Genomic DNA, 117,159 nt, shown 5'->3' with positions numbered 1-117,159 from the left:
ATAGAGCATGAGACTCTTAATCTCAAGGTTGTGGGTTCAAGCCCCACGTTGGGCAAAAGATTCCTGCATTGCAGGAGGTTCGACTACATGACCCTGGAGTTCTATGAAGAGAAGAGCTAGTCCTCTGAGGCTGCAGTCCTACGCCCACTCACCTCAACCGGTCTTCCTTCTGAGTAGATGTGCATAGAATTGTGCTGTAAGTAGCTATATCCCCTGACATGAACGTAGATGGCCTAAGTAAGTTGAGAGGTACCACTCATGAAAAGGACTGAATGTGCCCAGCTTTGGAGATCTTCAGGGGAGGCTTTTATTTCAGTCTCACTTTAGAATCGTAGAGTTTGAAGGGACCACAAGGGTCATCTGGTCCAACTTCCTGCAATGCAGGAATCTTTTTGCCCAGTGTGGGGCTTGAACCTGTGACTCTGAGATTCAGAGCCTCATGCAATCCCGCAGTTTGGTGAGGGGCCTTCCCATCTGCCTTCTCCCTGCTTTCTTAATGGCCCATCACCTTTCCTTTGTTCTCTTAATCTGTGTATGTATGTCTGTGATTGCCACATTGATGACCTGTGACAATAGTAACTAATCAATGCCACCTGTTTTACAGTGATACAGGAAATTAAGATCAATAATAGTGAAGTCCCAAGTAAGGTCACAGTGAAATCATATGGTCAAAATGCATATAATAGTGGTTATTTTATATATTTGCAGGTTTTTGTTAGAACTATATGTAATTAAGGGCCACTAGGTGGCGGAGAAAGTCTGTGGTTGTTCCTTTCCTTGAAAATTATGTGTGATTATTTTTTCCTGTTACAGCCACCCAACAGGCATTCCCATACCATGCAGGTAAGTCCAAATTGTCCAGGGCTTTCCACATTTGGACAATGGTTTCTCTGGCAGCTATCAACAGAAATTACAACAACTCCTTTGCTAAAACATCCTTGTTTGGCCTCTAAAGATTGGTAGCAGGAAAAGCTCAGGTGTAAAGTGGAGGTCCTGGTGATACTAATTCCTGGCATACTTTTTACTAAAAGTTGCATATGCAGGGGCATTCCCATCAAAGATGGCGGTGTATGCCCTTAGACTTACATCCTGTCCATATTCTGACCAAGGAAGTAAATGTGACCTAACTTTATCAATCAAATACTTTTAGTGAAGTTGCTTTGATGCTAGCTGATATGGACTTTATGGGCTTGCTGGACCAATGCCTAATCCAAGCAGCTTCTTCCATTTAAAATCCCAAGTTGTCTTACCACACTATCTTCAGACCCAAGAATGGACCAAGTTCCAGGAAGATCTTATACATGAAGAGACAATGCCTTTCCCTCACCCAACACGTACCAGGAATGGCGGACTATTAAGAATTTGTTGTTGTTGTTGTTGTTGTTGTTGTTGTTGTTGTTGTTGTTGTTGTTGTTATGTACATCACCCTGTTATGTGGCTCATCCTGGCCACCAGGGGTATTGTGTACTGTATATAGTTTTCACTCAGGTCCACGTCAGTTAATTTACGCGGGAAACCCTGGGGTGTGGTTGTTACAATGTTGACAGCCGGCCGCCTATAAAAGCAGGCCGGCTGAGCTGTTCAGCTCAGTTCAGGTCCAGCTTACTATAAAGAACCACTTAGAGAAATCTGTGTGTCGTCTGCTTTGTCAACCCACTACTTTATTATTATTATTATTATTATTATTATTATTATTATTATTATTATTATTATTGAAGTATTAATAGTGAGTGGTAACTGAATAACAAGCAGGCATTCTAACCATATTAGAAAAACAAAACAATAACTGGTAATCAACAATCTGATTAGCTAACACTGTGGTCATTAAAGAGAATTAATACAGAGAGAACTGAGAACCTTTCTTCAGTTGGTTTTATTATTTATTGAATTTTAAACGTTTAATTTTTTGTTATGTGCCACCCTGAAAACTGTTTTAGTCTATAAATGTTGTAAGTAAATAATATAAAATAAATTGACATAGCTGGGAGTAGGGAGGAAAGCTTAACAAAAACCTAAGTGCTACAGTGATCTAGTATGTGTTTTCACTCTCCTTTGGGGGAAGGTCTTACAGGCCCTCTTGGGGACATCACCATGAACTCTGGGCAGAACCTTCTCCCAGGCCACTTCCATGGCTTTAGAATTGGAAGCTGGCCTTCCTCATAACTGTAATGCTTAGCCAAGATTTGTTTGTTAAAAGTATTTGTATCTGCCTTATCACCAAACGCTCAAAGTAGTTGTCAGGGAACTGCCATCAGTGCCGGAGGGAGAGAGCAAAAGTCAGAGGGATTCCAGAGAGCGTCCAGGGATCGGGAGAAGCAGCCCATCTTCTGGGGAAGAGAATCAGCGTAGCACCAGTGGAGAAGGGGGGCAGATGGGGGAAGCGGCGAGGCGGTCCCATGACTCCTTGCCTGGGACCAGCGGGGAGAGTAGGGGTCCTCCGTTGCCCACGCCCTCCTTGCGCAGAAGGCTTTCGCGCAGAGAGAGTAGGAGGAGACTAGGCATCAAAGAGCTTCTTTGCTGGAAGAAGTTTAAGAAACGCCCACTGACGGATTCTGCCAGCGATTGAGTCAGCCACAGGTGAATGGCTGTCCGGACAGAAAAGGTTCACTTTGGCAACCCAGCCAGGTGTTTGCACCCAGCCGGGGAGACAGGCACCTGCTTACGCACGAGCAACTCCTAGAACCATTACAGTAGTTTAGAATAAAAAGCTAAAAAAGAAGAAGATGCAAAACAACACAAAATAGGATGTAAGAGCAGTAAATAAAGTACCACTAAAACAGCTAAAATCGAATTAAAAGAGCTTTCAGTCACTCCTACTGTTAAAAATCATACCCTCATAGAATTGTAGAGTTGGAAGGGACTATGAAGACCACCTATGTCCTAATCCAACCCCCTACAATGCAGAATTTTTTTGCCACTAGACTAAAATCCACAACCCTGGAATTAAGGGTCTCATGCTTTATCAACTGAGCTATGTGCTGTCTGTTATAGGTGGATGTCATTGGAATTAACCTTATTTCATAAGGGCAGTTGCCACAAACATCTGGCAGGACTGAAGCTGTACTTGTAAACTTTTATTTAAGCAATGATGGATGAATGGATGGAGCAAGAGGGAGGAGGGAGAGATTACAAAAATATTTTGAATTAATAAAAATATGAAGATCTTCACATTACCTTTTAAAAAACAATTAAGGCAGTAATTCTAACTGTAAGCTCCATTTAAATCAGTTGAGTTGAATTTAATTCTATGGACGATCTTGGTAACTGAGAATGTGTTTATAGAAGTGTTTGTTTGCTTTTTAAGCTTTTCCTTGGGGTAAGAATTTATTTGAGTGCAAAACTCACTGGGAATCTTGGGATTGAGGTATATACATCTTTAGAAGTGCTCTTCGTGTGACATTAACAGTCATTGCAATGCCCTTAGTGTATGAGCTGCAACTATGCTGCTGTAGTTTTTCTGCCATTAGCACAATCCTGGACATGCCTCTTTTCACACTGATACCACTGTGCTTGTTCTGTGGAGTTTGTTCCCAGGTGAATGATTGCAGCCTTGGGCAAGTATTGTTTTTTTGCTCCCTCCATTCTTAACTGCGGTGCCCAAAGGGTGGTCGTCTCCCTCAACCCTACATGGGGCATCTAGGTGGGGGGGGGAATTTAAAGCATGAGATTTGGTCACATCAGTGTTCTGATGACAATCAGTTCTACCTCTTAGTTATATGCTGCTGAGATACTGTAGCATTGTTAAATTTTTGTGTCAAAAATGGTCTGGCAATAGACATGGGTAGAATAAATACATTCAGGGTAGAGTAGAGAGCTAAGTGGCAGGTACTATTGAGGTTTTAAAGTTTTATGTAAAGCTCAAGATGGAATATGCTAGAAAATTCTAGCTGGTCAGTAATTTTCCATTTCTACTAGAAGCAGACCGATGTTGTTTTCATATTGTGTAGTTTATCGCTTTCAAGGCCATTGGGAGCATATATAAACTACCCAGCAAGCAGCCTCATCTGTACTTTCACTTCTATCTGTCTGGGTTTTACTTTTTTTGCTCTGAACTAATTTTTTACAGTTTTTATATGCTGTACTGAAGTCGCACCCCCCTCCAAGTTGCATATTGTTAGGGCTCTGGTAAAGATAAGATTTTTCAAGTAAACTACTATTAATTATTTTTCTGGGTGTCCAGTGTTGTTTTTGCAATACAAGCAGCTGCTACTCTGCTAATTAATCATTGAGTCGGAGAAGCCCCTGGACTTGAGGCTCATATCTCAACAGGTACAGGACCTTACTGAATGTGGGTAAGCTGACTGAACCTAGATCCAGAAAAACTGTTGGTAGATCCTGAGCCCAGGTTTTTTATTCTGGCTCACAATCCCAGCGAGTTAACCTATGTCCTATCAATATAGTTTGATCTGTGAAGGGGGGGGGGGGAGAGTAATCTGGCCACAGAGAGTAGGGTTAATTTATTATTTAATTTATATTCTGCCTTTCTCTACTCCTCTTCATGCTTCCTCTTGCAGATGATAAATATGAGACTACCTGCATGGCTTTTGTGCCCAAAGTGAATGTGGGTAGTTAATTGCCACAAATTTCATCAGTGCAATCAGAAATGTTGAGAATTTAAACTTCAATATATTGCTGCTTTGAAGGATTTAATAGGTTCGTGTAACTATGGCAGATTAAACAATTAGAGACCAGCTAATCGAGAAAACAATTGTGCCTCATTATGCCTAGAGACAGATATTGCTTTGGAGCTGTATTAAACTATTGTAACTTAAACGGAGACAACCATGGCAGAAACCAAATTAGTGAGCATGGCAGAAACCAAATTAGTGAGGCAATCCCCTGCATTTAAATTCTGTTATGAGGTAGACACAGGATTGGTATGGGTTTTGAGTCTCCCTAAACTTTCATTTGTCTACTAAACTCCATTTTAGTATAAGGGTCCAACGCGTCCTTGTTTTAGAAATGGGTTGCACCCTAGCCCCATATAATTATCCCAATCCCCCTGAGTGTATGGAAATGTAGGCAAGGCAAGGCCCATCATGGACGCGTGAAACAAAATGGTGTCCTTCAGCACCATGATGGACTCTGCTATTTGTCAAGGATGGTGGCCGATTCATGCCTTATATTCCTTTTTTAAAAAATCTTAATGCAATCTCACAATAAACACCTGGAGAGCTGTACGCATACACACACACATTGTGGAAACACATGAAGTCACACACATAACATGCTCTCCTGTTGGCATCCAGCTTTGCATCTGTGTCTGTCTGTGTCACATTACATCTTCCTGATCCTCCCTGCTTAAAGCGACAGCAGGCGCTAAGCCAGAAAATGACTGTAATAGTGGAAAACTGTCTGTTAAGTAGTTTTTGTTAGCATTCCTAATCCATGATTGCAGTCATGGGATTTTTGTCTATCACATGACGGTCTATGTTTTGACTCCACAGAGTGAGAAGTGACGGAGACAGGATGTTTGTGTTACTGTGTTCCGTGAAGTGGGACTATTGTCCTTTGTCCTTTCACTTTTTTGCTGTCTGATGCTGGAGAGAGAGAGGGAGCCATGTTGCAGTGCTCCGTGTGTGTTTATATGTAAATAAAGTAGATTAGCCAAAATGCTGAATTGCTGGGGTCTGTTACGCAAACTGCGAACACTCTGCGGATCCCTAAGTGTGCTGGTGTCTGCTGGCATCGGTCGCTGTGATGTTTGGGCACAAGAAAGCTTTTGAAGCTCTCGAACAAACAACCAGGAGGGAGAGAACATGCCAGTCGGGCATGTGTTTCTGCCAGGGTCCTACTTGAGTGTAGGATGAGCTCCTGACAATTTCATGGCCAGAACTGCTTGGAGGAAGGAGGGAACAAAGTGTACCCTGTAAACTTATCCCATCTCTTCACAGTCCTTCTGGGCAGCAGAGGGCAGGGACAGGGGCCTCAGGCTCCCCCTTCCCATCAGGAACAATTCTCCACAGGGGGGATTTAAACCAGCCTTTGCCAACCCAGGGCCCTTAAGATGTTTTCTACCACAGCAGCCCTCAGAGCACCGTCCATGCTGCCTGGGGCTGAAGGAGTAGCAGTGCAAAGCACCTGGAGGACCCAAGTTGGTGAAGGCTGTTTAAAGTATGTCGCATAGCACAAGCGTCTGGTAGACACAGAAAGTCCTTGTTGCCTGTGACACACTTTTGTGCAGTGTGTTTTCACAGCGTCCCTGCTGAGCGCTGTATTGGAAGTGCTAAAGTGGACAGCGATGGTTTGTGACTCCAAGCAGAGAGCAAAGCTGTTTTGCAATTGTTTAAAAACTAGTTTCCACACAAAAATCAAGACTTGCTACTGAAGACTATGCTAGGGTTGCCATATTTCAAAAAGTAAACACCAGGACACCTTGAAAGTTGTTGAAAGGTTCTAAAGAATTAGAAAGCTGGGCAATTAGAAGGTTAACATTGAGACTACGACAACTGTAATATGCTGACTGCCGAAACCTATTAGCCAAGCAGGCTTGGCTACAGGAAACAGGCGGTTTCCTTACATCCTCTTACAGCGGGTGTTGGGGGAATGGAATAAGACAACTGCTGTGCAAAATTGATTCTCTTTTCAATTAACAACTACACTTTGGACCCTCTCCACACGATTGGGAATTTTGAAAGGTAGGATCTCTGAAATCTAAAATGTAATCTGTGCAAAGGGGTATAAACTGCAGTCTGATAGGTGTAATTTTTTTATTTTTTTGTATTTCCACTTTATAGAATCTTCATGGACCTATAGCTGTTTGACTTTACTTTGCAGCAGTTCAAAAACCAAAGGAGCTTTCGCCTCTCCTTGTTTAAACAGTGCATTTCCACCCAATACGTTCAACTGAATCCAGATACATTCATTGAAAGGGCATGGATGTATAGTTTTGGTCCTTATTGCACTTAAAAGTACCACATAATATTTTTAAAAAAATATCCTTGTGGTATGTGGGTTAATACTAGCAGCAGAAATAAAAAATGTGAGATGCAAAAGCATACATTTCCTGTTTTCTCCCCTCTACTTAATCTCTTAACTGCAGATGGGTATTTATACATTTTTTATTCCAATTTCTGAAATGAGAATAACCAAGAAAATATTAATAGAGTATGGCAACTGGTTGCCCATATGCCAGTTCACTCCTGGGCAGAGGAAGACAAAAAATGAGTTCTATTGCTTGGCCTCTTCCATCTCCCCACGAGTCATTTTAGGCCTAGGAACACACAGAAAAGTATACCTGCTTCTACCTAGCCTTTCAGTGTTGACAAGTAAAAAAAGGCAGGTGTGTGTTTATGGCATCCTTAGGGGGCAGGTGTAAGAAAGGAAGGTATTAACTCATGTGTTACTTCCCCACTTGCCTTCCCTGACACTTTCTAGCCTGGAAAGGTAAAAAAGGTGTTTGGTAGGTAGCTGATCATAAGGAACCCCATTTTGCACACACTTATGCTCTTTCCCACACATAAAATCAGGGAGGGGGAAGGACTACTTATGCCTAAATGTCATGTGGCATGAGTGTGTGCTTGCCTCCATCCAACCCCATCTCCCTCTCCCTGCCTTCAAAATGGGTTACTTGCAAGGGTTAGTTGCCAAACATGAGTGTATAGTTCACCTTGTTGGAAGACTGGAAAAACAGTATATTCCATACAAAACTAAGCTGAAATATGTTTGAAAAGGGCCTGGGACACATGGGAAGCAGCAGGACATAATTTCCAAAGAATTGCAACTACCTAAGATCAGCACTGAACTCACTTAGATAAAACTCTTTCCGATAATGTAATTGTCAAGCTAAATCGCATATACTGTGCTTCACCAAGGGAAGGGAAGTAGTCTTCGGCCCCCACCCTTGTGCTACTACTGACTGGTGAAACATGTTAGCCAAGCAGGCTTGGCTACAGGAAACAGGTGGTTTTGGGCTGCTGAATGGGGGTGGTGGGGAGAGCCGCGCTCCTCTGCCGGCAGCCTCGGCTTCTCCCTCCCTTTTCTCACCAAACCTCCTTTCCCCCCTTTTCTCCCCAAACCTCATCCCCCCCTTTTTTCTCCAAACCTCCTTCCCCCTCCCTTTTCTCACCAAACCTCATTTCCCCTCCCCTTTTCCAATAATGTCATTGTCAAGCTAAATCACATATACTGTGCTTCACCAAGGGGAGGAAAGTAGTCTTCTGTCTAGAAGAGATCAGGAGGTTCATAAACTGTTTGATTCTGCCTTGAGGAAGATGTTTTGTTAAGGAAAGATGGCACATTGACTGTGTGTAGAATTTTTTTGAAAGTATTTGGGAACGTTCCAAGGTCTGATTCTGCCTTTGTGATCTGTTCTTCCATTCCTGACACACTATTTCCGACCATTTTTACAAAGGCCTCCAGTTTGTCGATCTTTCTATACAGTTGCTTCATTTCCATTGCCTTTGCATGAATATGAGGCACACTTTCACTTACTACTTGAGAGGAATCACTTCGAATCATGTCTAGCATCCCCACAAACTCATCCACTCTGGTCACTCTGGTTGGGGCGACTCCTCCCAGCGGTGAGGGCAGCAGGTACCCGGCGTAGTCCGCCGCGGCCGAGGTCAGCAGCAGTTCCGCTCCACAGGCATCTCCTTCGGCCACGTTGTCTTCTTCCTCCTCCCCCATCCCAGAGGCGCTGCTGTGGCTCTGAGAGATATAGCTGCCATCGCCGCTCAGCTGCCGCCTCATCTATCCGGCCCCCACCCTCGTGCTACTACTCTCAGCCCACGCGCATCGGGAAGCCAACCTGATAGGTGTCATGTTGAACAATATGTCTGGAGACTTTCAAATAAGCACATATCTTTTGGATGTGTCCTGTAAACCTCACCCACGTGGGCGAACAAGTGCCCTGACCCTAGAACCAGATTACTGGAAAGACGCTGATGGAGAAGGATACACAGGGCCAGACCCAAAGTGCTTCTGAAAGACTAGCCTGTGATGGCAGTGCCCCATCCTCAGAGGACTTGACTGAGGATCATATAGAGTCCCTTGCTCTGTAAAAGACTGTTGAAGCCGACTGGGTTCTTTAACTGTAATGGCACCTTCCAGTGAATGCAGGCTAGCAACAGAGATAGGGCTGCTATATAAACCTCAGTCTCCATTTGATGCTTCCTGAAGCAGCATCAGACCAGTGATGCCCTAGACCCAGAGTAATGTCTGAGCCCTACCTCCAGCCCCAGAGCTTCACCTCTCTTCAGGTCCTGACCTGCCCTCTGGCCTCCCACTGGACCCTGCTCCAGTCACCAGGGCCTGCCCATTCCTGCTTCTGGCCCAGCGCTGCTTCCAGGTATCTGGGGGACCCATTGACAGGCTTCTGCCTCCAAGAACCCTCAGATGCCAGCCCGGGCCCTGCCCCTGCCTTTTGCCCAGGACCAGTGCTTGCTTCACAAGCTGGCCCATCAGATACTCCCCATTGCGTGGCTAGTTCCTGCCTCCCCCGAGGAAATAAAGACACAGGACACAAGAATTCAGGTTAATGGGTCAAATTAGGCCACAACTTTATTGATTACAGGAATTGAGCGGTATTGGCTTAGGCATTGGTCCTAACCATTAACCAGCTAGAGGCCGGAAGGGTTAATCACAAGAGGGAGGAGTCCTGCTGAGGCACGTCAACTAGGACCTCCCCCTGATGTCACCGCGTGGGGGCGTGCCGTGGGCCCACACCTCCTTAGGCTTAGGACAAGGCTACGCCCCCTGGAATCCTTTACTGGACTACCCTTGCTTGGGAGAAGTTGATGGCGCTCCTTCCCCCTTCATTTGCATAACAATAGAACAGTACCCCTACCAGTGCCTAACCGCCAATACCGAAGAGTTGTGACGGTTTGCTACGAGGTAGGAGAAAACCAAATGGCTGGAGCCAGCCCCCGCAAAAGTGGGGAAGGGGCATGATGCCCGAAACCCCACCTCCTTTTCTTTATTGCGGAAGTGGCTTTCTTTGAAAAGAACAGCGAAGACATTTTAAGAGATAATAATACAATATTTATTTAAGATGAACACATGCATAAAGAATACAGAAGGAGCTATTGCAGAATTATTTGATTAATTGTATATATAACTCAAAAAATAAATGACTGATTTTGAAAAAAAATGCAGTGTATATTTTTATAGATCACAAAATAAATTGGTTTGACACAATGTACCAGTATTCATTTCTAATTCCAGTACGATTGGATTATGATCTGCATATTTAGCTTTGTTGATATCCATGCCAATGCCAATAGTTCGTATTATTTCTGCCTTTTTTACATAGCTTAATAAGGGTTTGGAGACAAAAAAAATATCAATCCTGGATGAAGTTTTATGCCGATGAGAGTAGAATGTATATTCTCGTGTATCAACATGATGAAATCTCCACACATCTACCAGGTCAAAATTATGAATCAAATTTTCCATTGCTTTGCATAAGGTTGATCTGTTGTTTTTGGGATCCCTTGATCTATCTTTAGCTTCTGACATTACAAAATTCATATCTCCTCCAATAATCCATTTTGCGCTCTTGTCAAAACTTGTCATGATTCTGTATAAGTAACTGAAAAATTCAGTTCTATTATTGTTTGGAGCATATATATTAGCTATGTTATATCTATTGTTTGGAGCATATATATTAGCTTCATTTACACAGACTTGAATCATCATGACTCTGCCTTTATACTTTTCCTCTGTTTCTTCATATATCTTCTGTATTTCAATTTTACTTTCGTTTATATACATTGCTGTTCCTGCTGAGTCTGAAGTGCTAGCTGAAGCAATAAGTTTGCCCAATCTTATATCACGTAATAAATATTCACGGTACTTTCCAATGTGTGTTTCCTGAAGCATGATTACATCAGCCTTTTCTTTACATAGATTCTCGAAAATTCTTTTTCGTTTCTCAGAACCGTTTAAACCTCTTGTATTGACAGAAAACATTTTGATTGAATTCATCTTCAATATTTTTATGGCTATTTTAAAGCAGAGTACTCTTCAAATCTCTCAGCTGTTGACTGTTCAGGTCTCTCGAAGCAGAATGAAAGTTGGCGAATGCAGCTCGTTTTATATGCTGTTTATTTAGCCCCACCCACCCAATGCCACGTTGTGGTCAGTGATTGGTTAAATTTGCTCTGATGATTTGACGTAACATGGAATTTTCTAGTCACCTTAGAAATCGAAATCTAGTGCCCTAATTTCGACATCACTCATTTTACTTAAATTCCAGCCTGATGTTTGACTCTTGCGCTGTTATTTTTCTGCCCTGTTTGTTTTTGTGCATCCTCTTAAGTTCTCCTTTTGGCTATTTCCAGCCACTGTACTTATACTAATGTAAACTTCTATTATTACCATGCTTATGTGCGAATTTTATTTTATGTTTATGAGATATTTTATACTGTCATCCCAACATTCCTCAACAGGGATCCTACTACTCTTTCCACCATCTGAATCAAGTATTTAAAAAGTAGGCATGTTCAAATAATTTGAAAGGTTTTTAAAGCTACAACTACAACAGAATTTATAGAATAAGAAATAACACAAAGGAATAAAGAACACATATAAAGACCAAGTGTTTCTTGCTTGTCTTCTGCTTCTCCCCATTCCAGATCTTATCCTGTCTCCCTACCACTTTTATCTATCTGAAATAACCCTTGCTCGCCTTTCCCTATCTCCATCCAATCAGGAGTGTTTATTTCTTTTAAAAAACATTTTTATTAAAGTTTTTCATAATACAATAACATATAGAAAATTAATGTAAATTTTTAAAAAACCTACAAAAAGTTCAAATAGAATAAGTAGACTATGGAGTCCTCTCTTAAATGTAGTTCTTAACCCATGCCACCCACAGCCCCTGCCAGCTCTTTCCATTCTCCTCCCAGCCTCTCACCCTAAGAGGCCAACATTTCCCTGCCTCCCACCCAGGGTCCCTCCATCAACCATCTATCACCCCAGGAGTGTCTGTTTCTGAGAAGCACCTCAGATCTTTGTCTATTCCTGTGATAACTCCTCACCCAGTTCCTTGTCTTGCTGCTTCTGTTCGATAAGCAGACTTGATCCTTTAGCACAAAACACCATGCCCTGACCCTAAATTCCTCATTTAGACACCCACCACACGGTCCTGAAGATGAGGAATTCTGTTCTAGGGTCATGGCACTTGTTGTCCCATGTGGGTGAGGTTTAGAGGACACATCGGCAAGACCTGTGCATATTTAAAAGTTTCCAGACATAAAGTATACCGTATTTTTCGTTCTATAGGACGCACCCAACCAAAGGACGCACCTAGTTTTTAGAGGAAGAAAACAATAAAAAAATATTCTGAATCAAATGTTGTATAAACTACTGTATTGAATAAACAACCGGTATATCAGAATCATATTACAGCCATGTAAAGTGAACAGCAGTCAACAATGGCATTAAGAACCATCATCACTGTCATTATGAAATGAAGAGAGACTTTAAGGTTTGAGTACTCTTCTAGTCTTCTGTGAGCCCCAAGAACTCATCACTGCTAGAGTCAGAATTTATGAAGCTCAGTTGCTCACAATCACTGACATCACTTTCTTCGCTATCTTCATGTAAAATACCATCTTCCTTTCCATCCGAAGCATTGCTAATGCCACATCTTTCCTCTCCGTCCTCTTCCTCCCCTCTCTCAGCGAACAGCCTGCCCGCTGCTCCAAACCTTGAGGGGAAGGGCAGGCTGCAGCACCCCCACCCCCAATCAGCAGCTCAGGAGCGCGGGGCAGGCTGCCCACTCCTCCAAACCTTGAGGGGGAGGGCAGGCTGCTGGCAGAGCAGCACCTCCACCCCCATTCAGCAGCCCAGGAGCGCGGGGCAGGCTGCCCACTGCTCCAAACCTTGAGGGGGAGGGCAGGCTGCTAGCAGAGCAGCACCCCCACTCCCAATCAGCAGCCCAGGAGCGTGGGGCAGGCTGCCCACTGCTCCAAACCTTGAGGGGGAGGGCAGGCTGCTGGCAGAGCAGCACCCCCCCATTCAGCAGCCCAGGAGCGTGGGGCAGGCTGCCCACTCCTCCAAACCTTGAGGGGGAGGGCAGGCTGCTGGCAGAGCAACACCTCCACCCCCATTCAGCAGCCCAGGAGCGCGGGGCAGGCTGCCCACTGCTCCAAACCTTGAGGGGGAGGGCAGGCTGCTGGCAGAGCAGCACCCCCCCATTCAGCAGCCCAGGAGCGCGGGGCAGGCTGCCCACTGCTCCAAACCTTGAGGGGGAGGGCAGGCTGCTAGCAGAGCAGCACCCCCACTCCCAATCAGCAGCCCAGGAGCGTGGGGCAGGCTGCCCACTGCTCCAAACCTTGAGGGGGAGGGCAGGCTGCTGGCAGAGCAGCACCCCCCCCATTCAGCAGCCCAGGAGCGTGGGGCAGGCTGCCCACTCCTCCAAACCTTGAGGGGGAGGGCAGGCTGCTGGCAGAGCAACACCTCCACCCCCATTCAGCAGCCCAGGAGCGCGGGGCAGGCTGCCCACTGCTCCAAACCTTGAGGGGGAGGGCAGGCTGCTGGCAGAGCAGCACCCCCCCATTCAGCAGCCCAGGAGCGCGGGGCAGGCTGCCCACTGCTCCAAACCTTGAGGGGGAGGGCAGGCTGCTAGCAGAGCAGCACCCCCACTCCCAATCAGCAGCCCAGGAGCGTGGGGCAGGCTGCCCACTGCTCCAAACCTTGAGGGGGAGGGCAGGCTGCTGGCAGAGCAGCACCCCCCCCATTCAGCAGCCCAGGAGCGTGGGGCAGGCTGCCCACTCCTCCAAACCTTGAGGGGGAGGGCAGGCTCCTGGCAGAGCAACACCTCCACCCCCATTCAGCAGCCCAGGAGCGCGGGGCATGGGCGCACATCCCTCCCGCTGCTCCAAAGCTTCCTGGGGCTGCAGGGGGAAGCCGAGGCTGCCCCGGCAGAGGAGCGCGGCTCTCCCCACCGCCCCGATTTAGCAGCCTGAAACCGCCTGTTTCCTGTAGCCAAGCCTGCTTGGCTAATAGGTTTCGCCAGTCAGCATATTACAGTTGTCGTCGTCTCAATGTTAACCTTCTAATTGCCCAGCTTTCTAATTCTTTAGAACCTTTCAACAACTTTCAAGGTGTCCTGGTGTTTACTTTTTGAAATATGACTACCCTAGCATAGTCTACACTAGCAGGTCTTGATTTTTGTGTGGAAACTTAGTTTTTAAACAATTGCAAAACAGCTTTGCTCTCTGCTTGGAGTTACAAACCATCGCTGTCCACTTTAGCACTTCCAATACAGCGCTCAGCAGGGACGCTGTGAGAACACACTGCACAAAAGTGTGTCACAGGCAACAAGGACTTTCTGTGTCTACCAGACGCTTGTGCTATGTGACATACTTTAAACAGCCTTCACCAACTTGGGTCCTCCAGGTGCTTTGCACTGCTACTCCTTCAGCCCCAGGCAGCATGGACGGTGCTCTGAGGGCTGCTGTGGTAGAAAACATCTTAAGGGCCCTGGGTTGGCAAAGGCTGGTTTAAATCCCCCCTGTGGAGAATTGTTCCTGATGGGAAGGGGGAGCCTGAGGCCCCTGTCCCTGCCCTCTGCTGCCCAGAAGGACTGTGAAGAGATGGGATAAGTTTACAGGGTACACTTTGTTCCCTCCTTCCTCCAAGCAGTTCTGGCCATGAAATTGTCAGGAGCTCGTCCTACACTCGAGTAGGACCCTGGCAGAAACACATGCCCGACTGGCATGTTCTCTCCCTCCTGGTCGTTCGTTCGGGAGCTTCAAAAGCTTTCTTGTGCCCAAACATCCCAGCGACCGATGCCAGCAGACACCAGCACACTTAGGGATCCGCAGAATGTTTGCAGTTTGCGTAACAGACCCCAGCAATTCAGCATTTGGCTAATCTACTTTATTTACATATAAACACACACGGAGCACTGCAACATGGCTCCCTCTCTCTCTCCAGCATCAGACAGCAAAAAAGTGAAAGGACAAAGGACAATAGTCCCACTTCACGGAACACAGTAACACAAACATCCTGTCTCCGTCACTTCTCACTCTGTGGAGTCAAAACATAGACCGTCATGTGATAGACAAAAATCCCATGACTGCAATCATGGATTAGGAATTCTAACAAAAACTACTTAACAGACAGTTTTCCACTATTACAGTCATTTTCTGGCTTAGCCCCTGCTGTCACTTTAAGCAGGGAGGATCAGGAAGATGTAATGTGACACAGACAGACACAGATGCAAAGCTGGATGCCAACAGGAGAGCATGTTATGTGTGTGACTTCATGTGTTTCCACAATGTGTGTGTGTATGCGTACAGCTCTCCAGGTGTTTATTGTGAGATTGCATTAAGATTTTTTAAAAAAGGAATATAAGACAGGAATCGGCCACCATCCTTGACAAATAGGAGAGTCCATCATGGTGCTGAAGGACACCATTTTGTTTCACGCGTCCATGATGGGCCTTGCCTTGCCTACATTTCCATACACTCAGGGGGATTGGGATAATTATATGGGGCTAGGGTGCAACCCATTTCTAAAACAAGGACGCGTTGGACCCTTATACTAAAATGGAGTTTAGTAGACAAATGAAAGTTTAGGGAGACTCAAAACCCATACCAATCCTGTGTCTACCTTGTAACAGAATTTAAATGCAGGGGATTGCTTGCTTATCCATGCTCACTAATTTGGTTTCTGCCATGGTTGTCTTAGTTTGTCTAATAAAGGTGAACAACTTTATAATGCTCTCCTAGTCCTAGCACGGTAGTAAAACTGCTAGCACATTTGCAAAGCTAAGCAGTGCCTGCTATGGTTTCAAACTGGATTTGGTACTGCAATCTTGAGATTCCTACATTACATGGGGTTGGACTAGATGACCCTAGGGGTCCCAACTCTCTATGGTTCCCAAGAGATTTCATTGGAACACGCTCCGCTTCATCAGAACGTGGAAGTGGACTGAAGTCCAAGGGACCTTATGATGGGTGCCGTCACAAGCCACTTCTTTCTTTTGCTACAACAAACTGACACAGGGCTGCCCGTTAATTTGATAATTCAGTGAGTTTGTCTTCACGGTTTCCAGAGTCTGGCGCTTCTTTCGGCAGTTCGGTTGCAAATGAGCCGCTTTCCCTAAGCTCTTCCTCTCGAGACGTTTCCGGACTACAACTCCCATCATTCTTGGCTATGACGTCCTGCCTAGCCGGGGCTTGAGGGAGACGCAGTCCTATCACAGCTCTATGGTTAGAGTCGCAAGCGGTCGCGCAGGAAGTGATGCATTACGTCAGCGCCAGCCGACGTATGGGCTGGAGAAGAGCCCTCGTGGGTCGCTGAGGAGGTTCCGAAGCAGCGACGATGGCGCCGGGTGGGCAAGCAGCGGGCGGCGGAAGCAGCTCCAGCGCGGTGACGCCCGAGGGGCTGCGGGGCTGGATCCGGGGCGCCTACCGCTTCGCCACAGACCGCAGTGACTTTCGCAGGTGGGAGGAGTATTGATACGAAGGAGCTTCAGTCTCCTTCCAGGGCGGTGGGTTGGGGAGGGAGGTGGCAGCCGAAGCAGGGAGAGCCGCCCTGGGCTGTGCGGTGTCTCGCTTGGCCTGCCGTGAAGCACGGGGGGCCTCGCGTACTGTAAGGATGTACAGTACACTCCAAAGTTAATGCGCGGTTTGACGTTCACGGTTTTAAAAGGGCCTCGTGAGGGGTCCTGTAGCTGGCCAAGTAAAAAACAGATTAGGTGTGTCTGAAGGGTTCCGACTCGCCTCAACACATTTCGTTTTCTGTTTCACAGCTTCGTTTTTTCAGGGTTTTTAATATTTTAAAACAACAACATCATCCCCTTCCCACCCTCAAAAAACAGCATTTTCAGTGTTGAAAAGGCTTCTCCCGATAAACAGGAACTAAAGAACAAACAAGCATTAAACAAAAAGCCAAAATATCTCTTTAGGTTTTACTGCCCATACTAAATCTACTCCCAGGATCCCTTGCCCTTCTGCTTATCCTCATTTTTCCAGGAATTGCATTTGCAATTTTTCTCAGACAGCACTTTTTATTTCCTCTGGCTCTGTGAGTTTTGAATCCATTCTGAGCATAGATTGAAGGAATCTAGCTTGAGAAATATTAACATGTAGTGCCCATAGGAAAACTGAACCCTGTGTTCTGCATTACACTAGCTAAATGCAGCCTCACCTCCAGAGGAACTTGTGTAGTGAGGAAGCACTTCTACTACACTTTGGTTAAGGCAGGCAGTTTTGAATAGAACGTTCTGTTAGTAACATGGCTGGCTGGCCCTTCTTGCTGCTATATATAGTGCAGTTCTGTGGATGTCTTGTCAGATGTCAGTCCCACTGAGTTCAGTGGAATGATTGAAGTAAGAATGTCATATATATTCATATCTGGTGTTAGCGTGTCTAGGCCAGAAATCCAGCAGAATTGTGCATAAATTTTGATATTAGCTACCAGTTTTCACACTTTTAACCCTACTCTGTATTTGTTTCAGGAACCTCATAGTTAACCTGGGTCTCTTTGCAGTGGGAGTTTGGGTAGCAAGAAATTTAACAGACATTGATTTGATGGCACCACAGCCTCCTGCATAGCAGAAACGGTGAGTAGCCAGGATTGTGGAAATAGTGCAGATTGTATATATCCTCTTAATTTGTCTCATCACAATCAGATCAATAGTTAAGTGAAGGGTTGAATAAATAGGACCCTGCTTTTCTGTGCAAACTCAGGCCTCATGAGGGTCACCCTTTCATCCTGGATGAAAGGAAAATATTTTCCTAATCCAGGCATAGGCAAACTCGACCCTCCAGAAGTTTTGGGACTACAGTTCCCATCATCCCTGACCACTGGTCCTGCTAGCTAGGGATCATGGGAGTTGTAGTCCCAAAACATCTAGTGGGCCGAGATTGCCTATGCCTGTCCTAATCTAAAGTTGGAGTGAGAACTTGCTTCTGAAAGTTGAAAAACATCAGAAATGGAAGAGCTACAGAAAACTGTCATGAAAAACTTCTTTATCCAAAAATCATATTCCTGTTCTAGAACAGGGTTGAGGAGCCTTTTTGGCTCTGGGGGCAAGATCTTTATCTGGCTCCACCCTATGGACCAGCTTTGACAGGTGGACAGGGCAGGCCATGCCACATGATTGTCAGGTGGGTTGCCCCTCCTACATCAAAATCACTTGCACTTCCTGTGATCCCATCTGAGCATGATTGGGGGTGGGGGTGGCTGAGCACTCTTTACAGGGGTTTCTCCTCCTCTTTTAAGTCAGTCCCCACTCTCCTGTACTCGGATGGGATTGTGGGGACTGAGTGCAAGAGCTGAGCACTCTTGCAGCACCCTGGGGTGATATTTAAAAAGGTGGCAGAAACTGCTGCAGAGTGCCTGATTGCTCTCTTAGGCCCAGTGATCAGCAGAATCAGCTCCTCCCCTGATGGGGGAGGGAGTGATCTTGCTTCCTGTTGAGGCTGGGCATACCCAAGAGCTTCCCGTAAGGAGTTGTCTGACAGGCCCATACTCAGCAGGCTTGCTCTCCCTTTGCATTGGCTGATGTGTAGGGAGAGCTCTCCTTCTTAGTATTGGGTCCCTACTTTGTGCATTGCTTCAACGGCTCTGGACAACCAGCAGTTCGTCAGGCCCTTTGGGAGCTTCACAAAGTGACTTTGGGAAAGCCACCCTTCCCAGATTGTCATCAAGGGTAGGGCATGTGGGTGGGGCTTGCACAAAATGTACTGGTGTGCCAAGCCCAATTCACAGGGTGGAGGTCCCCCACCCCCACTCTGGAATGTAATATTACCCCCATAATAATAATAATAATAATAATAATAATAATAATAATAATAATTAATAATAATTTATATCCCGCCCTCCCCAGCCGAAGCCGGGCTCAGGCTGGCTAACAACAATAAAATAGTGCAACATTCTAAAAACATTTCATTATAAAAATTAATTAAAATCAAATTGATGGCAACCATTAAGCTAAAGTTTTGTAAAGATTGCCAAAGGAGGGAGTCAGGCTGCGCCCTGACGATAGGGCCTGGTGGAACAGCTGTCTTGCAGGCCCTGCGGAAAGATGTCAAGTCCCGCAGGGCCCTTGTCTCTTGTGACAGAATGTTCCACCAGATTGGAGCCGCAGCCGAAAAAGCCCTGGCTCTAGTTGAGGCCAGCCTAACCTCTCTGTGGCCTGGGACCTTCAGGATGTTTTTATTTGAAGACCGTAAAAAAGAAAAGATCTAGAACAGGCATAGGCAAACTCCAGCCCTCCAGATGTTTGGGGCTACAATTCCCATCACCCCTAGCTTCGGCCCAGTATACCTGAAGGAGCGTCTCCACCCCCATCGTTCTGCCCGGACACTGAGGTCCAGCGCCGAGGGCCTTCTGGCGGTTCCCTCATTGCGAGAAGCGAAGCTACAGGGAACCAGGCAGAGGGCCTTTTCGGTGGTGGCGCCCGCCCTGTGGAATGCCCTCCCATCGGATGTCAAGGTGATGGACAACTACCTGACATTCAGAAAACATCTTAAGGCGGCCCTATTCAGGGAAGCTTTTAATGTATGATATTTTAGTGTTTTTTGGTTTCTGTGGAAGCCGCCCAGAGTGGCTGGGGAAACCCAGCCAGATGGGCGGGGTACAAATAATAAATTATTATTATTATTATTATTACTAGCTAACAGGACCAGTGGTCAGGGATGATGGGAATTGTAGTTCCAAACACCTGGAGGGCTGGAGTTTGCCTATGCCTGATCTAGAACTTTCATAGTCTTGAAACTTGTGATTGCTATTACTTTAAGCATTCCGAACTTCATGGACATTTCCACTCTATTTCCATAGAGTTAATATGACACAGGTTTTCCTGTGTAATTTGCCTTAAACAATTCAAAGCATGATATTTTTAGTTACCTTTATAGTCAGTCATTTTCTAGCAATGAGAATAAATTGAAAGAAATGTCTATCAGATAATTTTGTAGCCAAGCGCTTGATGGCTGAAACTGTTGAATATGTTTAGACTTCTGTTACATAAATTAGACTGACAGTTCCCAAACTATTCTGAAAACTTGTTGCACCTTAGGTTGAGCTATGAAAACACGGTTTATATTTCTCTAAGCTTTGTTTTATTTTATGTTTCACCTGCCTGAGTTTGTCTGGGGGGGATATATTAAATATATTTTGTGTTTGTAAATTATTGTTAGTATTTGGATAACTTCTCTATCAACTTTTTATTACAATGTACATCAAACTATGTTGCATCTTTCCTTAAAACAAGTGGACTTGAGCTGTATCTGCTAAATTTCCCTGCAAGGTGTGATTTCTTGGAAGACCAAGTGCACAGAGTTTTCATTTTTTTACCCATACGGTTCTAGTTCAAACTTAGCATGTTGTGATTAGATATGGAATTGTTAAAGCAAATTTGGGTGTTTATGTTGCCTTTGGATACAGAGGGTAATAATCACAGTGAGAATAGACCTACTGAAATAAATGAACTTAAGTCCCTTGATCTGATAGGCCTATTTTCAGTATGCTTTAGACCGGTATCACTCTTCAGATTTGTTTTATGTTCCTTCTGCCACAAAGCTAGTTTGAAATGACAGCTGTGTTGCACAAGGTATTAATAGTTTGCGGGGCCCTGTCCACTTATGGAAAAGCTGTATGTTGTTCACTTGTGTAGTAGCCTATCATCTTAGACGTCCAACTTTTCCTTACAGATATGGATGAAGTAGATCTGCGTGAAGTCTGAGTTTCCCTCTTGCTTTATGACCAAATGAATTGATTCATCACTGCATTGATTTACATGGGTTGTTATCTGCAATGCAGCTTCTGCTGAAGCGATTGGAGGCATCAGCATTGTGAGTGAAGGACTAGAGAAAACACCGAGGCAACAATTTACCTGTACATTTCTTTTTATCATGTTCACTTCACTCGCTTGGGAGCACTATTGAGTCCAATTAATGTAGTACCTTCTGTTCTATTTTTGCCAGAAAATATAAGTTCTTTTGCAGATGGAATCAACTTCTGTACCAAGAGTTTAACAGATTCTGAAGTGTGAAATAAAGACATGCCAATGCATTGGACTTTTTCATTTTAATAGGAAATTTCAGCTTACAAAAACAAGGTAAAAAGAGTAAAGATTTACAAAAATCATAAAAACATGATTCATATTTCACACTTAAAGAAGTAACAAGCCCCAGTCCTGTGTTTTTAAGTAGGACATGTTAACTATTCAAAGGGAAAATACATTTTTTAAAGGCCTAGGTGACCCTTTACTTATGAACAATTTTCAGCCAGCATAAAGAGTTGTGTGGTATTGTAATTATGATGGTATATTGTATGTGGAAAAGGAACTGTTTGGTGTTGCATAGCATTTTGGTGTCTTGGACTGCTCTATAATGCCTCTGAGGTTACGGGAAACCACTTGTTAATTTGTTTTTTTAAAACATTTGGGCTGGAACGCTGTTGGTCTTGTAGAAGAACGTCACCATCATTACAATGTGTCTCTTTAAAGTTCTCTTTAACAATAGATTTGTGTTTGTTCATTAGAGCCACCCATTCCTCCTTCCCATATGGAGAAGGTAGTTGAATCCTAAGGAATTAATGAGACTTCAGTTGCCACCAAGGGGGAATGAAAGCATTGGCTCTGTGGGGATGGTTTCTGCTCAAGTCCTATGACACATATTCTTGAGTAGAAAGAACATATTGTTCAGTATATTTAGCAAAAATTCCAACTTACACTTTTGTACCTGTTTATAACACACCTCTTGATCCTTTTTATTTATAAACTCTTAAACCCAGTTCAAAACAATATGTAAAAGATGAGTAGCTGTGTTTCAATAACATTTATGCAGTGAGTGGGTAAAATCAGTTGCTCATATATCGATCTGTCCTCCATCACTACCTACCTCCAACCCCTTTGGAGCTGAGGCAGCCTTAACCATTGCCTGAGTGCGGCTAAGTGATCAACACCAAACAATCAGTAGCTACAAGTATAACTACAGTCAGCATTGCCTTAAAGCTCCCCTGCAAATTACTAGTAGCCATAAATCTGCATTTAAGACAAAACTGCATACTTTTTTTACTATACCATAAATTACTGCTAAAATAATGTAATCAGAAGTGTATGGCTTTGGGGAGCTGCGGCAAATTTAAGTACCTATGTAAAGAACCTTTGTGAAGTAGAGATTATACTACTGTAAGGTGCTATTTCAGAGATCTGATTTTGTGCATGTTAAAATTCTGAAATCTAATCTAAGAATTTTCAGAACACTTGTTTTAAAAACATTTTGTGGTGACCATTTTTAAAAGTAGTGGCAGAAATTTATTCTCGTTTTCTGGCTAGACTTACACACTCATCTTCAGTGGAACTTGTTTCTGTGTACATGTGATTCGGTTTACATTTTGAGGTGTAACCAGTGCCCATTGTGCACTGCATTTGTTATAAGTGAACTTAAGCGTAGCAGAGTTTATTTTAATTCAAGATTTAGTTATAGTAATCTACTTTTGCCTTTGAAAGCTGGACCAAGCAAAAACGCTTAAAATTACACGATTCGGTAACATAAAATTTCTTTGCCAAATATGCTATAGTCAACCATGAGGCCTATACATGCTTCTGGTCAGGACCATCTCTGCCATTGGTGGTTAAATAAGAGGCTGACAGTATTGACTGATGGGGAATGGGACCAGATGCCCTTACCAGTGGGTGGTGGAGGCTGCTAGCTCAGTGCTGTGTGCCTGGACAGTGCTGATCTCCAGCTCACATGCCCTCTGCCGCTAAGGTTGTCAAGTCCCTTCCCCCCAGTGGACATGATATACCATACCATACATTACATCACACATCTATGATATCAGAAACTGTCAATGAAATCTAAAAGCCTTTTCATGTTAAGTTTTGCAAGTTTGATTACAAGATGGTGCTTTCCTTGAATATTGAACAGCTAACAAGCTGTGTGTTTAGTTCTAAGCATTACTTTTTTCCTAAGTCTTGTTTCATTGACACTGTTTGGAGTATTAGTTATTTTGGATTGAATGAAGTCAAAAGAAAATAGAAGCTTAAAGACAAACAAAGGTGCTTGGTTGCAACCGTAAAGATGAGAATTGTACATTGAAAGCTGAGGCTTTCACACCTGTTTTGTGCAGTAGCAAACAGGACACCTAACTATATAGGCAGTGGGAGGATGGATACAAGGAGTGTGTGTATGTGTGTGTGTGTGTGAAATGGGAAGGTGAGGCTACTTCCACTCTATATCAGTGCACTTAAAACATGGCAATCCTAGCTTGATTTTAAATTCAGTTGATGCTACTTGTATACGACCAATATTTTCTATGAAAAGAAAGCATAATTTTTCTGCAATCCAATGTACAGTATCATCATTGCTATGTTTAGCATTTCTCTTTTTCTGACATCTACATGACCTGAACTGAATTTGGAGGTCACGGTTATGCTTACACCTACATAGTTCCAATGCATTCTGCACTGTAAGTAGTCTGTCAGACTTAGGCTGATTGAAGATGTGCTTGACAATGCAGCAGTGACCATATGCCTTTATCTTACTTGAGGTGCTGTATTTAAGGATAACGGATACTGCTAGTTAAACTAGATGCTAGGCATGATACCATGAAACAATGTTCACTAGATGTTCACTGGATTCTATTAAGCACCTTTACATATAGATGTTTAGCTTCAAGCATTCATACGTATCATATACTATCTGTATAAAGACAGGACTGTTTGTCCTCCCAGGAACTGGAAATGGAAAGAAGCAGTACCATGGTAGAAGAGAACAGATGTCTTTGCAAGGCACCAGTCATCAATTTCATAGCCTTTTCCAAACTGCTTTGTCAACAGATTGCTCCAGGCATTCTTAACCTTTCACACCAAAATCATGACGTACTTGCTTCAAGAGGAATAATCCTAATTTGAAAAAAAACTTTTTACTGACAGATTTAACACAAAAACCAAAATTATGATCTACTTTTGAGCAAATCATTTGCATTATTAGAAATACAGTCTTTAGACACATACAGTAAAATACATCAAGTTGCTGGTAGGAACCATTTTTCCCATTCACATACAGATATGAAATGTAAAAAAGCCAATACTACTAAAGTATTGTAAAGACACAAATTTGGGAGGGGGAGAAAATTAAACTTGTGTCCCATGCAAAATGTAATTAGATACAAGGCACCAATTTTTTATCTTAAAAAAATTGTTCACAAAGCTTTATCGGTAGGCAAAACTAATCCCACAACTTTCACCCCATTCATACAAGTTTTCAGTCAGCAATACTGTTTAAATGTGGCTGCAGTTTGTGTTGGGGATAATTTGCTGACATTCAAAACTCATTTTCTCCTATCACACATACCTGGCACACAAAGCATATTAGTAAAATGGATCTTTACAATCAGAAAGAGACAACATGTATGTTTTTAAAGTTCTTCTTGTGAGTCCATAGGACACATTTAACACCATTTTTTTTGTAAGGTTTAACTGATAGGCATGTTATAGTTTCCCTGAAATGCACGCACACACCTAGGGCAATATCTAATGTTTGTCATACTTGGAGGAGACCCACTGCTCCAAGGATGACTTGCCACTGGATATCACCTCTATAGTTCTAAAGCAAATAAAAATAAGCATCTGCACAGTTCAACTTTGCAGTGAGTCGTTTGCTAGGATGCTCTTCAAATCAACTTGTTTGCTTTGTAAAGTTAGGACTATTTCCCCAGTGTCTGTAGGAAACTTCTGATATAAAAGGATTCCATTAATATTTCCCCTTTTGCACAAATTTAACGAACAAGTTAGTTGGTTGAAATTTTATATTTAAACTATGAAAGAACAAGTGAATAAATCGGCCTCTGTCCTCTGACTTTATTTTGGGGTTGCAAAGATACAAGGGGGAACCCATTGTTATACTTAATATGGACCTGTCACTGAAAATAGCAGTCCCTTGTGGAGTATTCTCCCATACCCCTCAGTAACATTTAGGCACACCTATCCTCATGACATCATTGCACGCCCCCCCCCCCATTGCTGGGTCAAGGAAACTGTGCCGTCACACCATAGATTGTGTACCGAAATGTAGTAATAGGGGGAATATTTGATCTGGGGATGCCATTTTTGTCAAGGGCAATGTCTAAATCTGCCTTCAGTGAGAGGAAGTGGGCAGTAATTCAAGTGGTCCAAATTTGATGAAGACCATTAGTTCCTATTTCAAAGCCTTTTAGTTCAGATCACTGCCTGCTTGCACTTCCACAGACTTCTAAGACCCAGAAATCTTACACCAAGCTAATAAAACCCTTAGCTAGCCTAATAAAGACTCATTTTCAAAACTTGATGTACTGAATTGCTCCATCATTCTTAATTTTTTTGTAGCTAGTTTTAGCTATAGATACACAACTAGTTTTGCTCTATTGATAACGGGAACACTTGTTATACCCAACTTATTCCTGTGTGTATACTCTTATAGCCGGATCCTAAACATGTTTACTCAGAAATAAGTCTCACTGAGTTAAATGGGCTTGCTTCCTAACAGGTATGTTTAGGAGCATAAACGTTAAAAGTAAATTGAATGATTTCCATGGATTAGCAAATGTGGATGTGCTTTTGGTCATATCCTACAAGTACACGGTGGCTCTTGGGAGAAATGAAGCACCATTCAGTGCTAAAAGTTTTTCAGGGTTTAACACATATGCAACAAAGGAGCTGAATGCTAGGAAAATTAACACGGGAAGACAGGTTAACTGATTGGTTATTCTGTTAGGCTTCTTTGTAATGGTAAGATATGGAACTATTAAGAATGCCAATTGTTATCACATTTTCTGTCAACCAGGACACTTTAAAACAGTGTACAGCTTAGCAAGAGCACTGCTAGCAGTGGACAGATATAAAAGAAACAGCATAAAAAATGCTATACGCTATCGCTTCCAAATAAAAGCTAATTATTACAGAAACCTCACAGTGTTGGAAACAGCAAGCACAATTCAAAAGCACAGTTCCTTCTTTCCCTATCCAGGTAACTTTCAATTGCACTCATTTCCACATCTCGTGCCATCCCATTAATCACATGAGGGGCAACTACTGTCCAAATCTGCTTAGGAAACACAAAGCATTCATGGTACCCATACAACCCTCCCACCTACACTATGCATCTAATTTAGGCGTCAGCTGCACCTACTCAAAAACTTAAAAGATGTGTGAAATACCCAGTCAAAAGATGAGTATTAACAGTAGGCTTGCCAGCTCCTCCATCAAACTCTAGCTACACCTTTAACAGCAGCTTGATGTGGAGGCAACAGTAGGTGATAGTGTGTATCTTCATGCTGTGAAAAGCTCCACATCTATTGTCTGCACATCAAGTTGCTACTAATGGTCAGTTTAGGCTGTGGTCAGTTGGCAGCCATACTACTGAGAAATCTGGTTTCATAGCTGCATTCAGTAGTGGGTGTTGCAGGTGGGGTTGCATTGCTTTCCTGGCTCCCAAATACAGCAGTGCTGTCACGTACTGGGAGGGGAAGCGGCAAGGCAGTGGGGAGCTCAGCACTGTGCACAGGAGCCCTGTTGCCATGCCCTGTTGTGTTGCTGCCTCCTCGTGGTAAATGGCAGCAATGCAGTCTTTGGAAGCCAGAATAGCAATGCAGCCCCATCTGCTACTGCAGTGCTGCATCGTGATTTGTAGGGGTTCAGCTTTCTATATTTATAAACACTGTTGTGTCTGCTTTCAATACAACGAGTACGAGCTGAGCTTCATTAACTGAATTTCTTACTAAGGATGCTTGCCGATAGAACTTTCTGGAGTATCAGACATGCTGACCCAGTACACCTGAACTTTTTACTACCAGTCCAAACAGCAGACCAATGTCTACTGGAATCAGTGTGTGCTGCACAGTCCCAAATCATGGCTGTGTGTAACAAACCCCTGCTGCTTTCTCCCTACTTCCAATGCAAGAAGGGGTAAATGCTTAGATTTTTGTCATTTTAGTAAACATGCCATTTACTAATATCAGGAGGCTATCAATGGACTTGGAAAGATGGGTTCACAGTAGCCACAGAAAGCAAGAAAGCACTTGAGAAAAACTTGTGCACACCAGACACCTGTCCATCTTTTTGAGATCCATTTCCCCCAGAAAATTTCTAATTTACATTGAAAGCTAAATCCTATACTGAGCAGAAGCTCCTGTGGCAAGACTATCTTCAGGAATTTTGAAAAAACCTGTGCTCTTCTCCAGAATTGTTTACTGAAATGCATGTGTTCTGCTCTAACAGAGGAAGCCTGTAGCAGATAAACACTGATATTTGATCATTACAATTGCAGGATTAGATTTCTCAAATTTTGTGAAACTCAGCATCCATATCAGAGTCAAACTTCATCTGATTTACAATGATGCTGCACTGATTTCTGTCACAATTTAACTGGCCTATTTCTTATGAGCAGTTATAGGTATGATTTCTTGATACAACTGGTGGCAAAAAAGAGCCCCGAAAGCCTAGTTACAAACCCAAGGAAAGTTATCTTTATCTTTGCTAATACACAATTGTGGGATTTTTATGCTATGGTATCAATATTTCCAAGTTCCAAAGCAACAAGTTGTTTGTTTAGCCACACAGAGTCCTGTCCTTTCTACAGAGATGAAACAGTGGTAATAATTAAGGTCAGCAAGAGCTCTTAATGGTAATTCAACATAGGGTAGCATACTAATGAATTGTTACATCTTGTTCATGTGCATGTGACTAAGCATACTGTGATGACACACACTCACAGTTTGGAGCTAGTTTTCTGGGGGTTAGAGAAGAGAATGAGGATGGATACCCTTCCTATTGCCCAAAAAAACGCTACAAAAGGGAGGAAGTTGACAAAATTCAGGACACTATTAGGATAAAGAGGATAAAGCCTCTTCTTGCTTTATCTGTATGATGGCTGCTACTTCCCTCTCCGTTCTTCTTTGCATCTGAAAAGTTGCTATGCACTTAGGGCAAGAGTTGATATGTTCCAATAGCAGCAGAAGAAAAAGAAAACGAGCAATTAGTACAGGAAATCTAATCCTCTACTGTGAAACTGGGTGGAGTCACGTGACCAATTCATATGGTGACCATCATGTTATAGCCAATACATAAGGAAAGCCCCAAAAGCCAAGGCCAACCCAGAACAACTGCAATCATTACAGAGGAAAATGTAGACTGTAAATTCAGTCTAAGTTTTTGTCTTATTAGAAGATGCGGAAAATAGAGGGGAAGAAAAATAGTTTCTCAAATTTTTAGTACATACTCAAAATATGTGACATATTCAGCGTTCTGTATAATTTCAGCTTTTGTTCATTCCAAGAAACTAGAATGACTTCAGGGGACAAAAGATGAAATGCCCATTACAAAAATAATAAACAAGGGTTGATGAACACATTTTCCTAGTGTAAAAGATCTTAGCATGTGTTTTAGTATAGTACAACACCATCTACCCAAATTACGCTGGGTTAGAAAGATGGATGGTGACTATATTATACACTGTATAATATATAAATAACTGGCTACGTTATTTACACCAAGAGGTGCAACAACAGTTCACCACATCAAGAGATCAAGGATTAAGTCAGCTGTGTTGATTCATTCTTTTTCTGGAGGAATTGTTATATTTATGGTCAGTTTGATGGCTTTATATCCTGGTTGTACACAGAAATTTGAATGCACCTACTTTTCCATGCCATAATGATTTCTCTTTGAAAGAAGATAAATAGTCCTAGACATTGGAGGCTGTTACTCTTTGTTTTGTTTAGAGGACGAAGGGTTTTACAAATACATCTGTCCTTAAAAAAAATAGATGTTCTGCTACAATCTCATAGAACAGTTGCACATAGTAGGAGGCCCACTTTTCCGGACTGTGGATCCAAATAATTCCTGCAGCAGTATTTGTTCCCGCCAAGATGAGTGAACTCCAAAAGGCTTTTAAAAAAATAAAATAAAAATAAGCCAGTTGATGCTTCCTTTCAGGGGAGTGTCAGTCTTCTATCTTTATCATTGTGTTTGGACGGCACCTGAGCTTGAAGTTGTGTTTCTGAGATACTTGCTTTGCCCTGCACGGTTCTTTGAGTATAAAAAAGAATGTAGGCCTGGGTTTTGCATACCTCCTCCACACTACATACATTCAGTTTGGAGTCATTGCAGTGGACCCAAAACCCTAAAAAGGAGAGGAAACACAATTTATTAATGGCAGGAATTTATCCTGACAAATAATTTTTTTTGAACTGGTCCATAGACAGATGACCCCTTGAGCTTCTGTAGCACTTCTACAGAAGCTACGGAGATAACCACAATATAATGTGCCCAAAGGGACATCTGTATTGAACAGCAGCCCCATGTGCTCAAAAGCAAGCCATTTTTGAAACTCAAGGGGACTTTCAAAAGCAGTTTTTGACATACTATGGTTCTGCTGCTGTTCAAGGAATACAAGTCAACAATTCCAACAAGCAATCCCAAGCATATGGCTGCTCCTAAAAGGGGCTTTCTGGGTGTCAGAAATATACTGCTATGTTATCTAACCTTCCCCATTTTATAGTGTTATCCTGGACAACATTCAAGAAAAGATAATTGTAATTCTGCTTTTCTCCAGATGGCTGGGGAAATATGCTGTATTAACATTTTGAAGGGAGATGCAAGACAATAAGTGTGGATGTTCTCCATTCAGTGTGAATTTATCACCTGAACAAGTCTGCTTATAGTTTGGAGAAAGAGAAATAGCAATTCACTGAGCAAGCAAAATAGTTTAATTCAATGTGGATATTAAGTAAAAGAAAAATAGAATATGACTTTTCTTTTTTAGAGCAAGAGCAAGCAATATAATCTATTCTGAAAGACTACAAGCAAGAAGAAAAACAGTTTAATTCTTAGTGTTACCAGCAGATATACTACTAGCGATGTACTGTGGAAACAGCTATAATATTGCAGGAAACAAATACATTTTTATGAAGTGGTAATTCTACAAGATGCAATCAGTTAAAAAGGTTCTCCCTATAACAAGGCACACGCACCTCCCTCTGTGTTGTAGCAATATGCCGTGTAATGTCCTGAGCCAAACCCTTTCCCGTGATGCATCACCACAGCCGAGAGGTCATAGACAAAGGTCTCTTTGTCAAGAGAAGAGAGAGTGTCCCTGCAGCAGTAAGGTTCCATGTTTAATACCTGGTCAAAGAGGACATGGACCCCAATCTTCTCACGGTGATTACGCCCAGACCACCTGCAATACAAAGGCATGCAATCAAAAGGGCCTTTTTTAAAAAAAAGGCAGGGGCGCTGACAGCTGTAGCAAAGCTATAACAAGATTTCAAAGAATTATGATATTCTGGATAGTGTACTTAATGAAAAAATTCAACTGAATGGTCCTAATTTACTGCACTTAATATAGTCTGTTTTACAATATGAAATACAGGCTTTTCTACATGCTTTTGTAAAACATATTTCTTCAACAATATTATTCCATGCAATACATTTTGAAAACTGTTCTGCTTTTATTTTCAAACTACTTTTATTATTTTCTGAAACTGATGATCAATAAACCATTATTTAGTAAAGGACTATCATCAGGCTTAGTAGTGATTCAAAGTAGCTTCCTAGATCATTAGCAATTACATTTTAGTAAACTCAAAAATAATTACATTACCAATTAGAAATAAAAATACATCTCCAAGTTGGGAAGAATATTTTCTGCCTTCTTGCTTTCTTAGAAATGTAAGATGGGTAAGTCAATACTACAGTGGTGCCTCGCAAGACAAAATTAATCCGTTCCGTGAGTCTCTTCGTCTAGCGGTTTTTTCATCTTGCGAAGCAACCCTATTAGCGGCTTAGCGGATTAGCGCTATTAGCAGCTATTAAAGGCTTAGCAGCTTAAAGGCTATTAGCAGCTTAGCGGCTTAGAAAAAGGAGGGGGGAGCGAAAAAAAAATGCAACACTCGCAAGACGTTTTCGTCTTGCGAAGCAAGCCCATAGGGAAATTCGTCTTGCGAAGCGCATCGAAAAACGGAAAACCCTTTCGTCTAGCGGGTTTTCCGTCTTGCGAGGCATTCGTCTTGCGGGGCACCACTGTATTTAGTGGATGTAAGTTGGCCCAATAAAAGAACTCCCATTCTTAGGCATAAATATTACAAAAGGGTTTTTCCTGCTAAAAGACAGGCATGTTATACTGCTCAGTTTAATTAAAGAATCTTGTTCTGAGGTTTTAAATATCTGCAAAAAATGGATACAAAGAACAAAACACACTTTGTGAAAAATCTCAACCCCGGAGGTGGCCAAAATAGAGATCCTCTTTAACATAAAATTAAGCAGAATTGTACAATTATCTACAATCACAACCTGCTATGGGATACCCACTAACAGTGAATAGTGATGACATTTAAAACAAGCTAATATTGGATTCAGAATTCTCATTTTTAGGTGGAAAGGATAAGCTTACTCATTTCACCTGTTTAACAGATGTCAGCATCAGATATGTTAGAGGAAGCTTTACAGTTACAACACACAAGCCTGTTTGATTATGCTTTCATTATAACATATTGCGGCTGCAAACCCATGAACTGCAGCAGTTGTGTTGTCACTTCTTTCCACAGATCTGTCTATTCAAACTTACTCCACTGGTGCTCCTATGGTAGTCAAAAGGCTGAGTCAATTCCTCCCACATCTACCCTCCATGGAGGATATCAGCAGCCTTTAATGCCACTTCGAAAGACAAATCTCTTCACTGCCCTGCAGATTCATGACTACAGTACTTGGAAGAATTCCAACTTGCAATAACTTGAATCCATTTACAATATCGGAAGAACAATCAACAGGAGTTCAAGCATAGCGCTTGGAAAGAAGTAGGGATGTGAATTCAGAGGCACAAATGCACATTGCAATACAGTGGGTAATATTATGCTAGAACGGTTCTAAAACAAACAAGGAGCCTCTCACTGTGTGTATCGGATCTTTTTTACAAATGGGTGCTTCATCTGTGCTCTGTTCTGACAGAGAATCAAAGAGGGACACGAAACATTCTTGCATTTCTCTTCAAAAGTAAAAGGTATGTAAGGGTGCCATTTAATAAAACGTCCAATAATAATATAAAAATTATATCCACACCATTGCTTCAGATACAAAGGCGATCCTTTATTCCCCCGCCCACCTCCAATTCACCTGAATCGTTTAAGGTGCAGCCGGAGGACCTGAGGTAGTCTGTAGATCATTAACTGCTTTTTAGCTTCACTTAGAATAAGAGGTTTGGGAGAAGATTTCCGCCGTTTGCCTACGTAACAATTAAGAAAGGACAAAACAGAGGGCAAGTTACAGCTTTCTGTCTTTGAAAGAGAAAATTACCAACAGCAAGTCTTCTACCTTTCCACTTTCAACAGCCGGAAACTAACAATAAAGCTGCAAAGTGTGAATGCTGTGGGAACTTCTGCTCAGGTCACTCTCAGCAACTCTATCAGTATGTGACGCTTGAACCACATGAATTTGCTGGAAATTTGAAACATGCTTTATTTCCTCTTGCAAGTCATTTTTCAATCATCTGTTTATGATTTCATTCTGCTTATTTGAAAATTATTTTCAGTACAATGGTAAGCACTTTTACTTAGATCCAAGTCCCATGAAGTTCTATCGGATAAATTCCCTTGCTTAATGACAACTTCTGCAGAGGAGAGAGACTGATGGAGCCACCAGGTTAGGAATGATGAAGACATTTTCTCAAACTAGTATTTTAAAGTAAACTCTACGAAAACATACAATTCCTAAGAAGATTAGTAGGTTAATGGTTAGTAATTTCTGCGCTTTAACATTTCAGAGTAATTCAAAGCTTCTTAAAACACAACTATGTAAATACACTTTGCACACTGTCAATTCAGATGCAAACAGCAAACCATGGTTTGATTAAAGCAGGAAATTACTCATTCAGCTGAGTGTGTAAGAGGAGGAGTATGTGCAAACGCAGGACTAATCATACAAACAATGGTTTGGAGGACTGGAAGTATTACTTCTAAACCTACTCTTAAGTCTTTTAAGAAGCCAGAAGACTCTTTGTTTATATCTCAAGAATAAACATATGTCATCGAAGTCTTTTCCACAGCTGCCCACTCTACTGTGATACCAATCCCTAGAAAACCTATTTAAAAATAAATGACAAATACCCACCTGAACCTATTTTGATATAGGAAGTCTGAATAAAAACCATTTCCAGCTATACAGTATGGTTGACATCTATAGTTTCTCCTTGATCATTTATGATTTATATCCTATTCTAAAAGTCATAGTTCCCTTATCAATTATCTCAAATAGCATCCCAAGGTTTTATCTCTGCAACCTCAATACACACTATTTTTGAGACTACATGGCAACTTTGAATAATTATCAAGAAGGAAACAAAGGAGGAATGCTAACATATTTTGAATTTGGCAAAGTGTGCTTGGCAAAAAATTATCGTTATGTATCCCAATCCTAGGACAGCTATCTACGAATAAAATTGGAGATAATATGCAAGCATGGGTGTATTAACATGTTTCCAAGGTACTATCATACTGACAGATTCAAAGCAAAGCTTCAAATGCAAGAAATCCTCAGTGTCAATGTTTAAAAACAGGCGATTCTGTGTCTTCATGAATACACAGAAAAGAACACATGAAAATGTGTGTAGCTAAATGCTTGAGGAAGGCTACAACAGTGAAGTATGGCGTTTCCTGTAGTGAAGAACTCTTTACCTAAGGCTCTCAAATTCTATTCCCGTTTTTAATAGCATCCTGAAACGAAACAAAAAACCAACCCAATTTCTGCCAAAACCAACCCAAGCAACTTTTAATCTGCAATTGAAACTTCCTTAAACCAGACAGAATCCTGTCACCTGTGCCAGAAGCTGTCACCAAGAAGGGGGGGAGGGAACAGTTCTCTCCAATACAGAAAGAATGGAATGGCTCTGTAAGTTCAGCAGATCAATTCGGTATGCAAACTTACCCAATTTCTACAGCTAATTTCAATTGTTGAACCTTGTTTTACTGTTATCAGTTTCTTTTAAAAAGCAAACAACACAGTTCCAGCCTGCCTGCATTATCACCATAAACATGCATAACATTAGTATTGGATGATGGAATCACTGTAGTTGTTATTCTTCTGGAGACATTACTACTTTTCCTCAATGAGTTTTCCTTTCTGTTTTTCAGAACATAAAAGACCCTAAAAAGAGCAGGTTCTTCCTACTCCCGTGTCTCTACCCTATTCGGTTAGGAGAACTTCTTTGTTTTAGCAATCTGGCAAATAATAATAAATAATAATAATAATAATAATAATAATAATAATAATAATAATATAGGACTTCTTCCCATTACTTTCAGTAACATTTCAGTATAGTTCTAAGTGGAGTAAAACCCTTTTACCTTCTGTGATGTTCAACATCAATATCGCTGATGGCACTATAAAGCATTATTTATTATTAACAACTTTTTACAGTTTTCGGAACTGCTGAATGGAAGGTCAAGAATCGTGGAAGCACCTGTTATAGTGTCACCAGGCACAATGGAAAATTAAATCTGTAAGTAACACAACAGTCTTTCACTTACTGTTGCACTGGTCACATGCATAAATCCTTCCTTCCAAAGCTTCTGTTTCTGTGAATTTGGCCAACATTTCAGTCAGCATGCACTCCGTCTGATTAACAGGCACAATCCCTTTGTTGATGGAGTGATACCGTTCAGGAAATTCCAGGGAAAGATCCCAGAAAGGTTCCACAGTATTAGATTTATAGTTACATGTTATACAGGTGACCTAGCAAGAAAAGGTTTATTTATTAAGACATACATTTATACAGATACCGTCTCATAAGACACTGTGAGGCTTAGCAGCCAAGAAAATATGGCTTATTCTGTGCTCTAAGTAAGTCTGTAACAATCTGTAAGAGAGAGGTTGTGCTTGGAAATTCCCAGATACGGACAGAGGCGCATCTTCAGAATAATTTCTATTGTTTGATCATACCGCCTTTGTACAACTCTCTAGTGTAAGAATGAATTCAGTCCTACTGAAATCTATGGCTACTATGACTTCAGTTCTGTTAAAATGAAGTTCTTAATAGGCCTGAATTATTTGCTCAAATTAAAACTTTTCATTCAAAATTTATATATTAAAAAAATTCAACTCCATTAAGTAATTCCTCTAACTTGATTTACTGATAAATGCCCATATCTATTTAATTTTCTTCATCGCTATAATGAGTTGCAGAATATAGTTCTTCAGTTTATTAGTATGTTCAAGAGGATTTTATGTTATATGATACCAATATTGCTGTTTAGTGGGTAATAGGTTTGTTTTTGTTAATTGCTTCACCACGAAGAAATGATGTATTTTACCCAGTTTGCTAGACCAAACCTGTGAAAAGATGCATACTGCAACATAGCTCCAATTTATACCTAAAGCCAATGGCATTATATGCACTGATTTCCTCCCTGACTTCCAGTTGTAATGAAAGCAAAGTTTGCTAATCTGGATGTAATGAGATGAACCAGAAAGTGGGGTGGGGTCAGAGCTTGTGAGGAAAGGAATCTTGAATGTCCAAGATTCACTCATGTAATGTCAAGCCACCATAGCATGGTGTTACACGAGAACTACCTATAATCTCTACTTAGAGCAAGCATTCCCAACCTGTGTCCCTTCAGATGTTTTGGCCTACAACTCCCATGATCCCTAACAGGACCAGTGGTCAGGGATGATGGGAATTGTAGTCCAAAACATCTGGAGGGCCGAAGGTTGGGGATGCCTGACTTAAGAGTATTATATAGCTGGGAGCTTCTGAATGAGGAACATAATATTATGATATTTTGCAAAAATGAAAACAAAAACGGGAGTGGAGGAGAAAACTCTGCCTCATTCTCCCAAAAGATTCTGATGGGTTAACAATGCAGTTTGCAAAAGCTAAGTGGAAGCAGCCAAAAGCACCTAACTAGGAAGACAGAAAAAATAGTGCCACAGTCATGCTTTGCAAAAAAACAACAACAAAACCCCACACCCATTATATAAACAAAGCCTATCTATCCCCAGCCATATTTGGAATAGTATGTATAAACTATAGCAAAGACTCTAACATTGCTCTGCTAGCAGCATGAGTTGCTGAAAAGGGAAATTAATCTCCGCACCTGAATCTTCTGCTAAACCTCACAATCCCCCACAATTGCAATAAAATACTACTACTACTACTACTACGACTACTACTACTAATATAATTTTGTTCCATTAGAAAAATATGCGGAAAATGACAAATTTCACTTAAGGTATACTAAAAATTCTCCTTTTGCCAGATACAAGCATTAATATTTGGTTATTCATAAATACTGTCACCAAAAAGTGTCTCTAGCTTTGATAAATATAAATTTGGCTAACATGCATACCTGACTGAGCAGCTGCCCATGAAAGATGGTGTTCACCACCTTCAGGACCTGCTTGGTGAGCTTCCTCTGTGAAAAAGGGATGAGGATCCTGCGTTTTGTTCCTTCAGATTCCAACTCCTGCTGCACTTTGTCCAACAATTCACAAAGAAATTCCTGAGCATCTTGCTGGTCATAACCTCGAAACGCTGGAATCAAACTCCACACAGAGTGCAGCATGGCAAAAGGAGAGACCGAGGCCCACTTCCCAGACCACATGACTCTGAAGAGTGTGTGCAGTTCGTGACAGAGAGAGATGTGCTTTGAACTTGGCTCCTTGGGCTGCGTAAGTTCTAAACTTTTGCTTATTGAGGACCCGCCATTTAAGCCAGCTGGCAGGCTCTGCCTGCCATATGAACCCAGTTGATCATTCCTCCCTGAATCGGTTGGAGCAGGCCCATTGACCAGCTTTCCAGACATTCTAGACTTTCCATTCACGGTCTTAGCTAAGAGTTCTTCAGTTTCACAAAGATCCAGCGTCAAGAAACATTCTCTAAACTTTTGGAGGTGACTTAAAACTTGAAGGATTGAGTTCATATAGCATGTGTTTCCTAGATTCTTTAGTCCAGTCACACCAGGAGTCATTTGAGGCTTACGCCGGATGGAATAGAATTGTTTGAATTTGCTATTCTGCACTCGTCTTGAGGTAGGGGAACTTGCTTCCATATCTCTGAATTTCCGAGGAATGAGATTCTCTCTGCGGATGTGCGACAAAAGCCGGGCACTTTTTCTTGGAGGTGTGTTTGCCAATTCCTCCAGCAATCTCCGCTTCATTTCTTGACGCCTCTGCCTGGCCACTTCCTTCTTCCTCTCCAGCTCTTCCAATTGTTTCTTTTGTTCTAGTTTGCGCTGGCCTCTAGAACTCTTATCAAACCAGGTCCGTAGTGCTTTTGCTAGCAATGACTGCCGTCTGTACCAGAGAGCTGTAAGCATCTGAGGCTTTCCCTGAGGGGCCCTCTGATGACTGCAAACATCCTCCCCCAAAGCCATTGACCGTAGCGTCCTACCACTTTTAGCAGACGGATCATGCTTCTGGCTTTTAATTGCAGATAGAGAACTTCTAAGCAATTTCAGGTCACCCTCAGGATTATCGTTCAACACATAGTCTTCGCAAAGGTAACAAAACACGTACAGGTCGTTAACTTCCATGGCCAAAGGATGCCTGGTCTCTTCGAAATGCTTAAGTGCATGGTCCTCAATATATCTTCCACAAGCCACATGGGAGCATTTCAGGCAGGCCCAAACAGATTCCGTGGTGTTGCAGTCCATGCAGTGCCACTTCTGGGGGTTCAGAATAGAATGGTCCTGGGCAAGTCGTAGCCGCCCAACATGTTTGCATCTATCCATGTCTCACATAAAGCTCCACTGCTTTAACCTTGCAAAGGAGACAGAAAAGAACTTAAGTAACTGCACCCATTAAAAAATACAGTCATATATTATTTTTTAAAACCACCCCAATAGCCTGGGCAGTGTGTATGGAGGTCCTGGGCTGCCCAGACAACAAGACCACCACCCCTTGGCCTTGCTGATGTGGTCTAAAGGAAAGAAGAGCCATACATTTGGCACCAGCTTGGCTGCAGGAGTTGCTGGAAGGAGACGTACAAGGCGCCATCCAACCATCTTAGGGACTCCACTCCAGATTTGTGTAGGGTTTACTCCTTGGCCATATGTTGTATAAACAAAATTAAAATTGGGCTGCACAATCTCTAAACACACAATGGCTTGACTCACACATAAAGCTTAAGTATGGTTTAGCATTACAAGGGTAAGCCACAGTAAAGTCTTGTGCTTGTGTTCTTCTCCCTTTTCTCCTCTCTTCATCCAGTGTGGCTGCACTTCCAAATTTCTTCCTGGCAGCAGTCATGTACCGGGCAGCTCACAGGCCCAAGACTTGTTCACATATTGCTAAACCATAGTTTAGCACTAAATAGAAAGGTCAATGTCTCATTTGTACGCAACGTGAATTCTATGCCAGGAAAGGCACATTACTGCACAGAAAAGATTTATTCGCTAGAAATAATATTACTAAATCATATTATGCTGTTTTAATAGACTTTTTATCATGCTATTTTTCAAGGCTTAGCTCTTCAAGAACAAACTAAGTTATGAATTATATAGAGCTTCAGCAATAATAAGCTGTAGCAAAGACCAAACATTTGCTACAGATTGTGGCTAAAAAACAGAGTGTTTAACCATGATCCCAGGTAAGAAAAACCTTGGCCTGGCGGAGCAACAAAGCAGCTGTCACCTCCCTGGGAGGCAGCATGTTCGTGCTAAACCGTGGCCTGGCTTAGTGTTACACGCAAACATGGCCATTATGTCCACATCTACATATTTGTTTCAACTTAATTCTGAACTAATATTTAAAAATTATTTTTGTTTCCCATTGTTTTGAAATTTCTCAGGAATCTATATCAACCAGTAGGGAACCACTATCATTCGTGATAGGTAGAAAACAGAATAGAACACTTCTTCCAGAAACCGTAGTTAACATTACATAGTAAGCTCACTTAGCCTTGAAATTCTCTAGAATGAACAGGCTTAGAAGTATAACCAGACCTCTTGTGAGCCACAGACAATTTGCAGAGGCATCCTACCCATCCTTATACAACAACACTGGCCCAGGAATTCTCTTTGAGGCAGAGTCAATAAAAATCAAGAGTTAATTAAAAATAGAATTTTAAATCTGATTTTTCAAATGTTTCATATATAGCTTTTCTTTTAAAAAATAAAAAACCTTTTAAAAAACTAACTATAATACCAACAAATATATTTAAACCTGCACTTTAATGCTCTTAAAACCAAAACATGGCATTCTATCTATTACCGAATTAAATGCAACCATTATATTTAAAAAAAGGGACGCGGGTGGCGCTGTGGGTAAAAGCCTCAGCGCCTAGGACTTGCCGATCGAAAGGTCGGCGGTTCGAATCCCCATGGCAGGGTGCGCTCCCGTCGCTCGGTCCCAGCGCCTGCCAACCTAGCAGTTCGAAAGCACCCCCGGGTGCAAACAGATAAATAGGGACCGCTTACTAGCGGGAAGGTAAACGGCGTTCCGTGTGCTGCGCTCGCTCGCCAGATGCAGCTTGTCACGCTGGCCACGTGACCCGGAAGTGTCTCCGGACAGCGCTGGCTCCCGGCCTCTAGAGTGAGATGAGCGCACAACCCTAGAGTCTGTCAAGACTGGCCCGTACAGGCAGGGGTACCTTTACCTTTACCTTATACAGTGGTGCCTCGCAAGACGAAAAGAATCCGTTCTGTGATTCTCTTCGTCTAGCGGTTTTTTCGTCTTGCGAAGCAAGCCCATTGACGGATTAGCGGATTAGCGCTATTAGCAACTTTTAGCGGCTTATCTGCTGATCGGATCAGCTGATAAGCGGCTTAGCGGCTTAGAAAAAGGGGGGGGGAGGAAAAAAACCCCGCAGGAACTCGCAAGACATTTTTGTCTTGCGAAGCAAGCCCATAGGAGATTCGTTTTGCGAAGCACCTCCAAAACGGAAAACTCTTTCGTCTAGCGAGTTTTCCGTCTTGCGAGGCATTCGTCTTGTGGGGCACCACTGTATTGAAAACAAACAAACAAACAAAAAACTAGGGGAAACATATCTGACTTGGGGCTAAGTATTATAAATAACATCAAAGCCAGATTCACACATCATGGTCCCAGTCCAACATGCCCCTGTTATATCAAACTGGGAATGAGCCTTGTGCATGAACACTTCCCCTTCCCTCTCTTCATAAGCCAGTTTTCTGTGATGTCTGAACCACGGAAATGAAGTTTAAAGCATGCTTACAAACCAAAATATGACCTTGGATGGACTCTCTAGATTAGTGCTTTCAGGTACCATGTTGCAGTGGTTGTGCTGCAAGCTGGTTAGCTGATTCAAGAATGTGGTGCTGAGAGGTTTCTGCTCAGTCCAATGACACTGCGGTGTCGGATGATGACCAGGCCTCAAATCCCCACTTGGATATGAAGCTCACTGGGTGAAACTGGGCCAGTTCCTGCCTCTCAGCCTAACCTACCTCAATGGGTTGTTATGGGAATTAAATGAGGAGGGGGAGAGCCCTGTATGTAACCTTGAGCTCCTCAGAGAAAAAGGCGGGATATAAATGCAAATAAACAAATAATAAATAATATGTTTTGTTTTGTTGGAGTCCCGCAAGGTTCCGTCCTAGCCTCCATGCTTCTTAACTTCCTCATTGGGAGTGGAGAAACAGATATGGCCAGCGGACTGGATCCTGAAGTCCCTCACCCTTGCAGACCAGTTTGATAGGTGGGCGGGAACCATGATGTCAGGTACATTGCTTCCCTCCTTTGCAGAAAAAAAGTTCCTTTGCAGACTTACTTGAACTTGAGCAGATTGCAAAGTAAGATCCCTGAAGCAGGTCCCCGTGGGTGTTGCAGTCAGTGCCAATCAGCTGGTCAGCATGCCTGCAATGCTCCATTTCGGCAGAGATCAACTATGCTTGGGAGCTCTGATTGTGAACTGCAGGACGCAGCTGATGCGGGACGGGGTGGGCTCTGCTGGCCAAGGAAAATTTGAAAGCAAATGTTAAAGCTCTCAATTATTCCTTTACAGCCATGTTTTCTCCTTTCCAACACCTGATGTCACAAGTGGGTGTGGTTTGAGGAATATGGCCCCGTGACTGAATTAGAAGAGGTTCCCCACTGCGGATCTACATGAAACCATCACAAATGAGGCAGCTGTAGCTGCAGGTTTTCTCGTTCTGCTGCCCAATTAATGAAATCCTCACCTTGTGCCTACTTTGTTATCTTTTCAGCACCAGGTAGAGATCTTTTAGTTGTCCCAGGTTTCTAACTGTGAAACAGTGATGACTTTATTGCTGCCAGTTTTTAGCTGCTGACTTCTACTTCAGTTTGTTAATGTTTCCATTACATCCGTTTTATTTCTATTCTGTAAATTGCTCCAAGAATACTTGGCGAAACAAAAATTTTCTAAATAAACATAATGGAACATACACACTTTTATGGGGGGAAGTTGGTATACCTATTCACATTGACAAACATAGCACTAATAAATAAAATAAATGGGAAAAAACGGTCTTGCCAACATTTTTAGGACACACAGAATAAATGCACAATGTACACTTATGGCAGAATTTATAAATAAATGATAAAGCTTGTGTTGTATTGTATTAATTTGTAACATTTCTTTTAAAAGTCTAGCATCTTTGTCAGGGCTATTTGTAAACAGAAAGATGGCTTTGTAACTTTCAGTATAAATGGAAGCTACTGAGTTCTTACATAAAACAAAGTTATACTGTCATTAAGCTATGCTTGTACCTGCAGCATTAATGGAAAAGTGCTGATAATCTCAGTTTCTTCCTTTATAATGGCAATAGCAAAAAGTTTACTTAGATACTTGCTGGCAGATTTTATTTTTTTTATCCTATTAATCAAGGGTGTTAAGCAAAATCCTCCTACAAAACAAATTCCGCCCTCCCTTCCCAACAGGTGGGCAGGGTTTGTGACACTGAGTGGGCTTACCTGGTCTGGTGCCTCCCACCTGGGTCAGGGTGGCTATCGTCCCACCCCCAGCCTGGGAGGACAATGGACAGCTGGCTAGGGGTGGGGCAAAGGCCAAGGAAAAGAGGGGTTCAGCACGTGTGCTCGCAATAGGAAGTGGTACCTTATGCAATTCACTTTGCAGACTTGTCTAAAACCATGGGATTCATTATCAGCAGGACATAATTATTCCTTTAATACTCTTCAGTAATAGCAGGAATACAGTAGTACCTCAGGTTATATACGCTTCAGGTTACATACGCTTCAGGTTACAGACTCTGCTAACCTAGAAATAATGCTTCAGGTTAAGAACTTTGCTTTAGCATGAGAACAGAAATTGTGCTCCGGCGGCGCAGCAACAGCAGGAGGCCCCATTAGCTAAAGTGGTGCTTCATGTTAAGAACAGTTTGAGGTTACGTACGGACCTCCGGAACGAATTAAGTACTTAACCCGAGGTACCACTGTACAAGGAAATGGCCACAATAAAAGGAGCCCCACATACACAGAGGGTATACAGTCATAACTCGGGTTGAAGTAGCTTCAGGTTAAGTATTTTCGGGTTGCGCTCCGTGGAGCGCGTTACTTCTGGATTTCACCGCTCGCACATGCGCAGATGCTCAAAATGACGTCACACGGAAGTGGCAAAACGCGACCCGCGCACATGTGCAGTCGCGTGTTACGTTTACTTCAGGATGCGAACGGGGCTCTGGAACGGATCCCGTTTGTATCCAGAGGTACCACTGCATTAGCTCCAGGTCATAAGCATATGGGCTTCTTTCCTCTGCAGGTGCTGATACAACAAGCACTCTTGTTTGCTCAATTTGCTGAATTACAGCATGCGTGCATGCATGCATGCGAAAGAGAAAAAATACAGGCCAGACATAAAAACAAGTTTCAAACAGAATACAATACTCACCGATTCATATTTAAATATTCCCGCAACTCAACGATCAGAGGCTGGAACATCCCCATTGCAGTCAATAGGAACTTCAACTGTTCTTCAGGAATTTACTTATAACTTAGATCTTCGTCAGAAACAGGCAATGCAGTGTTATAGCCCTAAAGAGAAAGTATTCCTGTGAAACATATATAAACAAGAAATAGGCTGTGCAGCTTTAGAACATGAATCATTCCTCTAGTGGAAGAACTACTGCAGAGAATATATTTTTAATGATGGACAAAAAACTAACTAGATGGCACAATTATAGCACAGTCATTGATGAAGAAATGTCAAAAGGAAAAAGGCACTCTAGATTTCCTTTGTTTCAGAGCTTTAGCTTTATAGAAGTCTGCTACTCATATACAGTTGATTCAGTCTATTACTGCTAATCAACTACCTACATATTTGCAAAGCAAAATCTAAAAACGAAAGGCCAGCTAAAAATATGCACATATTGGATCACTTTGATTTGGATGGCCGAGAAAACAGCTTTTTGTAGGGAAATTCTACCATCCATTCACCTTTGATTCACACAGGATTTTAGAACATATCTATCTGTGCATGTACAATGCAAATATACTATGGATTACGTGCCTCCCCCCACTCCAAACAGAGACAAAAAACCTAGTTAACAAGAGGAACAAATATTGAGTTTAAGGAGGGCAATTTACAAGGGAAAACTAACTTGTCTGAATGCAGCAAAAGTCTGAATGCAGCATATTAACAATATGGACAGAATGCATAGTTTCATCATCCCTACACAAGACACAACTTTACAGTGATGCTTATGATACTACAGTACTTGCTGATAAACAGAATCCTCACACACCAAAAACATCTGTGGGTACATGGTAAATCATTCCTCACACTGTTCTGTGCTCACAACTAGGGCAGGCTAGCTTTTCCTGGAGGATCCTTTTGTCCTTAGAAGCAATCCAATTTATCCTCTGACATCTAGCCCCATGGGGAATCTCTCTATTTGCATGTCTTTGGCCTCCCACTAAGCAGATTTCAATAGGTATGCTGAGATGGGGTTGGCCAGGGGTGCCAATCTGGAGAACTTTCTGTGAATTTTAGCAAACAACAAAGGAGTCACATGGGATTTGGGGGCAAGAAAGGGGGTGGGGTGGAAGAGGCAGAAGGGAGTAAAATAGGGAACTCCCCACTAAGATTAGCTAAGACAAGGAGAAGTGTCTTATTTCATCATGAGTGGCAATTTATTCAACAGAAACCTGAGACTTGCAAGAGGTGAAGATAAGCAGACCTAAGATAAATGTGGCAAGAACTTGCTGTGAACTAGAGAACTACGAATATGTCAACCAACTAAATTCAGTTACAGATAGGTAGCTGTGTTGGTCTGCCATAGTCAAAATAAAAAAATTCCTTCCAGTAGCACCTTAAAGACCAACTAAGTTAGTTCTTGGTATAAGCATGCACACGAAAGCTCATACCAAGAACTAACTTAGTTGGTCTTTAAGGTGCTACTGGAAGGAATTTTTTTATTTCAACTAAATTCAGTCCATTAACTTAACTCTTTAGTTATCATTCCAAGCTGAAACAAAATCTAGGCACATGCAAACACATACCTTACAACTTCCTTGAAGTCATCCCCCTCTCCCAACACACACCTTGTTCGATTCCCCACTGTTAAAATCTGGATTGCAAGCTCCTCACAACAGAGACCTATTTTGTTTCACTTATTTTGCTATGTCACGTTTCAGATATATTGATGGCACTATACAAACAATCCCAAAACCTACAGCAGAGCAAGCCTGGCTTTTAAGCAACATAGTACAAACAACAGGATCTTAAGATTAACCACAAAAAATCTAGTTCTAAAAGAAAAATCATTCACAAGAAATATTGTATAAACTAACTGTAAGGCATCAATAAGCATGTGGTATGAGCCACATGATTTACTGTACATGGAGGTTTGAGGCAGTTTTTATTAAAATCACTTTCCAAAAGGTTCATATGCACAGAGTTGTAACCATCAGAGTGTCAACAGTGGTATGAAACTACACCATTATTTGACTATGCATGCAATCACTAATATTTTTTTAATCCTCACATAGAGCAGGAACCAGTAAAAAAAAAAGAAGAAGTATTTCACAGGGATGGATCTAAAACAACAGACATCCCCTGTATGCACTGTTGTTTAACTCATTAAGAATCCCAAGAGCATGTGGTAAAGTACCGTAGTTAACTTGTAAACAGTGCAAATACAAAACCTGTGAACTCTTAACAGAAAGGTTTAGTAGTACTGATTGGAGGAAAGAGTATCAAAAAGAACTATTAATGGATAAGAGAGGGGAATTAAAAACAGATGTGTATCCTTCCCCACTCAGTTTTACTTTTTCTGCAACGATACAAGATATCTCAGCTTATTACTTTATATTGTGTCCTTTTTCCAAGGAGCTCAGAGTGGATCTCTTTAGCTTCTCAACAGCCATGTTAGGTAGGTTAAACTGAGAGTGTGTAATTTGCCTATAGCAAATTAAGAACTCCCCAGTAAAACTTAGGAAGGCTAGTAGCACAGGAGGGATCTGAGGCAAGGTCCAAGCATGGGTGCAGCCAAGGGGAACCAGGGGGAGCCCTGTGCCCCCTAAATCAAGTAAATAAATAAAAATACTTAACTAACTGAGGTTCTGCCCCCCCAAACATAAATCTTGGCTACGCCTATGGGTCCAAGGCTAATATTCCAGATGCTGCACCATATAGGCTTGCATTATTATAATAATGACCAGGCACATTACAGCTTGAAATCCCATTCTCTCACCCCAAAACATAAGGAAATGGGAGCAGGGGAGCAATCTATCTGAACAGACTTGTTCAACAGATGGAATAAATTGAGTGAGTCCTGTAGCTGTCTCCTCATCAAAAGTCCCCATCACCACATCTGACCTCTCCTGGTGCCTTAAACAAGACCAGCCACAAACACACAGACGTGAGGCAGTTAGCTTAAACTTGGTGGTCTGTTTTCTCTGCCCCTTTAATAGAGTGTGTCCAAACGAAGTCACAAGCTTGACATGTCACATGAGGAATAGGAACACTGTCCTCTTCTTACAAGTTAGAAGCCTCTAGAAACCTCCTGAATCGTCAGACAGAATGGTCTTTCTTTTTTAAAATTCTCACGTCCTTTGGTTGAGAAAAATAAATTAGTACTCATTCATCACGGTTCACTATCTGTAATTAGCTCACACTATTTTGCAGAACAACGCTGATCCAGCTCTATAACCATTACATTGATAAAGTTTCCCAAGACGGCTTCTATATACCAGTATATACTTAGATTTATACTGTATAGGTTTGAAACTGTGTTCCAACCAGCATGCTTGTTGATAACAACACACACACAAACCACTGCCAGTTTTGTGTGTTTTGTTTTTAGCATTTTCCCCTTGAAAGTGTTTCCAGAGCCAAGAAAGGCAGCCAGCTGCAATTATAATGGCTGCATAATGTTGCCTGGATGGGAATGAAGCCAGAGTGTTTCATTCAGATATTGGACACTGTAAAAATTAAGACAAGAGTAATATATGCAAACCACACCAAGGAAACAAGAGTTTTGCCAAGGACTTGAAGAAATCCTCTGATAGAAAACCAGATCATCATAATATCACTCAAGTGGGGGCCAAAAATGTAAAGTATAAAAACTCAAATTAAAAAAACAAAAATCTTTATTGATCTGATCATCATGACCCTATAACAGCTCCAACTGGAGTTAGCAATTTACTTAAGACCATGCCAACAATGTGGTCCTGCAGATGTTGCTGAGTACAACTCCCATCATCCCTGGCTTTCAGGCATACTGGCTAAAGCTCATGGGAGTTATCTAGAAAGCCTGTCAGAATTACACACAAAAGCACCCTAGAATGATGTATGACACTATGCCACCATACTGTCCAGGCTATCACTACACCATCATCAGTAAAGCCAAGCATAAATTCCATCAGACTTAACCACCATTTGATGGTTCCTAGTAAGCTGTTTTGTTTTTTCTATCCTACATCTTGGCAGCCACATAGTAGAGGACACAATTTGTAATGACCAAGGGGCCCTTTCCCCTAGCCACACATGAGACACTCCTCTGGGGGTGGGTCCTGCAGAGTCCTCTGTCAGAGTTGTTGAAAGCCCCAAAGTCTTGATCAATATCACAGAAAATTGACCTCCTGCTTGTAAATAGCAATGAAAAAGATATTTCCATGAGTGGTGGGTTTCACTGCCTTTGGCCAAAGCTCAATATGGATTCCCATGTGCTTAACTGTGCTGCAGTCAGTTTTAAATATCTGCTCTAGTCTATGTACTTCTGATATATTTTTCTGTTTTGAAAGCAGAACCTTGTGGCACCTTAGACTAACAAGCTTACTGCAGCATACGTTTTTGTGGACTGCAGTCCACTTCATCAGACTCATTGAAGTGCTATCGTAAGTTGGCAGGTATATATACACCTATGCGCATAAAGTAAAATGAAAAGAAAAGAAAGACATTTAAACAGAGGTGTGAGGGTTTGATTAGCTGCTTGTGCGTGAAAACGCGCTCCCTCAGAGTTTGTGCGGCCCCACAAACCTCCGTGTGTGACGGAGCTCCTCAGACATGTCTGCTCTAGTCACTAGTAGTGTCCGACAGTGGCTGCCTGCGGAAGCGTTTCCAGCAAAGAAGTTCCTTAACGGAAACGCGTCTCCTGGACTCACGGCGTGACAGTTTCCTGCGAGGTATGGGTCTCCCTATGGGAGACTCCGATACCTCCCCACTGTTCTCGCTGGAAGCCTCCCTGAGCCCTCCCTCCTGCTCGCATTCCCTCAGAGACCCACTCCTCCCCCTGCTGGTCCCTGCTTCAGCAGTTGAGTCTCTTTCATCCTGCCTGAGTCCCTCCACCACCTGATGCTCTGATGGCAGTTCCCTGACATCCACTTCCCCTCCAGGGCCCCCCTCACCCCCTCCCAATTCCTCCCCCCTGGGAGGTGAAGGGCTAAAACCCCGAAACGAATCTTCCTCATCTTCTGACGTCTCGAACAATTCTCTCCATCGATCGTCGTCCTGGCCAGCTGAATCCTCCTCCTCTTCAGAATCTGGGAACCCCTCCAACTCCTCTTCCTCGTCGGTGGTGGCAAAGTATTCCCTTCGGAACCTCGCTACAGGCTGAGGTTTACGTGGGAACCTCTGATGAAAAGTCTCTATTAAAACCTCGTCATTGACATCCTCTGCCCTAACCCAGGTGTTTTCCGACTCCGGTTCCCCTTCCCACATTACCAAATACTCTACTTGATCTCCCTTCCACCTGGAATCGAGGATCTCCGCTACATGGTAGCTGTGTTCCTTCTCCTCCATTGCTGGTCCCCTAGTGACCCTCCCCTCACTATCTCCTCTATACGGTGACAGCAACGACCTGTGAAAAACTGGGTGCAGCTTCATGTGGTTCGGTAACCGGAGCCTGAAAGCCACTGGATTGACCTGCTGTATGACTTCAAACGGACCCAGCCTTTTGGGTCTTAATTTCTTACAACCTCCTTTGAATGGCAACCCTTGGGTTGACAGCCACACCTGGTCCCCCACCCTGATGCTTTCACCTTCCCTTCTGTTTTTGTCTGCTTGCCTCTTATATTCCTCCTTAGCCCTGTTTAAGTTGAGTTGGAGCTGGCGATGGATCGCTTCCATTTCTTCCACGAACTGCTCTGCAGCTGGAACGCTCCAGTTCTCCCCCTCCCCCCCTGGGAAGGCTCTGGGATGGCACCCGTGATTAGCCAAAAAGGGGCTCATCCCCGTGGACACGTTCTCTGCATTGTTGTAGGCAAATTCTGCCAACGCCAGCTTCTCCACCCAATCATTCTCTCTGTCATTAACATAACACCTCAAATATTGTTGGAGAACCCCATTTGCTCTTTCCGCCTGCCCGTTGGTTTCAGGATGACGGGCCGTCGAGAAATTAACCTCTACATGCAGTAAGCTCATGAGCTTCCTCCAGAACCTGGAAGTAAATTGTTTCCCTCGGTCTGAAACCACCCTCAAGGGGGCGCCATGCAACCTAAACACATTCTCTACAAACAATTTGGCGGTTTCTTCTGCTGTAACCGCATGTGAGCAGGCTATGAAGTGGGCCATTTTAGTTAACAGGTCTACTACAACCATGATGGCTGTTTTCCCTCTAGACCTTGGCAGATCAGTCATGAAATCTATTGCCACTGCTTCCCACGGTCTCTCAGGTGTGGGCAGTGGTTCTAATAAACCAGCCGGCGCCTGCCTCTCCCCCTTGGCTCTTTGGCATTGTTCACACCCTCTCACATACTCCCGCACATCTTCCCTGACCTTGGGCCACCAAAATTCCCTGGTAACCAGCCACATGGTTTTGTGTTGCCCAAAGTGCCCTGCTGTGGGGCTATCGTGCAGCTGCTTGAGTACTTTCTCCCTCAATTCCCCTTCAGGTATATATAACGCTCCCTTATAATACAATGCCCCATTTCTCTCCTCAAAACCACCGGGTTTGTCTTCCTCCCCTCTGAGATCCCTGAGTTTCCCCTGGGCGTATGCATCCTGCACCGTACCCTCTACCAATTCCCTTTGCCCCACCAAAGTCGCCCCACACACCCAGCGGTCCTCTGGAATGATATGGGTTTCTTCGGGTGCTCCCTCCCCCTCCAAATATTCAGGTTTGCGTGAGAGAGCGTCCGCCCTAACATTCTCTGGGCCTGGCACATAACAAATCTCAAAGTTAAATTTGGAGAACTCTTGGGCCCATCTCAACTGCCTTTGGTTGAGCACTCGCGCCGTTCTCCAGTACTCTAGATTTTTATGGTCCGTGCACACTTGCACTTTATGTTGTGCACCAACTAGCAGATGCCTCCATCTCCGGAACGCCTCATGAATAGCAAGCAGTTCTCGGTCGTACACCGTGTAGTTCCTCTCGGATTTGTTCAGCTTCCGCGAGAAGAAGGCACACGGACGCCACTCCGACTCCTCCTTCCCCGGCTGCAGAAGAAGCACCGCCCCTATGGCTCTGTCAGATGCGTCTGTTTCAACCCTTAGCTTCTTTCGTAAATCCACATGCAGAAGTTGTTCTTCAGAGGCGAAGGCCCTTTTCAGTTCCTCAAACGCTCGCTCCGCCTCCGCCGTCCATACAAACTTCTTCTTACTGCTGAGACAGTCAGTGATGGGCGCCGTCAGATGGGCGAAGTTGCGGATGAACTTACGATAAAAGTTTCCAAACCCTAGGAACCTCTGCACATCCTTCTTGGTTTTGGGTGTTTTCCATTCCAGCACTGCCTGTACCTTGCCGGGATCCATGGCCAATCCCTTGTCTGACAGGCGGTACCCCAGGAATTCCACCTCCTTGGTATGGAACCGACACTTCTCCAGTTTGACCCACAGCCTGTTGGCTTGCAGTCTGCTCAACACTTCTCTGACGTCTCTCACATGTTGCTCCTCATTCTCAGAATACACCAACACATCATCTAGAAAGGCAACGCAATTCTTGTAGAGCAAAGGGCCCAGCACGTGGTTCATAAAAGATTGAAAACACGCGGAGCCTGCTTGTAATCCAAATGGCATAACGAGGTATTCAAACGCCCCCAAAGGGGTAAACATGGTGGTTTTCCATTCATCCCCTTTCCTTATGCGTATCAGGTTGTACGCCCCCCTTAGATCCAGCTTTGTGAAAATCTTTCCCTTCCTCACCATGGTCAAAATATCATCAATTCTGGGCATAGGGAACGCCACCGGTTCAGTCACTGCATTCAGCCGCCTAAAATCACATACAAGTCTCGGCTTGTCCGCATTTTTTTTGTCCACAAAGAACACTGGGCTCCCCCCTGCTGCTTTGGACTCTCTGATGAAGCCTCTCTTCAGGTTCTTGTCAATGAACCCTCGCAACTCCTGCATTTCCCTGTCTGACATGGCATACAACTTGCCCACGGGAAGCTGTGCTCCAGGGAGTAAATTGATCTGACAATCAAAGGGTCTATGAGGTGGTAGTTGGTCAGCTTCCTTCTCACTGAACACGTCGCTGAGATCTGCATACTGTGGTGGTACCTTCACCTTCCCCATTACTTCAGTCCCTGCTAGGGTGGCTTGGGCCCCTACTGAACCCTTCTCCCCTTTGCAGTGTTCTAGGCAATGTGCTGAACCAAAGGACACCACTCTTTGATGCCAGCCAACCAGCGGATCATGTAGAGCTAGCCAGCTCATTCCCAAAATAATGGGAGCGCCCCCCAGGGTGGCCACATTAAACGCTATCAGTTCTGTGTGCCTTGCCACCCTCATTATCATTGGGACAGTCTGCAAGCGGACTCCTCCTCCCAACAACTCCCTGCCATCAATCGTGGTCACCTGCAGGGGGTTGCTTAAAGGGATGGTCTGTATCTGGTGTTCAGCAGCAAACTCCTTGCTCATAAAATTGCAGGAGCTGCCTGAGTCCAATAGCGCCTTTATTTTTAGGGGGTGCCCATTCTGCAGCTCTAGCGACACTTCAATCACTAGAGCAGGTCGAGGAGCTTCTGGCACGGGCACTTTCACTGCTCTTTGGCCTGGCTGCAGTGCCCCAATTGTGGCAACCAGGCGTTGGCTTTTACCTGCTCCGCTCCCCCTTCTTCTCCCCCCTCAACAGCTCCCACCATCCCTTGCCATTCCTTCCTCTGGGGGCAGACTCTGGCAAAGTGGCCTGGCTGTTGGCAGAGATAGCATTTCCGGGGGCCCTTTCCCTCCTTCTTAGCTCCCTCGCTGGTTTTTGAAAATGCGCGCGCGCGCGCTGTTCCGATTTCCATCGGCTCTGCCGGCGGGAAAGCTGGCTCAGGAATGTCTGGAATGCGGAACTCCTTCCAACGTTCCCCTCTCCCTTCCCGCCTCTCCAAGGCTCTTGCCTCCTGCCGCGCTCCTATGGTCAGCGCAGATTTGGTCAGCTGATCCATAGACTCCGCCCTGGGGCTCCGTGCCAGCTCGTCTTTCACCCCCGAAGAAAGACCTTCTTCAAATAGCATTTGAACGGGTGCCGCCGATAAATCCCAACTCAGTCTGTGAATCAGCATGGTAAACTCAGTCCAATATTCACGGACAGATCGACTCCCCTGCTTACAAGCCATTAGCTGTCTGCGCACCACCCCTTCCTCAATATCGCTGGAAAACATGATATCCATTGCACGAAAGAACTTCATTGTGTCCTTTAGTATGTCATTGTGCGTTGCCATTAGGGGTCGAACCCAGTCTCTAGCCCCTCTCTCAAGATGCCCAATTACAAAAGCAACTCGCGATTCCTCATCAGGGAACTCATCGAACTGCACATTAAGGGCATATTGCATCTCTGTCCTAAAAGCATGGTAGTCCTTGGGGTCCCCCCCAAATTTCTGCACCAATCCTGGTACCTTTCTGGGGAATTGAGTGGCTCTCCCCTTCTTGTCTGCATCCTGAGCCCTTCTCTCCTCCAGCCTCGCCGTCTGCAGGGCCAGTTGAACCTCCAACGCTCGGTATCTATCTTCCAAGCTTGGACCAGCTCCAGCCCCTGCTCCTCCGGTTCCGGTTGGTTCGCTCATGATGCCTTCCCTTGCACAGGCAGCGTACAAAGACTGTCGGACTGCTGTGAGGGTTTGATTAGCTGCTTGTGCGTGAAAACGCGCTCCCTCAGAGTTTGTGCGGCCCCACAAACCTCCGTGTGTGACGGAGCTCCTCAGACATGTCTGCTCTAGTCACTAGTAGTGTCCGACAGTGGCTGCCTGCGGAAGCGTTTCCAGCAAAGAAGTTCCTTAACGGAAACGCGTCTCCTGGACTCACGGCGTGACAGTTTCCTGCGAGGTATGGGTCTCCCTATGGGAGACTCCGATACCTCCCCACTGTTCTCGCTGGAAGCCTCCCTGAGCCCTCCCTCCTGCTCGCATTCCCTCAGAGACCCACTCCTCCCCCTGCTGGTCCCTGCTTCAGCAGTTGAGTCTCTTTCATCCTGCCTGAGTCCCTCCACCACCTGATGCTCTGATGGCAGTTCCCTGACAAGAGGGAAGTGAAATATAAAATAATGTAGCCTGTTATAATTTCACAATTGCTTAAATGTATATGAAAAATAAATACAGTGAGCATTTGTGCAATTGGTAAATTAACTCCTCTGGTAGGATTAAAAAAACTGTTATCTGAATTCAGATCACAGGGGATAGAACTGAACTTCTTTGTAAGTTGTAATTCAGAAGTTTCACAGTGGCATCTCCTCTGAAGCTCCTTTGTTCAAGAGGGACAGTTTTAAGGTCAACAGAGTGTATGCCCTCAGAAGTTGAAATGTACTCCTACTGGTTTCTGAATATTGTCCTTTCTGATGTGTTGCTTACAGGCAGTATCCCCATCCACCACAACTTAAAACAGCTAGTCACTAGGTACAATAGGACATATAACAGAGACACAAACAAAGCAACCAGCTGATGCCAATGCTGCCCCCCTATCTACTGTGGCAGCACTATTACAGAACCTAATAATGTCAGCCACAACGTCATGGGCTCACTCACAGCTCATCTTACAGTGTGATATATGCTATCACCTTCCAGCAATGTCCTTTTGCATATACATAGGTCAAGCAGGCCCATCTCTACACAAGTGAATAAATGTATACAAATCTGGCACCAGAAAAGGAATAATTCAGCAGTATGAGAAGAACAAATAAACTTCACAAGGAAACTCCAGCATAAATCTGCTGAATTGCAAATTATGAAAAAGTTTAACTTCCTTCATTTGGGGCTCAACAGACATAATGGTTTCTTGTTCTACTACAGGAGTTAATTTAATAGTGGATGCAAAGATAATTCTATTATTGCCAGTCACCACTGTTGTTAAGGGTCACTGTGCTCATTTTGCATGCATCTAATCTCTAATTGTACTGTCACTTAGCAATGCTAATTGTGCCTTTAGTGCTGTGGTTGAAGAATCATTTTGCACTCATTTAGGCTCTACTAGAATTGTTGGCTGTAGTCCATGAAATACTATGCCATAAAAGAAATCAACTTTAAGGTGTCACAAGACTCTTTGCTGTTTTCTTGCAAAAGACCAAAATGGTTGCTCTTCTGGAAATTATTTTTGCATGTGTATTTCCGTAAGATTATATATAGTACCAAATCTATCTTACATGTTTTTATCAATATGAATTAATTTGTTGTAATGACTTAAAGCCAGAACCTTTAAAAATAATAATTAAGTAGCCCAACCACGTGGGAAGGGGCACATCATATGGGTGCCAATCAGAATCAGCATCCTGCCAGAGAAGAAGTGCCAGTTCTGTAGGATCCATGTGGTCTGATTAGAGAGAAGTGGCTCCCATGTAGCTATGTTAACATAGCATGACAGAAAGGCTAGCAAGGCAGAACAAAATGGACTCCCTTATCTTCCAAGCTGTAGTACCGCCATACCAAGGATACTATATCATTAACATATTTATGTCTCACCCTTCCTCCAATTGCTCAGGGCAGTGTATATGGGAGATAATCCTATGTTAGCCTCATAAATAATCCTACGTGATAGATTTCTCCAAGAAAGACGCTGACCCAAAGTCACCAACTGAGATTTACAGATTCAAATACAGGTTTAAGTCCAACAAAAAAGAGAGAATAAACTTCTTTATGGCACCAGTTTCCCCAACATTTTAAATTTCAAAGAATTTGGCTACGTTTCAAAGGAAAATACTCAGAATAATACTGCAAAATAATAAATGAGAGAGGATAATATATCCACAAACATCTATGGATCTCATTTTTCTTTGCTATACTGCTTACATTGTCAGTTCACACCACAGGCTGCAAACCTAGGAACACATGCTTTGGACTGAAATTCCACTGAAATTAAAAAGGACTTATTATGCACATAAGTGTATTTAGAATACAATGCTGGCAAACACTCTAGGCTACTATAAAGAAGCTAAACACTCCTCAGCAGTGCTATTTTTCTAGAAAAAGAGGTGCCAGAACTCACCATGAACACCTCTCTTGTTCTCTTATAATGGCAATGGAGCCCACCTGAAATGTGAAGGAACTGAGTTATGGTGAATTCAAGCTGAAAAAAGCCATTTCCCCCAGTCATTTCTGTGGAAATCTACCAATTTGACCTGTCAATAAAATTAACAGCGTATTGCTGATTGGAAACAATATTGCAAATTATTTTGTACACATATTTTAAACTGCTCCACTAACATAACTTTTCTCATGATTAAAATAATTGTATGTTATGTTGTGTGTATATGTATGTGAGGGAAAGAGGAGTTGAAGGGAGCGTGGAATGATAGTTGTGGTGGCGGAAGACATTTTGCCAAGAAGAAGAAGAAGGAGGAGGAGGAGGAGGACGGGTAGATTAACTGGCTGGTTTAGGATATTACTAGTTCTAACCCCATTCATCTCCAACTTCAGTTTGCTGTGAATTTGTTTTCATTGCTTCTCAAATAAGCATTCTGTTGTTAACCCTGGGTAATTGTCAGTGAGCCGCCCTCCCGATACCAGCATTCTGCACCTCACTATGGAGGGAATTCCAAAAATGGGGAACCATCACTGAAAAGGCCCTGCCATAGGCCACTGCCAACCGAGCAGCTCCTAGTGGCGGCACCAATAACAAGTCCTCACTGGACACTTGAAATGAGTAAGTGTTTGATTGCTTGGCAAAGCTTTTGTAAAAAGGAACGTTACAGTTAAGTTATTACATTAAGAAATAGGAATAAATCATTTCTCAATGAAAGCCATTTTTTATCTTTTTAAGAAATATATTCATTGATAAAATATGAAACACACACACTAGAATGACATCAATATTTACTACAATAATTTCTAAGTTGAAATGTTGATCTGAAGTATTTTGAACAGTTGACTGAATTTGAAGCTCTTATTAGTAATAATAAAAAGAAGAGAAACGACAGCCTGTCTACCTTGCACAAGGTCTGCATTGCACAACTGGTGCAACTAGCTCCCTGCACTCCCTGCAACCGGTTGTCAAAAGGTAGCAGGTGGACTGTAAAGCTGTGTTTGATTTCTAGCCTGGAGTTGGGTCATCACTGTTATAACACAGTTAGCATTTTCTCTAGTCTGTTAAAAACATTGCTGCTTATCTAGTATGGCAGTAACCTTCTGTAAAACCTTCTGAGCCCGGCCTTGGCTGGGGAGGGCGGGGTATAAATAAAAAATTATTATTATTATTATTATTATTATTATTATTATTATTATTATTATTATTATTATTATACATTCTAAGGGACAAATATAACCTCAGTAAACAGAGGCATACATTTCTGGGCAAATCAACGAATAAAAAAATCACATTCCCCGCTCCCCAAAAAAAACCCTGGTAGAAACAGCCAACTTTATTTTAAAGTGGGATTCAGAGGTAGTATCATTGATGCTGTTTAACAGATGGAGGAAAATAGGGGTTACTGACAATTCATTTAAGAGTGGGCAACACATAGACTAGTAGAACTGATAAGAAGGCAAAGATGGCACATATCAGCTTTTAATGCCAGTTAAAAGTGTTTGTTTGACTACAATGTAGAAATGTTTAGCAGTGCCAGTCCTATTGGTGAAAAAGTGGCCTGAATTTATATACATTATCTATTGCTTTTAATACCAATAGCCATGAGGATTAGATAAGGATTCAAACAAAGAAGAAAACATTCAATTTTCTTGCATTACTTATAAATTAAGTTTTTTAAAATGTTATATTTTCACTGACTGATACAACCCGGGTGTCAATGAGTGAACTGATCTCAAATAAATTATTCTTCCACTGTGCTTTCCTGAACAGAACATTTTCTGCTGTGATCCATTTAGGAAAAATCAAGATTGCATAAAATTTTGCATTATTAGGAGAGCTGAGCCATTCTGGAAGAACATTCCACACATTCTCAAAAACATACCTACTACTCCCTCAAGGATCAAACTCAGGGAAAACTGGCTCTGCCAGGTTGTAGTACAAGCTAGATTGCAAAGTGTTGATTGGCTGGCACATATGACGTCCCAATCCCTCCTCCCCAGGGCAATTTAAGACAACCACATAGGAAGTTCAGTCAATGAAATGTACATGCAGTCCAACAGCCCTTCTACAGCATGGAGAAATGGGCAACACCGATTACTCAGTCAGCATTAGAAATGCTGGTAAGTATACCTGTCAATTAGATTGACACAGAGAAAGAGCACACCATGCAGGAGGAAAAACAATGCGGTGTCTGCTGTGCACACTGCACACAGCAAAAATGCCTTTCAGACTCTCACAGGCATGGATGGATTAGAATGGCCTGCAAGGCAGGCCCAGATTATGTGCTTTAAAAAAAATAAAAATAAAATGTAAGCCAGTCTCTAGTCCTCAGAGATGGAAAATTATGAGGCAAAATCTGCAAGCACCTTCTGAGTGATTTCTTTGAGATAAGTCAGTCTGGCTACTACCACCCCTCAGTGTTTTTAACTAATCAAGTCAGAACTTGATTGATGAGTGCATTGTTTAGATCAGGGGTCAGCCAGCTTTTTCAGCAGGGGGCCAGTCCACTGTCCCTCGGACCTTGTGGGGGGCCAGACTATAAATTGAAGACGATGAAAAAATGAATGAATTCCTATGCCCCACAAATAACCCAGAGATGCATTTTAAATAAAAGCACACATTCTACTCATGTAAAAACACCGGGCAGGCCCCACAAATAACCCAGAGATGCATTTTAAATAAAAGGACACATTCTACTCATGTAAAAACACACTGATTCCCGAACCGTCCGCAGCCCAGACTGAGAAGGCGATTGGGCCAGATCCGGCCCCCGGGCCTTACGCCTACCCATGGTTTAGATGCAAGGCCTTAGAAATTCCTGGAGGCCTAGAGAGCTACTATTTACCTCTCCCCTTTAGTGCACTTTACCTACCTACTATAGTTTTCTAATCCTTGGTGTTCAATGTACTAGTTCTAAAGACTGACTATAGATTTCTCCCTTTGCCCTTCCTTCCTTTCTAGCCACCAGGATACAGTGTTCCTATGCTTGATTTATCTGAGATCTGATGCTCCCTTGCCTAGAAGTTACTTTCTATGAATGCTACCGCACGATAAATGTGAGTGGATGCTAAACACACAACCAGCCCCCTTCCATGGTAAATGAAAATGTGAAAACTTTGCAAAGAGACTTAGGCATGCCCTCTGAATAGTTAACTTACAGTAAAATGGTAAGTGTATACACTCAGAAGTTTCTTTGTGTGTAATGGGACACACACACACACACACACACACACACACACACACACACACATACACAAAGCTTAGGCTTTTTTTGTTAGGAAGAAGCAGAAGGGTTCGTGGTGAGGGGGATAAGTTTCAATGAAAAACAAACAGAACTTAAATACTGTATAGGCCGTTCACTACGCTTAAAATTAGTCAACTTGAAATTTGCACACATTTAAATTACGTGACTGAATTTATTTTATTGCATTTATATCCCACCTTTTTCTCTATGGACCTCAAGGTAGTCTACATGGTTCTCCCCATTGAGGTAAGTTAGATTGAGAAACAGTGACCTAGTGAGCTTCATGGCTGAGTGGAGATTTGAACCCTGGTCTCCCAGGTCCTAGTCCATCACTCTGAACACTACACCAGTGGTGGCGAACCTATAGCACGTGTGCCAGAGGGGGCACTCAGAGCCCTCTCTGTGGGCACATGTACCGTTGCCCCAGCACAGAGTTCGTTACTAGAAAGCCAGGAATCGAGGCTCGCCATTGTGATGCAAACACAGGGACAGATTTGTACTGGGTGCTTCATTATTTTGCTCAGAACTGTAATCTTTGTTATGAATTTCTCATGCAGCATGTTTTATATTCCTGTGTTCAAATTTTTTGTAGACTCCAAGTCAGGAACACCGAAAAAGGAATACAGCAAAAAAGAAGAAGAGAAAAGCCAGAACAGAGAGTGGAAGATCGTTGAATGCAATGGGAAAGCATTCTGACTTCTTTGCAATGAAAGTGTTGTGTGTCACACATCAAGTGTCAGACGGCACTTTGACACCAACCACAAAAGCATTGCCCAGCTTGGTGAAACTGAAACAAAAGAGTTTCTCAAAGGGAAACAGAGGAAATACCATTCCCAGTATCTTAAGTTTTTGCAACTCTCTTTCTAGAACAGATCATCTGACAGCTGCCAGTTTTCAAATTTCACTGTGCATAGCAAAACATGGTAAGCCCCTCTCTGATGGGGATATTATCAAAACGGCTATGTTGTCTGGAAGTAATTCCCTTTTTCATGATTTCCCAAATAAGGATAAAATCACTGAACAGACAACCACAAGATGTAGGGGAAACGGCAGAAAGGATGTTTTGTGATAGCAAAACCTTGCAGAGAAAACAGCAGGTTTTTGAAAGAGACCTTGGACAGCTGAAATATTTTCCAAATTGAAAAAATGCATTTAGAAAATTCCACAACATTTACAGACAATCTTACAAGCCATCGGGAAACCTGCAAGGCATTTCCTAGCGTTGTAGCAGTTGTTTTTTCTAAACTGAAACCTCAGTACAGTGGTACCTTGGGTTACATACACTTCAGGTTACATACGCTTCAGGTTACAGACTCCGCTAACCCAGAAATAGTACCTCGGGTTAAGAACTTTGCTTCAGGATGAGAACAGAAATCGGGTGGCGGCGGCGCAGCGGCAGCAGGAGGCGGCCCCATTAGCTAAAGTGGTGCTTCAGGTTAAGAACAGTTTCAGCTTAAGAACAGACCTCCGGAATGAATTAAGTACTTAACCCGAGGTACCACTGTATCCCAGTTAAATTGCCGCATTGGCACTTGGTGATCAAGAAGCGGTTTTGGGTTGCTGTTTGGACACTCGGTCTCTCAAATGTTCGCCATCACTGTACTACACTATGCTGGCTTTACATGCTTGGCCGCTGACCTGTTCACAATCACATAAGGCAGAAAGTTTAAAAGCTCATCTGGTGTGGAAAGTGCTTTTAAGCTCTCTGCGTTGCTTACTGGGCTCTGGAGGCCTTTGTGAGATTTCATGGTGCCATCCGAGATCTCGTGATGCCTCTAGAGTCCATGCGAGAGCTTCCCAGAGCTGAATAAGACAACAGGAGTGTGACTTTGCTTTATCTCCTTCATCTCTCTGTGCTTTTGATACCACTGACCATGGTGTCCTCCTGAACCATCTATGTGGGATAGGTATTGGGGGCACTGTGTTACAGTGATTCCACTTCTATTTCCAGGTTCAGTTCTCGAGAACAGCACTGTTTTGCAGGGTATGATTTTATCTGCGTGCTATTTAACATCTACATGAAGCTGTTGGGAGAGATCATTAAGGGATTTGGAGCACATTGTCAACAATACGCCAATGAAACTCTATTTCTCCATAGCCTCTTTCATGTGGCGGAAGCTGCCCTTTGAAATGTGCTTCCCATGAACATCAGGCACACACCCATAGTACTGGCATTTAGGTAAAGGTAAAGGGACCCCTGACCATTAGGTCCAGTCGTGACTGACTCTGGGGTGGTGGCACTCATCTTGCTTTATTGGCCGAGGGAGCAGGCGTACAGCTTCTGGGTCATGTGGCCAGCATGACTAAGCCGCTTCTGGCGAACCACAGCAGCGCACGGAAACGCTGTTTACCTTCCCGCTGGAGTGGTACCTATTTATCTACTTGCACATTGAGGTGCTTTCGAACTGCTAGGTTGGCAGGAGCAGGGACCGAGCAACAGGAGCTCACCCTGTCGTGGGGATTCGAACCGCCAACCTTCTGATCGGCAAGTCCTAGGCTCTGTGGTTTAATCCACAGCACCACCCCGGTGCATTTAGGTGCCTACCCAGTGCATTTACGTCCCCTGGCATTTAGGTGCCTGCTTAAAACTCAACTGTTCACCCAGTCTTTCTCTGAGGGGGTGATCCAGCTATAGTGATGTATTAATCTGATCTAATTGTTTGTGATATATTTTGTACATGTTTTATGAATGTAATTTTATTGCTGATTTCATGCTATTCAGCCCTATATTTTTCCTTAATGTTGGGGGTACGCCAGTTTTTGAAATAAATAAATAAATACATATTTGTGTACACTTCAAATCTAGTGGAATTGTGCCAAATAATGATCCTTTATTGTAAATCAATTAGTAAGTCTTTCTAGTTTACAGCTAAGCACAATTATGTGCCATAGTTCAAAAGAAAAGTATATGGAAAAATACAGATCTGTCAAGGCTCAGTACACAGAATGTATCCAGGTCTAGTTTTTTAAAATAGAAGTAGACAGGCCATGTCAAACCTTCACAGGCAATGAATTCTGAATTCAAGAAGTGTCGTTAACAGTTGGAAAGCATGGAATTTCAAGGACTTCAATATAAAGTGGAAGGTTGTCAGGAAGCCAGTAGTGCAAGACCTCTGTGAGAAGCCGTGCATATACCGCTGCAAAGTGAGAGGAACAATGAAAAGAGTACCAAGCTGCTATATAATTTCCCAGTTAAAATGGGACAGTGATGAAATATGTAATGTAATTACCATATTTTTTGCCCTATAGGACACACTTTTTCCCCTCCAAAAATGAAGGGGAAATGTGTGTGCGTCCTATGGGGCGAATGCAGGCTTCAGGAAGCTATCCACAAGCCTTGGGAGCCCGTGGGAGTTCCCACCGGACTCCCAAGGCTTGCAGACAGCAGCCTGCAGCCCGAAACCTGGGGAGCTCAGCGGAGTGCGCCCCGGGCTTCGGGCAGCTCTCAGCAACCCTTGGGAGCCCAGCGCGAAGTGGCGCCGGTCTCCCAAGGGTTGCAGAGAGCTGCCTGCATCCCAAAGCCTGGGGCGCACTGTTCAGCGCTCCCCAGGCTTCGGGCAGCTCTCCGCAAGCCTGGGGAGACCGGTGCGACTTCCCGCGGGCTCCCTAGGCTTGCGGATATCAGCCTGTTCTGGGAGCTGGGGTCGGAGGAAGCTCGGGCTTCCCCCGCCCCAGCCCCGCGCCTGGGGGGGGGAATAATTTTTTTTCTTTATTCCCCCCCAAAAAACTAGGCGTGCCCTATGGGCCGGTGCGCCCTATGGGGCGAAAAATACGGTAGCACCTGGGACATGTTATAAGCTAGCAAGATAATTTCTGACGGGGGGGAAAGCGCATGCACATGCACGCGCACACACACATATACAGCTTCTACCCCAGAAACTTTGACCCTGTTGGATGGATGGAGAACTTCTAGCATGGGACAGACACTCTCCTTTTAATAGTTCCAAAATCAGTTTGGAGTGAAGCAATTTTCTTCACATTTCTCATTTTTCTTTGTAATAATTAATTGGGGGGGAAACTGTTATATAAAGTGAGCAATTGTCCCTGAGAATAATTTCCTCATTAAGCATGCAAGAACCTGAAGAAATTAAAAAAAGATACTAAAAGCTCTGTCCTGATCATGTTTATGCTTCAGATTGTATTAAATAGGATAACACACTTAGTGGTAGAACAGTTAACTTCCATGAATGGAAATATCAGAACAAGCTCTAAAATGCACCATCAAATAATGCTAAAAATCTGGTTGTTCCATTTCAAATCTCACTTGCTAAATAGGTAAAGTGCCAGAATTCATCTGGCTTTACTGACCTATTAAAAAAAAAAGACCAGCTTGCAGAAAGGCAACATATGAATGAATAAATACTTTCAAATTGCTGTTCCACAATCAGACAGAAATGTCCGTACGTTATCTACAAATTCTATATAAATTGCCTTATGACAGTGCATGTTCATTGTACGACTTGATTAGTCTCTAGAACCATAATGCCAATGTCTTAACTCTGTTGCTTTAAAATCCACCCCTTATTTAAATACACATAGCACCAGTGTCAAACGCATTCACACCACATTTATGCCAAGACGGACAGAATGCTTTAATCTAGTTCCTTTTTCTAAATGAAGGACTATTTTGAGATTATTTTGGAACTGGAATAAAGACTATTTGGGGTCACAGCTGCTGATCTTTTGAAGAAGCCTGGGGAACAAAGCACTAGTGAAACAAAAATGCAAACCAGATTCCTTTCTCAAATTATTCATTTAACATTTCTGATCACATGTCACTTCTTAAGTCATCTGAATGCTCAAGAGGTTCCATAGGAAAGCTTTCCACCCTCTGACTTTTTAAAATCAATAATAATACAAACATATTCAAACGTATCTTGTGTGGTTTTCTTTTTATAGCAAGACTTGTCTGTGTGTGTGTGAGAGAGTAAATTCAGCTGTAGGACAGCATTTCTCAATTAGGTCTAACGCCACCCACTGAAATTAACTCAGAGATTATGAATGCAGTGCAGCACTTCACAGAAAAGCATACAGAACAAGGAAAAATAGCCATATTCACTATTTGTTAAAATTGCTCAGCTGCTATCCCATGGCAGTCATATAAGCAGGCACACAGCTGTGGCCCACATTTCTTGATCTGAGCTTTCACAGAATGGATAGAAATAATACAAATGCAGGGAGTCTTACTACGTATGTCCATCCCCTCTTTCGCGCAAAGTAGTAACTAGACTGATCTGCCACGATAACATTTTGTTTTATTTTCCATGATCAGCTGTTCAATACCTAACAACTTTTACTGATTAAGGCTCTGTGACACTTTTTATGAAAATGATGAATTTCTCAGGTCCTCACATCATTATCTGAATACAGTTTATCCCCACAGAACAGGATTCTGGGGAGTCCTTGTTTGTTTTAGAAGCTTATTAGGGACTGAGAAGATCATCAATGGATTATAAACATCCCTGAAAGAAAACATGCCTATTGCAATGTGCATCAGAGTGCTGGTTGTATTCTAAGGAACATAGAAAGCTGTTTTATATAGTCAGATAATTGGTTCATTTTACTCAGTACAATCAAACCTTGGCTGTCAAACAACTGGCTTCCGAAATGTTCGACAACCAAGGCGTGGCTTCTGATTGGTTGCAGGAGCTTTCTGCACTCGATCGGAAGCTGTGTCGGACATTCAGCTTCTGAAAAACGTTCGAAAACCAGAGCATTTACTTCCAGGTTTTCAGCGGGAGCCGAGGTTTGACTGTATTGTTTACACCAACTCTCTGTGACTCCAAGGTTTCTGATTGGGGACATTCCTAGCCCTGCCTGGGGATGCTGGGGATCCAACCTCAGAACATTTGCATGAAAAACATGTGCTCTATCACTGAGCCCACCCCCTAAGGCAGACATTCAGTCTAGGAAGTACAATGGTGGAGACAACAAGGGTCACAAAAGTGCCCTGAATTGAACTTCGACACTAGAAAAAATTATTCAACTTGGGTCCCCAAGATGTTGTTGGACTACAGCCCCATCATCCCAGGTCATTGACGAAGGATGATGGTAATTGTAGTCCAACAACATCTGGGGTTCCATATATTTAAAAAGGCTGCCCTATAAACATGCCCCAGGAACCTTGGCTGTATTAAAAATTTCCACAGCAAAGACGACAATATGGGAAAGATCTGTTGAATATGAAAACAATTGCCATAGAATAAGCTGTTCTAAAGAACTATACCAATCTGAAGACTTTTCTTACATTGCCATAAGCAAGTATATATAGTAACTTACAAGAGATTTACAACTCACAAAAGTTCTCAAATGCTGCTTACTATTAAAAGCACTAATAATGAAAATAACAGCTCTTACTTTAGCCCTGTTATGGCACCAGTCTCAAAACCAGAAGTTTTGAGAGGAGATCATTTTAATTGGAAAAATTGCACAGGATTAAGCCAGGGGAAAACCCACCTTGCAATGTTGAATTCCTCACGCCACATAACATCTAGTTTGGGCCTTACTTCAATTTAACAAATGAAGTGTCTATCCTTAATACTCAACTCCTATATCTTTCATACCAAAAGGGAATATACATTTATAGCACAATAATGATAATGATGGTGATGATAGTGATAGTGATAATACAGGTGATCATTACACAGTGGTGACCTGCTACATATACCGTAACCACTTGGTAAATCATTTGTATATGTTTCCAGGCAATGAGGAAAAGATTGTTTTGCCAGGTACCTGATCAGAACTCTGGGGAAGCAAAGGAGTATTAAAGTTATCCTCAAAACCTGCCAAAACCATAAAGATTGTGTAGTAATCTTAAATTACTGCTTCATAAATGGTTGTTGGCACTTCCTCTGAGTAGGCATAAAAGAGGGTAAAACAGAAATATGGGTTCCCCCTTTTTAAAAAAAAGAATGCTACATTAGCACATACACTGTTTGTTAATGCAAGCAATATAAGACTGGGAACAACTTTTCCCATTTACTGCATATCTCTAGCCATGTCAGACAATTACAATTTATTTATACACTCCTTTTCAGCCAAAAGGTTTGTAAAAGTGGTGATCAGTATATTAAACAATATACAGAGTAGACTACAACTGTATCCATCAGTCGCAAAACAATACAAGGCAGCAAAATCACAACAATATGGTTCTTTGTAGTGTAGAAGAGACAAGAAGATTTACTCTACAGCAAAGGTCAGCAAACTTTTTCAGCAGGGGGCCAGTTCACTGTCCCTCAGACCTTGTGGGGGTGCCGGAATACATTTTGAAAAAAATAATAATGAATTCCTATGCCCCACAAATAACCCAGAGATGCATTTAAAATAAAAGGACACATTCTACTCATTTAAAAACATGCTGATTCGCGGCCCGGATTTAGAAGGCAATTGGGCCGGATCCAGCCCTCGGGCCTTAGTTTGCCTACCCATGCTCTACAGCAGTGTTTCCCAACCTTTTTTGGGCAACGGCACACCTGTTTAATGAAAAAAATCTCGCGGCACACCACCATTACAGCCCCGTGACGTCAGCGCGCAGCGTCACGCCGGGAGGGACGCACGAAAGTGAAAGTTTTTAATTTTTTTCCCTCCCCCTTGCCGGGGAACCTCCAAGCTTTGGGGGTGGGGGGGGGAGGAGGCAGCAGAGCGAGGGACTGAGGGACGGCGGCAGCTGAGGCGGCGGCGGCTGTTGTGGTGGTGGCGGCGATAGCGGGCGGAGGAGGGGGCGGCGGCGGGAGTTGCTGCTGCTGTTGTTGCTGCTGCTGCCCGGACATGCCGGCCTCCTCCTCCTCCGCTGTCTCGCGCTCCTCCCTTTTGCACGCGCTGCCCCGCCGCTCGGCACCACCACCGCGGAGCCGCCCCCGGCTCGACGCGGATCCTCGCCGCCGCCGCCTCTCACCGCCCGCCTCGCCCGCCTCCCTCCCACGGCACACCAGCCGACGTCTCACGGCACACTAGTGTGCCGCGGAACACCGGTTGGGAAACACTGCTCTACAGGATATCCACATATGACTTCAACTGAACAGGATCCTCTAGAGAGAACACATAGTATTACGTAATCCTGATTTTAAAATGTATGTCAATACAGAAGTTACACACTTCCTAAGATGATTAATGAAGCTCATTAATAAAAGCCTAAGGGAAAGCTCTGCCTCAATATTCACATATGTGCTTAACAAAAAACTGAACCTGAAATGTGGGAGAGGGCAGGGTGACATGCTGGGAGAAGCACTGTCTGAGATATTCACAAACTACTTAACAAAATTGATTATGTTAACATGAATGCAGCTGTAAATAGCTGACATGTTAATATTCATATATTTCAATTTTATTATTGAATATGAAAATAGTTATAATGGACACTAGAACGACAAGCACCTCTGCCAAAAGGGGAGAGCTTAGTTTTGAAATACTTGCATAGATTCTGCCATTGCTACTTTTCAACATAAAAGTTATGGGCACCTACCTAAAAGTAACAGGCTGTTATCTAGCCCTTCAATGCTATACAAGGCTCCACACATGCACCTACCATGGCAAGTTTCCCCTCTGCTCTGGTAAGCTTGGGAAGGGGACAAGGGCTCATCCCCACAGTTGTGCTGGCCTTAAGGGTATTCTAACAAGATCTGAAGTGTTGGTTCAAGCAAAAAGTAGATATGTAAGGAGAATTCCTAGATGCCAAGGTCCAAGTTTCGGGCAAGTACTCTTTGATGAGAGAACACCAGCAGAGATTTAAAATCACAAAATATGCAGCGAAGTAAAACATGCAAATATAGGCTGTTAGACCTTTAAAATATGCCCTTGCAAAGTTTTCCTCTTCCCCTAGCATAGAAAAAGACCACATGTTTGGTAAGCTAAAAATGATTTACAGTGGTACCTCGGTTTACGAACTTAATCTGTTCCAGAAGTCTGTTCTTAAACCAAAACCTTTCTTAAACCGAGGCACGCTTTCCCTAATGAGGCCTTCCACCACTGGTGCCCTTCCACCGTTCAAATTCAGTTCTAAGACCGAGGTAAAGTTCGCAAACCGGGACACTACAGAAAATAATATGAAGACACATACACTGCTACCCCTAAGCAGATCTGGGCATGGACAGTAGAGTTGCCACCTTTTTTAACTGACCCTGTGCCTTAGCAGCAGCCTAGCACACAAAACTTAAATAGGAAAAGCTTTTGCTGTTGCCTTATCTCTATCACCTGATTATTTTCCACTTATCAGATGGCTTTTAAAATTACAAAAGCAGAGCTACTAAAATGGTTGGCAACCAAGAGAGATAAGCAGTACTGAAAAACTGATGCAATAAGCAGAAAACACTCAACATGGAAATCAGATACAATGAAAATAAACTTTTTTTAGCAAAAATGGGTGATCTGTAAAGAACCCAACTTTTTATTAAGCAACAGAAGCAACTTCAGATTTAGAATACATATCAACTTTATTGCATAGGAATTTACTATATAAAGATGCAGTTCTCTAAAAGAAAAGAAAAAACATACATGAAACTGGTCAAGCAACACAATGTGTTTTGGGGGAAATTGCACACTTTGTCTGAATACAGAAATGCTATCAGCATTAAAATCCTTTAATTAGATTTATAGAGCAAATGTATTTCTGGTCGTGGAGCAGTGAGACAGAACGGAGTGGCAAGGTGTATGAAACTCTGCTGAGCACAGGAGCAGGTTTTAAAGGAGGAGAAAGTTGGTGTCTTTTTTTGTTATTCTAGCTCCAGGCTAGGCAGCCTGGAAAATTGTTTTATACAGACAGGGTCTTGAATTGCTGTCTGCAACTATGCCAGAACATTCTGCAATAACTGGACTTTCCAGGTCAAGCGCAAACAATGCCCCACATTGAGTGCATTGAAGCAATCCAATCTTGAAGTCACCAATACCTACACTACTGTGGTCAATGTCCTCTGGCCAAGGAACAGTTATAGCTGGCCAAAGCTGCTTCTAGCTATGGAGACCGCCTTCTTCAAGAAGGGAAACCACTTCTTCCTCCCAGTGGTGCTCTTTGAAGCAGCTCCTTTCAACTTTCAAAATCAGAAACTGAAAGGAGCAACATGGAGCATCTTGCAAAGGGCTCATTTTGGCTGTGCATGCCTGTCCCCTCTTGGGAAAAGGCATGCACAGCCAAAGAAAGCAACCCCTTTTGGAAGAAGCTGTCTTTTGGAAAGATTGGCTGTGCATAGGACTTCTTCTGTGATACTCCCAAACAGCAGCTGGCTGACCCTGTCCCGAACAGTAGATAGGGAGTGCACAAAAACAGTTGCTTTTGCAAAAGACTTTCAGGCAGCGCTGCCACCACTACCACAGTACTCTTATTTGGGCCTCCAGAGGCTCAAATAGGTGAACATGAACTGTCTGAAAGCTCTTTGCAAACAGCAAAACTGAAAGTTCTGGGACTTCAAAGCACAGCATTACTTGATGTCATAGTGATGCCAGGGGATTGACAGATGGCAGCCTTACACACCTGCTAAATTTGGCCCATCTGGGGTTGAAGAGATAATGATCTGTTATCTCATCAGAAAAGTTTCCATACCCCACGACAGACTCACTGAGGTTAATGGGCATGACTTAGGTTCCTTAATTTCAATGGGTCAACTCCAAGTAGGACTAATATTGAGTACAACCCAAAGTGATTAAACCACAACAATGAAACTGTTCAGCCTTCATAGCAATGCTAACATTGCCAGGTGTGAGATTAAACAATGGAGTTCTGTATCAGACTACAAAGAACCAATATTTTTTTTCCAGCTTGCCAGGAGCTATCTAAAAGCACAGTTTTTGATCTTTAAAAGTTGGGTAGCAGTATCAATCAGAACATATAGATATAATAAACACTGAAGTAGAATTCAACTTTCTCAGTTAACCCTAACCTTTTTAATCCTGTTCTTAAAAGCTACCAATTTCAAGCATGTTTTGTATATAGCATTTTGCAACAGTTTCATAACAGTATTTTTTTAAAGTTTATTTTAGCACCTCACCCTGCAACTCAGCTTTCCCTGAAATAAGACCATGGGGTGGGACTGGGAGTAAGGGAGAGAAGCACATTAACAGCTTGCTAATCAAGGACAAGTGTTTGGAGTCCTAAACTGTTAATTTTGTTGTGTGCCAACAGCTCAGCTGCAAATTGTTATGGGTTGTCTGCTTTTTTCTTCATTTTCCATCAGAAAGTGTGACAAAACCTGCAAAAACAGGTTAGACCTCTTTACTAAAATTCTCTAAGCTTGGCAGTGAAGTATAGTTTTAGTACTGTATACCTTTTTCAACAGTAAGGGACTACATTGATTGACTTTCAAAAAGAAGGTAATTTGTACAAAAGTAGTGGTCTTCAAATACACTCTTTGCCCCATGGCTGCTTTAGATGAAACAAAATTCATGCAATCGAAAGTTTCAGATGTGTTAATCCCATATGTAATATTTATAAATTGAGTTAAAATTTAGAACCTTTATACTGTTGTTCACAAAATAAGCAGGCATGTCAGATTATGAGACCAGTTAGTATCTATCCAAGATTTTATAACATTCTATGTGGTTTGAAATACCAGCTACCAGAGAACACAGAACAAACATGTTAAGTTTTTACCCATTCACAAAGCAAAAATTACAAGTTATCTTAACACTTCATGATCACATTTCAGAAAGAATTGAGGAGGCTAGACTTAATTTAAACTGTGATGCACAGTTCTCTAGCAGTCAAAGCTTTTCCTGCCCAAGGAGTCTGCAAAAGTGAAAGGAAGCAGCAAAATCTGATTCCATAAAAACCTAATTACATTGTCCACAGGATACTTATACAATGAAACCATCAAATGTGATACTATAGGAAGTGGGGGGGAGGGTCATTCCTAAATGCAAAACCATACAATCGGTATGAATTATTAAAATAGAGACTTAGATTAATTCAGCAAGTAGCAAAAGCTGTCACTGAACAGTACAATTTTAGCTGAAATTATGTGAAACAACAGATACACCACTGCAATGATCAATGAAGGCAAATATTTCAAGATAATGGCACAGTTTTAGCGCATGTTTCCATCTGTGATGTTCCTAGTCTTCTGCATTCTTTGGCAGAAACAATCATAGTAACTGCATACACTTAAGCAACTTCTGATTGCTACTCTTGTTTGTTTGCAATGCAGACAGAAGCATACTGAGTATGCACAGTATGGCTGCAGGCTGAGAACTAGATGCAACTTGGAGTTTATCTATTGGCAGCTCAACCTCTGATTCAGCTGCAGCAGCAATAATACCATTCCACCTTGTTTGCTGAATAAGATCAACCACTTCTAAGAGAATTATGATCTTATCACAGAAGTCCTTATGGTACATAGTTAAAGATATTTTGAAAACTATATCTGCATCTACATTTTAAAATCAAGCAAAAAAAAAAAGGGGGGGGCCCATTTAAGCTACCCCGGCCAATTTATTTATTTTAAACCATTCTTAAAATATCTTGCCTCTAACATAGCTAGTAAAAATAGCTTATAGTTAAGGATCTTTGTTCACATAACCACCTGGGTATATTGTAGCAGCCTGAAAGGCTTGTGTGTTCCCCCCCCCCCTGCTTCGCCCCAAATTCTTGGTCAGAAACTTGTCTCTAACTACCAAAACAAGGTTTGGCTTTCAGCACATTCTGGGTTTCATACTTTCTCTAGTACTTGAGTGTGCATGCACAACCTTTAGAAGAGCTGACAATGTGCCTAGATTATTGTATGAAGAGGTGTTCAGTGAACACCTAATTAAAAAGAAAAAGCAGTAAAACCCTGGTAGGGTCAAGAAGGAAATGCTAAATAAATTTCAAATGATCAAATGAATGATTTGGTATGTAAATAGATCCCATTTTTCTACCACAGGACCCTCAAAGCAGCTACATCAGTTGCAAATGCCATTCAAGCCAAGCCCCAGCGAACCTTGCTAACGGGACACTAGGTCACATAAAGCATAAGACAATTCCTTCTACCAATTATTAAAAACATCCAGCTAATGCTTCAAAAAAGTTAGGCAACCTGACAAAAGTATGTTTATCAACCTCCAGAAACCTGGGCAACAGACAACCTAACAGTGTAGTACATGATCATTTACTACATATTTGCTAAACATTTCACAAGTTAGTATTAGTTCAAGCCCGTGAAACATTGGAAGGAATGCTTTCACTGAGAATGGGCTACTGGGCTCTGCCTCCTCCAGGCCTCTATGCTTTTTTTCTCTCTTTTTGGTCAGGCATCAATTTCTGCTTACCGTCTGGATATATACACGGCCTACAACAGTACTCTTCCCAAGAACCTGCATTGTCAAGTTGGCGCTTGGTCAGTGATTAGTGAAATTTCTTTTCCTCCTGTGTCAGCTGCTTTAAAAGAATTGCATGCCCATGTGCAGCACACAGTCCGTTTTACTCTCACTGCATCCAGCTTCACTCTCGCCACAAAATTATATATTGAACCATCTCAATTCTACTTCCTCACCTGGAACTCTTCAGATTTGCCTCAAGTACAGCACATCGAAAAGTCACATACACTCATTTCCCAGGCAAACGAAGGTTAGAGAAGTTAATGCTATAATTGAGATTTTTGGAACTCTTCTAAATTTGGGGCTAATTCATCCACAGCTAGCTACTAAGAAATATGGGTGTCTCCGCAGTCCTTTTTGCCTTTCCAATATCCATTTCCATCCAAAGAACATAATTCTTTCTGTGCCTTTCTCCATGTGAAATAGCTTCCACCAGAATATTGTGTTATCATAGCAACTGAATCCACAATGGGGTGGGGGTAGGGAGGATTCCACCCACTGACCTTTTAGTAAAATTTCCTCAGTCCCCACTTCCCTAAGCATATTGCCTGCTCTCATCATCGTTCTCTTAGTCCCCCTGCTTCCAACATTTCTTTTCTATGCCTTCTGCTTTCTGCTGTTTTCACTGCCCCCTTGTCCCCAAATCCATTATATTTAGGACCTGGTACTTCCTTTCAACCTTTCAGTCTCCACTACTCTCCATGCCTATCCAGTTCTCCTCCAGGCTACTGTAACATCACAGCAGTTCAGCCAGCAGCTATGGAAGTTGGTACACTGACAGGCAACAGACAGTCAATGTTTACAGTTAAGCTAAAGTGAAATGGAGTGTACCACCAGAAAATAGCAAGGGGGATGTTGAGAGTTCTTTATCTCTACTCCACTGCAGCTTCGTATTTAGAGGTTGGAATTGTAATACTGCACAGGTAGCTCCTACATTAAACGTGTACTGCAAATCCATCCTATACAGTGGTACCTCGGTTTAAGATCAGCCCTGTTTATGAACTATTTGGTTTGCAAACTCTGCAAAACCAGAAGTAGTGTCCCGGTTTGTGAACTTTACCTTGGTCTAAGAACGGAAGCCGAACGGTGGAAGGGCACTGGCGGAGGGAGGTCTCATTAGGAAAAGTGTGCCTCAGTTTAAGAATGGTTTCTGTTTAAGAACGGACTTCCGGAATGGATTAAGTTCGTAAACCGAGGTACCACTGTATTAAGTGGTGGTTAACAACATGGATTTACTATGTGGAGGAACAACAGTCAGGTTGGGGAATGGAAAGGGCATCTACTTGCTCAGTAAGTGTGCCAGTCCTGGCTCCCTATCATTGTTATTTATTATTATTTTGTGGTTATGTACTCTGAGCTTTCAAACCATCCAAGGTTGCCCAAGACTTGGGCTTAAAATGATGCTGCAATCATGATTCTTATATAGCATCTGATTGCTAGTAAGGACTGGGAAAAGATGGACAGATAGAAGTGAAATCCAAGTAAGAAATCTAACTACTGATTGGCAAGGCCCCAACCCCATTCAAGAAGTCCCAGGGCACAACCATTATTGATAGTCTTTGTCCTCCCTTAGTAACTCATATGTGGGGGTTTTTGGGTGCTGCTAAATCTTTAGGTTCCTGTGGCAGCCTTGAAGACTTTTCACCAATCACACTCATGGGCACAAAACTGAAATGCTTTGTCTCCAGTTTAGAGCTAGTAACTATTAACATATAACCACACAAGGTTATTGAAGTGATTTAATTAAGTGTATGATGAATCATTATTATGAAAGGCTATTCAGAAGTTACAGCTGGAATGGAATATGACAGCCTTTGTCTTGATGAGGAAGAGTCATTAGACACATGCTGCATCAACATGTTGTTATAAGGGGGAAAACTGCTCCTTTTCTCTTATGGGGTACCCAAGAGCCCACAGAGTGTCCTCATGTAGGTACTGCTTATAACAATGTGAAGAACAATGATGGCTGCCTGTTGTTTTCACAGCGCAGTTCAAGATGCTGGGTTTCTTGCAAGTGGCTTTCAATAGCTGGGCTCCTCAACAGATTCTTCCCCAATCTGGGTACGCTCAAATGTCTTGGACTACAACTCCCATCAACCCTAGTCAGCACAGCTCTGCTGGCTGAAGCTAATAAAAGTTGTAGTCCAAAACATCTTGAATATACCAGGTCAGCAAATTTTGCCTTAATATCTAAAATATAGGAACTATACCTAAAATTTAATGGTATGATCCTTTGATAATGTCAATTTTTATATAGACAGAAGGCAACACAATACATATACATGTACTTGCAGGACTAAACTAGATGAGATGTGATATCTGTACTCACATCCCCTGCCATTGCCTTTTTGATTAAAAGCAACTGGAGGGGGGTGCTGGCAGCATTTGATAAGGGCCACAGCATTGAAGGAGGTTTTAACCCCTCATACTGTTTTCGCAAACTCAAATTGTCACACACACAAAGCTGCTACTGCCCCACTGGGAAAGACACACCTGTATGTTCTCCCCAGTGGGCAAACAGCACCTTTTGGTTGGGGATATACCGTATTTTTCGCTCTATAAGACGCACCAGACCACAAGACGCACCGAGTTTTTGGAGGAGGAAAACAAGAAAAAAATATTCTTAATCTCAGAAGCCAGAACAGCAAGAGGGATCGCTGCGTGGTGAAAGCAGCAATCCCTCTTGCAGTTCTGGCTTCTGGGATAGCTGCGCAGCCTGCATTCGCTCCATAAGACGCGCACACATTTCCCCTTACTTTTTAGGAGGGAAAAAGTGAGTCATATAGAGCAAAAAATACGGTAATTAAATCCATGAAAATGGCATTTTTGGGAAGAATTAAAATCTCCCTATGACTGTTTAAGGAGAAGAAGTGGAGAGATCTTCCACATCTTGTCTATCATGGGCTTTTGGTGCTGTTAGTCCAGCTCTAGAAAACACACATTTTATAGAAATTTCCCAGTGCCCTAACCTGGTTATTCAGGAAGCAAGGAAATATACTGAACCAGCTTTTAATCATGAAGGTAGGGCTTAAATAATCCTAGAGGCCTAGTCACATGGGCACCTAAAACTGGCAATATTAATTCAGTTCTAGATAGCAGGCTGTTTTCTGTAGGCTTTAATATATTTAAAATAGAAGCCAAAAAGCATGAAGGAAACATTTAGTCTAATTGGTTTAATCTAAATTCAGTCTTCTCCACATCCCTTCCCAACAAGAGCACATGTGCAGATGTTGAAGCATTTTCTTCAGTTTTCTAACAATAATACAAGCTATCAAAAGATGACAGAGCACCCTTGGGGAAACTCAGTCGTACACTGCAAATGCAGCCCTGCTTGCTTCTTCCCATCAACAGCATCAAGTTCCTTCTGTTTGTTAGGCTATATTAGGATTTTCTTCTAAAATATTATGGGGTACAACTGCTCAACAAATGTTTGGGTGATATATAGTCAGACAGTTATTTTATTTAAGTTATTTTAAAATTAATAGGACTGTCAAATTATTGGGGGGGGGGGGAGAGCCTCTGTGCTGCCAGATATTACTTCCTGCCAATTCCTTCTTACATGTCCCTGATAACATTAAACCCAGATTCTTCTGTTTTCACTTCTTTTCCTTGAGTGCTTAACTTCCTCTATCAGCCAACCTCTTATCTGCTCTTCAAGGGTTGTTGTTTTTTTATGTCACAGAAGTTTAGCCAATGATACAAATGAGTCACAGGTAAAGCCAACTATTTTACAGGAATAAAAGAGAAAGAAATGAAAAACAGTTGGAGATTTTTTTTTGTAAATGTACAAAAAAAATATTAAAGTCCATAGTCTATGTTTTAATTTGACTCCTTTATTTCTGTATAAGGTGGTATGGAGGTTTATATAAGAAAAGTTTTAGATTTTAAATGAGTTTATATGAGGTAAGGGATAGAACTAAACTTAAATTTGATAAGTTGAAATTATATTAAAATGCATTTGCTGTTATCGCCTTTTAAAAGACTATCTAAAAATGAAACTATGTAAAATCATGATGTTTGATATCCCTTATTTTTCTATATATTTTGAATAGATATGAACATGAAATGCTGATTTATTTATTTATTTACAGATTAGTAAAGGGGAAAGGAAGAAACATGTATCATTAAAAACATGGTACATCCATATTCTGCACTTTATTTAGAAATAAAACATTTTCCTACCTAAATCCTACAAATTTTTCAGTTCTAAATAAACTGGAGAAAATAGATTTCAAAGAGGAATTAAAAATTTATTTGACAAATATTACTAATTTGGTGTGTGTGTTTAAATTTTCCAGTACTTTAGCATGAAATTAAAACTTGCTTTATTGGGGGAGGGATAAAACTTGTTTCTTCACAATAAAATTGGGCTTAACACAACCAAAGAAAAACACAAGGCTTCTCAAAAGTCTTAGGAACACTGAAAGGAACTAGAGATGCCTGACTTGACATCTCTTATTTTTTTGACATCATATAACAAACCACCTAGTTTAAAGTTAATGCTTAGCCCCACCCCTTTGCCCACTAACAATTGGGGGGGGTAGAAAAATGGAAAACTTTGATGAAGTAAACAAAAAGTCTTACTTCCTTCTCTCAAAGATCAAAGAACCAACACATTCTGAAATAGCAATAGGCTTAACACTGCAATCTTTAAGTATGCATGAAACACACAGCTCCTCACTAGCTGCTTTCCCCCTACAAGATCATGCTCATCTGGCAAAAAAAGCTAGTTAATGTAACATAAAACAGACTTTTAACATTCTTTCACATGTGCTGATGCGTTCAATAAAAATGCTTTTTAAAGCATGTAAAACCTTCCTTTAACTTTAATGTGGTAATATATACAATTTATTTATAAAAGGGGAGAGAACAGCACTACACGAAAATCATTACATATCTTCAGAATCCCATTCTTTTTGCATACAAGTGCATCATAACAGCACTGACTTCAATAGCATAGTTGCTGTGTGACAAACAGCGTTTGCAAATGAGTTATTACGAAAGCTGGAAGCATCCTGTAAGGCTAAGTGTTCTCATTTGCATTAACTCCAGGGACACCCAAGTTCCATCATATGGTTCCATCCTTGGAACAACTTCTTCAGCACTGCTACACATATAATCAAACCAACAACAGAAATGAGTTCAAAAGTACTTTAGTACAATGCTTTCTCTCAAACCGATTTCATACTAATGTTCTTAACTTGGAGCAGAGGGAAGGAAATGCTGTGGGATTAAGTGGTAATAGATCAATGGGAGTCAGAGCACAATGCTCTGAAAAAAGAAGTTAGAAACATCACACTTGAAGTGAACCACCTAAGCATCTTCCAGCAAACAAAGAACTGCACGCAGCTTAGCAATACCAACGTGCACCACCCTGCTTGCCCATCGTTATTTTAGCTCTCTTCCACGCTGCCTGTGCTAGCACCCGCAACAATATAATATTCCTCACTACAATCCTTGTTCCAAGTCTGGCATCCTCAAACTCAAACTTCTAACTCTCTTGCTGCTGCTTTCTAGCCATTAAGGGCCCTATTCATTTCACAAGCATTAAGATGGGGAGCTTCATGTCTTAGATCTCAGCAGCTATACCATACACACCAGCCCTTAATTTCCTCTCTCCCCTTCCAATGCCTCCTTTAAGGGTCCCTGCAACTTTAATTTCTAAATTGTTCCTGACTCGGTCCTCCCAACCCTCGGGTTTCTTTTTGCTTTTGTTTCTCTGCCTGAGCCTTCAGGTTCCCCCTGTCCAACAAGGGCTTGATATCCAACCCCTAGCGCTCAGATTGTACAAGAACCCCGTGTCTCTCCAACCGAGGTAGTCTGGCTTGAGCATTTAAAAAACCAGTTAGTTGGCTGCTGCCTTTGCCTGTTCAGCCACAGGCGGCAAATCCTGTCATAGCCGCTCCCCCCCCCCGCCCCCAGTTGGTGAGGTTGGTGCCCTTTTCTGCCCTCACGCAAAGCAAGCTCCCTGGACCTCTTTCCCCAAGAGGAGGTCCATGCCCGCCTCCCCTTCGGTGCGCGCAACCTCCCATCTGGCGGGGGGGGGGAATTCCTCCTCCAGCCCCTCTCCTGCTTAGGGGTCAAGACCTCTTCCCCTCCGTCGGCCTGGCCAGGCGGGGAGGCGAAATTCCCTCCAAACAGGAAGGAGGGGCTTAAAGCAGCACAACCCCCCACCCCCAATATGGAATTTGAGCCCCAAAGGGGTGGAGCCCCCTCAAACCTCCCACCCCAAATCGGGGGTCAAGCCCCCCCCTCTACCCTCAGCCTCCCTGGGCCGCGCATGAAGCACCCCTCTCCACCCCAGCTGCGGCTCTTTCACTTCCCCCACATTTAGGGTTTGAGCCCCCAAGGGGGTAAAGCCCCCTCCCCCCCTCCGGCCCCTTTATTTACCGCCATCATCAGCACGCGCGAGCTGTCACCAAGCGCGAGACACCCCAACCGGTACCTGACACGCCCCCCCGGCCGCCATTGGCCGCCGAGCTCGCCCCGCCCCGCGCTGCCGTTGGCTGAACCGCCCGCCAGACACTATTTCCTTCCCACCCCCGGCTTGGGCCGCCCTACGACGAGTCGCCATTCAGCGAGCACGTTTACGCTACCTGCGCAAGGGGGCTCCCGAGAGTTTTCTTGGACGGTTCCTTTTCTTCTCGGCGTCATCTACGTAACACGAAAGAGCGGGAACCCTCTCACTGATTTACGCTAGTGACGCGTCAGATTGTGTGGGGTGGTTGTTGTTGTTATTTTTAGTTTTCCCGAGAATCCGAAGATTCTTCGGAACAGTTCGTCCCTAACGGCGTGGCAGCTAAAGCAGACGTGTTTGCCGTCTCTTGTTCCCCCGAACTGCTAGTTTACGGCACTTGCGGAAGCTAACCAAATCCTATAAAAATCAGAAGCGGAGTCTCGGAAGGAGGGTCCGGGGAATACGTTAGCTCCGCCCCCGGAGCTGTGACATCCGTGGGCTTTGTGAATCGCGGGGGGAGGAAGAGGGGGGTTAAGTTTGGTTGAATCACAGGAGGGTAAATAAGGATGTTTCAGAGACAAAGGGGCTCTTAAAGACGCAGGACCCCATTTCGTCGGTCGCCCGCCTGTCTCTCCGGAGCGTCGCGGAGGGCCTGGCCGGGGAGCTTGGGTCTCGCGGCGGGGCTGAGGGTTCGCAAGGGACGGGGAAGAGAAGCCTCCCGAATGTCGCTGCTCCGCGACGGCCTCCCGAGACAAGGGAAGGGGCAGCAGCTGGCACGTTCACATGGCCCAATGTGTAAATACACGTGTATACACACACGCAGCGTGCGCGCGGCCCCGCAGGGTTACTGCCTGGCGGACGCCACGCGGAGCAGCGGCCGAATCCTGCGCCCCGTTTCCCTCTGCAGTCGCAGGTCCGGCTGGAGAGCCTTTTGCTTCGCGGGCTGCTCCAAGCGCCGCAATAGAAACCGGGCTAAGGAACCCACACGGCGTCAAAATGTGAAACTTGCCGCTTTTTAAAGTATATATAATTTAAACAGATATTATGTGGCTCCCCCCCCTTTTTTTTTTGCCTCGTTTTACCGTCAGGAAGGAACTGATGACATGGCAGCAGGTGAATAATCTGAGGCAGGCAGAGACTGCACGGACGGAAAAGCAGGCTCCGTTGCAGCCGTTTTGAATCTCCTTGTATGTATAATGGGAGAAATTAACGTATCGTACAGAATAACTTTGCAGCAGGGTGTCGGCAAATTTATTCAAAAAAAAATCGTCTTTCAATGAATCTTTCTTTCTGGGGGAAAAAGCATGTGGTAATATAATAATAATAATAATAATAATAATAATAATAATAATAATTTTTTATTTATACCCCGCCCTCCCCAGCCAAGGCCGGGCTCAGAGCGGCTTACAAGCAATAATAAACAAGATGAGTGATTACAACTTAAAAACAAAAATAAAATACAACATTAAAATAATGGAACATTAAAATATTAAAATGGAGCCTCATTGCAGGAGAAGGAAAAGAAAAAAGAAAAAGGGGGCGGAGGGAATCAAATTGGCTCCAATCCAAAGGCCAGGCGGAACAACTCTGTCTTACAGGCCCTGCGGAAAGAGATCAGATCCTGCAGGGCCCTGGTCTCATGAGACAGAGCGTTCCACCAAGTTGGGGCCAGTGCTGAAAAGGCCCTGGCTCTGGTTGAAGCCAATCTAACTTCCTTAGGGCCTGGGACCACTAGGGTGTTGTTATTTATGGACCTTGAGGCTCTCCGTGGGGCATACCAGGCGAGGCGGTCCCGTAGGTACGAGGGTCCTAGGCCGTGAAGGGCTTTAAAGGTCAAAAGCAGCACCTTAAATCTGACCCTGTACTCCACCGGGAGCCAGTGCAGCTTGAAAAGCACTGGATGAATATGCTCCCATGGCAGAGACGCTGTGAGGAGCCTCGCTGCAGCATTCTGTACCCGCTGGAGTTTCTGGGACAGCTTCAAGGGCAGCCCCGCGTAGAGCGAGTTACAGTAGTCAAGCCTGGAGATGACTGTCACATGGATCACTGTGGCCAGGTCGGGGCGGGAAAGGTAAGGGACCAACTGCTTGATGCGGCGAAGGTGGAAAAATGTTGCCTTGGCTGTTGCTGTGACTTGCGCCTCCATGGAAAGGGAGGCGTCAAGGATTACACCCAAACTCTTAACGGAAGGCAATGGCACTAATTGGGCCCCCGCAAGAGAAGGGAGTTGGTCCCTCATCCCCATGCTATCCCGACCTAGCCATAGGACCTCTGTCTTCGAAGGATTTAGTTTCAATTGGCTCCCACGAAACCATCCAGCCACAGCTTCCAAGCATCTGGTCAGTGTGTAAGGGGCCGAGTTGGTGTGGCCATCCATCTTTCACTTTCATATGCACTTTCAGGGGGGAGAAATGCAAGATTTATACCGATCGGACCTTAGCATTTTTGTGTGGAAGCCCTCCCCGCAAATCTACTACCAGATTACAGCTCACATCTATATCTGTTGACTGCAGTATAGAAATCCAGTGCTTTGTGATGCTCCTGTGACATAAAAGCATGGATCTTCATTATTAAAGTTAACATGCAGAGGTTCCCTAAATGCCAAATTTGTTGTTAAATCACAGCTTTCATTCATCCACAAATTATACTGTAAAATATAAGGGATTCAGCACTTCATGGCCACAATAGCATAACACATGGAATGTTCCCAAAGCCACTATCAAATCACTGCTTGCATCCATTTCTATGGACTCCAACAAAAAAACCACAGCTCTAGATTTCCCTAATATCCAGCCTGGTAATTCTGATAATATTTGGGCCAGTCCCAACCAGGTACTGTATTACCTAACTGGATTTTGGAATTATTGTAATGGACTAAGACAGCTTCCTTTGCTTTTTGTAGATCTAGCATTGTTGTAGATAACAAAGATCAAAGGCGCAGACCCTTATTGATCCTTATTCCCCTCCTCCCATAGAATTCCGCCCTATCTGCCATCAAACCACAAATCACATTCATGTCTATGAAGTGCATTATAAACTTGTGGTGTGATGCTAAAGTATGAACCAGATTCATAGGTTATCAGTCCCTACTCCAGATTTGGGGAAACTTTAGGCAAGCTGCCCTCAATGGGCCACCTTGCATACTTAGTGGGGACCAGCTTGTTTGTGGGATGGCTGCCTATAGCAACAGCACTGAGCAGAGTTCTCACCAGTGCACCTGAACTTACCTGCTGCATCACTCCCCATTGTGGAAAAGCAGGCTGTTTACTTGATGATGGCATCAGCATATCAGATGCTGCTAGACTTGTATGCAGGTGTCTCGTATTGATATATTTGTTGTTTTATGCAACTTTTTAGACTGTTATTGTCACCCAAAGCGGCTGACATCAATTTTAAAAAGAGCTAGAGCTGTTATCAGGACTAGAAACTAAAAGAACACACAAGGTAAATGGAAGTAAATGGAATAGGAAGATTAGTTCTTCAATGTCAGAACAAAGTGGCTAGGCTGATCTTATGCAGCTGGTGGTGTTGCCTGAATGCTCTTGTTCCTTTGACCCATGTGGTGGATCACTAAACTGCATGTTGCAATTGTTGCAGCCTTCTTAATTAAGAACCTTCTAGCACTGGACTTACTTCATCCACCCATGCTTCCCATTGGATCATCCAGGGAAGGAATGAGTTATAACCTTCTGTTGCAATTAAATCTTGTTGAGCAACAAGGTCTTCCTGAGCTCTGGTTTGTTCCTGTATGCTTGATTATTGTTTAGTCATGACTTTTGATGTTTCTTCCTACTGTTTTGTCATCTGGTCCTGGTTTACTTCTTGATCCTCAAATTTAGTCTCCACTCTGTGCACACAGATATGAGCTCCGATCATCTATGGGAGAGCCATGTCTCAGATACATGTGATTGTGCCACTGTGCTTGTTGTATTGTTGGCATCCTTCTGTCTTGAGAGTGTGCCTCTGGGATGAAGTTAAACCTCCCTGGGGCACAAGCCTGGGCAGTGTGTATGGAGGTGGTCCTGGGCTGCCCAGACGACACTGTGATGGAGCTGTAATTTTTACAGTGAAATCTGTGTGGATGGGCTTGAGCTATGAATAGATGGTACACTTTTATGGTGTAACAATTTTAAAATAAGAAAGAAAGAGGAATTGCCCTGGATCTACATTCTTGTTTTGTGATGGTAACATAAGGACTAGATCCATGTATGGTGATGGCTGATTTGGGAAGCCTCCAGGGAGAAACCATGAGGGTCTAGGATCCTTGGTTTAACACTCTGATGGAGACATGAAGTCATGGGTCTGTGATTTTGGCAGCACATTTTGTGAATACGGATGTGACTCATGATTTGGATTTGGACCATTTCCATTGAGAAACCATTCTGATGAGCTCCAGGTCCATGTTTTGGCACCACAGCAAACTGCTAGATCCATGGTTGTTATGGGGAAGAATGTGAACTGTGATTTGAACTGTTGTGTGCGTACAAAAATAATGCAAATTCAGCAGGATCCTGTAATTCAACTAGATCATACTTTTACTTTCCACTCCCTCTCCAAGGGGTATGAGAAGTAGTGTAATGAACCTTGTGTGAAGATTGGCCAACTGAAAGTTAACCCAGGGTGAATGGTAGGCTGATTATAGTTCTGGTTGCCATGTGAACTAGAGGGCGGGGGGGCGGCTAGGCCAACTTGGGGGGAGTGGGGGTGTTGTGTTGGGAGAGATCTATCTGAAACCTGAAAAGACGCTGCCTAATGGCCCTGTGAGATCTTAGTTAGGGATTATAGGAGATGCCGCCATCCACAAACAAGGCACTGAAGTGAAGATTCCTGTCATAGTCCACCATCTGTGATGAAGGTTGCCAGCTGAGCAGTACAGCTGCAATAGCAATAATCAAGGCTATGAAACATCTTGCTTTTTTCTCTGTGTACTGTCTGGTTTTTATTTTATTTTATGTTAATTGGTTAGCTACAGCAATAATTTAGGTTTAATATCCCAGACATATCTTATTTGTTCTGTAACATCTGAGTTACCATACTATTGCTTTGCTTGTCTAAATTCCTTGGGGCTTTTCTTGACCCCAAAATAAATCTTGCCAGTGTTTGAAAGCATCTAGCTGTGCATTCCTTTTTGGCTGAAATTCATGCAAGGAGGGTTTGCACACCCACTTGTGGATCGATTGCCAAAGAAAGGACTATTGACAGGCTAAAGAAGTGAGGTGTTCAGGGCACAGATCACCCTGAATAAAAATCATAAAATTTCTACTCACTCTGGTCCTTTCAGTTGGCTGATAAAATAAATCCAAGGGCACGGAGTAAAAAATCTGAATTCCTAGTTGTGTTCAATTAAAAAAAACTATTAGCCAGAGGGCAGTTTCAAATCTGTTATTTCAGTCTTTAAAGGGTAAAGGTAAAGGGACCCCTGACCGTTAGGTCCAGTCGCAGATGACTCTGGGGTTGCGGCGCTCATCTCGCTCTATAGGCTGAGGGAGCCGGTGTATGTCCGCAGACAGCTTCCGGGTCATGTGGCCAGCATGACTAAGCCGCTTCTGGCAAACCAGAGCACCGCACGGAAACGCCATTTACCTTCCCGCCAGCACGGTACCTATTTATCTACTTGCACTTTGATGTGCTTTCGAACTGCTAGGTGGTCAGGAGCTGGGACCGAGCAATGGGAGCTCACCCTGTTGCGGGGATTCGAACCACCGACCTTCTGATCGGCAAGCTGTAGGCTCTGTGGTTTAGACCACAGCACCACCTGTGTCCCATTTAAGACTTTGTTCTTCTTTAAAAATGTTTTCTCAGATATGCAGAGAACATTTTTAAAATATCACAGTTTTAGAGCAGTTTCAACTTTTTAACACAATGGCAGGTAGTGATAAAATCTGTGATCCTGCTCCCAGGAGGCTGAGAGAATCCTCTTGGAGAAGTACTGAAGTAGGAATGGAAGATTTGTTAAAAAGTGATTAGTTTAATAAAGCACTTCAATGGCAAACACTGGCAGTAAACTGAACCTTTGCTGGCAAAGTGGGAGAGGGGTGTCAACAGGAAACAGGGATCAAATCCACCCCACCGCAAATTATGGGCATGTTCAGGATCAGCCCCCGGGGATTGCTTTTTCATCAAACAGCATATTTATTTAGTCTTAAGAATGCTGGTTTCTAAAAATAAGCTAACCAGGAAACAGCAGAAAGCAGCTGTTTTACATAAACGTGTGTGTGTGTGTGTGTGTGTGTGCACGCGTGTGCGGCATGAATTGCCTCAGCAGATACAAAAGACAAAAGATGGGGGGGGTCACCTTAAGCAGAAAACTCAGAGTGAGGTGATACAGCTGGGGAACACAACCTCTTCTCATGCTAACAAAGTGCCACAGTTTTACACAGAGGTGAATAATTTGACAGAATAGATCAGAAATTAAAGGAACTGATTTTTATTTGGAGGAGACACTTCATAACACTAAAGCATTATTCTGCTGTTTAAAACAAACGGCTCAGGATCGAGATATGACCCATGGGATGTGTCAATATGCCCTACATTGTCTGAGGCCTCAAAGCAAGAAAAGATAGGTCACGATTGCCAGTCATCAAATGGATAAACTTTACTCTTTGCACGCACAGGGCAAAAGTCCCTCATGATACGGACTAGATAAAGTGGTGGTAGCTCCAGTGAATCCAAAACTCACAAGAACCATGTGAGGTAACAAGGATGCAGGGACTCCACTCACAGATTCATGACCCAAAATGGTGTACATTTTGCAGATGCATTGGTGCCTCTGGAAAATTAAGGTAACAGGTGGTTGGAATTCCACCCACATGACATTCTTCTGCCATATTAGCAGAGTATTAAAATGTAATGTATCCAGTGCAGCGCTAAACAACTCTTCTGTCAGTGCAAGGACCTACAGTTGTGCAACAGGACTTTCTCCCCTACCCTGACTGGTCCCCCTAAAACAGCTCTGGTGGTTCTTTAGGTTCTTTGGAGCAGATCTGGGGAGCATGCAGAGTACTCAAGTGAGGAGAAGTCTTATCACACAAGCATAAATTCTTTTCCAGGCAGGACAGTTACTTAGCGCTACATTGGATGCAAGCTTGTTTTCAGACAGGGCCTGCAGCAAAAGACTTCAGCATGACCTTCATTGGCCATTCCCTAACAATGCCACTTCAGGGGTGCCAAAAGATGTGAGGTGGCCATCCATGAAGATAAGCTCCTTTAGGCTAACCAAGTCAGGGCATTGTCAGTCACCTCTTTGATTTTGAACGACAAGCTACACGTCGGCTAATAATATACTGACAATATTTTTATAACACTATACTGTACTATATCAAAATTCTTTAACAGAAGACATATAATATGTGCATGGAATCACAAACCAATAAGAATCAGATAAATGTTCCATAACCAGAAATGGTAGGATTGGTAAGTACCTCTTTGATTTTGAGCATGTTTGTAAGCGCACTGTGGATTTTACTGAGCATTTTTCAGATCCTTGGTAGCAGTTTATTAGGAGCCATAAGAAACCTAACTTTTAAAGGCCTGCCCCTGCTCCAAAGGGGTGTGTGTGTGTGTGTGTTTGCATATTCCAACTCCCAGGCAGTTACTGTTGTTTTCAAGTTGCCCAGCAAGAAATGCACCCTGTAACCTGCAAAGTTTTAGGGTGCACTTTCTGACTTGTGTTTACTGGGCCTGCTGTTTACATGTTTTGTTTTTTAAACACGCTATGCATTTTTAAAACTTTTTTTAAAAAAAAAAGCCGGATACAAACCTTCTGAGCTCTGGAGCAGTAGTGGAAATGTTTAATGTAGCATAACAACAAGCGAATAAGCTGGTCCCTCCAAAAAAACACTTGAGGGAAGAAAGCATGCCAGCCCAGCCTCTCTTGTCACTCTGACTAAACTCCAAAGGCTGAGAGAGAGAGCAAAGAAGTCGCCTGGTTCTAAAAGGGACGACGGAGCGAAAGGAGGTGGAAGAAGAACCTCTGCGGTCTTTGTGAAAAACCTAACGATTTGTATTGGCAGTTAAGAGTGGGAAAGCCAGTTCAATCCTTGATCGGCAATGGCAAGAAGGACGGCGATCATCTGCGACTCTAACATTTCTAGGGGCGGTGGATTTCGCCCTCACGCCCAAAGATCTAAGAATGACTGGCCCGGCAAGGTGGACGCATTCCTGGGGCCTCGTCCCCCTTCTCAATGGGTACTTGTAGACTGGAGGCGAAGGGCGGAGTTTCGTCGCCTTCTTCAGGCCTGGCCCCGCCCCTTATTCTCGGCTGCCACGGCAACGACCAAAATTATGGACAGGAAGGCGGGGAAGTGGGGGGGGGGGGACCGACTGCCGGAGATTTCAGGGAAGCGCAAGTCCTTTGTGGAAATTTAAGGGATTTTTTTATTTTATTCAGTCACCATTGTACACGAGGCGGCATGATTTAGTTTCTGTTTCTATAACAGGAGATGAAGAGCAGGCAGCCTTTCTAGCCCGTTCATTTTTAAAAAAGCATCGGGGAAGGGTGTGGTTTTTTTGGGGGGGGGTTAATTTTAATTACATTACAAAAGCTGATTCTAGCATCTGCCTCTATTTCTGTAAGGCAGCCGAACTCTCTCCTCGCACCCAAAGCCGATAGCTCATCTAAGTGTTTGTTCACACAAAGATTCATATAGTGTGCAATACACAATATGCAAAAGGATGCACAGAAGTGATCTGATCTGGGGTAGTTTTCCCCTACTATGATTTGGCTAATTATAGTTGCCTGCAGTAGGCTATTTCACTTGTCACATTAAACACTCTCTCATACACACACAAACACCATTGCTTTGCTGTTCTGGCCCAACAAAGGGTTTTGATTTAGACCCTCACTAAGCTTTATCCACAATCGGTCAGTTTCTATCACTGACCTGCCAGCTTCCATCATGCCATGGCATGCTTTGTGGTGGCTCCACTTTGGGAACAGTCCAGCTCTCTTTCTCCCCCATATCAAAGTTCTAACCCAGGGTCTGGTAATTTTGAAATAGAAATGTGGCAAGACTAAGTGTAGGTCTCTAAATTAGAACCAGCCCCCCTACTGAGGACTGAATTGAGGGTGGGGGAGACCTGCAGCCTGTTTTTGCAGTGAACAGTTGAGAGTAGCTGTCCCATGTTTTCTTCCAATTCTAGAATGCTCTATGTGCCAATTGCTTTCAAATATCCCCCTCAGACTTATTCAATAGTAGCATCTTCCCTTATGGTAAAGGAATGCTTGCAGAACCCACCAGCGCTTAGTTCGATGCAGTGCCATCAAAGGACGAAGGCAAGAAAATCCAGTTATATGCAGAACATTCAAAAAGGCTTTAAGAAACCTCTCAAGTGTCTTTTTATTTGCATGTTTTCATTAGACATGCTGCTGAAAAACTGTAACGGATGATTTTAAAGTAATGCTGCTTATTTTGTATTTTTAAAATACAATTTAGTGACATAATTTTGCATTTATACCATTTGGGAGAACGTTATCAATATTTTAAATAAAGCAAATTTTACTACTGTATGTGGTCACAGGCAAAACAAACAAACTTAAGAAACCCGCAGACTTATTTGCATAATGTTTTATCCAAGGGGAAGGGCTGAGAGGATGTAATTTATGAGTTGTGACAGTTTAGTGGCAGTTAAATGGCTTTTCCTAGGGCCTTGAAGTATGTGAGAAGTTTTACCAGAATATCTCTACACTGAGGGCTTCCTTCAGTGTACCTGACAGTAACAGATTTTTCAAATGAGCAAGGACAGTCGGTGCTATATCTGAAAAATGGAGGCCAGTTCCACACATCTCATTATACTTCTCAAGCGGAAAGTATTGAGACATTAGCTGCTTGGATATGAACATTAATTAGTAACCCTTGCCTGAAATCTACCAAAATAATGCTAGCTGTAAACTTGGTTACCAACTCGGGTCAAGGCCTTGAATAAAATACAGTTTCTCTTATCCTGTGTTGATTATATAGCCTCACAAAGATCATCTGGCAATTTCATACCTTCCAACGTTTCTCCAGTGAAAATAGCAACAGCCCATTCCATCATCATCATCATCATCATCATAATTTTATTTATACCCTGCCACTCTGGGTGGCTTCCAATATATATAAAAACATAATAAAACATTAAACATTAAAAAAAAACCTTTCCTATGCAGGACTGCCTTCAGATGGCTCAGGTATTGGATAACTCCATATCCTCCAACATTTTTCCAGTGAAAATAGGGACCTTGGATCAAATCTAAGACTGTCCCTGGAAGACAGGGACACTTGGATGGTCTGCAAGTTTGTTATATTTCTTATAAAAAGCTTGCTTATTTATTTAAGCATTCATTTAAATATGGCTAGAAGTCTGGTACAGGCAGAATCTTAAGAGTAGAAAAGCACTTAGGTAAGCCATCCTCCTCTAGCTGAAGTCCCATTAGATATTGTGCTGTGTTCTAGCATAGCAGAGACCACACCTTGACCCTTTCCTATGTGACAGCCCTTCAGGTATTTGAAGATTCGCTATCATATTCCCTCACAGTATCCACTTAACGAGATTTTAAAAACATGAAGTGGTTTAGAAATGCTTTTAAATAAATACATGTGGGTATATAAATCTGCTTTCTTCAGACACTTCCAAACTCTGATGTAGCTGAATGCGTCCCTTGGTGTTTATTTACAAAAACCAGCTTGGTGAGAAGGCTTGATTTTTGACAAGTAAGGTCCCAATCCTACACATTCTGGCTTATTCATAACACTTATAGTACTGCTGGGCGGTGTTAGATGTTAAACATCGTGATGTGTCACCAGCCACATTGCGGTTTGGCGCTATACCACGATGTTGAAACAAGCTGCGTTGGCCCCAGCCAGGTAGACGCAGGGTGAAAGTGCCGCACCTTTCGCCACCAGAGCTGGGGCCCTTTCACCCCAGTGCCTCGCAGGCTAGGGCCAATGCAGCTGGCCCAGGCCGCTACTCAGCTGGGGGGGGCTCTCCCTCCCCCCAACTGAGCGAGCCCTGATGCCTCAACAGCATCAGATTGCTCAGATGGGGTGGGGGGAGGCTTCTTCCACCCCTCATCTGAGCGATGCGACGCCACAGTAGCATCAGGCTTCGCGCAGCTGTTGTGTAGAAAAAGCCCCCCCCCCAGCTGAGCAATACGATGCTGTTGAAGCGTCGTGGTTGCTCTGATGGGGGGACAGTTTCACAGAGCCCTCACCCCACTGCTGGCTTTGGCAAGCCAGCGCCGGACTGGGGGCTCCGTTAAATGCAGCTTGGCTCTCCCTCTGCCCCGTATGAGGGCAGACTGCGATGTCTTTTTCACTCAGCGGTATATTGCTGGTGAAACCACCGCTCTTCTGAGTCCCTCTGCTAGCAGCACCCCCTGGATGAAGTTGCGCTGGGGATTCAGAAGCGGCGATATACCACTGAGTGAAACCAACTCCTCATACTGGTCCTGGGCGATATATCAATACATCGCCCAAGACCATCTCACAGAAGCTAATGTTTCTCCTCCCCCCCTCACCACGCAAACACATTTTAGAACAGAGGCTTATGTTAATTCCTTTAAAAGGCACAACATCAACAAGCCAAAGGTCTGAGCCTTGAACACTTACCCACTGCAGTTAATCAGTAAGCACAGGAATCAAAACTTATTAAAGTCAAATGAAGTATAGTTCATAGATCAGGTTCAATTTGGTTATTAATATGTTAAATTTACTTGCAGTACAAACCATTTTCCACACATGTTATGAATCAACTTGTCAGATCTTTCTGGGCTCATAGCCAATGGATTGGATTGAAAATACCAAGAAGCTTTTCTAAGTGCCTTAATGTTTAGATATGCAGGCTTAAGAAATGATTGCCTACCAATAAAAATCATATGTAATTAATAGCTTTGGCAGAATTTCTTTGTAGGCAGTGAATAACAGTGATCATTGTATTTCCTTATTATTTGTATAGTTCTAATGTTTTCTAGCAGCTGGAGGTCAATGGATCAAATATAATTAGTGCTGCAAGTCAAAGTAAATATTCTCCAGTCAAACTTATAACTTGCTTTTTGCAGAATGCAGTAGATGTGTTATATAGTTTTTACAACTTTGCCCAAATGCAAATTCTGATTACCAATAGCTTTCTTTTAAATGATCAATCTGCACGTAAGTTGGGAGAAAGTTTAACATACAATTCAATGCACCTGGATCCAAAAAGTACTATTTGCATTTTGTTCAGAGCAGGAATACAGAATTTCCCCCTCTGACTCTCCAAAAAAGTCCCCTTCCAATCCTGTAAATTAAACATTCTGCCTCACATGCAGTAAAGGCACTACATTTTCAGAGTTTACATTTTGAACTTGCAGCAGAATCCATATATGGGCAGAAATGAAAAGCAGTTGCTACCATGCACTCTTCACTCAGTTAAGTTGGGGCGAAGGAAAGAGAAGTGTTTGATTTTTCCAGTGCTGTATTGAAAAACAAGGAATCACTATGGCAAACCACATTCTGGACTTCTTTATCTCTCTCTCCCCCCCCCGCCCCCCGCTGTGCCATATGCCACATTATGCACACAGCAGCCTGATTTGCATGTCATACTAAGCAAAAATATGGCTTATCAGGGAATGTATGGCTTATTTAGGGAAGTTTTTAATGTTTGATGCTTTATCATGTTTTTAATATTCTGTTGGGAGCCTCCCAGAGTGGCTGGGGAAACCCAGCCAGATGGGAGGGGTATAAATAATAAATTCTTCTTCTTCTTCTTCTTCTTCTTCTTCTTCTTCTTCTTCTTCTTCTTCTTCTTCTTCTTCTTCTTCGGACCTCATAGCTGTTTTTCTCCTCCCCAGTCTCTTTTACTCTCAAGCTGCACCGAGTTAGACCAAGGTTTGACTTACTGCATCATCTGAACTCAAGCTTGTAGTAAAGCATTCTCCTCACTAATCAACAGCTCTATCCAAGGTTTGTTCTAGGTTTACAGATTGTAGCTAGTTGGGCAGAGAGCTAAACCATGACCCCAGGTACAGAAAACAGACTGGGCTCCTCCTCAGGTCTTTTTTACTTCCATGCCACACTAAGCTAAGGCAAAGTGGCTGTCACCTCCTCTCTGGGAGCCTACATATTTGCACTAAGCCATGTTTGGGCTTAGTGTGATCTGTGAACCAAAACTGCCTGCACTCACACAAGGCACATCCCTTTTTCATCAAAATGTGTTTTGGATCACCAAGAGTGGTTGGTACTCTGACTGGCTCTATGCACCCTACAAAAATTAAAGCAAAATATCCTCCCCCCCCCAAATACTCCGCTTCCCCTTCAATACATTTCAGGGCAAGCATGTCAATGTTAATGGGCAGAAATGCTTCCATAGTCCTTATGATAACCACTTATTTGCCACAAATAACTCCTACCTCTGCCTTCTCCTCCCTCCTCAACTGTCATGCACAATAGTTATACGCTGTGTAGTGGTTTCAACAGTACCAAATGTATTGCTATCTCAGCACAATGGTGGCACAAATTTCCATTACTGGAACACAGGTACAGAGTTTCCTTACCTGCACACTATTACAAGGATCCTGGGGCTGAAGCCTACAGCCTGTTGCTACTACACGGAATAGCACAATACCAGGCTCATACACAAATAGGTCAGGGTGAAGGGGGAGGCAATTGTAAGGCTGGGGGGGGGGGAGGTCTACACAGCCAGTCCAAATTCTTTATCAAGATTTGGACTCCGTTAATAAAGAAGAGAGGGTCCTAGATTAGTTTTGTGTTTGTTTTTTTCAATTTGGGAAGCTTTAAATGCAGTAAACACAACAAACTGTAGAAGTAACAAAACATAACAAGTTTTAAAACACAAACAAATACAATAAGGTGAAAAGGTTATGCATTTTTTTATATCATCTTCAAAAGATAATGATGCCTTAGTGATTTTGACTGAAATCTTGCTCTGTACAAGTTTTGCACTGTCAGGGCTTTTATCTGTTCCAGCAGAAAACATTAGTCATGAAGGCAGAGAAATTAAGCCCTAAGACTTCAGTGAAATGAACCTAAAGCCCAAACATTTTATTCTTCTCAAATGCTTTTTGAAGATAGTGAGATGTCAATAACTTAAACACAGATAGGCCAACAGATAATTTATCTTGCTTGCTTCAACAAGATATTACATTTCAACCCAAAATATAAATCTCCCACAAATTATTGGATAAAATCTATAAAACAGATAACATCTACAACATTAATATGCAAAATTAAAGTTCCTTTAATAAAAGCCATATTAACATATTTTCACTCTCATAGAAATTTCATGTTCACTCGTAGCCAGTCAAGGAAATCAAGGACCCCCAAAGCCCATTCTCCTATTTATATGCAATCTCAACCTGTGCTCCTTCAAGATGATTGTTTTCCTCTAGTTTCCACTCAGGGGCAGGAATCTTGCTTCAAGAGCGGGAGGCAGATCTCTGAGATAGCAGTCTAAGGCAAAGTATGCCATTATTATAAGAGAGGCATACCCCTGGAGGTTTGAAATGAGACAGAATTAATTCTACCTCTCTTAGGGAGAAAGACTGCATTGATTTAATGGGAAACAATTGCGATCTGGACTACTGGGATGGAACTGCAATTTCAACCGACTATTCAGCAAACTGATTGCTCCCGTGAAAGAAGGCCTTACGAAGCTTTCCTCATCTGATTCCTGCGACAGGCACCTGCTGCTGCTTGCGAATCTTGTTGAAGAGTTCCATGTACTGGACCATTGTGTCGGCCGAGCTGTAGATGCTGTCGTGCTTATTGCCAAACACAGAAGGGATTCCGGGAGCGTGGCTTCCCATGAAGCTTTGCATGAACTCCATTAACAGGCTCCAGCAGTCGTTGGCTACCACACACGGACAGTATTCCACCTGGCAACAGAAACAAAAGCTCTGAAGCAGCCAGCAGCCAACAAGAACTCTCCCGCGGGCATTTACGATTCCATCCCAACCTCTCAAAAAGCATAATGTTTAGTAGCAGTGGAGAGGCTCACCCGTTCTTTGCAAGAAAGATTGCTGGGGGTTAAAAAGGAGATCGTGAAAATCCTGAGGCACTTGAAAACTTTCAAGCAGACACTCTCGAGCTCTAGCTCTATTTAGGGTTGTATCAAACATTGCTGTTTCGTTCAAGCAGCAGATTTTCATTTGTGCTATGGAAATTTCCTCTCCGTTGCAGCCCCCACCCCCATGTACCCTCAAAATCTGCTCCATATAGTTGCGGGGCGCTCCAGAATAGATTTTGGAATCGCATAGTGTGAGGAAAGGGAACTCCCACTGTGCAAACAGAACTCTGGTCATGCAGCAGTGGCTACAACCCTTAAGCTTGCATGGGCTTATCACTGCAAGATTAGAATAAATGCCAAAAGCAAGGGCAAATTCAGTGCCTTTTTGGGGTGGAGTCCAGAATACTGGAAGTGTGAATATTATAAAGTAACCCCCTTCTTTCTGACTCATAGCAAATTTTTTTTATTATAAATAAGCGTAAGACTAAAATTAGCCAAAGTCACAAAACGTTTGCTCATGTCACAAATGTTGTATTAATTCTGGATTCTGATCAAATCCAGGCTTTGGCAAACCTCTCGGGGGTGGGGAGAAACGGTTCCAAAGCGGAGGAATTGTCAGTCAAGTTACCTCCCTCAAGGATTTTACTGTTCATCCTCAGCAGATGAAGACACAGCTCTCAGCTGATTAGAGACAATTACTGAACCCAGAGGTGGAAGTAATATTTATACAGTATAGCTACAATGCCTAGGTAATTGACAAAGTGACACAGCAAATAAGTACTAGGTAGCAAAATGAAAGTCTCAGCTTTTCCAGCATATGCCTTTAGTTCTGATCACTGGATCATGCCTTTGGCTGAGATCATCAAGGCCACCTTGTCATTTGTTTTAATTGGCATTCATTGCACAACAAAGGTTTAACGCTACAAATCCAAAAGAAAAGCTTTGTGTAGGTTTGTGCATGTAGGTCTATGTTCAGAGCTTGCTAACCACTACCCATTCAGTTCTCCATAGGCATTGGACTAGCCTTGTTTAAAAATCAAAACCATGCCCATAAATCGGCATAAACAACTCAAATTTAATTTGTGAATCGCACCCTCTCAAATGCATTTTGATTAGTTCAGAACCAAAGACAGCACAACCTGTTCACAGGAAAAGGTTTCATCTGTAAACATTAGGTCTTTGAAAATACTTTTTAAAAATTGTTCAAATTAAAAGACCTAAGTGTCTGGATTGCCGAGCCAAAGTTCAATTAGTAACACAACCTCCATTCTAACAAATGGATTACACTTTGAGCACAGGTGTAATATGCCAAGAGACTCTCCTGTCAACAATTCTGTTGTAGCATTCTGCGTTAATGGCAGTTTCTGGACCAAGCAGAAGGGAAACTCCATGTAGAGTATATTCAGGTAGGGCAGCCTTGAAGTTACCAAGATGACCCAGTGCAGGATTGCTTTTTTCCTTCAGAGGGAGCGCAACCCCATCTGTAGTAGGCAATGGACCAGCTTCTCAAACACAAAAACCACTCGCCCACAGAGCCTCTTTCTTGCCAGGATTCAGGCTCACCTTATGCCCTCTCATTCAGCCCACCATTGCATCCAGACACTGGCCCAGGATCTTCACTGCCTCTTGCTTTTAATGCTATGGACAACGAGAGCTGAGCGTCACCAGCATATTGATGGCACCTTGCTCCATTTGCCCCAGTGATAGCCCCTAATGGCATCAGAGATAGAAATGGCAAAGTCTGAATCTAGCAGTGTAAAAACAGCCACCAACACACACACACACACACACCATTACACTGCTCCAAGACCACTCAACTTCTGGGGCACTGCCATAAACTCCAAGATAGCACTGGTATGCATTAGCTTTTTAAAACGTCTTGAGGAAAAGCAGCAGTGGACTCTGCTCGGGAACTGACAACTGCCCAAGGATGTCACCCCACTGACACCAGGCTTTCCCTCAACTGAAACAGCTCAGTGACCTTGAGCTGTCAGCTGTCTGAATCTGCTCCGCTAAGAATTGCCCATCCATCCATCCATTCATTTTTCATGAACTAGGCATATATTCGCCCCCTAAAAAGCTCATGTTATACAAAGCCTACAAAGCACTCTATGGAGAACAGTTACACAGCTAATGTGCTACAAATGGTGCTTAGTAAGCTCACTGTAACGGGATCACTTCTTTTAAAGCCTGTGTGCCAAGCAAATCAACCATCATGTGAACCCTCAGGTTGAAATAGTCACGGCTTTGCATAGAGATAAAAGATCATGAAGGGAAAGACAGGCTTCTCAGCATGTGTGGAGAAAAAAATGAGTACAACATAGCAATTCCCTTTTTGAGATACAACCACTTAACCAAAGTGGGGTGGGGGTCTGGACAGGGATATGGGAAGGGTCTGTGTAGGTATAATGAACCCTGGACCACCCTGGTGCCCTGCCTGTGTGCACACCCAGCTGCATGCTCTGAGGGGAGAAGCCAGGAACTGTTATGTCCTATGGAAGGCCTGGGGAACCTGTGGCACACCAGATGTTGTTTGACTCCAGCTCCCAAGAGCCCCAGTTAGCATGCAGTCCACACCACCAAAGGCCCAAAAAGACCGTCTCACCTCCTAGATACTTATTAGATATGTTTCCTGATTCAGTAAACTGTTAGCTATACCTGTACTGAGCTGGAGCTGTGTATTTTTCACTCTATTGGACGCACTGGACCATAGGATGCACCGGATCCTCTAAGCCAAGGTGTGTTCTGTGCGTTCAAGGTGCGTTCACCCGAAGCCTTCGGAACTCCCGCTGGGCTCTGGAGGCTTTGGGTTCCTTTTGACCTGCTCTTTGGGGCTGGCGGGGAGGGGGAGTGCTGCTTTCCCCCACTGCCAGCCCCAAAGACCAGGTCGGGGAACAGCGGAGGAGGAGCGCCGCCTTCCCGCTGTCCCCACAGCTTGTGGGGCTGGCGGTGAGGAAAGCAGCGCTTCTCCACATCGCCACCCTCCAAACCAGGTCGGGGAACAGTGGGAAGGTGGCACTCCACCTCCCCGCTGTCCCCCGAGCTTGTGGGGCTGGCGGTGGGGAGAAGTGCTGCTTTCCCCACCGCCAGCCTCCAAACCAGGTTGGGTTTGGAGGCTGCTATCCGCAAGCCTTGGGAGCCCGGCGAGCACTCCCGCCAAGCTCCCAAGGCTTGCGGATAGCTTCCTGAAGCCTGCATTTGCTCCATAGGACGCACACACATTTCCCCTTCATTTTTGGAGGGGGAAAAGTGCGTCCTATAGAGCGAAAAATACGGTATATTACTTCATATGCTGACTTCCCCCCTGTTTGAGGAGCATCCTTACCTCCACTGATATACCACGGGCGCTGGGCCCCATGGTAACAGTGCCAATCTTCACCAAGAAATCGCAGTATTGGTACCGGGTTCCCCGGCTCTCTATCTTGTTCCCTTTGGCATTCTGAAAGAAGCCTTTCAGCTTCACCATAAGCACGTCAAAGTTGGCATCCGCTATGAGGCAAGGACCATTTTCAAAGAGAGCGAAGCAGCTGAGGGGATATTCGGAATTGTGCATCACATACATCAGCTTGGCAGCCTGCCCTGAAACAAGAGCAGCATTACTTTCACTTCAAGGTTGTTATTCCTTCCCTCTTAAGATGCTTTAAAATGAAACATCTGTTACATTCTCCTTTGTCTCTTTGCTGCTTGACAACCACTGGGGCTGTTACAGAATCTCTACGTCGCGCAGGTCGCTGAATGGCTTTTCCAGGCTAGCAAAACACAATCAATGTTATTTTACTTAAGAACCACGATCTTGAGATAAATGAGGATTTGTTCTTTCTAGAGTATATACTTCAGATACACATCCGCTTAACCTCCTTACAAAAGTACACTCAACAACATTCTTTGGCAAGATGGAGAGAAAAGGGGTTCGACTATAATTTGAACTACAACAGTCACTGCAAAAATCTTCAGAAGCCTAATTAATCTATTGTGGCACAGTACTATACAGAGCACAATGAACACAAGACATGGGATTGTATCCAGTGTTGCAGCTCTATTGGCACAATGGACTTCTGCACACACAATAGAGCTTCCTCTCCCTCTCTGGTCTCCTCCTCCATGATCTCTGGCTCCTCATGCACCTTCAAAGTCAGCTCCAGAGGGTTGGGGACAGGATAGAGTTGCCACATTTCAAAAAGTTAAAACCAGGACACCCCGAAAGTTGTTGAACTTTTTTTGGACAAACCCAGGGAAGATCCAGACGTATGGCAGCCCTAGGCCTAGGGCAGGAGGACAGGAAGAAGTCCTGCACCAGGAGAGCTCACTCTTCCCTGTCCACCTCTGGTAGGTCAGGGACAGCAGGGGAAAATGCTGCCTTTTAGAACTCAGAGGTACTTCAGTAAGGAACAAAATACATACAGTGCTTCCAATCCTTCCCCTACCACGGGAGTGGGAGGGGTGGGGAAAATGCTGCCCTCAACGTCACCTCTAAGGAGCACATAGAATGTTTTGTCTCCCCAACTCTGCTTGGAGACAAAGACCAAGTTGTAGGGGCTGGGAAGCCACTTCCTGCGGCTTGCTAGGCTGAATCCAGCCCACAGGCTAGCCAGCCCTGCATTGTAGCCATGCCCAAGTAGACATTAGCACTAAGATCTGCATCTCTGTTACGCTCCAGAGAAAGTTTGCCAATCCCCCTTAAAATGAAGGGATTAAGCTGATCTGATCAATGGATCAATTTGGTAATAGCAAACGTTGGTCCTACTGTACCAGTGGGAATTGTACCAGGCAAAAACGATGCTTTTGGTCCACAATTTGCAGGATTTGGGTTATATTTGTGGCCTATTTCTTTCCAGTTTTCAGTGGTGTGGGTTGTAATAGACCTGTCTTTTATATATGTTTGGAATGGATGTGATTTTAGACTTCTGTTTTTATACCTGATTTTAATGTCTGTAATGTAAATTGGTCTGGGGTTGTTTTTTTAAAGACAAGAACAATGATGTGTTAGCAACTGATGTAACTGTCCCCTGTGCTGCAACTGTTTTAGGATTCCAAATAAGATGCATCTTTATAACTAATCTAAATGAGGCTTTAGAAATACCTCTTTAAAAAATCACTGCAGGGTTTCTCTCCAGATTAAACTAGTAGTAATACAGGCAGCCTAATCCGATCTATTTTTAATTCAGATGCTCACTGTCACTGGGTTTAATAGGGCTTACTCCCAGATATGCTTACAGTACAGCTCTAGTGGTGTTTTGCTGTTTTTCCTCCACAGTTTTAATGTGCTTAGTGAAAGCCAGGAGTAGGGCATTGATTCAAGCCCTACTGAGGAACTGCAGAAATATATGTATCTCCATGCTAGCAATCATAGATCCAGCCATGTTTATGAACCTGAGGCAAAAGGATGGGTGCCCAAGCACACTGCTGACATCTAGAGGGGAAAATAATTAACTTATGAGAAAAGTGGCAATGAACATTTGCTGGCAATCCAGAACGGCAAACTCCCGGAGCCATATTCCACGGTGATGAGGAATACACTGAACGTTTCCAAGTTCCTTCAGGAAATCTGGCTCTGTAAAACCTCAGCTCTGCTAATTATCTTCCAGATGAATTTAATTCAGGTCTAACAAGCATCACATAGCTTGTAAAATATGTTTTGCTTAGATGAATGGAACCTTGAATCAATCAAGTGTCATTTGGAAGACACAAACATTGTTGAAATGTTCATTTGTCAACAAGTTTTTGTGTAAAAGTTTCTTTCAAAGACTTACTTGCAGGGTTTATCTGATGATGCTAAAAGTGCTTGATGCTAGTGGGTTGGATCCTGACTAATGATACAAAGGTCCACTGAAGTTTGTTTCCGCTGCAGTCAATGGAACAAGCAAGGACGCTGAAAAGGGTGTGTGTGCGCAAAGTGGTACATCTATACCAGCCCAAAGCCAGTGGAGGGTGGGTATACTCTGAGATTTTAGATTTTTTAAGTAAGTCTCAATCCCTTTTAGAACAAAGATGTACAGGTGCCATTCAAAACCATTGCTTTGTGAGATATGAACCCACTCTGATCGCTGAGTGCTAGAGAGAAATTTAGATTCATACAACTTGAAGAGAAGACCCCCAAACGATTTCAAAATTACCCAGGAAGTCCTTCATTCATTGTCCAGAGACTTCCTTGGCCGCTTTAAATTTTTCTCTCTAAATTCCTACAATGGAGAAGAGAGTGGTTCATATGGAAGTGATGTCTCATATTCCTTAGTAGAGAACTGATGGTTCCAAAAGTTAGCAGCAAAGACAGGACTTCATGTTCTTTCTGACTCAGGTTCAGTTTAATGCCAAAACTGATATTTTTCTGAGTATGTGTATATATATATATATATTTTAAATACCCTGCTAATACAAATACAAATAAAATCAATCATTAGTATATTGATGTTACAGGGGCTAGATACTGTGTTTGAGAAAGCATGAGTTAACGCCTTGCAAAGTACTCCTGTGCTGCCGTACTTTTTTTTCTTTTTGCGGGGTGGTGGGTGGGTGGGGAGAGTAATGTATGACACCCCTGCAGTGTAGTCCAGGACTGTTAGCCAGCCTCTGGATGTGTTAGATTTATGTATTTATTTAGGGAAATGCAGTTAAGGCCACTGTACCAGCAACATGGTTTGTGAGAGGAGAATTAATTAAGTTTTTCCATCCTTGGGGAGGAAATAGGGAGATTCTTGAGGATGGGTTGTTGCTACTTGCATAAACACTAAAATGGGTACACCCATGTTAAGGACTCAAATCCTTTTTTGGTAAATAAAAAGAATGAACAGTAGCAGTTTGACCTGCTGTAGATTTAAATTGTAGAAAATTAAATGCTTACCTTGATTGCCCATTGTGGAGGGTGCAGTGTGGTACGTTTCGCAGTCTACACAAAAGGTCCCGTGTTTCTCTGCTCCAAGCAGCTCAAGCTTTCTTGTTAAAATTTCAACTGTTTGCTGGACACTCTTCCCCTCCGTCACTGGCATCTGGGAAACACTAATACAGGAGAAAGGATTTCAACAACAAAAAGGCTCCAAAACTTCATTGATCAGAATCACAGCCACTATGTACTTTAGTTCTTTATATGCTACCCAAGGAAGCCCATGTTTGTAACATCTTTATTGCCAATATTAACATAGCACTACCAGTGCATATGACCCCTTTGCAAAGTAGACTGTAGTGAAAACAAATTTAAGTTGTTATTATATCTATTTTTAATTGCTAACTGCTTTGGGATGCTTCATGGGCAGTGATAAAAAAGTAAATAAAAACAAAAAATTGTCTGCCCCGAAAGGCTTACCATCTAAGTTTCAATACCGTTGGAGACATACCTGGTTTTTGTTGAATATCACATACTTTATCTCAAGCCACTTCCAAAAACCCAAATAATTAATAAATGGGGACTTATGTATATAGGCTAAACTGACATGGAAGAGTGTTGAGTGTTAACTCAAGCCACAAAAATTCTCATACTGTGTGGAATCTGCTTTATAACCAAGAGCATTTTGTAACTACAAATATAGACTTATTAATAGTTACTTGCAATGATTACAACTAGGAAGACAGACTGGAAACCAGAAGAGAGTTGCTGTTCTCCCACTGGCTGTGTTGATATGCCACAAGTAATTGAGGTACTGCAAGTGTGTGAGTAAACATTTATGGCCTGATAACTTTTATGATGTTATTTGCAAGGCTGTATAAAGCATTTGAATGAGACTGAGAGTGAGGTAGACCAGACAAAATCTGCTTGTTTAAGATGTTTTCCTACACACCTTGAATGTGCCATGCAATGAGGTGCAAAACTAAACACATTGACAATAATTTATTCAGCTGGTTGTCAAGGCTGGTAGACGTGCACACACACTTGTAATAGTGTACTAGTGAAGAAACATACATTTCGCATAGACACAATTTTTACCCTTTTAAAAATGTTGTATGGCTGGTCTAGGTTGTTAGAAGAGAAATAAGATACACAGTGTTTTTTCTTTGTTTCAAATCTGCCCATTTACTAAGATTATCACCCATGGTCCTATCTGAGAGCCCCAACTTTGAAGCGTAGACAAGACTTTCTCATGGGCATGCCCAGGCTGAGGAAGAAATATTTGCTTGACACCTCTCTTTTTTTACTAACGTTGGTCCCAAGGTAAAACTGTTTTATTTGAAAGAGTTTTTCATCTTAGATAGCATAAGGAAGCATAAGGATGCTCTTGTTGTTTATATTTACTAGCTCTTGAGGCTGATGTGTTGCATTTGGTTTGTTTTTTGTTTATGTACCACTGGGAGGAACACAGAGAGAAGAAACACCATGGTGTCCTGGCAAAGCCAGATGCTTTCATCTGCCCCACCTGCAGTAAAACATGTCTCTCCCTATCGGTCTCTACAGCCACATGTGGCACTGTAACTCTCCAGTGGTCCTGCCCTTACATGAAAAGAAGCCCAGTGCAGCAATAGTATCATAAAAACACTGTCATGAAAATTAATTTTAAAAAGTCAAAAACGTTCTAGTTTATAAGCATTCTAAAAATAGTTTAAAAGCAATAGCCTGATCTCAGCTAACGATTTCAGGATTTCCAGGAACGGTATCTTTCAGCCATCCATCAGCTCAATAAAGAGGAATCTTTTCAAATTCCTCCTAAAAGTCAATAATGAGGGAGGGCATTTCACAGGTGGGGAGGTGCCACTGAGAAGGCCCTGCAATGAATCAACAACCCAGCAGCCCCCAGTTGTGGCACTAGCTACTTCAATATGTATATTTTAATTGTAGTATAAAAATATTTTTTATTGTTGTCTATATTTTTACATCATTCTCCTGTAAACTAGTGTGGAAAGGCTAGCTATTTTAAATTAATTAGAGTGCAATCCAAACCACAACCAGTGTCTGTCCCCCTCAAGCTGGTGGGGGAAAGTAGGGGGCAACTTGCTGTGTCAGCCTGGAGCTAGCACAGCAGTCAGGCTCAATTCTGTCATGTGATGGCAGTGGGGCTGTTTCCGGATCCAGCTCAGCCCTTCCCCAGAACTTCAAGGAGGCTTGGATTGCTATGCCCGTAATACTGAACTCTCTGGATTCTCACGGGGATAAAATGGGGAAAGAGAACTGTGTTTACCATTTTAACAAGCAGCACTTGCCACCTTGGAAGAAAGGTGGACTTGAAATAAAATACTAAAAATCTGTAATTTATATATCTAAAGGTAAGTCAACAGCAATAATTGACCAGATCCCAGATGACCCTTTGGTAGACTTCATTGTCCATTGTCTTCTCCCTTTTTATCTCCTGCCTTGAGTTTCCACCTAGGTTTAGAGGATGTGTTACTAATGGGGCAGCCTAGCTAGATGGGCAGGGTATTAATTATTATTACTGAATCCAGGGCAGGGGTGCGGTGAAGATGTGGTGGTACCAGCAAGCACATACTTGCCTACATCCAGCCTCTAATGTCAAATGCATCCACCCAAGGATCCTGACTCTCTGCGTCCTTCATCTTCTCAGCCTGAATGTCACAAACCGATCTCCTCCTTTCTCATAATCAGGCAACTGCCTCGGCTATTGCAACAACCCCCCGTTTGCGGGGACACGCAATTCGTTCACACAGCCAGGTCACCTACTTACACCCCCCTCCCCCCGCTGAAGGCTTCTCAACGGCAGTTGCATCTATCTAAACAACCCTGCCTCCTCCTGCTGCTGCTTCACGAGCATCTCGACTCGCCTTGTCTTTAAAGCGCCGGTAACCCAATTCTACTACAAAACCCGCCGTTCGCGTGTTCACACGTTACAGTTCTAAAACCTATCCTTCCCCAACTTCTTTTCGAAGTCTTTTCGGCTACTGATCGTCTCCCATCAAGCACCACCAACCTGCTATAAACTCTGCGGCAGCATTTTGCAAATGAATCAATACCCGAGTCAAAATGCCGTACCAGGTGACTCCCATGCTTCCGACGGCCTCCGCGAGAGACAGGGGGGTAGTCCTTGCAAAAGAAAAAGAAAAGATGGATCGCGGCTCCAAGGCGCTTCCCTCCTGCCCTTTTAAATGCGTGCAGAGAATGGTCTTCGGGGCGTCTGCACAGGAGCCTCCTTGCCGGAACAGGGGCGAAGAAACAGCCTCGCCTTCCACGCTCTCACAGAAGAAAGCCAAAAGGAAGTGATGCAACCGAGCTGAGAAAGGCCCCATCCAGAACCAGCCACCTGGTGCTCCAAGCAGGTAATGCAGAAGCATAGTCCAGAGAGGAGCAATGGTCATCTGTGAAGCCATCCTGCCCGAGATCCGGGTCTGGATCAGTACCTGGATGAAATGGGACCAGAAGGAAACCCCCCATGGTGGAAGAAAGGCGGGATTTTTTTTAAATTAAAAAATATAATAAGCGCTACAGCTATAAGCCATAGTATGAATTGAGTGGGATTTTGGTCTGCAAAACCAAACCAGTCTCAGCGCCAGCTCTAACCTGCGATGATATTGCAGGGTCGCGTAGCTGCCATGCGCTCCAGCATCACAACCCAACTACACAGAGAGTATTCCTACATCGCAGGGTTGTTGTCAAGCCCCCAACGTCAACACCACAGAGCTGTTGTGGGGCATGTTTTTTCTCCGCCTCGGCTTGAAACACGGATCTGCAGTGAGAGGACAGGGGGCTGCATCGCCACGGAAGTCTGAACAGGCAGAGCTATTCATAGGGGGGTTTTCCTTTGAGGGTGGGGGATGCTTCTTCACACGAAATAAGCACTCCCTCAGCAAGGGAAAGTACGCCCCAACTTGCCGCGGCCATTTGCCCCTGAGCAGCGCCGCCAGCGCGAGATCCCGGGATTCCTCCATTGATTGCTATGGGCAGCTGTCACTTCCGGCCCCGAGGGGCATTTTAAAATGGCTTCTCTGAGCAGAAAATAAGAGGGTGGCCCACACTCAGGCAAACTCACAAAGACTCACTTAAAGACTAACACAATTTATTTATTTGTTTTTTTTAAAAAAAAATATTTGTATATTAAATAATTCTTGGCTTGCAAAAGTATGTGCAATGTCTCTCTTTTCAAGTTACATTTTCTACAGATCAGTTTCATTTGTTGAGACCTTAGGGTTACATTAGGAAGAAAAGGGGGAAAGAGGTGGGGGGCATGATGAGTAGGGTCGGGGTCGGGTGGCAATGCTTCTATTCTACTTAATGTATGTGTGGGGTTTTGTGTCAGCGTCGCTTGTGCTATTTACTATTCGCTTGTGTTCCAACCCCAACCTCTCTCACCACCAGAGAAGACTAACACAATTTATTTGACCGCCAGCTTTCTCCATAAGCAGTGAGGCTTACTATGCCTCAATAGCTGGGGATGCCACAAGAATCTCTGCTGTAGAGTTCAACGGGAGCCCGGAAACCACCTATCCGGGCAATGACGCGTCTCTCTGAATTCATACCTCTGTAGTTGAAAAGGGTTCTCCACGAGCGCGCATGCGCTTTGCAACGGCTCCTCCTCACACGTGTGCCGGCTCTTCAGCTCGGGGGGCACCATGCCGAAAGTGAAGCGCTCGAGGGGCTCCGGCGGGGCGGCGAAGGCGGCGTCCGTTCCGCTGGCCGAGCAGATCCTCCAGGGCGACTCCGTGAAGCCCGTGACGAGGGTGAAGCGCCGGGGCAAAGCGGGGAAGCATGGCGGCGAGGACGAGGACGAGTACGTGGACGAGAAGCTCTCCCGGAGGATCCTGGAACAGGCTCGGATCCAGCAAGAGGAGCTGGAGGCCGAGCACGGCGCCGCGGGCGGAGGCGAGCCCGAGAAGGCGAAGACCACCGTCCTGGGTGAGCGTCCCGTGGGCTCGCCGGGGTCTCTTCTTCGCCACGAGGAGGCTGGGCCGCAGCTCGGGGGGGGGGGCGGCACTTGCTTTACTTGACTCCAACCCCCTGCACCTTCAGGTGGGGCTGGGAAGGACCCCTCTCTGAGCGCCAGCCTCCTCCTCCCTGCTTGGTTCCCTCCAGGTGTCGCTGGGCTGCAACATCTGTTCTTGCTATGCTATCCCTGAAGGAGCGTCTCCACCCCCATCGTTCAGCCCGGACCCTGAGGTCCTCCTCCGAGGGTCTTCTGCTGAGGTTGCAGGGAACCAGGCAAAGGGTCTTCTCCGTAGTGGCGCCCGCCCTGTAGAACGCCCTCCTGCCAGATGTCAAGGAAATAAACAACTACAGTCATACCTCGGGTTACAGACGCTTCAGGTTGCGTTTTTTCAGGTTACGGACTGCCGAAACTCAGAAGTACAGGAATGGGTTACTTCTGGGTTTCGGTACACACACATGCACAGAAGCGCTAAATTGCGCTTTGTGCATACGCAGAAGCACCGAATCGCAACCCGCAGGTGTGCTGCTGCGGGTTGCAAACGTGCATCCCTCATGGATCACATTTGCAACCCGAGCGTCCACTGTATCTGACTTATAGAAGACATCTGAATGCAGCCCTGTTTAGGGAAGTTTTTAATGTCTGGTGTTTTATTGTATTTTTAATATTTTATTTGAAGCTGCCCAGAGTGGCTGGGGAAACCTAGCCAGATGGGCGGGATTTAAATAATAAATTATTATTATTATTAATAAATTATTATTATTATTATTATTATTATTATTATTATTATTATTATTATTATTACTATTACTATATTTTATCATAGATGGGGCTGGTGGAAGTTGTAGCTTATAAAGCTCTGGGAGGCCTGTAGACAAACCCAATAGGCAGTGCTTAGTGGCCAGAAAATGCTAACCCACTTGGTTGGGGGGAGGAACAGAAAAAAGTGACGAGAGAATGGGAAACAGATAATTTTTGGAATAGAGTTGGATATTGGTTTGAGGTTTACCCTCCAGAGCAGGAGAAAACGAACTTGCTCCATCTTCCATGTGACAGCCCTTTAGATATTTGAAGTACAGTGGCACCCCGCAAGACGAACGCCTCGCGAGACGAAAAACTCGCAAAACGAAAGGTTTTTTCGTTTTCGAGTTGCCTCGCAAGACGAATTTCCCTATGGGCTTGCTTCGCAAAACGAAGCTTGCCCCGGGGACAGCGGGTCTTCTCTTTTGAAGCAAGGGGCTGCAGGGAGAAGTGATCTTCTCCCCGCAGCCCCAGGTCCGGGGACAGCGGGAAGCGCTTCCCGCTGCCCCCGGACCTCTTTTGAAGCAAGAGGCTGCGGGGAGATCGCTTCTCCCCACCACCCCTTGCTTCAAAAGAGGTCCGGGGACAGCGGGAAGCGCTTCCCGCTGCCCCCGGACCTCTTTTGAAGCAAGGGGCTGCGGGGAGATCGCTTCTCCCCACCACCCCTTGCTTCAAAAGAGGTCCGGGGACAGCGGGAAGCGCTTCCCGCTGCCCCCGGACCTCTTTTGAAGCAAGGGGCTGCGGGGAGATCGCTTCTCCCCACCGCCCCTTGCTTCAAAAGAGGTCCGGGGACAGCGGCAAGCGCTTCCTGCTGCCCCCGGACCTCTTTTGAAGCAAGGGGCTGCGGGGAGATCGCTTCTCCCGGTGCTCCGAAGCCGGGCGGGGGGGAGGGAACACCTGCCCGTACCGCCCGGCTTCGGAACGCTGCTCCAAAGCGGGGCGGGGGGGCGGGAACACCTGCCCCAGCCGCCCCGCTTCGGAACGCTGCTCCGAAGCGGGGGGGGGGGCGGGAACACCTGCCCCAGCCGCCCCGCTTCGGAACGCTGCTCCGAAGCGGGGCGGGGGGGCGGGAACACCTTCTGAAGGCGGGCGGGGGGCGAAAGTCTTTGTCCCCCCTGCCTGCCTTCCCAGGGGCTTTTAAATCGCCCCGGACAGCGGAGAAGCCCTCCGCTGTCCCGGGGCGATTTTAAAATGCCGCCCGCCAGCATTTTAAGATCGCCCGGACAGCGGAGAAGTCCTCCGCTGTCCCGGGGTTTTTTAAAATGCTGGGGGTGGGAAGAAAAGCCCTTGTCCCCCCCCCCCAGCCTTCAGAAGAGGTCCGGGGACAGACTGTCCCCGGACCTGGTCTGAAGGCGGTTTCCCTAGGAACGCATTAATTGATTTTCAATGCATTCCTATGGGAAACCGTGCATCGCAAGACGAAAAACTCACAAGACGAAGAGACTTGCGGAACGAATTAATTTCGTCTTGCGAGGCACCACTGTAGGAGCATTTCACACTTCAGTGCTTTGTTGCAGCTTCCACGTGTTATAGTTATAATTCTTTTTTGTTAAGTTTCCGAGAAAGAAAAAGCTGCATAGGAAGCTGTATTGTACTAAGTCAGACCATTGTTCCATCTTGCTCAGTATTTTCGACAGCAATTGGCAGTGGCTTTCTAGGGGTTCTGACAGGGCACATTCCCAGCCTTATTTAGTGATGCCAAATATCAAACCAGGGCAGACGCTCTACCACTAAGCCAGGATTTGTTTATTCTGATAACAAAGCTGTATTTGTTCTACTCTTTCCAGGACCTGCCTCAAAGGACAGAGATTCAGATACAGATGATGATGAGTGGCCAACACTGGAGCAAGCTGCAGCCCTGGGGAAGGGAGAGTATTGTGATGAGGTAACTGTGAATCCAGAGGATGAAAAAGCCATTGAGATGTTCATGAACAAGAATCCGCCACTGAGGTAAACGCTGGAGTGCTCAAATCCTGGCAGTTGCTTAGACTTTATTTTTTATGTTGCAGTATTTATAGATTGCTTAGTGGTAAAAAGTTAGACATGGAAAGCAAGTTGACAAACAAAAATATAAATCATATCAGCAGATACACACACATACACACACATTATACATGTCAACTTTACATGTCTGGGTAGGCTTCCCTAAACATAAATGTTTTTAGCAGGTGCTAAAACACTGTACAGAGAAGGTACTCGCTTAATGTCAACGGGCAGGGAGTTCCATAGTGTAAGGAACCAAACTTTCAGTACGGAAATACCTACAAGCACAGAATGGACATTGTGTGGGACTTGTAAAAGTGCCTGGGTGAGCATATGTGGAGTAAAGCTGTTAATGTTTTTGCCTCTGTGAGTGAATTGAGCTTGAATTAGGCTATGTTGTTGGACAGCCATCTCGTAGGGAAGATGTATGTATACTCTTTCCCTTACCACCCTGTCCATTCTCATTTATGCAGTTTTTAAGAATGTGTAATGTCCTACTTCTTCTAAGACAGTTATCCAATGTAAAATTAATTGTGAGCCATTTCCTTTCTGGAAGGGGATTAAGGCTCGTTGAACTGTGTACAGGACTGTAAAACTATTTGAAATTGTTAGGCTTCTAGGTGACTAAGTTATCTTTGCTATATGGTTTTACCTCCACCCCCACCCTGAGTTTCATCACTTCAATGAGCCCTGGGTGCAAGTGCCTATTTTGTATTGGTTATACTTGAGAGGTTTATGAGTGAAGAAAGAAAATATGAGAGAGTTTCACAGTGGTTGTTTTCCTTCCTTATGATCATTTGTGGTGTTTTATGTGCCTGTGGTACATGCAGATAGTCCATGAGTGGAGAAACTTTGACTCTCCAGAAGTTGCTGTACTGCAGTTTCCATCAGCCCCAGAAAGCATGGCCAATGGCCAGGGATGATGGGAGTTGTAGTTCAGCAACATCTGGAGGGGCAAAGGTTGCCCACCTCTGATAGAGTTCCACGTAAGCTGGTAGTCTCTGTACACACAACAGATCTTGGTGCTGCTTTCTGAAGCCACTGACATCCCAGCAACAACTGCAGTCTTATGTAGGAGAATTAAAACTTGTTGTCAAGCTGTGTACAGTAAAAATATTTGAATTTTTTAGGCCCCCAGGTGACTAGGTACCTTGTGTTTTTCTTTATTGGACTATCTGCAAATTTTTGCTAAAGTATGCGGAGAAGGGAACAATTGAGTAGAAACCATTTAGTATTACAGTAATACTTTTATGTGTGAACTGACCCTTAACGGAATATCTCATCTAAGAATTCTGGCACTGCTTTGCTTATGGAACCGGCATGATTTCCTCAGATTCTCAGCAATAAGTAAAGCAAGCTAGCACCCAAGTATACTTTTCAATTCTGTTCTTGTTTTTGTTTTAACCAGCAGATGGTGCTTTAGTTATTATTTTAGGCATGCCGTCTTTGATACTGCACGGGTAGCAGGAAGCACAATTTTCAGCCCATTCTGTTTGGCATGCCCAGTAATGACCAAGTTTCCTTTCTCCAAGATTGGAATGCAGAGCAGGAACCTATGGCCCTCATATGACTTACCCACGTTAGAATTTCTTCATGCAAAATAGATTTGGGCTGACACCTCTCTTTTGGCATCATGTTATTTTTGTGAACTGAAATTTTAATTTAACCTTTAAAACTTTTGAGAGCTGCCCGTTCTTTTTGCCAATATCTTCATTGAGCTAGAACCCCAAGATACTGTTCCTCAGCAGATGCCTGTTGCCACCTTCAGTCTTATTTGTATTGCACATCAGCCTTTTTCACTGAACAGTACCAGATGGCAGACAGTTCACTTAGCAAAGGTGGGTAGCCATGTGAGCAAGGGATATCACATGTGGAAACTTCATCTCCCCTGTTAAACGCTAGGCTGGGAATCAATCTTATTGTTGCCTCTGCTGCTTTGATTTGCCAGTGAGCTTTCTAAGTTCCCTGATCCATATTGTTTCCTCTGGATACCCATTAGGCGCACCTTGGCAGACATTATCATGGAGAAGATCACTGAGAAGCAGACAGAGGTGGAAACTGTGATGTCCGAAATATCTGGTCGGCCCATGCCACAGCTTAATCCCCGTGTCCTGGAAGTCTACAAGGGTGTCAAAGAAGTAAGAGTAATGCTACTTCTGTGCAAATAGGTGTGTGTAATTCTGCACACATCAGGTTGGACTTAGTTCAGCTGCTGCAGCATTTAGAAATCTTAGTTTTGGGCAACTCTTTGCTTGCTCTGATTCACCACCCATAGCATGATTGGTGTGGGTGGGGAACAGCTAATGGCTGTGTTTCCATGCTGGCACTATAGGTTAAGATGATGCATTATACATATGAATATTAACTAGAATTTGTTTCCATGCTGATAGACTGGTACAGATTTTGCTAGTATGTGGAAAAATAAGAATATCCTATCTGAATGCTTCTTAAAATACATTCACTGAAGATCTCTTAAACAATGGGTATAAACCCTGGAATAAAGTAGCCTTGTCTGCCTGTCCGTGTTAAATTCACCCCCCCCCCATTTCTTTTTCAGGTGCTGTCAAAATATAGGAGTGGGAAACTGCCTAAAGCATTCAAGATCATCCCAGCCTTGTCCAACTGGGAGCAGATCCTCTATATCACAGAGCCTGAAACGTGGACAGCAGCTGCCATGTACCAGGCAACAAGGTAGGATTCCATCTGTGACACTGCAGGGAATAATGTGTTGTCTTGAAGGTTTCATCCTGCCCCATCCCATGAGCTGCCACAATTCCTTTGATTCTTGCTTTTTGCTCTGATCATCCTGCAGTAGGTCGAATAGCCAAAATACAGCACTATGCAGCAGATGAGTCCTTATGTTCAATGACATACAGAAATGAAAATCCTTGTTTAATAATACTGATACTTATTTCTGCAATATCACTGTCCTACACATGGGGAAAGTAAATGTGTGGATTGATTACAGAGCAATTCGTGTTTATATTTCCAATAGCTCCTTTTCTTTCATTTGGGGATCGTAGCACTACACTGCACTTTTTAATGCATGCACATGCACATCACCCTGTGCTTAAGTTTGCTGCTTTTCAGAAGTGGGAACCCCCCCCCTCAAATTCCTGGGCACAAGATCAGATTCTGCCCCCTGTCCCACTCCCCAGTGTGTGGGCAGTCAGGTTGCTTTGATCTCACCACCAGCACACCTCCTCCCAACTACTCCTGCCCAGTATTGCAGTGCATGAGGCTCCTCTTGTAAAAAGAAACCTGTTATTTGACAAAGCGTATCCAAGCAGAAACAAAGAGAATATGCAATGTCTGATTAAAAAATGACCTTTCTATCTATGGCAGCGTTTGAATGACCCTTGTCTAAACAAACTGTTAAGAAACTAGCAAAATGGTACGAATTGTTGTAAGAAAGTATTAGAAAGTACAGAAAGAGTAAGGTAATAATGATAAGTACATTCATCACCAGAAAGGTTATATGCATCTGGAAAAGATAGGAAGTCTATTCTATGTTAGCAAAAAGATAGGAAAAAAGAGATTGCATAAATTTAATTTAAATTTGATTTTTGTAAACATATATAAGATTATTAGTACATGATTGTTTTCATCTTGGTATATTGTGTATGTTATCTATGAATTTCAATAAAGTATTTAAAATGGGGGGGAGAGACCTTCCTAGCACCATGTCTTTGAGCCAGGAGGACCTGAAACAGCGCATTAGCACCCAGAGTTCTTGAGATACAGCACAGTGGGCCCTGGGAGGAAGCCACAAGTGTAAATGCATCTGATGCTTGTTCCGTGTTCTCTCGGAGAGAGAGCTTTGGTTCCTCTTCCTCTTTGGTGATACACAGTGCAGTGTGCAGCTCTGGCGAAAGACACAGGCCATTCCTAAAACGAATCTCCTCTTACACATAAACCATTAGGAATTGGTTTGGTGGTGTGTGGCTAGTTGCCTGACTCTGATATATCTTGCATGGACATCTCTTTTATTTTTTATGAGAACAAAATAATTTAAGGATCTGGCTTTTTGTGTGTGCTGCTGTCCTTGTTTCGGATTTATTTTTATTTTATACCGTTGTAATTTGCCACTTTATTTGGTAAAGAGGAACCAAAACTGTGAAGGGTTAGGTTGAAAAGGCAGCATAGAAATGTGTAGATAAATAAAAATGATTCCGCAGCCTCAAAAGCTTGAAGTGTAAAGTCAAGATGGGGGGTGGCGGCAAGGTGGAATGCTGCAGTAATACATGTATTGCATAGTGCAAACACAAGGAGGGAAGTTGACCAGTTCTCCAACTATCCTAACTCAGGTTGCTTCTCTTTTTCTCCATTTCCACCCTCTCTCCCCAAATGCCTTTGTTCCTTTCCCTAGGATCTTTTCCTCTAACCTCAAAGAGAGGATGGCCCAGAGGTTCTACAATCTGGTGCTTCTGCCGCGAGTCAGAGATGACATTGCTGAATATAAGCGCCTCAACTTCCATCTTTACATGGCGTTGAAGAAGGCCTTGTTCAAACCTGGAGCCTGGTTCAAAGGTGAGTGGAAAGTTGACCTTGGAGGACGAATACATGGAAATGAGGTTTATCCAGGGGTTCATATATTTCCCTATAATAACACAAGAGCCTGCTGGATCAGGCCAACGACCCATCTGGTCCAGCATCCTGTTCTCACAGTGGCTACCCAGAGGCCTGAAAGAAACGCTCAAGCAGAATCTCAACACAAGAGCCCTCTCCCCTCCTGTGGTTTCCAGAAACTGACATGTGGAAGCTTTGCTGCCTCTGGAATACAATTCACGGTAGTTGAAAATTATCAAAATATGCACTTGATAAATATGCATTTATCACATTTATCACATATTTTGTGAGGGTTTGTTTTTCAACAACAAAACCCCAAATACAGAATGGAATTATGAGGGAAATCATTACCAACCTGACACAGAGTGGAAACAAAGAAAATTGCTCATTCCTGCTGCTCAGTCCTGTCCCCATCCCCCCAAGTTGGCAGTTTTCTCTTTGACAGGCTCCAGTCCCAGATGTAAGACTGGAGAGGAGGAAAGCCTCAAGGGGAAGCTGCTTCTGGGTTTGGTGAATTATTCTTAACCTTGATTTTATTGATAAATAATACTGAACTGTGCAGAGGTGTTGCTAGTGTGGTATGTGTGTGTTGCATATTCTTGCACCAGCCTTCTAGATGCGAAAGAACTGCATGATTCCCCCCCTTAAAAAAATAGTTTTAGCCTTTGATGAAACACTTTCTGTGTCTTTATAAGAGATGACTATATGATGCTCCTTTCTCTCCCCCATCATCTCCCCAGGGATCCTTCTCCCCATATGTGAGTCAGGAACATGCACACTTCGAGAAGCCATCATCGTGGGCAGCATCCTCACCAAGTGTTCCATCCCTGTCCTTCACTCCGGGTAAGAAGAGTTAGGCTAATTTCGAGGTGGAAGGGAAATTGCACTAATGATAACAATAATGAATAATTTTATTATTTATACCCTGCCCATCTGGCTGTGTTTCCCCAGCCACTCTGGAATGGTAGGACTGGATAGACTTTCCTGCCTTTTCTCCCATGCATCTCTCTCACCCCCTGGGGGGGTCAGAAACACCTGCGCTGTCTTGGGGAAAGTCTTTCTAAGCCTGTATGGGCTTCCCCATTACAGATTGTATTCTGAAGCCACGCTTGTAGCTGGGCTGAGGGTCTGCAGTGTGACTATCAAAGGAACCTCCCAGAGAGTACTTAACTAAACTATGGCAATTTCCTTGTGTCACTTTTTCTCTTCCCTTGGCTTTCATGAATGGAGGGTCATCCATTGATGTGGACCTGCAACAAAGCCTCATTTGCTCCTCCCTCCTTTTCTTCCCCTCCTCCACCCCCACAGGGCTGCTATGCTAAAGATTGCTGAGATGGAGTACAGTGGCGCCAATAGCATCTTTCTCCGCCTGCTCATTGACAAGAAGTACGCCTTGCCTTTCCGCGTGGTGGATGCCCTGGTCTTTCACTTCCTCGCCTTCCGGACGGACCGACGCACCCTGCCTGTCCTCTGGCACCAGTGCCTCCTGACCTTTGCCCAGCGATACAAAGAGGACCTGTCCTCAGAGCAGAAAGAAGCTCTCTTAGAGCTGCTCAAGTTTCACAGCCACCCCCAGATATCTCCAGAGATCCGCAGGGAGCTGGTAAACTCCAAGTGCCGGGATGTGGAGGGGATGCAGCCAGTGGCAATGGAGTGAACGGAGGATGGGAAGGGGGACTCCACAGATTGTGATCAGAACTTCTGAGTCAAAGGCAGCTGCTGGTTTGAACTTGAAGCTACAGCACGCTGTCGAACAAATAGGGTTTGTACCCTCACTGCTGTGATCCACAGAAGCCTTATTTATGCAGGGTTGAAAGTATTTGTAAGCCCTCTGCCCCCTTTTGACTCAACATGCATTCATGGTGATTAGAAACCAGCATCCCTCCCGTGAGGAATGGGTCCCCCTTTTTGCGATAGAGCTGCTGTTAAAGGGCTGCAGTGACTACTTGCCCCTTTTGAGGTCCTGGTGGATGCAAGTTGCTGATCAACAGCAGGGAGATAAACTGTTGAGCTGCAGATTAGTAAGGGAGGAAAGAGCATCTACCAACTGCAGGGGGTTGCAATTGCTCTGTAGGATCTGGCCACCAATGGAAATATTGGTAGTCAAGAATATTACCCTTTTACAGGAGGGGGGACCAGACTGGTGGCCCCTGACCTGTATCCAGCCTTTCTGGCCTATTTGGCTCAGAGGTGGCGTCTGGCATGTTGCTGCTGGTCTCGCAGGGGCTGTTGGGTTGACCGTTGCACTTCTGTGATGAATGTGGCCTGCTTTGCTTTTGAGGTTGACACAGCCCAAGCACCACACATTGTGCCTGAGAGCCATAAACTCCCAAACTGGCCGTCCACTTGCCTTTCCTGGTTGTCAGTTGGGGAAAACTGCATTGGGTTGGGAAGCCTCTGGCCCTTCAGAATCTGTAGGAATCCCCACATACCATTTGCTCCAGCCAACGTTGCAAATTGCCGTGTATGGTGGGAGCTGTAGTCAAGCTGTAGTCAAGCTACATCTAGAAGGCCATAGGCTCCCCAACCTTGAGCTAGGCCTAAGCTGTTTCTCTGAACAAGTCTTTGGAAAACCATCTTACACCCAGCTCAGCACAACTTGCCTGAGGCTTGTATGCTGCCTCTGAGCTGGGCTGTCTCCAGCACTGGAATAGAGAGATGCTCCAGGGATGTGATGATACGAAGTCACCTCAGGCGTTGGGGTTGGGCTGCTCAACCCCCACATAGCTAGACTGGCTGAAGAAGACTTGGACCCCTGGAATAAGTTAGCCATTGCCAAATGAGATGCACCGAGTCCCTGCTGCCCCATCCTCAGTTAATTTGATGCTCTTCCTATTGTTTTCCCATATAAGCAGCAGCCATCATGTATGTCATCAGGTTACTGCAGCTGAGCACCCCATATTCTTGTCTCTTTCCCTGTCCCCTCTAGGTAGATGTTCATAGCTAAATCTGCCAGCTGGGTATTTATACATTTGAAGGTTAGATTTTTGGCTTTCTGGGTTTATAAGGCTATTTATAGTACAACTCTAAAAATAAAGGCATGCTAGAGCTTGGTTAATGCCCATACTGCTGGTATATAAAGCCAAATGAGGTGCATAAGTTTGAAATTGCACGTAATGCCCAGAATAAATATCTGAGTAACCAGCAACCTTTTTTCAGAAAAGTTATTAATTAAATTTGTATATTGTCCTTCATCCAAAGAGCACAGGCCAGTTCACAACAGAAAATACACAATGAGAACACAAAATACATAATAAAACAAAAGCAGGCCAATAATCCTGCTCTCACAAACACATTTAAAAGGTCATGGAATGCTAATCAGACAAAGGCCTGTTTATAGAGAAAGGTTTTGATCTGGCACCTAAAAATATGTAATGAAGACAGCAGATGAACCTCCATGGGGACAGCATTCCACAAATGGGGAGCCACCACAGAAAAGGCCTGTTTTTGTACTGCCACCTTCTGAACCTTTCATGGAGGGGAAACATGAAGGGCCTCAGATGATGATCCCAAGAGTCCCAGGTTGGTTCATGTGGGGAGAGGCAGTCCTTGAGGTATTGCAATCCTGAGCTTCTTTTAAGGCGCTATATGTCGGGACGTGGGTGGCACTGTGGGTAAAACCTCAGCGCCTAGGGCTTGCCGATCGCATGGTCGGCGGTTCGAATCCCCGCGGCGGGGTGAGCTCCCATCTTTCGGTCCCAGCTCCTGCCCACCTAGCAGTTCGAAAGCACCCCTAAGTGCAAGTAGATAAATAGGTACCGCTCCGGCGGGAAGATAAATGGCGTTTCCATGTGCTGCGCTGGCTCGACAGAGCAGCTTTGTCACGCTGGCCACGTGACCCGGAAGTGTCTCCGGACAGCGCTGCCCCCCGGCCTCTTAAGTGAGATGGGCTCACAACCCTAGAGTCGGACACGATTGGCCCGTACGGGCAGGGGTACCTTTACCTTTACCTATGTCAAAACCAGCACTTTGAATTGGGCCCAGAAATTAATTGGCAGCCAGTGGTCTGGCCAGGATTGGTGTAATATGCTCAATACACATATTGCTGTGATAGAACATATGTGTAAAGAGCCCTGGATGTTCCAGTATAGAATACATATAGAGCATACATGGCTCTTCAACCACATCTCCAGGTGCAAGGGGTTTGCATGTTGCATTTTTGCCTGTTCAAGGTGAAGGATCTCCACTGGAGGCTTGCGGCTCAAAGCTCTTGCCTATTCCTTCCTCTGTGGGAGGAGAGAAGTGCCTCTTCAAAAGATGTTTTCTTCCTGCACTATTAAATGCAATTGCTTCCCAGTTAACCAAGGGCACCTTGTTAAGTGATCAAAAGCTTCTTAAATGCACCAACCACATTTGGTGACTAAAGATTGTGGCTCTAGTCTTTTACAACTTGTGTGTGCCCACCCCACCCACCACTTTCCGGTAAATTGGACCATATTTCAAGTTGCAGCAATATTTAGGTTTTCGTGCTGCTGAATTCGAGGCGTCCCCTGAGAACTAGAAACAGCTGTGAACAATCACTTGTGGTGCTTTAACAAGCCTGTTCCCATAATGGCTTCTTTCCACGGAATATTTTCCCTGGCTTCCCTCTATTAGCAGCATGGGAACGGCAATCTTTTCCCAGCTTGATAGCTAGGCAGTGGGGGAAAGTGGGCACAGCTCTCTGGGGACTTGCCAGGACACTGGGGGAGTGAATGAAGGCTCTCTGCTGCCCTCTGGCTGCCCATCCTTGCTCTAGATCAGTGTTTCCCAACCGGTGTTCCGCGGCACACTAGTGTGCCGCGGAACGTTGCCTTGTGTTCCGTGGGAGGGAGGCGGGCGAGTCGGGCGGCGAGAGGCGGGGCGGCGGCGGCGAGCACACACGGGGTGGCGAGCTCCCTCCCTCCCACATCCCATCGCCGCTCGCTTCGGCCGGCCTACTGGAGGAAGGCGTGAAAACCTCGCGCATGCGCAGGCCTTCCGCCTGCGACAGCCCAGTAGGCCGGCCGAAGCAAGCGGCGATGGGATGTGGGAGCTCGCTCGCTCGCCGCCCCGCATGTGCTCACCGCCGACTCGCCCACCTCCCACGGCACACCAGCCTACCTCCGTGGGAGGGAGGCGGGCGAGTCGGGCGGCGAGAGGCGGGGCGGCGGCGGCGAGGAGAGGCCGCCCAGCGCGGGGCTCTCGTCGTCTGCCTGCCTGGCTGCCTGCGAGCTCAGCGGGCAGCGCTTCCGTCCACAGCGCCCGCCTCGCGGCTCTCATTCCCTGCCCCTGCCAAAGCTCACCCAGCCAAGCCGCGCTCTCCTTCCTGCCTCGCTTTGCTGCCTC

At 43.7% G+C, this 117,159-nt stretch overlaps 4 protein-coding genes, 1 long non-coding RNA gene and 1 pseudogene across 13 annotated transcripts; 3 read left to right on the top strand and 3 right to left on the bottom strand.

Moving 5' to 3' along the window:
• Positions 1-8,058: 8,058 nt before the first annotated feature.
• LOC308587927 (biogenesis of lysosome-related organelles complex 1 subunit 4 pseudogene) lies at positions 8,059-9,263 on the bottom strand (annotated as a pseudogene). Its single transcript has one exon. The product of its transcript is annotated as a biogenesis of lysosome-related organelles complex 1 subunit 4 pseudogene (transcript).
• A 6,764-nt stretch (positions 9,264-16,027) lies between these two features.
• On the top strand, positions 16,028-20,976 carry TOMM6 (translocase of outer mitochondrial membrane 6). The gene is made up of 3 exons (XM_081195926.1): positions 16,028-16,400; positions 17,417-17,521; positions 20,616-20,976. Exons 1-2 carry the CDS (start codon positions 16,279-16,281, stop codon positions 17,511-17,513), a joined length of 219 nt encoding a protein of 72 aa, XP_081052052.1. The 5' UTR covers positions 16,028-16,278; the 3' UTR covers positions 17,514-17,521; positions 20,616-20,976.
• USP49 (ubiquitin specific peptidase 49) lies at positions 20,977-79,035 on the bottom strand. Of its 5 annotated transcripts, none has more exons than XM_081195832.1 (8): positions 77,659-77,754; positions 42,759-42,901; positions 40,662-40,840; positions 36,283-37,693; positions 34,465-34,669; positions 32,057-32,165; positions 29,920-30,125; positions 20,977-29,069 (listed from the first exon to the last, which is right to left on the bottom strand). In XM_081195832.1, the coding sequence occupies exons 4-8, from the start codon at positions 37,663-37,665 to the stop codon at positions 28,879-28,881; spliced, it is 2,094 nt and encodes a 697-aa protein (XP_081051958.1). In that variant the 5' UTR covers positions 37,666-37,693; positions 40,662-40,840; positions 42,759-42,901; positions 77,659-77,754; the 3' UTR covers positions 20,977-28,878. The 5 variants fall into 5 exon arrangements, with proteins under 5 accessions (XP_081051958.1, XP_081051957.1, XP_081051956.1 ...); XM_081195831.1 differs by having other exon boundaries at positions 40,662-40,837; XM_081195830.1 differs by lacking the exons at positions 40,662-40,840; positions 77,659-77,754 and adding an exon at positions 77,865-79,035.
• Positions 56,082-59,601, top strand: LOC308587940. Its single transcript, XR_014008566.1, has 3 exons — positions 56,082-56,863; positions 57,705-57,799; positions 58,580-59,601. It is a non-coding gene; the product is annotated as an uncharacterized lncRNA (long non-coding RNA).
• An 8,731-nt stretch (positions 79,036-87,766) lies between the features above and the next one.
• On the bottom strand, positions 87,767-103,473 carry MED20 (mediator complex subunit 20). Of its 4 annotated transcripts, none has more exons than XM_081195880.1 (4): positions 102,615-103,032; positions 99,546-99,700; positions 96,033-96,286; positions 87,767-92,576 (listed from the first exon to the last, which is right to left on the bottom strand). In XM_081195880.1, the coding sequence occupies exons 1-4, from the start codon at positions 102,947-102,949 to the stop codon at positions 92,361-92,363; spliced, it is 960 nt and encodes a 319-aa protein (XP_081052006.1). In that variant the 5' UTR covers positions 102,950-103,032; the 3' UTR covers positions 87,767-92,360. The 4 variants fall into 4 exon arrangements, with proteins under 4 accessions (XP_081052006.1, XP_081052008.1, XP_081052009.1 ...); XM_081195882.1 differs by lacking the exon at positions 102,615-103,032 and adding an exon at positions 102,119-102,587; XM_081195881.1 differs by lacking the exon at positions 87,767-92,576 and adding an exon at positions 94,982-95,397 and having other exon boundaries at positions 95,992-96,286; positions 102,615-103,473.
• Positions 103,474-104,129: 656 nt separating this feature from the next.
• BYSL (bystin like) lies at positions 104,130-115,000 on the top strand. Its single transcript, XM_081195855.1, has 7 exons — positions 104,130-104,471; positions 107,088-107,250; positions 109,283-109,421; positions 109,841-109,974; positions 111,653-111,813; positions 112,593-112,695; positions 113,161-115,000. Exons 1-7 carry the CDS (start codon positions 104,189-104,191, stop codon positions 113,507-113,509), a joined length of 1,332 nt encoding a protein of 443 aa, XP_081051981.1. The 5' UTR covers positions 104,130-104,188; the 3' UTR covers positions 113,510-115,000.
• The last annotated feature ends 2,159 nt before the right edge of the window (positions 115,001-117,159 follow it).

This window comes from Podarcis bocagei (assembly GCF_964188305.1).
Source record: "Podarcis bocagei genome assembly, chromosome: 5".
In the NCBI taxonomy this organism is placed as follows: domain Eukaryota; kingdom Metazoa; phylum Chordata; class Lepidosauria; order Squamata; family Lacertidae; genus Podarcis; species Podarcis bocagei.
Note: the sequence above shows the minus strand (reverse complement) of the source record. Positions and strands in the feature narration are given on the sequence as shown.

Bases quoted from the DNA above. Each gene is read 5' to 3' on its own strand.
- TOMM6 (XM_081195926.1), top strand. From the start codon at position 16,279: ATGGCGCCGGGTGGGCAAGCAGCGGGCGGCGGAAGCAGCTCCAGCGCG. The intron at 16,401-17,416 runs GTGGGAGGAGTA...TATTTGTTTCAG, and splicing joins GACCGCAGTGACTTTCGCAG to GAACCTCATAGTTAACCTGG.
- BYSL (XM_081195855.1), top strand. From the start codon at position 104,189: ATGCCGAAAGTGAAGCGCTCGAGGGGCTCCGGCGGGGCGGCGAAGGCG. The intron at 107,251-109,282 runs GTAAACGCTGGA...GATACCCATTAG, and splicing joins AACAAGAATCCGCCACTGAG to GCGCACCTTGGCAGACATTA. The intron at 111,814-112,592 runs GTGAGTGGAAAG...TCATCTCCCCAG, and splicing joins ACCTGGAGCCTGGTTCAAAG to GGATCCTTCTCCCCATATGT.
- MED20 (XM_081195880.1), bottom strand. From the start codon at position 102,949: ATGGCTTCACAGATGACCATTGCTCCTCTCTGGACTATGCTTCTGCAT. The intron at 96,287-99,545 runs GTAAGCATTTAA...CTCTTGTTTCAG, and splicing joins CTCCACAATGGGCAATCAAG to GGCAGGCTGCCAAGCTGATG. The intron at 92,577-96,032 runs GTAAGGATGCTC...TTCTGTTGCCAG, and splicing joins CCCGTGGTATATCAGTGGAG to GTGGAATACTGTCCGTGTGT.
- USP49 (XM_081195830.1), bottom strand. From the start codon at position 37,665: ATGGATAGATGCAAACATGTTGGGCGGCTACGACTTGCCCAGGACCAT. The intron at 34,670-36,282 runs GTATGCATGTTA...TTTTCTTGCTAG, and splicing joins ATGGGCAGCTGCTCAGTCAG to GTCACCTGTATAACATGTAA. The intron at 29,070-29,919 runs GTGCGTGTGCCT...TCTCCTTTTTAG, and splicing joins TTGCTACAACACAGAGGGAG to GGTTTTGGGTCCACTGCAAT.